The sequence below is a fragment of the Lithobates pipiens genome, unplaced genomic scaffold, assembly GCF_037356315.1.
Source record: "Lithobates pipiens isolate NorthernLeopardFrog02 unplaced genomic scaffold, aLitPip1_a1.2 Scaffold_37, whole genome shotgun sequence".
Classification (NCBI taxonomy): Eukaryota; Metazoa; Chordata; class Amphibia; order Anura; family Ranidae; genus Lithobates; species Lithobates pipiens.
In genome coordinates this window covers 16,615,447-16,759,625 of record NW_027507825.1, presented here as the reverse complement: position 1 = coordinate 16,759,625, position 144,179 = coordinate 16,615,447, and the positions used below count along the sequence as shown (strand labels likewise).

General features: G+C 46.7%; 1 protein-coding gene across 1 annotated transcript; it reads right to left on the bottom strand.

Moving 5' to 3' along the window:
- Window positions 1–41,700: 41,700 nt before the first annotated feature.
- On the bottom strand, window positions 41,701–123,696 carry NRDE2 (NRDE-2, necessary for RNA interference, domain containing). The gene is made up of 14 exons (XM_077466771.1): window positions 123,540–123,696; window positions 119,062–119,170; window positions 115,574–115,774; window positions 113,941–114,087; window positions 109,521–109,968; window positions 101,521–101,926; window positions 91,253–91,386; window positions 74,912–75,035; window positions 70,368–70,543; window positions 65,411–65,797; window positions 57,240–58,120; window positions 55,190–55,328; window positions 50,621–50,692; window positions 41,701–41,915 (listed from the first exon to the last, which is right to left on the bottom strand). The coding sequence occupies exons 1-14, from the start codon at window positions 123,598–123,600 to the stop codon at window positions 41,790–41,792; spliced, it is 3,411 nt and encodes a 1,136-aa protein (XP_077322897.1). The 5' UTR covers window positions 123,601–123,696; the 3' UTR covers window positions 41,701–41,789.
- Window positions 123,697–144,179: the final 20,483 nt, after the last annotated feature.

Below are 144,179 nucleotides of genomic sequence, written 5' to 3'. Positions count from 1 at the left end.
GATGCAAAAAAAAAAAAATCATGTTTAATAGTTTGTTATAAAATTTTGCAAACAGGTAATTTTTCTCCTTCATTGAAATGCGCTGATGAGGCGGCACTGATAGGCTGCACTGGTGGGCACTGATAGGCTGCATTGGTGGGCACTGATAGGCTGCACTGGTGGGCACTGATAGGCATAGTTAAGGCGGCACTAATAGGCACAGATAAGGCGGCACCGATGGGCACAGATAAGGCGGCACTGATGGGCAAAGATGGGCACAGATAAGATGGCACGAATGGGTGGCACAGATGGGTGGCACGGATGGGTGGCACTAAGGGGCACTGATAGGTACCACTGATAGATGGGACTGATGGGCACTGATAGGTGGCACTGATAGGTGGCTCTGATAGGTGGCACTGCTGGGCACTGATGGGCGGCACTGCTGGGCACTGATGGGCGGCACTGCTGGGCACGGATATGTGGCACTGGGGTGCAGCACCTATGTTGAGGCAGATTGTGGGCACTGCTGGGTGGCACTGTGGGCACTGCTGGGTGGCACTGCTGGGTGGTACTGTGGGCACTGCTGGGTGGCACTATGGGCACTGCTGGGTGGCACTGACAGGGGGGGACACATTTTTTATTCATGTGGCAAAGCAGGGGGCAGATGGGCACTGGCAGGGGGCAGGTGGGCACTGGCAGGGCTGGCCGTGATCGCGACTGATGTCCCGATCACGGCCGCCGGTGATCGGCTCTTTTTTTTTTCTCCTCGCGCTGTCAGCGTAAGGAGGAATAATAGCCGATTACCGGCTCCATTGTATCCCATGATCAGCTGTCATTGGCTGACAGCTGATCACGTGATAAGGGGTCGGTGATCAGGCGAGTCTTATAGACTCGCCGATCACAGAGCGCCCCGTCGTCCCGGCAAAGGAGATCCGCGCTGTAGCCGTCATTCGGCTATAGCGCGGGTCTCAAGTGGTTAAATATGTTCCAAAAAATAAATAATGGATTAAAGGATTAAATATAAAAAAATAAGGGTTTGTAAATAAAACAATCACATTAAAATAATAATAAATATAAAAATAAAAATTTTTAATAAAAGGGTATAAAATAGTAAATAAAAATCATAAATATAATATATATAATATAAAATATACTTAATAAATAATAAAAAATAGAGATAAATAATTATTGAATTTCTCCCTCATAAATAAATGCAATTATTACAGCACAATTATTCCAACATGTTTTTACATATATTATGCTGCAATGATTTTTTTACAAAATCTGCAAATAAATAATTATACTATAAATAATTATCCTATAAATGTGATGAAATCAAGGAGAAAAGATTGTGAATATGTGATGTAACTTTTTGTTTATTGTCAATGTTATCATTTTCTTTTTGTGTGTTTATTTAAAAAACGTAAACACATTTCAAAAAATAAAAATAAATAAGGCTCGGTTCACACAGGGGGCGACACGACTTGCCGCTCCGCGACCTCAGCGGCGACTTGCAAACGACTTCTGTATAGAAGTCGATGCAAGTCGCCCGAGGTCGCCCAAAAGTAGTACAGGAACCTTTTTTCTAAGTCGGAGAGACTCGAGTCGCTCCTCTTAGAACGGTTCCGTAGTACAGAACGGGGGCGACTTGTCAGGTCGCGGCGCGTCGCCCCCTGTGTGAACCGAGCCTTAAGGTGTCAAAACACAAAAAAAGAAAAAGGATTAAATATAAAAAAAATAAAAATACGGCTGTGTGTGTAAATAAAACAATCACTCACATATAAAAACAAATATAAATAAAATTGCATAAAAATAATAAATATAATAATTAGTAAATATAGAAATAAAAATGTAAATAAAGGGGTATAACATAATAAATAAAAACCTTAAATATACGTTTTTATTTTATTTTATATTATATTTATGTTTTTTTATTGCCAATGATAACATTGGCATATAAAATAACATTGACATATAAAATAATAAAAACCTTAAATATAATATTTTTATTTTCTATTTATTTTCTATTATATATATTATATTTATATTTTTTACTTATTATTATATTTTATATTTATATATTATTATATTTTTTTATTTTTATTATTATTATTTATTATTATTCAGGCTCCTCTACAATAAAAATGTAAATAAAGGGGTATAAAATAATAAATCAAAACCTTAAACATAATATTTTCTATTATATCTATGTTTTTTATTTTAATAAAAAATATATATATTTTTTTTTTTTTAAAGAAGGAAAAAAAAAGCAGGCTGTGTGGATTGACCATATTCCCCCACGAGGGCTTGAACTCATGGACAACACAACCAATCCAACAGCCTCGCCGAGACGGCTTCTACCGTGAGGCGCCACCGCTCCCGGCACCTGAACAAGGTTACTCTCTTAATCTTGAAGCACACATTCTCAGTGACGTCACCGGCTCAACACTGCCATCTACAGGTATTACTGAGAATTACACCCACACGCTGTTGAGCAGAAGGGACGCTCTTTGCTCAGACCTGCGTACAAGCTGTAGCTCGGAAGGACCCTAGCGTCGCTTAGCAACCACCCATCCTTGGCAACCGGAGTGCGACCATAGTAACCCACAGACTGCAACATGGCCGAGGGAGGGGAGCCGATCGTCAGACCCAGAAGGATCTTTATGAATAACCTGGATACGTACGCTGCCAGGAACATAGGAAAGGGGGGATGGGTTGGCATGTACAAAGCAGGCACAAGTCAGGCGCTAATAGGAGTAAAGTAGGCGCAATCCGGGGCGTTAATATAGATGAAGTAGGCGCAATTCTTTTTTCTTTATTGAGTGGCATTTAGTTCACACCAGAATGCCGGGTTGGAAGCCGCACATTTCCTGCACCACCTTCAAAACGCACCGCAGTTGCGATTTGCAGCGGGGTGTTAATGTTACGTCATGAAATGCAGGTCGCACACGCAGGGCGCTCGCCTGCACCAGACCGCGTGCTACAGAATTACTATGCCATCCGCTTGCTGTGCGTTTCCCTTAAAGGAGTGCATGACCTGCTTTTGGTGCAGTTCGGTGCGACTCCATTCGAAATGAATAGGCTAAAATCGCACACCGCACGTGAATGGCAGAGGAACGCTCAGTACGTTGTTATGCGATTCCGTGGTGTGGACCGGCCCTTCACTCATTTGTATGCGGAGGCCAAGCTGCAATGCCACGTCATGTGAGCTCTGGTGCATTGTGGGAAAAATGCTCCAAGTCTGCGTTTTAAAAAAAATGAATATAAATAAGGGAGTATAAAAAAAAGGCAAAAAATATATATTTGTGAATGCATTTAATAAATAAATATAAAAATAAATATGGGGTATACAAATAATAAACAATAATAAAATAGTTAATAAATATAAAAATATTTATAAATAAAGGGGTATAAAACAATAAATAAGGGCGAGTGATTAATAATGCCCATACACCTCCTGGGGGCGCTACTTCTACCTGCTTTCTGTGCAAAATTCAGCAGCACAAGGCAGCTTTGTGGTGTGAACAGGGCACAGAGATAACGATGGTTTTCTATGGTCCTGTGTGGTGAGCGGCGCCGATAAAGTGCAGAAAAATGCATCCAGTGTGAATGAGCTCTTAGGTGAGGTTGTCACTTTTATTTTTAAGCCAAACCCGAACACTCTAGCAGCGCACAGTATGTTTTTGTTTTAGGGTGCTTTCACGCTGCAGCCGCCCGAGCGTTAGAGGTAAAGTGCTGCTTGTTTTAGCGCATCTTTACTGCTGTTCGGCTGGTAACAGGGCACTTTTAACCCCCAAGAAGGGGCTAAAAAGGGGTTAAAAGCTCCCCGTGTTGCAGCCGTTTCAGAAGCGCTGCCCATTCATTCCAAAGGGCAGGGGCGTTCTGGGAGCCTTCGTATACAGCGCCCCTAAACTGCCCCAAAGATGCTGCTTGCAGGACTTTTTCTAACGCCCCGCCAGCGCACCGCCCCAGTATGAGCGCATACTAGAATAGGAAAATCCCCTTCAGTAGTAAATTTAATTAATAATGCATAGCATAGTCATCATGACAATTTAAAATTTTGTCAGCGGTTGCTTTTGTTTTTTTTCTAGCACCCTCCCCCCACCAGCGGACTTATCTAAGACCCTCCCCCCCACCAGCGGACTTATCTAACACCCTCCCCCCCCACCAGCGGACTTATCTAACACCCTCCCCCCCACCAGCGAACTTATCTAACACCCTCCCCCAACCAGCGGACTTATCTAACACCCCCCACCAGCGAACTTATCTAACACCCTCCCCCCACCAGCGGACTTATCTAACACCCTCCCCCCCACCAGCGGACATATCTAACACCCTCCCCCCACCTGCGGACTTATCTAACACCCTCCTCCCCACCAGTGGACTTATCTAACACCCTCCTCCCCACCAGCGGACTTATCTAACCCCCCCCCACCAGCGGACTTATCTAACACCCCCCACTAGCGGACTTATCTAACACCCTCCCCCCACCAGCGCACTTATCTAACACCCTCCCCCCACCAGCGCACTTATCTAACACCCCCCCACCAGCGGACTTTTCTAACACTCTCCCCCCACCTGCGGACTTATCTAACATCCTCCCCCCACCAGCGGACTTCTCTAACACTCTCCCCCCCACCAGCGGACTTATCTAACACCCCCCCACCAGTGGACTTATCTAACACCCTCCCCCCACAGCGGATTTATCTAACACCCTCCCCCCACCTGCGGACTTATCTAACACCCTCCCCCCACCAGCGGACTTATCTAACACCCCCCACCAGCAGACTTATCTAACACCCTCCCCTCACCTGTGGACTTATCTAACACCCCCCACCAGCGGACTTATCTAACAACCTCCCCCCACCTACGGACTTATCTAACACCCTCCCCCCACCTACGGACTTATCTAACACCATCCCCCCCACCAGCGAACTTATCTAACACCCCCCACTAGCGGACTTAACTAACACCCTCCCCCCACCAGCGGACTTATCTAACAACACCCCCCCACCAGCAGACTCATCTAACACCCTCCCCCCACCTGCGGACTTATCTAACACCCCCCACCAGCGGATTTATCTAACACCCTCCCCCCCACCTGCGGACTTATCTAACACCCTCCCCCCCACCTGCGGACTCATCTAACACCCTCCCTTCCACCTGCGGACTCATCTAACACCCTCCCCCCACCAGCAGACTTATCTAACACCCTCCCCCCACCAGAGGACTTATCTAATTATCTAACATCCTCCCCCCACCTACGGACTTATCTAACACCCTCCCCCCACTAGCGGACTTATCTAACACCCTGCCCCCACCAGCGGACTTATCTAACACCCTGCCCCCACCAGCGGACTTATCTAACACCCTCCCCCCACCAGCGGACTTATCTAACACCCTCCCCCCACCAGCGGACTCATCTAACACCCTCCCCCCACCAGCGGACTTATCTAACACCCCCCACTAGCGGACTTATCTAACACCCTCCGCCCACCAGCGGACTTATCTAACACCCTCCCCCCACCTGCGGACTTATCTAACATCCTCCCCCCACCAGCGGACTTATCTAACATCCTCCCCCCACCAGCGGACTTCTCTAACACTCTCCCCCCCACCAGCGGACTTATCTAACACCCTCCCCCATCAGCGGACTTATCTAACACCCCCCCACCAGCGGACTTATCTAACACCCTCCCCCCCAGCGGATTTATCTAACACCCTCCCCCCCACCTGCGGACTTATCTAACACCCTCCCCCCCACCTGCGGACTCATCTAACACCCTCCCTTCCACCTGCGGACTCATCTAACAACCTCCCCCCACCTACGGACTTATCTAACACCCTTCCCCCCACCAGCGGACTTATCTAACACCCTCCCCCCACCAGAGGACTTATCTAATTATCTAACATCCTCCCCCCACCTACGGACTTATCTAACACCCTCCCCCCACTAGCGGACTTATCTAACACCCTGCCCCCACCAGCGGACTTATCTAACACCCTCCCCCCACCAGCGGACTCATCTAACACCCTCCCCCCACCAGCGGACTTATCTAACACCCCCCACTAGCGGACTCATCTAACACCCTCCCCCCACCAGCGGACTTATCTAACACCCCCCACTAGCGGACTCATCTAACACCCTCCCCCCACCAGCGGACTTATCTAACACCCCCCACTAGCGGACTTATCTAACACCCTCCGCCCACCAGCGGACTTATCTAACACCCTCCCCCCACCAGCAGACTTATCTAACACCCTCCCCCCACCAGCGCACTTATCTAACACTCTCCCCCCACCTGCGGACTTATCTAACATCCTCCCCCCACCAGCGGACTTATCTAACATCCTCACCCCACCAGCGGACTTCTCTAACACTCTCCCCCCCACCAGCGGACTTATCTAACACCCTCCCCCATCAGCGGACTTATCTAACACCCCCCCACCAGCGGACTTATCTAACACCCCCCACTAGCGGACTTATATAACACCCTCCCCCCACCAGCGGACTTTTCTAACACTCTCCCCCCACCTGCAGACTTATCTAACATCCTCCCCCCACCAGCGGACTTCTCTAACACTCTCCCCCCCACCAGCGGACTCATCTAACACCCTCCTCCCACCAGTGGACTTATCTAACACCCTCCCCCCACCAGCGGACTTATCTAACACCCCCCCACCAGCGGACTTACAGTGGTGTGAAAAAGTGTTTGCCCCCTTCCTCATTTCCTGTTCCTTTGCATGTTTGTCACACTTAAGTGTTTCGGAACATCAAACCAATTTAAACAATAGTCAAGGACAACACAAGTAAACACAAAATGCAATTTGTAAATGAAGGTGTTTATTATTAAAGGTGAAAAAAAATCCAAACCATCATGGCCCTGTGTGAAAAAGTGATTGCCCCCTAAACCTAATAACTGGTTGGGCCACCCTTAGCAGCAACAACTGCAACCAAGCGTTTGCGATTACGTGCAATGAGGCTTTTACAGCGTCCTGGAGGAATTTTGGCCCACTCATCTTTGCAGAATTGTCCTAATTCAGTTACATTAGAGGGTTTTCGAGCATGAACGGCCTTTTTAAGGTCATACCACAACATCTCAATAGGATTCAGGTCAGGACTTTGGCTAGGCCACTCCAAAGTCTTCATTTTGTTTTTCTTCAGCCATTCGGTGGTGGACTTGCTGGTGTGTTTAGGATCATTGTCCTGCTGCAGAACCCAAGTTCGTTTTAGCTTGAGTACACGAACAGATGGTCGGACATTCTCCTTCAGGATCTCTTGGTAGACAGCAGAATTCATAGTTCCTTTTATCACGGCAAGTCTTCCAGGTCCTGAAGCAGCAAAACAGCCCCAGACCATCACACTACCACCACCATATTTTACTGTTGGTATAATGTTCTTTTTATGAAATGCAGTGTTCCTTCTACGCCAGATATACTTGGACACACACCTTCCAAAGAGTTCCACTTTTGTCTCATCGGTCCACAGAATGTTGTCCCAAAAGTCTTGGGGATCATCAAGATGTGTTGTGGAGAAATTGAGACGAGCTTTGATGTTCTTTTTGCTCAGCAGTGGTTTTCTCCTTGGAACTCTGCCATGCAGGCCATTTTTGCCCAGTCTTTTCCTGATGGTGGAGGCATGAACGCTGACCTTAACTGAGGCAAGTGAGGCCTGCAGTTCCTTGGACGTTGTTGTGGGGTCTTTTGTGACCTCTTGGATGAGTCGTCGCTGCGCTCTTGGGGTAATTTTGGGCGGCCGGCCACTCCTGGGAAGGTTCACCACTGTTCCATGTCTTCGCCATTTGTGGATAATGGCTCTCACTGTGGTTCGCTGGATTCCCAAAGCTTTGGAAATGGCTTTATAACCCTTTCCAGACTGATAGATCTCAATTACTTTCTTTCTCAATTGTTCCTGAATTTCTTTGGGTCTCGGCATGATGTGTAGCTTTTAAGGATCTTCTGGTGGACCTTACTGTGTCAAGCAGCTCCTATTTAAGTGATGCCTTGATTGTGAACAGGTGTGGCAATAATCAGGCCTGGGTGTGGCTAGAGAAATTGAACTCAGGTGTGGACAACCACAGTTATAGTATGTTTTAACAAGGGGGGCAATCACTTTTTCACACAGGGCCATGATGGTTTGGATTTTTTTTCACCTTTAATAATAAACACCTTCATTTACAAATTGCATTTTGTGTTTACTTGTGTTGTCCTTGACTATTGTTTAAATTGGTTTGATGTTCCGAAACACTTAAGTGTGACAAACATGCAAAGGAATAGTGATGGCCGAACGGTTCGCCCGGCGGTCGTTTCGCGGCGAATTTCCGACTTTCGCCGTCCGCGGGTTCGAACGCCTTTTTCCGTCGTTCGCCCCGGCGGACTTACGTGTTTAATGTATACAAGAACTTTAACCTTTCGTGACACGTTTATCATGTGTTACAGGACAACCAATTGAGACATGACAGCTCATGGACACTTGGACATTCCCCCTAACCTATAAATACACCCGATCCGGTGGCCATTTTACATTCTTTCTTCTGTCACTGTAGGGAAAGGATCCTGTGTGGAGTAGGGACAGAGAAAACGCTAGCTATTTGGTACACAAAAGTTCTTTTCAGGACTGGTATAGGTGTTAGGTCAGCAGCCTGAGTTTCTTTTGTCAGTTTAGATAAAGGGACAGAGCGCTGTATGCTGCTATTTTAGGGACAGCTCAGCCAGATTAGTCTTTCTTCATCATCATCATCATCATCATCATTAGCTGTTACTATCAGGTCCACAAAAGAGCTGTTCCAGCTAATCGTTCCAGCCTACTCTTTTTTGCCAATTTGTATAGGGACAGGCAGGAAGCAGTGTGTCAGGCAGTGAGGATAATTTTAAAGACTTGCTGTTACTATTAGTTCCACAAAGGTTCTTTTCAGGACTGGTATCAGTGGTACGGTAATAGGCTTGTACACGTATAATATTCTTTCTTCCAAATATAGAAAGAATATTATACTTGACTGCTGCCCTTCTGCTGCAGTCTGCTAATCATTCACAACTCACTTGTTCCACAAAGCTCTTTATCAGGACTGGTAACTTGGTCTGTCTAGGGTGCTACGGTACATAGGCTTGGGTGCGGTACAGTCTGCTGTTCTGTAAGGACCGCTATCGGTCCACAATACATAGGGTTGCCGTGCACTACTGCTGACCGCTGCCCTATACTGCAGCAGTCCTTCATTGGTATAGGGACTGACGTACAGTCTGCTAATCACTAACACACAACCTGCTTGGTCCACAAAAGTTCTTATAAGGACTGGTAACTTGGTATAGGGTGCTACGGTACATAGGCCTGAGTGCGTTACAGTCTGCTGTTCTGTAAGGACCGCTATCGGTCCACAATACATAGGGTTGCCGTGCACTACTGCTGACCGCTGCCCTATACTGCAGCAGTCCTTCAGCGGTATAGGGACTGACGCACAGTCTGCTAAACACTAACACACAACCTGCTTGGTCCACAAAAGTTTTTATAAGGACTGGTAACTTGGTATAGGGTGCTACGGTACATAGGCCTGAGTGCAGTACAGTCTGCTGTTCTGTAAGGACCGCTATCGGTCCACAATACATAGGGTTGCCGTGCACTACTGCTGACCGCTGCCCTATACTGCAGCAGTCCTTCATTGGTATAGGGACTGACGTACAGTCTGCTAATCACTAACACACAACCTGCTTGGTCCACAAAAGTTCTTATAAGGACTGGTAACTTGGTATAGGGTGCTACGGTACATAGGCCTGAGTGCGTTACAGTCTGCTGTTCTGTAAGGACCGCTATCGGTCCACAATACATAGGGTTGCCGTGCACTACTGCTGACCGCTGCCCTATACTGCAGCAGTCCTTCATTGGTATAGGGACTGACGTACAGTCTGCTAATCACTAACACACAACCTGCTTGTTCCACAAAAGTTCTTATAAGGACTGGTAACTTGGTATAGGGTGCTACGGTACATAGGCCTGAGTGCGTTACAGTCTGCTGTTCTGTAAGGACCGCTATCGGTCCACAATACATAGGGTTGCCGTGCACTACTGCTGACCGCTGCCCTATACTGCAGCAGTCCTTCATTGGTATAGGGACTGACGTACAGTCTGCTAATCACTAACACACAACCTGCTTGGTCCACAAAAGTTCTTATAAGGACTGGTAACTTGGTATAGGGTGCTACGGTACATAGGCCTGAGTGCGTTACAGTCTGCTGTTCTGTAAGGACCGCTATCGGTCCACAATACATAGGGTTGCCGTGCACTACTGCTGACCGCTGCCCTATACTGCAGCAGTCCTTCAGCGGTATAGGGACTGACGCACAGTCTGCTAAACACTAACACACAACCTGCTTGGTCCACAAAAGTTTTTATAAGGACTGGTAACTTGGTATAGGGTGCTACGGTACATAGGCCTGAGTGCGTTACAGTCTGCTGTTCTGTAAGGACCGCTATCGGTCCACAATACATAGGGTTGCCGTGCACTACTGCTGACCGCTGCCCTATACTGCAGCAGTCCTTCATTGGTATAGGGACTGACGTACAGTCTGCTAATCACTAACACACAACCTGCTTGGTCCACAAAAGTTCTTATAAGGACTGGTAACTTGGTATAGGGTGCTACGGTACATAGGCCTGAGTGCGTTACAGTCTGCTGTTCTGTAAGGACCGCTATCGGTCCACAATACATAGGGTTGCCGTGCACTACTGCTGACCGCTGCCCTATACTGCAGCAGTCCTTCAGCGGTATAGGGACTGACGCACAGTCTGCTAAACACTAACACACAACCTGCTTGGTCCACAAAAGTTCTTATAAGGACTGGTAACTTGGTATAGGGTGCTACGGTACATAGGCCTGAGTGCAGTACAGTCTGCTGTTCTGTAAGGACCGCTATCGGTCCACAATACATAGGGTTGCCGTGCACTACTGCTGACCGCTGCCCTATACTGCAGCAGTCCTTCATTGGTATAGGGACTGACGTACAGTCTGCTAATCACTAACACACAACCTGCTTGGTCCACAAAAGTTCTTATAAGGACTGGTAACTTGGTATAGGGTGCTACGGTACATAGGCCTGAGTGCGTTACAGTCTGCTGTTCTGTAAGGACCGCTATCGGTCCACAATACATAGGGTTGCCGTGCACTACTGCTGACCGCTGCCCTATACTGCAGCAGTCCTTCATTGGTATAGGGACTGACGTACAGTCTGCTAATCACTAACACACAACCTGCTTGTTCCACAAAAGTTCTTATAAGGACTGGTAACTTGGTATAGGGTGCTACGGTACATAGGCCTGAGTGCGTTACAGTCTGCTGTTCTGTAAGGACCGCTATCGGTCCACAATACATAGGGTTGCCGTGCACTACTGCTGACCGCTGCCCTATACTGCAGCAGTCCTTCATTGGTATAGGGACTGACGTACAGTCTGCTAATCACTAACACACAACCTGCTTGTTCCACAAAAGTTCTTATAAGGACTGGTAACTTGGTATAGGGTGCTACGGTACATAGGCTTGAGTGCGGTACAGTCTGCTGTTCTGTAAGGACCGCTATCGGTCCACAATAGATAGGGTTGACGTGCACCACTGCTGACCGCTGCCCTATACTGCAGCAGTCCTTCAGCGGTATAGGGACTGACGTACAGTCTGCTAAACACTAATACACAACCTGCTTGGTCCACAAAAGTTCTTATAAGGACTGGTAACTTGGTATAGGGTGCTACGGTACATAGGCTTGAGTGCGGTACAGTCTGCTGTTCTGTAAGGACCGCTATCGGTCCACAATAGATAGGGTTGACGTGCACCACTGCTGACCGCTGCCCTATACTGCAGCAGTCCTTCAGCGGTATAGGGACTGACGCACAGTCTGCTAAACACTAACACACAACCTGCTTGGTCCACAAAAGTTTTTATAAGGACTGGTAACTTGGTATAGGGTGCTACGGTACATAGGCCTGAGTGCGTTACAGTCTGCTGTTCTGTAAGGACCGCTATCGGTCCACAATACATAGGGTTGCCGTGCACTACTGCTGACCGCTGCCCTATACTGCAGCAGTCCTTCATTGGTATAGGGACTGACGTACAGTCTGCTAATCACTAACACACAACCTGCTTGGTCCACAAAAGTTCTTATAAGGACTGGTAACTTGGTATAGGGTGCTACGGTACATAGGCCTGAGTGCGTTACAGTCTGCTGTTCTGTAAGGACCGCTATCGGTCCACAATACATAGGGTTGCCGTGCACTACTGCTGACCGCTGCCCTATACTGCAGCAGTCCTTCAGCGGTATAGGGACTGACGCACAGTCTGCTAAACACTAACACACAACCTGCTTGGTCCACAAAAGTTCTTATAAGGACTGGTAACTTGGTATAGGGTGCTACGGTACATAGGCCTGAGTGCAGTACAGTCTGCTGTTCTGTAAGGACCGCTATCGGTCCACAATACATAGGGTTGCCGTGCACTACTGCTGACCGCTGCCCTATACTGCAGCAGTCCTTCATTGGTATAGGGACTGACGTACAGTCTGCTAATCACTAACACACAACCTGCTTGGTCCACAAAAGTTCTTATAAGGACTGGTAACTTGGTATAGGGTGCTACGGTACATAGGCCTGAGTGCGTTACAGTCTGCTGTTCTGTAAGGACCGCTATCGGTCCACAATACATAGGGTTGCCGTGCACTACTGCTGACCGCTGCCCTATACTGCAGCAGTCCTTCATTGGTATAGGGACTGACGTACAGTCTGCTAATCACTAACACACAACCTGCTTGTTCCACAAAAGTTCTTATAAGGACTGGTAACTTGGTATAGGGTGCTACGGTACATAGGCCTGAGTGCGTTACAGTCTGCTGTTCTGTAAGGACCGCTATCGGTCCACAATACATAGGGTTGCCGTGCACTACTGCTGACCGCTGCCCTATACTGCAGCAGTCCTTCATTGGTATAGGGACTGACGTACAGTCTGCTAATCACTAACACACAACCTGCTTGTTCCACAAAAGTTCTTATAAGGACTGGTAACTTGGTATAGGGTGCTACGGTACATAGGCTTGAGTGCGGTACAGTCTGCTGTTCTGTAAGGACCGCTATCGGTCCACAATAGATAGGGTTGACGTGCACCACTGCTGACCGCTGCCCTATACTGCAGCAGTCCTTCAGCGGTATAGGGACTGACGTACAGTCTGCTAAACACTAATACACAACCTGCTTGGTCCACAAAAGTTCTTATAAGGACTGGTAACTTGGTATAGGGTGCTACGGTACATAGGCTTGAGTGCGGTACAGTCTGCTGTTCTGTAAGGACCGCTATCGGTCCACAATAGATAGGGTTGACGTGCACCACTGCTGACCGCTGCCCTATACTGCAGCAGTCCTTCAGCGGTATAGGGACTGACGCACAGTCTGCTAAACACTAACACACAACCTGCTTGGTCCACAAAAGTTTTTATAAGGACTGGTAACTTGGTATAGGGTGCTACGGTACATAGGCCTGAGTGCGTTACAGTCTGCTGTTCTGTAAGGACCGCTATCGGTCCACAATACATAGGGTTGCCGTGCACTACTGCTGACCGCTGCCCTATACTGCAGCAGTCCTTCATTGGTATAGGGACTGACGTACAGTCTGCTAATCACTAACACACAACCTGCTTGGTCCACAAAAGTTCTTATAAGGACTGGTAACTTGGTATAGGGTGCTACGGTACATAGGCCTGAGTGCGTTACAGTCTGCTGTTCTGTAAGGACCGCTATCGGTCCACAATACATAGGGTTGCCGTGCACTACTGCTGACCGCTGCCCTATACTGCAGCAGTCCTTCAGCGGTATAGGGACTGACGCACAGTCTGCTAAACACTAACACACAACCTGCTTGGTCCACAAAAGTTCTTATAAGGACTGGTAACTTGGTATAGGGTGCTACGGTACATAGGCCTGAGTGCAGTACAGTCTGCTGTTCTGTAAGGACCGCTATCGGTCCACAATACATAGGGTTGCCGTGCACTACTGCTGACCGCTGCCCTATACTGCAGCAGTCCTTCATTGGTATAGGGACTGACGTACAGTCTGCTAATCACTAACACACAACCTGCTTGTTCCACAAAAGTTCTTATAAGGACTGGTAACTTGGTATAGGGTGCTACGGTACATAGGCTTGAGTGCGGTACAGTCTGCTGTTCTGTAAGGACCGCTATCGGTCCACAATAGATAGGGTTGACGTGCACCACTGCTGACCGCTGCCCTATACTGCAGCAGTCCTTCAGCGGTATAGGGACTGACGTACAGTCTGCTAAACACTAATACACAACCTGCTTGGTCCACAAAAGTTCTTATAAGGACTGGTAACTTGGTATAGGGTGCTACGGTACATAGGCTTGAGTGCGGTACAGTCTGCTGTTCTGTAAGGACCGCTATCGGTCCACAATAGATAGGGTTGACGTGCACCACTGCTGACCGCTGCCCTATACTGCAGCAGTCCTTCAGCGGTATAGGGACTGACGCACAGTCTGCTAAACACTAACACACAACCTGCTTGGTCCACAAAAGTTTTTATAAGGACTGGTAACTTGGTATAGGGTGCTACGGTACATAGGCCTGAGTGCGTTACAGTCTGCTGTTCTGTAAGGACCGCTATCGGTCCACAATACATAGGGTTGCCGTGCACTACTGCTGACCGCTGCCCTATACTGCAGCAGTCCTTCATTGGTATAGGGACTGACGTACAGTCTGCTAATCACTAACACACAACCTGCTTGGTCCACAAAAGTTCTTATAAGGACTGGTAACTTGGTATAGGGTGCTACGGTACATAGGCCTGAGTGCGTTACAGTCTGCTGTTCTGTAAGGACCGCTATCGGTCCACAATACATAGGGTTGCCGTGCACTACTGCTGACCGCTGCCCTATACTGCAGCAGTCCTTCAGCGGTATAGGGACTGACGCACAGTCTGCTAAACACTAACACACAACCTGCTTGGTCCACAAAAGTTCTTATAAGGACTGGTAACTTGGTATAGGGTGCTACGGTACATAGGCTTGAGTGCGGTACAGTCTGCTGTTCTGTAAGGACCGCTATCGGTCCACAATAGATAGGGTTGACGTGCACCACTGCTGACCGCTGCCCTATACTGCAGCAGTCCTTCAGCGGTATAGGGACTGACGTACAGTCTGCTAAACACTAATACACAACCTGCTTGGTCCACAAAAGTTCTTATAAGGACTGGTAACTTGGTATAGGGTGCTACGGTACATAGGCTTGAGTGCGGTACAGTCTGCTGTTCTGTAAGGACCGCTATAGGTCCACAATAGATAGGGTTGACGTGCACCACTGCTGACCGCTCACCTATACTGCAGCAGTCCTTCAGCGGTATAGGGACTAAGAGTTTTGTCACAGGGTCATTTAAAAAATGACATGCAGAGGAAGAGGCAGGCCCTTCCGCAGGGGTGGTAGGGGTAGGGCAGGAGCAACAGGCTTGAGCCAAAGTGGGAAGTTGCAGAAGGTGCGTTCAATTACTTTAAAGGATGCACCAGACTTGGTTGAGTGGCTCGCTCAGCCTTACTCTTCTGCACCCTCCTCATCCTCTCGATCTGCACCCTCTTCTTCACTCTCTGCTATGTGCACCCCCAAAGACACTACCACCAACAACACGACCACCACCACCACCACCACATACCTTCCGCTTGAGTCACTGGAATTATTTTCCGATCCATATCAAGAGGACATTTCTGATGCGCAGCCACTCTTGGTATTGGATCAGGAAGAGGAGGTAGCAACAAGCGCTACTCAGCAGTCTGACGCCAGTACCCAGATCAGCCCAAGGAGGAGGTTGGTCCCCGGTGTTGCTGCCTACTCTACTTATAGCGGTGGGGAAGGTGACGTTGATGATGACGTGTCTAGTGATGTCACGTGGGTGCCCACAAGAGAGGAAGAGGAGGGGAGTTCAGAGGGAGATATGGACCAGCAGATAGGGAGGAGAAGCAGCAATGACTTACATTGCACAGCAGGGACAAAGCAGACTGCAAATGTATCAGGAGCGAGTCATCGACCATGTACGGTCACATCTGGCGCTCCCAGGACACCGGCACATGGCTCCGCAGTGTGGGCTTTTTTTAACGTGTCCGCTGCTGACAATAGCGTTGCCATCTGCAATCTTTGCAGTCAACGCGTTAGTCGCGGTAAGCCCAATACTCACCTAGGGACGACCGCCTTAAGAAGGCACATGAGCAGCCATCACCGAGCCCAGTGGGAGCAACGGAACACACAAAGCCACACTGCAGGCTCTCACCGTCCAGCCTCGTCTTCTACTTCTCCTTCTCCTCTCTCCTCACAATTGTCCTCCACTCCACCTTCCATCACGCCAAGCTCACATTTTTCTGCAAAAAGGCAGGCTTCCGTGGGCCTAATGTTTGAGCGTAAAAAAATGATGACGCCGGATAACCCTCTTGCCCAACGGTTGGCGGCTGGCTTGTCAGAACTCATAGCCCGCCAACTACTGCCATATAAACTGGTGGACTCGGAGGCCTTTCGCAAATTTGTGGCCATTGGAACACCACAATGGAAGGTCCCAGGAAGGAAGTATTTCTCAGAGAAGGGCATCCCAGAGCTATATGGCCATGTTCAGCGGCAAGTGAATGTATCTCTGGCACACAGTGTCGGTGCCAAGATACATCTGACCACAGACACGTGGTCTAGCAAACACGGGCAGGGAAGGTATATCAGTTTTACTGCCCACTGGGTGAACCTTCTGACGGCCGTCAAGCATGTAACCCGTGGCACCCGTGTAGATTTGGTTTTACCGCCACGGATTGCATGCAGGCCTGACTCTTCTTCTCCTCCTCCTACTCCATCCTCCTCCCTCTCCTCCTCAGCTGCCTCCTCCTTTTCCGCTGCTAGCGTCTCTTCCACTGCACCGCCCAAGCTCCCCAGAACCTATTCCACATGCCAGGTGAGACGTTGCCATGCCGTGCTGCGTCTGTTGTGCCTGGAAGCAAAGAGCCACACTGGCCCGGCACTCCTTTCAGCTTTGCGTTCACAGGCAGATGAGTGGCTAACACCGCTCAATTTGACAGTTGGTAAAGTGGTGTGTGACAACGGTGCCAATCTGCTTAGCGCATTGAAACAGGGCAAAATCACGCACGTGCCGTGCATGGCACACGTCTTAAACTTGGTCGTGCAGCGATTCCTTGTCAAATACCCTGGGGTCCAGGACATCTTGCGGCAGGCAAGGAAAATCTCGGCCCATTTCAGAAGATCTTACACGGCCATGGCTCGCCTTGCTGACATTCAGCGGCGACACCATCTGCCGGTCAGACGTCTTATTTGCGATTGCCCGACGCGATGGAACTCAACCTTCTATATGCTTGATAGGCTGCTCCAGCAGAAACGTGCAGTTAACGTCTACCTGTATGAACTCTGCGAAAGAAACGGTTCTGGGGAGCTGGGTTTTTTTTCACCGCGCCAGTGGCTGCTCATGCGCGACACATGCAGACTTCTGCGGCCATTTGAGGAGATCACCAAACTGGTCAGTCGCAGCCATGGCGCCATCAGTGACATGGTACCTTATGCCTTCTTTCTGGAGCGTGCATTGCGTCGTGTCATTGATCAGGCTGTGGAGGAGCAGGAGCGGGAAGATGAGGAAGTCGCAATGCTGGATGAATTCCCAGGGGGGGCTACTCTATCTGAGACAAGTCAACAACAGGAGTCTGATGAGGAGTCAGAGGAGGATGGTGCCGGGGCGGATGAGCAGGAGCAAGAAGAGCATGCTTTAAACCTTTCTGGGATCCCTGTTGTGCGAGGATGGGGAGAGGAGAATGAAGAGGACGACATTATCCTGGATGATGAGCAGGAGCCAGGCCACCACACCGCTTCCACTTTAGTGCAAATGGGGGCCTTCATGCTCCAGTGTTTTAATAGGGACCCCCGTATAAAAAGCATGAGGGTCAAGGACCAGTACTGGGTGGCAACGTACTTAGACCCCCGGTACAAACACAAAATGGCGGAAATGTTACCGCCGTCGCAGAGGGCTGTCAGAATGCAGCACTTCCAGGCCTTGCTTCGAGAAATGCTGCATTCTGCTTTTGCGTGCGCTGGCAGAGGAGCAATTCCCACTCCCAGAGAAGGATTTGCGGGTACCAATCCAACAGCGCCTGCAAGAAGAGGCCGGTTTGAAGATGTGTTGGTGACTTCGGATATGAGGTCATTCTTTCAGCCGACCCATCGACAGGTGTCATCCGGATCCAGCATCAGGGAACGCCTAGACCGTCAGGTGTCCGACTACATTGGGTTAACGGCCGATGTGGACGCTCTGAGGAGTGATGAACCCCTAGACTACTGGGTGGGCAGGCTTGACCTCTGGCCAGAGCTTGCCCAATTTGCAATCGAACTGTTGGCTTGCCCCTCATCCAGTGTCCTGTCCGAAAGGACGTTCAGCGCAGCAGGGGGGATTGTGACCGATAAGCGTACTCGCCTAGCTCACCACAGTGTTAACTACCTCACATTTCTAAAAATGAATGAGGCATGGATCTCGGAGGAATTCAACACATGTGATCAGTAGACCATGTATATGTCTATAAACAATTTTTGGAATCAAGCACACAGACCTTCTTAATTCATTTGGCTCACTTCCCTGACCCAAAAAAGCACACCGTACTATATGCCCCTACCCTCCTCTTTGAAGAGGTTGAGCGGTGTCATATTTCTACTGGGGCTGCTTATTATGAGGGGTTCCCACCATCCCTGTGCTGTGCTGACTTCCTCCTGGGTGTTCTTATTATGAGGGGCTCCCACCATCCCTGTGCTGTGCTGACTTCCTCCTGGGGGTTCTTATTATGAGGGGATCACACCATCCCTGTGCTGTGCTGACTTCCTCCTGGGGCTGCTTACGGTGCTGCTGTCAGCGCTGTATGTCACGGAGCTGCTGTCAGCGCTGTATGTCACGGAGCTGCTGTCAGCGCTGTATGTCACGGAGCTGCTGTCAGCGCTGTATGTCACGGAGCTGCTGTCAGCGCTGTATGTCACGGAGCTGCTGTCAGCGCTGTATGTCACGGAGCTGCTGTCAGCGCTGTATGTCACGGAGCTGCTGTCAGCGCTGTATGTCACGGAGCTGCTGTCAGCGCTGTATGTCACGGAGCTGCTGTCAGCGCTGTATGTCACGGAGCTGCTGTCAGCGCTGTATGTCACGGTGCTGCTGTCAGCGCTGTATGTCACGGAGCTGCTGTCAGCGCTGTATGTCACGGAGCTGCTGTCAGTGCTGTATGTCACGGAGCTGCTGTCAGCGCTGTATGTCACGGAGCTGCTGTCAGCGCTGTATGTCACGGAGCTGCTGTCAGCGCTGTATGTCACGGTGCTGCTGTCAGCGCTGTATGTCACGGAGCTGCTGTCAGCGCTGTATGTCACGGAGCTGCTGTCAGCGCTGTATGTCACGGAGCTGCTGTCAGCGCTGTATGTCACGGAGCTGCTGTCAGCGCTGTATGTCACGGAGCTGCTGTCAGCGCTGTATGTCACGGTGCTGATGTCAGTGCTCTGTATTACGGTGCTGCTGTCAGTGCTCTGTATCTCCTGCACCCTCTTGTTTGCCTACCCTGGTCCCTGACCTTCCCTCTCCTCCATTGCCTTCATTAGCTCCATAGTCCTGAATTGTCAGAACAATTTCCCAAATAAAAAAAAAATGCTTGTAGTTATCGATCCCAAATTCACCTCATACATGTATTATGCTATTGTCCAGGTGGTGGGACTACGTGCTACCCCCTAATAATTACCCCGTGGCCGCAAATTCGACCTAAAGGTTTGCGAAATTCGCCTCCCATTGAAGTCAATGGAGCCCGCGGCGAACGGTCGTTTTCGCGAACGTTTGTGTCCGTTCGCGTTTCGCGTTCGCGAAACGTCCCGTCGGAAGTTCGTCCATCACTACAAAGGAACAGGAAATGAGGAAGGGGGCAAACACTTTTTCACACCACTGTATCTAACACCCTCCCCCCCCAGCGGACTTATCTAACACCCTCCCCCACCAGCGGACCTATCTAACACCCTCCCCCACCAGTGGACTTATCTAACATCCTCCCCCCCACCAGCGGACTTATCTAACACCCTCCACCCCACCAGCGGACTAGTCCAACCAATCCCCACCCCACCCTCCCGCACATGGCCAGCAGCACAGATGCACACAGCCACCCCCTAGACCCCCGGTCAGTGGAGTGGACTGTTGTGGGAGGACACCCGCCCGCTGCATGCCTGCCACTTACCCCATCTTAGTGATGGGTCAGGCAGTGGGTGAATTGCAGCAAGATGCATATAGGGGGTGGGGAGGAGAGAGGGGGCGGCGTCCGGGTGCCCCTAATGGGCCGCCAATGCATTTTGGTTCTTCTGTTTGGCATGGAGCCCTCAGTGCTTTATGTGAATGTAACCCAGTCACACATTAAAGCGTATTTGGAAATTCAGACTCTGGGCAGTGGGCAGAGGGCTAAGAAAGGCATGCAGAGATTTGTTATACTACATAGAACTGTGAGTTTGCTATCCCACAAGAATATATTCTTGCAATTGCCTGGAGAAATTTTGAGTTCCCAGTTTTGTATAGAGTGCTGTGAGGCTGACTCCCACATCCCGTGGACACTGGTGAGGCTGTGTTGATGGGCACCAGGGCAGGACTTACCATTGGGCTTGACTGGGCTCAAGCCCATGGGCCCCGCCCAATAGGGGGCCCCGCGGGCCCTGCCGAGATACATAGCCAAGTGTACTCGGTTTGGCTCCACTCAGTCATGCCCAGTCCCGCCCTATGATGGACATGATACAGAAACTGGGTGTGACTGTGAGTACTCTCGGCTCCGCTTGGGACTGCGAGAGGACCCGAGAGCCGCCGAGAGCTGCCAAGAACCTCCAAGAGGACCCGAGAGCCGCCGAGAGGACCTGAGACCCGCTGAGAGCCACCGAGATCCGCCGAGAGCTGCCAAGAGAGGACCCGAGAGCCCCCGAGATACACAGGACTCCGTATCTCGGTGGTGCCATTTTTAAACTTCAAGACTGCAATGACAAGGCTGCAAATGACAAGGCCACATTGACAAGGCTGCAATGACACTGGACAAGGCTGCAGATGGATGGGCAAGGCTGTAGATGGACACTGATAAGGCTGCATTGATGGGCATTTAGATGTACGTTTTTTTCCTTAAAATTCCCTCCTAAACTTGGGGTGCATGTTATACGCCGGCACGTGTTATACACAAATAAATACGGTAACGTATAGAAGGTAGGGCCCGAAAGTGACTCAAGCCCAGGAGCCCCCACCACCCTAAGTCCTGCCCTGATGGGCACTGATCAGACTGCACTAATGGGCACTTTCTGCACTGGTGAGTCTGCACTGATTGGCACTGATTAGGCTGCATTGATCAGGCTGCACTGATGGGTGGTACTGTCTGCACTGATGGGCACTGTCTACATTGGTGACTGTGAGGCTGCATTGATGGGCACTGATCTGTGTGTTTTGAGAGCTGTGCATGCTCTTGTATGTTTTGAAGTTAGACTTGTATACCAGTGATGTATCTGGGAAGTAGGCATGTTGTTGTAGAATAATTTCCACCTATAGGCTCGGTTCTCATTGGTGTGATGCGGGAACCCTGCAAATCCACTGTGGCTTCCCGCATCGTACCTGACTCGCAGGCAGTTCATACTGCCCTATGTGAACCGCTGGCAGTGTCAATGCAAAGTTAATGACACCCCTAGATCAGTTTGCATATCGCAGTTCAAACTGTTAATTCACACATGCAATCCGATTCTGGTGCGGACCAAAAAAGGTTCTCTACGTGTTTGGTCTCAATGCAATGCAAATTCAGCCATGCAAACTGTATGGCTCAATTCACATCACATAGACATTGCATATGATCTGCACATAATGCAATATTATGCAATAATAGTTTATGCAATATTACTTGCTTCTGTACTTTGTTTACTTTTGCATTAAAAAGTATTTAAAAAAAAATTGAATTACCACATTGTATCATATTTGTCTTGCTTCATAACATCAATCATCCGTTATAAAACCAGGTGGGCATGGATGGTGAGCTGATTCGGTGGTTCAATGGGCCACTTGACTGGACTTGCCCCCCTGGCCTAAGGCTGCCAGCCCTCCCCTGGTGTTATAGCTGTCGCATATAAGTGGTATGTGGGTGGCAAGAGGTTATGCTGATTACTTATACATAAAAATGATTCATAAGATTATATATCTGTTATAATGGAAGCTGTAGAGGGGAGAAGATCTTCTGAGTCTAATTGGCTCAGCAAGTCAGAAGTACTCAAATGAGAACAAAACGTGGAGGATAAATAATTTACAGCTCATGAAAATTGCCTATTCCCAGGGGGAAGCGAGGGGAGAATGATACAACCAGCGACACCATACGTGTATATACATGCAACCATCAGAGTTGTCATGACACCAGGGGTGCAGTTTATAAACTTCAAAAAACATTCTTGCAAATTAGGTGCCCCTAGATGTCTTAGGATGGATATGTGGGTGCTCAGAAGCTCCCATTATCCCATTAGCTCTTAACCTGTTGCTGGCCACGTAATGTATACGTGCAGCAGCATGACTAATGCTGCATACACACAGGCGAAGTGTCTGACAGAAAAAGTCCGGCGGGAGCTTTTCATTGTATATTCCGATCGTGTGTATGCCCCATCGAACTTTTTATGTCAAAAATTCTGACCTAGAAATGGAACATGTTCTAAATATTTCCAACGGAATCAATTCCTATCGGGAAAACCACTCATCTGTATGCTGTTCCGATGGACCAAAAACGGCGCATGCTCTGAAGCACATACGAGATGGAAGCTATTGGCTAATGAACTTCCTTTTTCTAGTCCCGTCATACGTGTTTTGTACGTCACTGCGTTCTTGACGGTCGGACTTTTGATCGTGTGTACCAAGACAGTTTCAGCGGAATTCCGTTGGAAAAACCTTCAGAGTTTATTCCGATGGGAAAACCGGTCGTGTACGGGGAATTAGGCTTACCAGAGGTAGTGCCAAATGTGCTCCTGTAGACCAATGGTTCTCTACCCTGTCCTCATGTACCCCCAACAGGCCAAGTTTTGGGAATTTTCTCTTAAATAAAATAGCTGTCCAAAATACCAAGCTGTTGATTCTAATTTAAAGCACCTGTGCAAGATAAAGGAAAACCTGCAAACATGGCCTGTTGGGGGTACTTGAGGACAGAGTTGAAAGCCTCTGCCGTAGACCTCTATAGCCCTCTGACCCCACTTCCAACTAAAATGATATGACCGACAAACCTTTTGGAATAAAATTGGCCATAGCAGTCATTTATTAACCATAATGACATACCAATCACTGTCTCCACATTTTGTACCACTCCAGACTATAACCAATTAACCCTCTAGTGGCCAGACTACCCTGCTAGCCTAGTCATGTCTGTCCTTGTTTTTTTGCTATGGGTCTTTCTAAGCCCCTGTACACATGGTCGGAGATTTCCACAACCAAATCCGTCGGATTTTGCCCGTCGGATTTTGTCCGTCGGATCTTGTCCGAAACTGTTGCATACACACGGTCGGACAAAGTTGGCAAAAAATCTGATCATTCAGAACGTGATGACGTAATTTCGTTACGATGGGACTACATTCAGGCTAGTAGCCAATAGCTTTGATGTAGGAATTTGATCTGAGCATGCGTGGCACTTGGTCCGATCAAAATTCTCTACACATGATCGGAGTATGTCCGACCGGCCCAGTTGGTCGGGAAATATTTTCAACATGTTGGAAAATTGGGTCAGACGGAATCAATCCGATGCATACCACACACAGTCGGATTATCCGATGACACGGTCCGATAGCACACATTCCGACGGATTCTCCGACCGTGTGTACAAGGGCTAAGAAGGTGAGCTATAACACCTCCATGTTGCACGTGTGTGCGTCCATAAGTGGCAGAAGTGTCTGTTCTGAGAGTAATGGACTGTGCTGGTGCTGACCAATCAGAAGCGCTGTGATCTGTCCCAGAAAGGCTGCAGAGAGAAACAAGCAGGGATTTCAAAGCCCCGGAATGCTAGATCACCTGCATGGGCACTGACAGCTCAGTGCCCACCAAAGTAAGTAGAGGAAGATGGGGGCTTGGGAGGTGTAGGGTTTTAGTTTGCCTTTTATTTTTTCTGAAAAAGGTCAGGGCCAATGCTAGACTATTTGGTGTCCTAGGCAAGCCCATCTACTCCTCCTTCAAAAAAAAATAAAACCTAAAATTTTCTAAAAACAGGAAAACATATTAAAACAACAATATTAACCAAATATAAATTATCTGTATTTTTCTAGCAGTAGTGCAGGCTCTAGTTGTACAGTCTCTGCTATACTTATTACACTTTTATTTGCTTGCCGGTCAGGGAGTGTTGCACTCTTAGGAGAGCAGGTTAAAGCCCTCCACCTTGACCTCTGCCTGGCTAGGGGATGTGGGGCAGGAGCCACTGAACCGTGCTGCGGAGCCAGGTGCCGGTGTACTTGAAGGCCCGGGTGATCTATACCACATAGAGCTCCCGGATCCGCAGGCAGACCTTGCTGGTGTTGGCTATCATCTTCACCATGTCTGGTAGCTGCACTTGTCCCCGGCCTGGGCCACCAAAGTCTTGAAGTGGGAGCAGATCTTCTTGGCCGAGAGGTAGCGGGAGGTCGTGATGAACTCTACTCACAGGGACATGCTCCTGGAACAGGAAAACTTTGGATCGGCAGCACACCCACACAGGAAGTAAAGTAGAAAAGTAGAAAGTCTTTATTGAAGCATGAATATTAGACGTGTGCACTGACAAAAAAGTGTTCATTTTCATTTCATTCGTTTTTTTTGCATTTTTCGGAAATTCGATTTCCCATTTTTCAAACTTGCAAATTTTCGAAAATTTTCAAAAATTCAGAATTCAGAAATTCAAAATCTGAAAAAAAGAAAGAAACTTCGAAATAATAACTAACAAATAATACAAAATATTAAATTATAGGTATTGGAATTTCCTTGAAAATTTGGCTGTTAGTGAACGTATTTGAACAAATTATCTGAAATAACAAATGCCGTTTCTAAACAAATGTTACATAACAATTTAATAATAATAAATAACAATAATAATAAAACCTTTTTATTATTATTAATTATTATTAATATTATTAATAAATAATAATAATATTAAAACCTTTTTATTATTATTATTTATTATTAATTTGTTCCATTCCATTTGTTTAGATGCGGCATTTATTATTTTAGATAATTCGTAACTTCAAATAAATGTGTATTTGTTACGTTCACTAACAGTCAAATTTGAAAGGAAATTCCAATACCTATAATTTAATAGTTATTATTAGTTAGTTATTATTTCAAATTTTACTGATTTTCGAACTAATAATAACTAACTATTAAATTATAGGTATTGGAATTTCCTTTCAAATTTGACTGTTAGTGAACGTGACAAATACAAATTTATTTGAAGTTACGAATTATCTGAAATAATAAATGCTGCATCTAAAGAAATAGAATGGAACAAATGAATAATAAATAAGAAGTTTTTTTTAATTATTATTGTTATTTATTTTATTATTATTCGATCATTACACTCCATTCGTTTAGGTACGGCATTCCTTATTTCAGATAATTTGTTCAAATATGTTCACTAGCAGCCAAATTTGAAAGGAAATTCCAATACCTATAATTTATTATTAGTTATTACTTCAGATTTTCTGGTTTTCTAATTTTCATCCTTTTGAATGGTCAGACTTTCATTCTTATTTTTGGATTTTCAAATTTCCAAATTTTAGATTTTTCCAATTTCCGAATTTAGTTATGAATAAGGTTTTTTAAGGAATTTTGAAAAACAAACACGTCTAATAAATATAATAAAAGCAATGGATGGGTACAGACAAGGGAAATGCAGATAGGTTGGGACATGCTCCTCTTCTGACCATCACTCAGCTTGAGCACCATGCATCCTGGCAGGGAGCCACCATTAGGGATGAGCTTGGTGTTCGCGTCGAACGCATGTTCGACTCGAACACAGGCTGTTCGTCGAAGCCAGAACTCTGTAGGCTGTTCGCGCCAAATTTGTGTGGCGCTCACAGCCCACAATGCACTGCGCCATCGCAGTGCATTGCTGGCTCATGATTGGCCAAGCATGCACTGTGACCCCACATGCTTAGCCAATCACAGCGCCGGCAGCGAGGAGAGCCATGATTGGCCACAGACAGGATGCCCCACACTATATAAGGCCGCCAGCGCGGCGGCCTTGTTTAGTGTTCCCGGCGTCTGCAGGAGTTAGTGGGTGTTGTCTGTGTACCTTCAGCGCAGTATACACCTGTATCTACCTATATTGCTCTTCTGTAATTGAGCCATCAGCCATCTGCAGGAGTTTGTGGGTGTTGTCTGTGTGCCTTGAGCGCAGTATACACCTGTATCTACCTATATAGCTATATAGCTCTTCTGTAATTGAGCCATCAGCCATCTGCAGGAGTTTGTGGGTGTTGTCTGTGTGCCTTGAGCGCAGTATACACCTGTATCTACCTATATAGCTATATAGCTCTTCTGTAATTGAGCCATCAGCCATCTGCAGGAGTTTGTGGGTGTTGTCTGTGTGCCTTGAGCGCAGTATACACCTGTATCTACCTATATTGCTCTTCTGTAATTGAGCCATCAGCCATCTGCAGGAGTTTGTGGGTGTTGTCTGTGCCTTGAGCGCAGTATACACCTGTATCTACCTATATAGCTATATTTCTCTTCTGTACTTGAGCCATCAGCCATCTGCAGGAGTTTGTGGGTGTTGTCTGTGTGCCTTGGGCGCAGTATACACCTGTATCTACCTATATTGCTCTTCTCTAATTGAGCCATCAGCTATCTGCAGGAGTTTGTGGGTGTTGTCTGTGTGCCTTGAGCGCAGTATACACAGGTATTTACCTATATAGCTATATAGCTCTTCTGTAATTGGCCATCAGCCATCTGCAGGAGTTTGTGGGTGTTGTCTGTGTGCCTTGAGCGCAGTATACACCTGTATCTACCTATATTGCTCTTCTCTAATTGAGCCATCAGCTATCTGCAGGAGTTTGTGGGTGTTGTCTGTGTGCCTTGAGCGCAGTATACACCTGTATCTACCTATATAGCTATATAGCTCTTCTGTAATTGGCCATCAGCCATCTGCAGGAGTTTGTGGGTGTTGTCTGTGTGCCTTGAGCGCAGTATACACCTGTATCTACCTATATTGCTCTTCTGTAATTGAGCCATCAGCCATCTGCAGGAGTTTGTGGGTGTTGTCTGTGTGCCTTGAGCGCAGTATATACCTGTATCTACCTTTATAGCTATATTGCTCTTCTGTAATTGAGCCATCAGCCATCTGCAGGAGTTTGTGGGTGTTGTCTGTGTGCCTTGGGCGCAGTATACACCTGTATCTACCTATATTGCTCTTCTCTAATTGAGCCATCAGCTATCTGCAGGAGTTTGTGGGTGTTGTCTGTGTGCCTTGAGCGCAGTATACACCTGTATCTACCTATATAGCTATATTGCTCTTCTATAATTGAGCTATCAGCCATCTGCAGGAGTTTCTGGGTGTTGTCTGTGTGCCTTGAGCGCAGTATACACCTGTATCTACCTATATTGCTCTTCTCTAATTGAGCCATCTGCAGGAGTTAGTTGGTGTTTTGTGCCTCCAGCACAGCACAGTATACACTTGTATCTACCCTTTAATTCCTGTTGTTCTATAATAAAGGCATCTGCAGGAGTTAGTGGGTGTTTTGTGCCTCCAGCACAATATACACTAGCCAATTGCTGGTTTTCCCATCTCCCTTCAGGCCATTACCATGTCTGGAAGGCCAACAAGGAGAGGCAGACAGGCACGAGCCGATAAAAGAGGGCAAGCAGGCTCTGTGTCTAGAGACAACAGTGCTGGTCGTGGACACGGTGCATTATCATCAGCACGTGGCCATGGGACACGCTTGTCCTTATTTTTGGCAGCTGGACGTGTTGACCCGCATCATGCCTAAGGTAGAGTGGATGACCAAGCCCTCCTCCATCCTCCTCATCCTCTCTCTCACCCAGGCTCCTGGTACTAGCAAAGCAGCTGCCAACGCATCCTTTTCCCTCGTCTCAATGTCATCATCAGTGACTCCTTCCCTAGTTCCACCACGTCCTCCTGAGGAGTCCCCTGAACTCTTTGAGCACAGTGTTGGGTACATGCTCCAGGAGGATGCCCAGTGTTTTGTAGGCTCTGATGATACTCAGCTGGAGGAAGGCAGTAGCGTGAGCGCAGAGTGAGGGGATGCTCAAGAAGGACAGCAATCTAGCAGTCATGTTCCACAAGCTCCACCTGTGCATGGTGCTGCCTCTGCGCATTATTCTAAAAGTTCTTTGGTGTGGGCCTTTTTTGAGACGACTGCATCAGATCACACTGCTATTTGCATCATATGTCTCAAGCGTATCTCACCTGGCCAAAACATCAGCCGCTTGGGCACCACATGCTTGACCAGACATATGTTGACCTGCCATGCAGCTCGTTGGCAAGCTTACCTCAAAGACCCACACCAAAGAACAAAGAGGCCCTCTCCTTGCTTATCATCAGCTGGGATCTACAACCCCACTAGACCTTCAGTCCTTTCTGAAACCTGCGCTGAGAGGAATGAAGGTGTAGAATTAGGTGTGTCACAGCCAAGTGCTGGCGGGCACTCTGCTAGCAGTACACCCACGTCTGATTGTAGCAGGCAAACTTCCCTGCCCTAGCTGCTGGACCGTAGAAAGAAGTTCACTCCCAGCCATCCACATGCCCAGCGGTTGAATGCTAGCTTGGCTAAATTGCTAACACTTCAACTGCTACCTTTTCAGTTGGTAGACTCAACCCCCTTCTGTGAGTTTGTGCAATGTGCGGTTCCTCAGTGGCAGGTCCCCAAACTTTTTCTCACGGAAGGCGATTCCAGCTCTCTACCGGCACGTGGAAGGTAATCTCCTTTCCTTGCTGGACAGGGCAGTCAGCGGTAAGGTGCATATTACCACTGACTCATGGTCCAGCAGGCATGGACAGGAACATTACATGTCTTTCACAGCCCATTGGGTCACTCTTCTGGTAGCTGGGAAGGATGCAGGACAAGGTGCAGTAGTGTTGGAGGTTGTTCCGCCACCACGCCTCCAAAATGCTACTAGTGGTTGCGACACACCTCTCTCCCCCACCCCCTCCTCTTCTTCTTCCTCCATGGCCTCTTCCAGTGCTCTGTCCTCGGAACCAGCGGTGCTCCGTAGGCGTTCAAGGGGCTAAGCAAGTATGCAGGCAAGACGATGCCATGCCGTGCTTGCGCTGGTTTGTTTGGGGGACAGGAGCCACACTGGGGTAGATATTTTGTCAGCTCTGCAGGGGCAGGCCGAGGTGGTTGACACCACACCAGCTTAAGCCAGGATTGGTGGTTTGCGACAATGGCACCAACCTCCTCTCCGCCCTCCGACAGGGACAACTGACCCATGTGCCCTGTGTGGCTCACCTCCTTAACCTGGTGGTGCAGCGGTTCTTGGGCAGGTACCCTGGCTTATAGGATGTCCTGAAGCAGGCCAGGAAAGTCTATGTGCATTTCCGCCGATCATTTAATGCCTGTGCTCGGCTGGCTGAGCTCCAAAAGGAGTTGAACCTGCCCAAGAACCGCCTTATATGTGACATTCCCACCAGGTGGAACTCAAGGTTGGCCATGCTGCAGCGGCTGCATACACAGCAGAGGGCCATCAATGAGTACCTGTGCAACTACAGCACCAGGACAGGGTCAGGGGAGCTCAGTTTTTTTCTCACCACGCCAGTGGGGCATGATCAGGGATGCATGCACTGTCTTGTCACCTTTTGAGGAGGCCACAAGGATGGTGAGCAGTGACAGTGCATGCATCAGTGACACTGTACCTCTTGTCCATCTGTTGGAGCATACGCTGCGTGGAATAATGGACAGGGCACTTGAGGCAGAACAGAGGCAGGAAGAAGAGGACTTCCTTGCCTCCCAAGGCCCCCTTTATCCAGACAGTGTTCCTGCTGTCCCACCCATCACACAGGAAGAGGACGAGGAGGAGGAGGATGATTGTGTCAGCGTGGGGGTGGAGCCTGGCACTCAGCATCAGCAGTCTTGTAGGGATGATTTATAGTCCCAAGAAACCCGTGGACTTATACGTGGCTGGGAGGGGGTAGCTGCGGATCATGTTGTCCTTAGTGACCCAGAGGACTCCAGACTGAATGCCTCAGCTAATCTACGCTGCATGGCCTCCCTGATCCTGCAAAGCCTGCGGAAGGATCCTCGTATTCTTCGGATCAAGGAGAGGGACCATTACTGGCTGGCCACTCTCCTTGATCCACGGTACAAGGGTAAGGTTGCGGACCTTATCTTGCCGTCGCAGAGGGAGCAGAGGATGAGACATCTCCAGGAGGCCTTGCAGAAAGGTCTGTGCAACGCGTTAACAGAGACTGGGAGGTTACAAACTCCTGGTCCTGGACAAAGTGTTGCTGAGGCATCGGTCAGAAGGAGCGGTGGAGAAGGTGGCCATCTGACCGATGCGTTCAGACAATTTTTTAGTCCGCAGCCCCAAGGTATGATCAGTTCTAGCAACCATCGCCAGCGTCTAATTTACATGGTGCAGGAATACCTAGGGGCAAGGTCAGACTTGGACACCTTCCCCAACGAAAATCCTCTGGCTTACTGGGTCTTGAGGATGGATCACTGGCCAGAGCTTGCACAGTATGCAATTGAGCTACTGGCCTGTCCTGCATCCAGCGTTCTTTTGGAATGCACCTTCAGTGCTACTGGTGGCTTTTTGGTACTGATCACAGGGTGTGCCTGTCCACCGACTTGATTGATCGACTGACCTTCATAAAGATGAATCAGTCTTGGATCACCACCAGCTACCAAGCACCTGAAGCTGATGTAACCGAATATTTTTTTTTGAAATATCACATCCCTTCAAGACTGCCTATGCTGATGATGAGTGATTGTCCTGTTATGTTGACTGTTTATCCTCTTCCGCTGATATGTTGGAAGAACATTTTTGGTTCTGGGTGATGCCACCAGCCCAATTTTTCAGCCCGTTTAACAGGGGCGTGTAATCACAATTTTTGATGCAATGCTTTGCAGCAGGGCTCATTCCTGCACTACAACTAGAGTATATGGGAGAGGTTGCAGTGTTGTGGCACCAGCACCAGTGCCTAAGGCCCAATTTTTCAGCCCCTGTTTAACAGGGGCATGTAATTACAATTCTTGATATAATATTTCACAGCAGGGCCCATTCCTGTGCCCACCGAGAGTAACTGTGAGGACTTATAGTGTTGTGGCACCAGCACCACCCCCACAACCACCAAAGGCCCAATTTTTCTACCACTGTTCAACAACGGCATGTAATTACAATTCTTGATATAATCGTTCACAGCAGGGCGCTCCAGCACCCACCAAGAGTCACTTTGAGGGCTTACAATGTTGTGGCAAAACCAACACCTTGTTCCACCATTTCTGCAGAGCATATAGGGCAGGCCCCTACTTTCAAACATCCAGCTTACAAATGTCTCCTATTTGCAAATGGAAGGAGACAACAGGAAGTGAGATGAAAAAAGACAGACGGCAAAACAAATTATACAGGGGTGATATGTTTTCCAAAAAGCTTAAACATAGATTTTTTGACTGGAGCTACACTTTAAAAATGTACCAGTTCAAAATTACAAACAGGTTTAACTTAACACAAGAAACATACACAGTCCCCGTCTTGTTTGCACCGCCTGTATACTGCTGTTCTGAGTATATAGGGCCTGGGGGCCCCACACCTTTCCTTTTTTTAATATGGGTACGGGGTTCCCCTTAATATCTGTACAAGACCCAAAGGGGCTGGTAATGGGCAAGGGGGGCTACCCATGCCATTTTTCTCAATGATTTTCATCCATATTGCTGGGAACCAGATATTACATTAAAACCGCAAGCAGTTTTAAATGACTTTTTTTCCGTTAAATGTAATTTTGTGCAGGGACTGTTCTAAACACGGGGAAACACGTGGCACTTCATAGGCATACTATGGACACCCCACAGGCACCATATTTAAAGGAATATTTCACTTTTTTTCACTTTAATCGTCATTAAAATCAGTGCTCCTGAAAAAAAACATAAGTTTTTAAAACCATTTTAGGCATTGACCCCTGGGACAATATTTTGCATATTAGCCATTAAAATTAGCACTTTTTATTTCGAACGTTCGAGTCCCATAGACTTCAATGGGGTTCTAAAATTCGCACGAAGGTAGAGCTCCACCTCAAACTCAATGGGGGTAGACCTCATAGCGGGCATCAAACTCGGTCAGGGAGCTGAGGAAGCAGGGATGTTAGAAAGCTTGCAGAGAATAGGGAAAGCAGTGGCTGTGCCCTAGGCAATTGCCTAGTTCGCCTAGTACTGGTGCCAGCCCTGGAAAAGGTGAACTAATACTTGAAACACTTTCAACTGCTGCTTTTAATCCATTTGCGGAGTATGCAGCTTCCTCATTGTTTAATCCTTGCCTGTGTTCCCATTTAAGCTGGTGCCATGACCACTTCCCCGGGTTTCCTGTTTCAGGGTGGCTCTTTTCTCTTGCAGCATCCCACGGAGCCACCCTAGCATGCAGAAAATAGAGTTGTCTCTCCCTACACTGTGTGCATCAATAGAAACACACAGCCCCATAGCCTAGGGTGGCAAGGCACTCCCTTCCTCCCCCTTTTGTGACTAACTGGAGACTGTACTGCATACGGTGAAGCCTTTCCTGTGACGACAGGAAGTTCAGGGAAGCATGAGGTGTGCATGAGGGGGAAGGATGGGGTAAAAAGGTAGGAAAATTCAAGGGAATGGTATACTTGCCTGGGGCTTAGGGGAGAGAACCCAACACCATACCCTGGGGGGGGGGGGGGAGAACCCACTGAGGGAGTGAGCTAGGAAGGAGATCCAATGAAAGGGTGGAGCCAGAAAGTAGCAGGGCTCATGAGACCTTTAAATAGACAGGGAGTGGGAATCAAATGAGGGTGGTGGGAAGTACGCTAAGAGACCCTTTTAAGATATTTATTTGTAAAAAATGTTGAAAACAATTTATCATTTTCGTTCCACTTCACAATTATGTGCCACTTTGTGTTGGTCTGTCACATAAAATCCCAAAAAAATACATTTACCTTTTTGGGTGCAACATGACAAAATGTGGAAAATGTCAAGGGGTGTGAATACTTTTTCAAGGCACTGTATATAGCTCTGACATATTCTGCAGTGTTGTACAGAGAACACTGCGCCATTCAGATCAGTCTCTGCAACAGAGGAGCTTACACTCTAATGTCGCCCCCCCGCCCCAGTTACACACTAATGACATTATAATCTACACAATATTATATAGGTTAAAATGGCTTGTGTAGCAATCAGTGTTCATTTAGTAGACTAAAACATTTTAGTCGACTAAAATATGACTAAAACTAGAACAACTGAAATTACTAAAATACGACAAACTAAAATGCCATTTTAGTCAAAAGACTAAGACTAAAACTAAATTGAAATTTGACTTCAAAATTAACACTGGTCTGTAGTGCATGTTCATACCTCAATGTAATAATAAATAACATATTATATTTTTCACTCCAGCAGTATATAACAAGTTTGCAAATTGTAGAGAATTGTTATAATTGAATTACACCCATTCGATTGTAGACGGCTAAAATAAGTTTTAGTCGGCTAAAATATACTGGAGATTTTAGTCGACTAAAACATAGGACATTTTAGTTGACTAAAACGTACTGGAGATCTAGTCGACTAAATACGACTAAAACAGGGGTGCTCAACCTGTGGCTCTCCAGCTGTTGCAAAACTACAAGTCCCATCATGCCTCTGCCTCTGGGTGTCATGCTTGTGGCTGTCGGAGTCTCGCTATGCCTCATGGGACTTGTAGTTCCGCAACAGCTGGAGAGCCACAGGTTGAGCAACCCTGGACTAAAACAATTGCAGAAGACTAAAATGGGACTAAAATTAAAATGCAATTTAGTCCTAAGACTAAAACTAAATCGAAATTTGCTGCTAAAATAAACATTGATAGCAATTGTATGTTTGATAAAAAATTTTCCAGAGAAGGTTTGAGTCTGATATAGACCATATAATCAGCTGCTATAGATTGAAACAACATAGCGGTACAGAGAAGCCCTCTAGAGGAAGAAAAGAAAATTGCAGTAAAATGTATCTTAACGTCTCCTTTTTACACTTCTGGGCTGATTTAGACATGCGTCTAAATCTCTCTGTCCTCTGAAGCCCAATCCACATTTGGAGGCTATTGACAGGCAATAAGAAAGCGATGTGATGACTCCTCACAACCTGCATTAACCCCATTTTTGCCAACAAGTGTGCAGTAACCACATGTATTGCTTATAGTCATTTTGATAAATTGTATTTGTTATATTACAGAAAATATCAAGAAAGATTACATGTTCTTGTGACAATCACAGTTGACAAATAACTGGCCTGTTTAATGTGTCTTCACAGCTGCAGTGAAATTATGTTTGTCTTCAAATCTGACCCCGGCTTCCCCTTCAGTCTTCCACAGTTGTAGCGACTCCTCTCCTGAATTGAAAAGGCTTACTCTGATTTCACTGCACACTGTGAGCTTCTCACACTGTGCATTAGAAGCTCCAGCAAGTCACATAGAGACCTCCTCATTTCCTGGATGGAGGACATCCGGCATCATCTCCCCAACCTCTGTCCCTGGTCCACCCCTTTCAATAACTGGGATGTCAGATCTTTCAATAAAAGAGGCTGAGCATCACATGTGGGCATTGCCTAGGGCAGTCTGCATGCAAATACAGCCTGCTTAGGAAATTTTTAGGTTCTGTATATAATTGTAATCTATTTTATATGTATTGCACAATGCCCTCACTGTGCACACGGCACTAATAATGTTTTCAGTACATGTTTTGCATTCTTTCGAGTCCTGATTAGAATTAGCCTGCCTATGTAACGCCCCTTGTTACTAAAAACATACAATTGTAATATTAATGTGATGCCTACATAATCATGTGTATAAAAACCTTCAAATGTGTCATAATAAAGGAGAACAGTTATCTGGAAAGATGCTGAGCGTATCTTTTGTGTCTGTTCCCTACTGCAGTAGTTATTAATTTGGAACCACTAATCAATGAGGATAGGAGTTGCATATCTATAAAATATCCATTTCAGGTGGCGAGCCAGCCAGGAGGGGTTTGCAGGTAACCCTGAGTGTGGCGGAACCGATCCCATGCTCCGATTGAGTGCTTCCGTCTATATACCGCTTCCTAAGTCCTGGAACACAAGTCCAATGGATCTGGCTATAGGAACCCTCAAGCACTAGACGACACCAGTCTTAGGAGGACATCAGGAATGACCTTTATTTGAGATCTCACACAAAATATATACAGCGGGGTGACTAAAACCTAACCTAATTAGCATGAGCTAATTATTTAATCAACACTCAGACTAGTTTGACTGAAGGGATAAGACTGTTCGGCTCCTAGCTCACAATTCAATAAACATTACTATAAACATAAACAAAGGATTAATTAGCACAAACAACAATGTTTGGAATGTCCTTACAAGCCAGGCTAGACTCATTTACACAAGAAACAGGTGTCTGGAGTTCATGACATTAGCATCTGACAGTGTGTGTCCTAACAGCATGAGACAACACACATTATATATACATATATACAGCATTGAATCTGACTAGCACATATTATAGTGGGGTTCTCATTCACCATGTGTCCCTTAAAATCCAGGTTCCATAATCGATCGGCAAGAGGCTTGCACTCAGTCCTCTCAAAAAGCCTGTGTCCCGGCTCTGTCTGTCACACATCTCCCCTTTCGGCAGGAGACTAACACAGGAGGAGACCCCAGACGGGTTGACTCCGAAGTTAGTCAGGGCATCCAGTCCTCTAATGCTGGTATCCACACAGTACCCCAAATAAAGTGTCCCAAACAAAGTACTAGTCACCCAGCCAACCTCTGCCTCTCTCATAGAACATACTCCCTGCTGGGGGGGAAGTGCGGACCAGTCCTGCCCCCTGGAGTCCCTTTAGCCGCAGAAGAGAAGACAGGGTGGTTGGGCTCAGTCCGTCATGCTGTTGGGCATCTGGGCCTACTGTCCAGAATCCCTGGGGTATACAGGTGGAGAGTGAAGTCCCCTCCACCTTTACAGGAAATCTGTCCTCTGTTTGTTGTGGGCAGAGGCCAGGAGCGCTCTGCTCCGTTGCCAGCAGTTCAGCTGGATGTAGGAGCTTCCGTACATCATCTGCTCCAGCTAACTGTTGGGGAGAGAACCTGACTGCCCCAGCTCCCTGGAACTCCGCAGTTGTTGCCGGTGCTGGGCAGAGGTTGGTAGCACTCTGCCTGGTTGCTAGCACTTCTGCTGGTGTTCTGTTAGTGGAGACCACAGGCCCATCCACTGACACCAGATCAAGCTGCAGTTGTGAGGCGATGACTGCATTCTCTCCATGGATTCTGATCTGCAGCTCATGATAGACTACCACCTCCTCACCCTGGGCCTCCAGAATTGCTGCAGGTGTGGGGCAGAGGTCTTGGACCCTCTGTCCAGTTGCCAGCACTTCTGCTGTTACCAAAAGCTGAACATCCCTTCCAGAGATAACAAAAAGATATATCCAGATGCCAAAGTCAGGATCTTATGAGTGTGTATTTTGTTTGTATGGACAGGTTTTCTGGAAGTCCAGTGACAAATGCCACTGCAAAGGGCACAGTAAAACGTGTTACCAGAAGTAGTTTGTAAGTACAGAGTGCAGAATCTACAGAGAGTAACAGAGGAAATCATTTTTATAGGAGAGTCCTTACTAGAAGTTTTGAGGTTTTATTTTTTACACCCCCTACTGTCTACATGTAGCGGACAAAGTAGAGTAAGAAACTAGAAAACTTTTGCCTGAATGTTTTATTATATTTTATCAAGCCCCTAAGGGGATGTTGGACTCTCTCCCTATGGGATTTGGTTTGGGAGTGTGTTACTCACTTGCTTATATTTTGTCTCAGCAGCTGAAGTCCTCCATTTCGATCTCACAGAGAATGCTGCTGATCTTTTAAGGTTTTTGACAAACTCATTTATGTGTTTTCTCCCCAATTCCAGATCCTAAAAGTTTGGAAGGATCTAAAACTAAAGCCAGGTGACTTGTGGATTGTTAAGAGACATTTATATATAAGGAAATCTTTGGAGACTCAATACAGCATCTATTTCATGTACAGTTTTGCAAAACTTGAAGGAAAGAAAAGTCACCTGGATCCACACCAGACACTGCAAATATGACTAAATTAAAGAAATCTCTATGTTTGATTTGTTTCCTTCTTGCGATAACAGTATAGGGTACTTTACGATTCAATTACTTTAATTGTAAGGGATATATATATTTAAATATTAGTTTAGCCATGTTGAAGTCATATTTTCTTTTGTACCTCTTCCATTTTATGTAGAATTGTCTGTGTTTACATACGCTGATAAGTCAGCATACCAACAATTAAGCTAGAAGGCCATTCTGGCCACAGGAGTGTACAGTCAGTACTCCGTAAATATGTCAATTATCAATCATTTGTTTTTCACAATGAAAAGTCATTTTGTAATGAAAAAAAGCTGCTCAGCTATTATTTTCTCCACAATGGAGTTTTTGCCTCTTTGGCCAAGACTACCTCCACCTAAGCGTGTGGTGGTTCCAGGTTAAAGGTGATAGCAGGTATGGTTAGCAATCAAAATATTGATGAAAAGAGAGGGGACTATAATGGAAATTTGTAAGTTCTGTATATAATTGTATTCTATTTTATATGTATTGCACAATGCCCTCACTGTGCATACAGCACTAATGATGTTTTCAGTTCATGTTTTGCATTCTTTCGAGTCCTGATTAGAATTAGCCTGCCTATGTAACGTCCCTTGTTACCAAAAACGTACAATTGTAATATCAATGTGATGCCTACATAATCATGTGTATAAAAACCTTCAAAATGTGTCATAATAAAGGAGAACAGTTATTTGGAAAGATGCTGAGCGTATCTTTTGTGTCTGTTCCCTACTGCAGTAGTTATTAATTTGGAACCACTAATCAATATGAGGATAGGAGTTGCCTATCTATAAAATATCCATTTTTAGTATACCTCCTCATAAACAAACTTGTATCTTCACAGGATGGAACCGTGGATACTCCCATAATAAAAGATGCCACGACCTAATTACATGTATGGTATTGGGGCTGGACCTGGTGTCGTCATCACCATATCCTCCGGTGATAGGCACCCAGGTATGGAGCATACATTTAATGGGTGCCTTTGCTGTCTGTAAGCAGGAGTCAGGATGGAAGTCTGCGGTGGAGGTGTCTACCAGGTAGAAACACTGCTGTGTGGTCCTTTTCCAATTGAGTTCCTCTTTGCTCAGGAGGGTGTTGTAGGAAGTCTCTAATTCCCACTTACCTGGTCTATGTTGTAGGCAATGCCTGAGCAGCATTGGTGGAGCTATTCACTCCTACAGGGAGACCCTTTTCACACTGAGGCATTTTAGCATTAAAAATAGCACCTGAAAAGCGCCCTGAAACAGCAGCTCCATTCACTGCGCTGGCAGGGCGTCAGAAAAAGTCCTGCCAGCAGCTTCTTTGGAGCGCATTAGGCGCAAAAGCTCCCTGCAGCACTTTGCGGGCGGTTTTAACCGTTTATAGGGCACTAGCTGGGGTTAAAAGCGACCCACAAGCCGCCGAATAGCGCCTGCAAAAATGAAGGTAAATGGCCGCTAAAAATAGGTATTTAGCTATAGAGTGTGAGCGAGCGTGCAAGCGAGTGTGTGTCTGTCCTCCCTGAAAAAGTCCACTCGCCTGCTCGCATTTTGCGAATGGAAAATGAGGGCTGGCTAGCTAGCTATGGCTACTTGGAAGCAGGGTTGGGGGGGGGGCAAGCACCACCGGTAGGAGCGAGGTCGTATGGGAGTCGTTCTCCCATCGAGCGCAGGGGGGGGTTCTGAGAGGAGAGCAGGCGGCCGGATGATCAGAGCGCTAAGGAACACCACATCTTTCATTTCAATTGCAGTATGTTTCCACCGCTAGCCGTCACATACAGCCCCTCCTCCTTGTCCGGGGACTCTGATAGATCACCCATGCAATTCAGGGCTGTGTGACGTATATCAAAGTTCCCCGCCCAGGAGGCAAGGCTGTATGTGAGATATAATTTTGCCCCTGTTCAAATCATTAGTAAGACCTCACCTGGAATATGCCGTTCAGTTTTGGGCACCAGTTCTCAAAAAGGATATCGGGGAACTGGAGAAAGTGCAGAGAAGGGCAACCAAACTGATAAGAGGCATGGAGGAACTCAGCTATGAGGAGAGATTAGAGGAACTAAATTTATTCACTCTTGAGAAGAGGAGATTAAGGGGGGATATGATCAACATGTTCAAATACATTAGGGGTCCATATAGTGAACTTGGTGTTGAGTTGTTCTCTGTACGGTCAACCCAGAGGACACGGGGGCACTCTTTACGTCTAGAGGAAAAGAGATTTCATCTTCAAGTACGGAAAGGTTTCTTCACAGTTAGAGCTGTGAAAATGTGGAATAGACTCCCTCCAGAGGTGGTTCTGGCCAGTTCAGTAGATTGCTTTAAGAAAGGCTTGGATACTTTCCTGATGGTACATAATATAACTAGGTACTAACATAGGTAAAGTTGATCCAGGGAAAATCCGATCGCCTATTGGGGGATCAGGAAGGAATTTTTTTCCCCTGCTGTAGCAAATTGGAGCATGCTCTGCTGGGTTTTTTTTTCGCCTTCCTCTGGATCAATTATGGGCATAAAATTGGGTATCTGGATTGTACGATTATTTTTTATTTTATTTATTTGTTTTTAAGGTTGAACTGGATGGACTTGTGTCTTTTTTCAACCTGACTAAGTATGTAACTATGTGACGGCTAGTGGTGGGAACATACTGCAATTGAAAAGAAAGCTGTGAGGTTACTCAGCGCTCTGATCATCCTGCCGGCAATTTCTCTCCTCTCTCTTCCCCTGCACAGGCAGGCTGCATTGGCGGACGCAGGAAAAGTTTTTGTTAATATTTCTTTTAATAACTTAATTCTGCATAAAACAATTAAAGGGATTGTAAAGCTTTGTTTTTTCTGAGGCCCCGATCCTTGATTACCATGCGGGCACCCTCCCGAGTCCAGCATTTGCACGAATGCCAGACCTGGCCCTGCCCCCCGACATCATTGGATTTGATTGACAGCAGCGGGAGCCAATGGCTAAGCTGCTATCAATATATCCAATCAAGTGCTGAGAACACTGGAGAGGGTCCTCGACATTGGAAATTCCAGGGCTCAGGTAAGTAAAACGGGGGGTTTGGTGACTGACAGGAGTTTTTTTTCACCTTAATGCATAGGATGCATTAAGATAAAAAAAAAAAAAACACACACAAGGGTTTACAACCCCTTTAAGTGTCATTTTATGAGATAATTTATGAGGGTGTGTTTAGGGACGGGGCAGGTTAGGGGTTGGGTGGGCGGGCAACCGGTGGCTAGTAACCCTTGAGGCCTGGCTAGTAGCTCTGTATATAGATAACCTATATTGTTTATCTGATTTATGATGTCATTCATACGTAGATAATCTTAGGAGTTGACTTTTCCCCGCCATACCATCAGTCTGCGTTACCTTTTGCTCACTGCTTTTCACTCCCCGTGATCAATAATCTCCATAGCTCCTTGATGGCCACTCCTGTATGCGTTATTAAATCTCTAAATTGATCTGTATGTTTATCTATCTATAGGGGTTTTTCCCCTTGTTTCACACCTGTCCTGTGAGTGCATTATATCTATTGAATGCTAAGGATTAGAATCCCTTCTCCCTTTTTCATATTGGGTAAACAAGTGCCAGCCTTCACGCTTTTGTGCTAACCATATAGTTATGGCAGCTTCACGGCATGCATAACGGTGCAGGAGTGGTCCTGTGCCTGCATTGGCCAGCCCTTTCTGTGTTCGTATATTTTGTTCCCTATGGCCACATGAGACATCTTTGTAAATGTATTTGATAATTATTAAACCTTTTATGATTGTTAACTGTTGTTTTGATTATTATGTTCTGAACTATATGGTTATTTTTTCTTATGTCTGTCTATCTGGAACACTTGCCTAAAGCTCCTGAGGAAACGCTGAGGCTCATGCAACATGTAGAGCAAAGCAACTTTACACCATATCCACTTCCACCAGCCTTTTTGGACACAATAGACACATGCCCATTATCAATATGAGGTTACAGTGGTTGTAGCGGTTTGGGTTATGTTTTTATTCCGCTTAGGCAATATGTGTTTAATGTGATTTTATGTATTTTAATTTTTTGTAATAAAATTATATTATTTTTATGAATACAGGTGTACCTGTGCCTATAAAGTCCTTTTTCCTATTCCTCATAAAACTAGTCCACTGCTTGTATCAGGGCTGAGGGCTCTTGAGAGGAGTACTGAGGCAGGGGGCTGTGATGTGCTTAGGGGGGCTATGTACACCACCTGGCTGGCTCCTCCCACCAGCCATGATCTGCTTGCAATGTATCAAGTAGCACAGATACCCAGTGAAGACATCACTGGGTTTAGAATAGGGTATACAAAACAAAAAGGTTATTTTCCCCATTAGTATGCTGGTGTGGGGGTGATATTTAATTTTATGCTTTGCTATTATGAATTGCAGATTAGGGAATAGGAGTTACAAATACACGAGATACAAACATGTCACATACCAAGCAGATTTTTTTTTTCCTTTTTATATAAACAGGACACTTTGCTCTATATAAAGATATTTTTTAAGGGATTTTTGCTGCAACACGCATAGATAATTAATCTTCTAATAGCAAGTCCAGCTCTTCCAGAGGAAGGCGAATTCTCAGCTCTTTTTCCGTCATCAGATCAACAATCTCCTGCAATTGCTCAGGGAAATACTCCACGGCATCCATGTACAGCACCTGAGGGGGAGGAGGGGGTGGGAAAGAACATATAAACACCTGAAAGAACAAGTATCAAGAAAAGCATGCTCAGAATACAAGAGAGGCATGCTCAAAATACAAGAGAGGCATGCTCAAAATACAAGAGAGGCATGCTTTAGTACCCCAGAGGGGCAAGCTCAGTGTCTTAAGCTGGCCATACACTATGTGGCACTTTGTCTGGTTTCTGCTGTAAAAATAAAATTGCGTGCAGCGCTTAGGAACTTGGTACTGCTACAAAATTGTGTGTATAAAAAAAACAGAGTATACGAGGTGAATGACCACAAAAACTAAATGAAAATAAATTGGTACAAAAACAGTGTAAAATAATATGAATGAGCTGTGTTAAAACACTCATTAAATTCCATAAGATACCATATGGATTTATAATGTCGTGAATTGAAAAGTCCATAAAAGGAGCAATGAAGAAAAGTAATGCACTAGATCGAGAGAAGAAAACGTGTTCCTCGTGACATCAATGTTGAGTGGAAAAAACAATGCGACCACCACCGGTTGTGTGAAGGCATACCGGAGTGAAGGGACTCAAGTGGGCATACGCTCAATGAGTCAAGGCTTGTGGTGTAAACACCAATCTATGAGACCTCTACACCTGTATTTCAGATCTGAGTGGAAGATGATCCCTTCGTCCAGTAGGTGGCTCAGAGTTGCAGTCCACAGATATGACCAAGACCACGCTTCACATTACTCCCTGACCACGCAGGGTCCCTCATGAATCCTACCATGGTCAGGGAGTAATGTGAAGCTTGGTCTTGGTCTTTTCTGGTTAAACTGCTTGATTAAATGAGAAGACTCAGTCCATCACGCTGGTCATATATGTGGACTGTCGCTCTGAGCCACCTACTGGACAAAGGAATCATCTTCCACTCAGATCTGAAATACAGGCGTAGAGGTCTCATGGATTGTTTGCACCACAAGCTTTGTTGACTCATTGAGCGTATGCTCATTTGAGTCCCTTCACTCCGGTAAGCCTTCACACAACCGGTGGTGGTTGAATTGTTGTTTCCACTCAACATTGACGTCACAAGGAATACGTTTTCTTCTCTTCATCTGGGTGAAATTCACTACATAGATGGTCCTGTCACCCACCCTCACCCCTTGACATATCCTTTTATTTAAAGAGGAAATAAACCCCCTTAAAAAAACACAAGAAAAAAAAAAAACCCTGCAAGAACAAGGCATAATGAGCTAGTATGCAGAGCATACTAGCTCATTATATATTACTTACCTCAGACCGAAGCCCCGGCAGCGGTCCTAGTCTCCCCCTCCGGCCACCGACATGTTGTTCCTGAGTTACTTATGGGTATCGCAGATCCGGCGCTGTCATTGGCCGGAGCCGATATGATGTCACTTCCGCGCATGCGCGCGGGAGCGGCCGGTAACGGCACCGAGAGTGCAGCAATGGCACATAGGTGCCATTGCTTCCGTTTTCCCCAGCGCGCATGTGCCGATGACATCGGCACATGCAGGAGACAGGGGATATCTCCTAAACCGTGCAGGTTTAGGAGCTATCCTGGGTAGCTACAGGTAAGTCTTAATATAGGTTTACCTGTAGCATAAGGTTATAAAATAGAGTTTACAACCACTTTAAAAACAAAGGAGTGGGAAGGAAATGTTTTGGCTCCTTCATGTACACTAGTCAAACCAACTGTGTGCTTTCTGATAGAAAAAATTATGAGTCAGATGTTTAGTATGGCACTGCCAGAACATGCTGCCCCCCCCCCCCCCCCCCACCATATGTCCATGACTACACTGTCCCACCTTTAGGCATGGTGGATGTTGCCACATTGAGCAGAGGGAATCAAGCAAACATTTGTTCACTGATCCTCCCTCTGGTGAATGAACCTGGAAGTGATGTGTATTTGCTCACTTCTGGGTTCAGAGAGGTCATGCTCCTGTTGCTGTGGCCAGAGAAGCAATTACAGTGGTTCTAAAGGCAGAATTTGTTTTACCTTACTGCGTTCTGTGCATTAAGATAAAAAAATAGGATTTTATTTGTACTCACCGTAAAATAATTTTCTCTGTAATTCACCGACTGACACAGCTCCTCTCTTAGCCATTGGGTTGTTACACCACCTTTAGGAGAGGACTAGGCATAACATGTTATGAAAAACACAGATCTTTTAGTTCCGCCCAAGGGGCGGTCCCTTAGGTAACAACCCCCCCAGCCTGCTTCCTGCAGCCTCAGTACATCAACAAGCAGTATAACGTAAAGAAAAATAGGAGGGGCGGGTGCTGTGTCAGTCGGTGAATTACAGAGAAAAGTATTTTACGGTTGTAAAAAAAAAATCTTTTTCTTATATTCACCAACTGACACAGCTCCTCTCTTCGCCATTGGAATGTCCCCAAGCAGTGCCAAACTAGGGGTGGGGAAAAACAGCATAAAAACTTCATCCACCATGGCAAGTGGGAACTAGTATGAACTTTACCCACAAAAACGACAGTGTATGGCAAAACCACCACAAAAAAACGGTGCTCCTCCACAGAGAGACACTACCTTCCAACCGCACCAAAAACTGCGGTAACCAATGCAACAGTGCATTAACATAAAGGTACTGCATTTTTACCCCCCCCAAAAAAAAAAAAACAGGAAAAAAGGAAAAAAGGAAAATTTGTATGTGCAATTTTAACTATACAGCCGCCTGCAAAACTTTGTGGCCAAAACAGGCATTAGCCAATGCACTGACATCTACCTTGTAGAATTTTGTAAAGGTGTGAACAGATGACCAGGTCGCCCCTTTACACACTTGAGCAAGACGCTTGATGTTGAGAAAGGCCCAAGAAGTTCTTATTGCCCTTGTGGAGTGGGCCGTGACTGGAAAGGGGGGCACCTGCCCCTTCAAGGCATAGGCCTGTACTGCAATCTGTCTGATCCACCTGGAAATGGTGGCCAACGAGACCGCCATGCCTTTCTTCAGACCAGCCACTGAAACAAACAAGGAGTCTGACTCCAGAAGGGAGCCATGGCAGACAAATACACCCTCAGAGCCTGAATCACACCCAGGGAATGAAGGGCCACCTCCTTAGGATGTGTCGGCTTAGGACACAGAGATGGTAACACAATGTCTTCATTGATGTGAAACTCCGAAACCACCTTCGGCAAAAAAGAAGGTTGCGGATGCAACAAAACCTTATAATTGTGGATAACCAGGTAGGGCAACTTGCAGGACAAGGCTGCCAGTTCCGAAACCCTCCTGGCCAATGTAATGGCCACTAGAAAGAACACTTTCTGGGAAAGAGTCAACAGAGGGATCTCTCTGATATTTTCAAATGGTGGTTTTTGCAGCGCCGATAACAGCAGATTCAGATCCCACGGGGGTAACGGTGGACGCACTGGAGGAACTACATGTCAGAACCCTTGAACAAAAGTGCTCACTAGCGAGTGAGATGCCAGGGGTCGCTGAAAAAAGACAGCCAAAGCCAATATTTGTCCCTTGATGGTGCTCAAAACCAACTTCTGGTCTACTCCTTGAAGAAACAGCAGGACCCTGGATATAGAAAAGGAGCGTGGATGTCATCCTTTCTCCTCACACATGGAGATGTAGGCCTTCCAGGTACGACGATATATCTTCCGGCAAGAAGATTTCCGTGCTCTCAACATAGTTGGGATCACAGAGTCCGAAAGACCCCGGTTCTGCAACACCTGGCTCTCAATAGCCATGCCGTTAAAACCAGCGATGGTAAAGCAGGATGGAGAATCGGACCTCGAGACAGAAGGTCTTCTCATAACGGCAGTCGCCAGGGACCATCTGCCACCAGATGCACTAGGTCTGCGTACCAGGGAAGCTGAGGCCAATCTGGGGCAATCAGTATTACTGGGATCCCCTTGGCTTCCACTCTGCGAAGCAGACGTGGTAACAGTTTCAGCGGAGGAAAGGCATAGATCAGCTGGTACTGATCCCATGAAGCCACCAGCGCGTCTGACATGTCTGCCCACGGATCTCTTGTCCTGGACACAAATCTCGGCACCTTCCGGTTGAGACGGGAGGCCAGAAGATCCACGTCTGGTGTGCCCCACCGCAGGCACAGTAGCCTGAAAACCTCCGGATGCAACGCCCATTCTCCTGGGTCCAGCATCTGGCGACTTAGACAGTCCGCCTGCCAGTTCTCCACTCCCGAGATGCAAATGGCCGACAAGGCCGGTACATGCCGCTCTGCCCACTAAGGTATGTGAGCGACCTCCCGCGCAGTGGCCGAGCTTCTTGTTCCTCCTTGGCGATTGACGTATGCCACAGCCGTGCGTTGTCTGACTGGCTCCTGATCGGACGCCCTTGCAGTTTTATCGACCATGTGGAGAGACATAGCCAGATCGCTCTCAGTTCGAGCAGATTGATCTGCAACTTGAATTCCTCCGCCGACCAGAGGCCCTGGGTCGACTGAACTCCCATTACTCCACCCCAGCCTGATAGGCTGGTGTCCGTTGTGATTACTGTCCATTTCAGAGGTAGGAACGACTTCCCGGACAAAAGTGCCGGGGGCCTCAGCCACCAGATCAGGGAATCCCTGACTAACTGGATCACCTGAATCTGCCGATCCAGGGACAACGGAGATTTGTCCCATTTTGTCAAAATCTCCTTCTGCAGGACTCTGGTGTGGAACTGGGCATACGGTACTGCCTCGAAGGAGGCCACCATGAGTACCAGGACTCGCATGCAGAAGCGTAGCGATGACCACTTGCGGTTCATCAGCAGTTTCACTGCGGCGCTAAGAGTCTGCAGCTTGTCTGAAGGGAGAAACACTCTCGCTTCCCTGGAGTCCAGCAGTAAGCCTAGGCACTCCAAATGCTGAGTCGGTAGGGTTCACAGAGTTCTTTAGGTTCAACAGCCACCCAAATTCTTGCAGGGTCTGCATGGTGATCGCCACATCCTCCTCCAACTCTGAGGCAAAAGATGCTCTCAGGAGGAGATCGTCTAGGTATTCCAAGATCGCGATCCCGGATTGCCGTTGCAACACCAAAACTGGAGCCAATACCTTGGTAAAGACTCGGGGGGCTGATACCAAACCAAAAGGGAGAGCCACAAACTGGTAGTGGGCTTCCCCGACTGCAAATCGCAGAAACTTCTGATGCCGAAGGCATATGGGTATGTGCAGGTACGCATCCTAGATGTCTAAGGACGAAAGGGAGTCCCCTTGATGGAGTGCAGTGACTACTGAGCGAACCGATTCCATTCTGAACCTCTGTACTTTCACAAAGTAATTGAGGGCTTTTAGATCCAAGATTGGACATACCCCTTCCTTCTTGGGGACTATAAACAGATTTGAGTAGAACCCCTGGAAACGTTCCGAGTCCGGAACAGGTACTATCACCCCACGACTCAGCAGGTCCCTTACCACCCCCAAAAGGGCCTCCTGGCGAGCCAGGAGTACGAGTATGCTGGAGGGGAAGAATTTGTTTTGCGGCCAAGAAATAAACTATCTTGTAGCCTGAGGAAATCAGATCGCAGACCCATTGGTCGGACAGCTGAGAGGTCCACTGGGCTGCAAACTCCCAAAGGTGACCCCCCCACCCGAGTTAAGGGTGGGGGCAAACCTTCATGCGGTAGCACTTTTGCTCGCAGGCGGTTCCTTCAGTGGTCGTCTTGTTGGGCTGGGGACTCTTCCAGGCAGACGAAAAAGCAGTTTGTGAGCGGAAAAAGAGGGCGCTTGCCTATTGCGTGGCTCCTTAGCCTTCCTGGCCTGTGGGAGTAGAGCACTCTTACCACCTGTGGCATTTTTTATAATGTCATCCAAAGAGGCTCCAAAGAGCCGGTCGCCAAGGAAGGGAAGATCCGTCAGGGCTTTTTTGGATGCCTGGTCAGCAGACCAGCATTTTAACCAAATCAGGCGCCTTCGCACCACTGCTGACACTGAAGCCCTGGATAACAGAGGGAGAGTATCCAGGGCTCCGTCACAAACAAACTTAAGGCCTTGCACTAGTTGGTCTGCTAGTTCCACGCAGGAGTAGCCTGTTCTCCCAATTCGCAATGTAACATTTTTCCCCACTCAGTTAGTGCCTGAGACACAAGTGCAGATGCCAGTACTGGTCGCATGTTTGACCCCACAACCGTAAACAAGGCACGAGCCACTGCCTCAGCTTTCCTGTCCGTGGGGTCCTTAAATGTAAGAGTCCCTTCTACCGGGATCGTGGTTACCTTGTTTAACCTGAATACTGGGGGTCCACAACCGGAGGAGCCGACCATTTCTTTAGAAAGATCTCCTCAAAAGGGTAGCGCACCGCCATGTATTTGGAGACTGAAAAGGTCCGTTGCGGTCGACCCCATTTTTGTACATGAACTGATCAAAATAAGTCAGATACGGGAACACCTTAAGTGAACGGGCTGGCTTACGGGACCCAAAAGGGACCGCTACATCAGCAGAGGGATCTGCTGGCTCCTAAATCTTCAGGGTATCATGCACAGCTGTGATAAGTTCTCCAACAAGCTCTTTGTCGCGTACGGACCCGGACGGGGACTCATACTCACTGTCCAAATGGTCCTGGTCAGCGTCATCTGAAACGACAGAAAAGGGGTCACCAGCCTCAGTAGAGCTCTCCCCAGAGGACGGGGGGGGGGGGGGGGCAAGGGCTGCTTTTAGCACCTTTGCGCCCACGCACCGCCTCCATCTTGGCAACAAATGAATTGAGGACCGCGGACAAAGCGTCCAGAGGGACTGCACTGTCTGCAGGTGAACCGGTTGCAATTGCCTGGATTTCGGGGGAAGAAACACCAGTTTCTGAAGCCATGCTGACCCGACCCTGTCTGCCACCTGATGGGGACTTAGGACAGTGATGGCCCCACCCTCCTAACTGCTGCTGGCCGAGGGTCTCTTTCCCGCAGGGCTCACCGACCTGACTGGTTCTGTGCTGTCCAGCTAGTAGTACCTGTGTCTCTTGTCGGCTCCCAGGTTCAGAGGAGATCACATTGCGTCATCTAGGGCTGCTGCTTATGGCGCTGAAACCGATCTACAACGTGTTCAGGCTCCAAAAGAGTGGCCGCCGGGCGTAAAGTACAAAGGACAAACACAGAAAATGTCTGCCGGGCTAGACGGAGAACATGCTGCTCCTTGAGACTGAACAAAAACGTGCTCAGGCTTCAAGAAAATGGGCGCCGAGCATCCAGTATAAAGGACAAAAACACACTGAAAATGTCCGCCAAGCTACAGGAGATCATGCTGCTCCTTGCCCTCACCTAAGATGGACGCTGAACACTGAATACCTTGAGGGACAGTGACAGAAAATGGCGGTGAACAGCGATGCAGCGATCACAGACAAAGCCTCCCAGAGGCCCCCAGGGAGAGAACACAACACGTCAGACCACAGCCAGCCAGCGCAGCCCCTCCCCAGGCGAGAGCCCCCCCCGGAGAGCCCCTACATATGACACACACACCGCTCAGTAGCCACATGCAGCATCCCCCACAGGGAGGGAGGAGGGAAGATAGGGACAGGGAGAGAAGAGAGGGAGGTGAGGGACCCCCGAATCTACCTCCAAGGGAATGCCCAGCTGCTCAGCCCCACCGAGGCAGGGAGAGCTGTACTTACCAGTCCTGCAGAGTTGGGAGACATTCCATCACAAACCCACTCTCCGATCAGTACGGGGTGGCTGCTGGCCATGGCACATTGTGACGCAGACATCAGTAGCCCAGTCATATGTGTGCCCCGGAGCATTAAAGCTCACCGACCACCTATGGAGCTGAGGTACCTCGTGGCCGACCCAGCGCGTAGCTCTGGTCTGCACACGCTCGCTGGCCAGGCTGGGGAGACTACAAGGATAAGTGTATCCAGCTGGCTGTTGATAGCAGATCACAGGATCTTTAATCTTGTGCAAAAAGCAAAAAATTCAGCAGAAAAAAACACGGACCGATGGGCCCACAGGGTTCCTAGGTCCTTCTTCACTAGGCAAAAAAAAAAAAAAACTGAGGCTGCAGGAAGCAGGCCTGGGGGTTGTTACCTAAGGGACCGCCCTTAGGCGGAACTAAAAGTTCTGTGTGTTTTCATAACATGTTATGCCTAGTCTTCTCCTATAGGTGGCGTAACAACCCATTGGCTAAGAGAGGAGCTGTGTCAGTTGGTGAATATAAGGGAAAAATCTTCTGCATGCAGCTTCCCCTCCAGCCCACCCTTATACTTACCCTAGCCCAATCTTGATCCAGCGAATGTGCACGAGATCAACTTCTCTCTCCCTTCTCATTGGCTCTCGCTGTTGTCAATCACAGCCTGTGAGAAGAAAGTAAGAGGGTGGGGCCGAGATGCTCCCTGTGGGTCATGGGACACAGGGCAGGGCTCAGGAGCGAGCATGCATGAGTGCCCCCATAGCAAGAGGCTTGCTATGGGGCACTCACTGGTTAGGGGGCTGGAGCACCAGCAGGAGACCCAAGAAGAGGAGGATCAGGGCTGCTCTGTGCAAAACCATTACACAGAGCAGGTAAGCATGACGTGTGCAATTTTAAATTTGGGCATTTACAATAACTTTAACCCAGTACCCATGTCTGGCACCTTTTGGAAGGTGACCCGGGACTTTAGACGTTTGTGCAACATACAACTCTTTTCATTTGCTCAGCAAAAACTGACCCTTGCTGAGCTTCTGAAGTCCCCAGAGTGCACCAAAAACTGCTGGTATGTGTTAGCAGCACCACTGATGTTTGATATAGTGGGTGAATGAAGGGAAGGCAGATGGTCTTACACAGTTTCTTACCTTAGCCCATGGGCATCTCTGTATTGCTTTGTAGAAGAGACCTCGGCCCCTGTCACCATGTCCCAGAGAAACCTGCAAACACAAAAAACAACAGTCTAAGTCAGACCCAAAATGGTGAAATAATAAAAAAGGTGCAGATGATGCCTGTTCAGGAGAAACGCGTCGGGGAGGGCTTGTTGATGCCACTGTGTTGCCATATTTTAATTGCATGCTTGTATTTGCCTGTAACATGTGAGTTGATGCCTCGTTGATGCCACTGCATTGCCAGATTTTAATTCCATGCTTGTATTTGCCTGTAATATGTACCCATTTATGCTTTTAATGTTAACAAAAGTTTTAAACGGTATTTCACTATGAGGCTGTATTTTCTTTTTGGCCTATAACATATGTGGAAGAATCTCTGTCCTCAGTCACCCCAAAAGGTGGATAGCCATTTCATCTATTTTTGTGATTGGGAGCAGCTGTGTCTCAGGAGAGCTCCGATCATCCTGCAGCTACTGAGCGTCTGATGCTGCCACTACTACTTGCCACCTGTGTGGGAACATCCGCTCATCCTCCCAATCTACTCTGATGCCAGTCAAGCAACACTCCTGCACCTCCAGGTCAGTGAAATAAAGTCCCGTGTCACTTTGGCCTCACAGCTCTGCCATCTTGCCTTCCTCCCACTCACACTGCACAGGCACCAGCACCACTCCTAAAGCCATATCTGTCTTCCATAGAAGCTCAGAGCCTCTGCCTGCAGCTCCCTCCTCTGACTCTAATCACACAGAAGTGATCTTGCAAGCCATACCCGCCTGTCATGGAGAAAGGGTCAGTGCTGTGCGCTGATAATGGCTCTATGGTGTACAGAGATTTACCATGTAAGTGACTTTGGTTCTATAATCTGATGCTGGACAGGTTGGTTTAGTCTGAGCAGTGCTGGGTGTCACTGCTGACCCTAGAAGATGGGGATTACTGGGGGCTCAGAGTGAGGTGCGCAGGTGAGAGGGGAGGGTGCACTGCGCCTGCCGGGGAGTGTGGGGACTCCTAGAGTGGCCATTACTGTAGAGGGGCCATTACTGTAACCTTTAAGGGCACCGGGCGCTTGAATGCCAGCAGCAGGGGTTTTTTTTTTTAACCGCTTCAGCCCCGGAAGGTTTTACCCCCTTCCTGACCACAGCAATTTTTACAATTTGGCACTGCGTCATTTTAACTGCTATTTGCACGGTCATGCAATGCTGTACCCAAACAAAATCTGTGTCCTATTATCCCACAAATAGATCTTTCTTTTGATGGTATTTGATTGCCTCTGCAATTTTTATTTTTTGCGATATAAACAGAAAAAGACCAAAAATTTTGAAAAAAAAAAATTATATTTTCTATTTTTTGTTATAAAAAGAATCCAATAAACTAAAATTTTAGTCATACACTTAGGCCAAAATGTATACAGCAACATGTCTTTGGTAAAAAATAAAAATAAAAATCAATAAGCGTATATTTATTGGTTTGCACAAAAGTTATAGCGTCTACAAACTAGGGTACATTATCTGGAATTTACACAGCTTTTAGTTTATGACTGCCCATCTAATTTCTAACGCGCTAAAATGGCAGGGCAGTACACCCCCCCCCCCCCCAAATGACCCCATGTTGGAAAGTAGGAAATTGCTGAGGGGCATGTTGAACCCATTGAATATTACATTTTTTTGTCCCAAGTGTTTGAGTAATGACCAAAAAAAAAAAATTTTACAAAAAGTTGTCACTAAATGATATATTGCTCACACATGCCATGGTTATATGTGGAATCGCACCCCAAAATATATTTTGCCACTTCTCCTGAGTACGGGGATACCACGTGTGGGACTTTTTGGGAGCCTAGCCGCGTACGGGGCCCCGAAAATCAATCACCGCCTTCAGGATTTCTAAGGCGTAAATTTTTGATTTCACTTCTCACTACCTATCACAGTTTTGAAGGCCCAAATGGCACAAAACCCCCCATTTTGGAAAGTAGACACCCCAAGCTATTTGCTAAAAGGCATGGTGAGTTCATGGAATATTTTATAATTTTGTGGGAATATGACAAACTTTTTTTTTGGACAAAGTTGTCACTAAATGATATATTGCTCACACATGCCATGGGCATATGTGGAATTGTACCCCAAAAAGGCCTCTTCACTAGTGTACCTTTGATTTGCCATTTTGGGCTCTAAATTTAGTGGTACACTAGTGAGACTCGCAGGTAAAAAACTTACTGTTAGCGACTGTATCAAAACGCTGTATCAAAACGCTACCAAAAAAAACTGTTAGCGATCACAGGGATCAGGCCTGACTCTGCGAACGCTGCAGTTATGTGTTTAGCGTTTTGTAAGTGACAGTGATCGATCGATACTGCACTTGGGTGGGCTGGGCGGAAGGGCAAAACGAAGGTGCTAGCAGGTATCTGGGCTGATCCCGCTAACACTGCTGGGGACGCTAGTATAGATCTGATCAGATCTCGAGCCGTTCAAATACTATACCACTAAGGGAGGTATATGCTGGATGCGTGGGTGTTAGCGGTACTGGCACTATCCCGACGCTGCCTGGGGCGACGCAGACCCTAATACCTAACTTATATCACCCGCCGAGTGATCAGGGGGTTAAACCTTTATTAGGTAATAAAAGGCGGGTGCCCTGACACTATAAAAAAAAAAAAAGAATTAACCAGCATCACCCGTAACAGTTATATGGTGATCACCGGTAATATATGGGGGTACCCGACGCTTTAAAAAGCTGATGGCGAACCTAAATACTTACCTGCCTAACTAGCGTCACTTGTGACTCTAATACAGAGATCAGAAAAACAATTGCTTAGTGACACTGACGACAGGGGGTGATCACGGGTTAAACCTTTATTAGGGGGGTACCCTAGACCTAAAGGGGCCTACCACTTATAACAGTCACAAATGACACCAATGCAGTAATCAGTAAAAAAAAAACAAAAAAAAACAAAAAAAAACTGGTGTCACTGTGACAGGGGGTGCAGGTGATCGGGGGTGAAAAGTGTGCCTGCTTATTGTACTGTTAGTGTAATGTTGGTGCAAAATTACTGGATGTCTTCTCTCCTCGGGAGCCGGAACGAAAAGGCTCCACGAAGAGAGATTACGTCACTTCCGCTGCTTCTGTTTACATTATAGAGGCAGGGAAAGTTTCCCGTTCGCCGGGAGCGATCGCGAGGGGGTGGCCATGAATCAGTGGCCTCCCCCTCAGCACGGATCGCTCCCAAACGATGTCGACCACCTCAGGCACCGAGGGGCACCCCCTCCCCCCGGGGGAGGCAAGTAATGTGTACCTATACGTTACTTTGCCTGCCCGTGCCATTCTGTTGACATATATTGTCATGAGGTGGGCAGCAAGTGGTTAAGCACCCAATTAGAGCCAGAGGCTCCAATTTAGAAAAAATGATCCGCGCTCCGGTTGTTGCTCTTAAAAATGTCTTCATTTTATTAAATAGCCACAGTGAACAAACACTGATTAAATCAGTTGATGCGTTTCAGCCTATAAGGCCTTAGTCATAATTTATGGGTTATGAATAAGGCCTTATAGGCTGAAATGTGTCAACTGATTTAACCAGCATTTGTTCACTGTGGCCATTTAATAAAAAGAAGCCATTTTAAGAGCAACAACCGGAGTGCGGATAATTTTTCCTACATTGGTCTACTCAGCCAGCAACTGTGGATCGAGCACCTGGGAGCTCTGCTATCTATGTGGTGTATGGGTAGTAGCACTAACTTTTCTGTTTATACTAGAGGCTCTAATTGGCTTCAAAATAGGGTGGGCTCGGGTCGCAGAGAGTGCAACCAGAGCCCACCCAGGTGTGCTCCAACAGCAAATGAATATTCGCTATTGTAACACACCTGGGTGGGCTCCGGGTTGCACTCTCTGCAACCCAAGCCCACCCTATTTTGAAGCTCTGGTTGTTTCCCACCCCTCCCCCCCAGTATTTACTCTCTGGTTGTTTCCCACCCCTCCCCCCCAACCAAAAAAACACACCAGCCGACAATGGATTGGACATATGGCGGGGTGGACCTCTGGACGTAGTCACATGGCCTCTGACATGCTGCTCTGTTCACCTGTTGCAGATTGGGCACTCATGCTCAAAAAGGTTTGCCATCACTGCACTAGGCGTATAGGGGGAAATAGAAATGGAAAGTCTATAACAGGGATCTCCAAACTACGGCCCTCCAGCTGTTGTGGAACTACACATCCCATGAGGCATTGTAAAACTCTGACATTCACAGACATGACTAGGCATGATGGGAATTGTAGTTCCTCAACAACTGGAGGGCCGTAGTTTGGAGACCCCTGGTCTATAATATAGTCACTCAAAAAGACAAAGAGGCAGCTCCCCTGAATAAGGTCCTGAGTCAACCTAGTAAACAAAGGCAGAAAAGAGCATGAATGAATGAATGAATGAATGGACTTGTAAAGCGCTACATATACGAACTGAATCACCTCAGGGTGCACAGTGAAGATCCGCTTTACTGTGGAAAAGGTTGCTGACCCCGGCTTTAAATATAATACCTACAGAAGGAAAAGTGTACAGGGACAACTCACCGTAAAGTGCAGGTACATCCTCCAGAGCAGCACACATCGGGACCCCCGCTCCGTGCCCACACAGTGCTCAAACAAGGCCTTGATGCGATTGGACAAGCCAGTCTCTGGTAATAGTGTGTGCACCTCTCCCATGTCCACCCTGCAAAACACAGACTCAAGTCACACAGCCCTGTGTGTTCCCAAAATGCATTTCATTTATCAATGGGAGGATTGGCACATTTTTCTTAGCCCCGTTATCCATGCATTGAATAGATCATATCTGAAAGTTTGGCAAAAGGACGGGTTTTTACAGACTATAACCTAAAACGGTGAAGTCATGAAAGCGGGAAAATAAGAAGAAAACAAACATCGTTTCCAATATCTGCCAATCAGGTTTCACCATACATTTTATGTAGGAATGCACCGATACTGGTGCTGATACCAAGCATTTGTGCGAGTAACGGTACTCGCCCAAATGCTCCCAATACCGAAACTTTGTAGTGCGATTTGTGTTTCTACGAAATGAATCGGCGCACTGCAAAGAATGGCATGAGATTTGAACAGGAATGCGTGTGTGTGTGTGTGTGTGTGTGTGTGTGTGTGTGTGTGTGTGTGTGTAGAAAGGGAAATGCACCATCTAGTGGGCAGTTAAAAAAAAAAAAGTTAGAACTCACAGTACATATCTGGCCACATGCAAAATAATCTACATATGTGTCCCAGTCCGCTGATGATGGCAAATTGGAGCCGCTGGAGGAGATGTAGCGACGGTCCCCCCCCCCAAGCTGACATCATCTTCCACCCTACACCCATGGAGTCCCAGAACTTCTCCTCCATCGACCCGGATTTGCCATCATTGGCAGACCAGGACACATGTAAATTATTTTGCATGTGGCCAGATATGTACTGCGAGCTCAATCGTTTTTTAAACTGCCCACTAGATGGCACTTTTCCCTTTTTATACACACACACACACACACACACACACACACACACACACACACACATTTAATGCGGCCAGGAATTTGTATTGACGCAAATCGTACCACAAAATATTGCTACTTGGTACTTAACCGAAAGTATCGGTACTCGTCGAAAATTGCTGCAAACCTGTCACAGCTTTAACCTTTCTCAACCCCTCCCCGAAAAAATAAAATAAAAATAGTAAGCAGTAACTGAAAACTTTTAGCTGGGATGATTATGGTGGAGAGGAGGCAGCGATCTTCTAGTCTTAGACTGGCCATACACAGTTTGAATCTTGGTTCAGCGGGAATTGGCTGGTATTTGTTTTTTTTGGGGGGGGGGGGGGGGGGCACCCTCCACCCTTTAACCCATCGGTTACAGGCAGGCTCCTACGGGCAGCGGGGTTCGGCCTCCTATTCTCTCTGCTTCTGCCGTGCGGCTCCTCCCTCCCGCTCCTATGCGTCCAATAGGATCGCCTGTTCTTTCAGCCAATCGGGTGACTGGTGTGAAAACCAGCTTCCTTATTGGCCGGGACGAGGATCAGTGTTACAACAGCAAATATTGATTCACTGTTGTAACACACCTGGGTGGGCTTATAGCACACTCTCTCTGACCTGAGCCCACCCTATATTTAACCCCATTAGAGCCTATGGCTCTAATCTGTGCTATAAAAAAAATAAAAAAAAAACAGCCTCCCCGTCTGAATTGTAATTCATATGCCGGTGTCCTGAAAGGGGCCAGGTGCATGGATAGGGGAGGCGGCGATCGACGGGGGGGGGGGGGGGGGGGAGGGGGCTGCTCCCCGGACATGGTGAATTTATCAAGTTGATCGCTCAGTCGATCAACTTGATTACAACCAGCCTGCTGGATTCACTTATGATTATTGCAAGCGGCTGCTATAGCCACTAGAGATGATCACAGTCTTCTCCTCGTGAGGATGGCTTCTCCGCCATGAGAAGGCAAATTGCTCGGCATGAGGGATTCTCCTGTCAACACTGTGGTTTTGCACTTTCTATAGCTGGACTTAAGCAAGTCATGTCTGCCTCCAGTACAGCAGATTCATTTAATATATCGGACCAGGATCAGGATGATCAAAAAAGGCCTGGGCTACCTTTGAACAGATTCCAGTAGCTTTTTTCTATCTTCCTCCATCCGAATGGCAAACAGATATGGCTCCAGGGCATCCGATGTCCTCCTGACCCCATCGATGAACCTCCTGGCCTTGCTGATATTGTGAGACCTGCTCTCAGTCTGGATGTAGGAGTTCCACAAGGTGACGTCGTTGGGATACAGATGTAAAGCCTCCAACAATGCGTCCCTGAGAGGTGCCCGCGGGTACACGCCAACCTTAATGTGATGTGTGAACAAGTTGATTTGCATTAACTTGACAGCCTGCAGAGGGCTGTACGAGTCCTGCGATTCTCCACGCCCAGCTGCAGGGAGCGACAGCGAGCCAGTGACCTGCCTAAACACCGTAGCGGCAGCCTCCATGCCCATGGTGAGGTATTGGAAAAGTGCGTAACAACCCGTTAAGGTGACCAGCGACGCCGAGGGCGGCGAATTCAAGCTGTCCTGCAGAGTACGCTCGTAGGTTTTTCTTGCTTTCAAAATGGTAATAGCCTGAGTAGGTCCAATATAGGGTTTGTAGGGTGAACTTTCCGCTAGACTGGCCAGGATATGAACCGTTCGAGAGCCGCCACCCCCCTCCAAAGAGGCCGTTATCCCCCCTTCCAGCTCTGCATACAGTAAACAGAGGCTGCAGAGTTCTTGGTCCTTTAACCCTTTGCCTCCTGCCAGGCTGATCGCAGCATCAAACACCTTCCTGGCCTCCTCCGTGTTCCCCAGCAGCCACTCAAGAAGGGCATATTCCTTCCACAGCGCCAGGCTGTTCCGGTTCCATGGCTCTTTCAGCAGACTTTTGGCAAGTCTCCTACTCCTCTTCCCCTGGGATTTAAGCTGCTTCTTCCTCTGTGTTCCAATACACTGGACAACCTGGAACAAGAAAGAACATAAGGCATCAACCCAGCAGTCATATACACGCTGATAGAAAACAAGAGCAAGCTTGGCATGAATATGTACCAGGGTGGATAAAAATCAATGACTTAAAAAAATAAAAAAAATAAAAAAAATGTATCTTAACCACTTTCAGCCCTGGACCATTTTGCTGGTCAAAGACCAGACCACTTTTTGTGATTCGGCACTGCGTCGCTTTAACTGACAATTGCGCGGTCGTGCGACGTGGCTCCCAAACAAAATTGACGTGCTTTTTTTCCCACAAATAGAGCTTTCTTTTGGTGGTATTTGATCACCCCTGCGGTTTTTATTTTTTGCGCTATAAACAAAAATAGAGCGACAATTTTGAAAAAACCGCATTTTTTACTTTTTGTTATAATAAATATCCCCCAAAAATATATAAAAAAACATTTTTTTCCCTCAGTTTAGGCCGATATGTATTCTTCTACATATTTTTGGTAAAAAAAAAAAAAAAATCGCAATAAGCGATTGATTGCTTTGCGCAAAAGTTATAGCGTTTACAAAATAGGGATAGTGTTATGGAATTTTTATTAATAATTTTTTATTATTTTTTTACTAGTAATGGCGGCGATCAGCGATTTTTATTGTGACTGCGACATTGTGGCGGACACATCGGACATTTTTGACAAATTTTTGGGACCATTGTCATTTATACAGTAATCACTGCTATATAAATGCAGTGATTTCTGTGTAAATGACACTGGCAGTGAGAGGGGTGTGTTACTAACTGTGGGGGGGTTGGGCATTAATTTAGTGAACACTGATCTCTGCTCCAATCACATGGAGCAGAGATCAGCGTCACTAGTTGCTAGGCAGAATGGAGAAATGCTGTTTACAACGGCATTTCTTCATTTGGCCGCTCCGTGAGACGATCGCGGGTATGCCCGCGGCGATCGAGTCCGCGGGTCCTGCGACCAGCGCGGGACCGCGCCGCCGGCGGCGCGCTCCCGACGGCAGGGCGGCAAATTTAAAGGGACGTACAGGTACGCCCATTTGCCTGCCCGTGCCATTCTGCCGACGTACATCGGCGTGCGCTGGTTGGCAAGTGGTTAATAAAGTGCTTTTGGAGTAAAAATCTATCTAAAAGATCGTCTTCTATTTAATATACATTAAGAATTTAGTTTATTCAGCATGAAATGGAGCTTAGTTATGTAGCATGAGGCTGTATATTCTGCAAAATTTACCTTTTTGGTAAACTCATTCAATGAATCCAAGCTCGGCAAGCTGAGATAACATGCACTGCATTGATGCATTCACACAATTTCACATTAACCATGAGATAAATAACAAAAGTTCAGGAATATTCCTTTATCCCATTGTTTTGCAATTCTATGTACACTACAAACTCAAACTGTATGATTGTTTGAGGAGAAATGCATCTGCACCAGGCTCCAAGTGTGAGGAGGAAGGGCAAGCAGTAAAAATGAACGTGAAACCTTCCAAAGCAGCTTATAAAGCATTGAGATCTTTCTTCACATAGCTTGAAGCTCCCTTGAGGAGCAAAATGGCAACAGGCCGTAAAAAGGGACCCAGTTTTGGAATATTTACTAACCTAGCCGCTTATTATTCAAAAGAACTTAAAACCTTAATTTTGTTGGCAAATATTAAAGATTCTAACTACCAGCAAGAATAAGTCCTTCCATTTAACTGCAGCAGGTTGGCTCCTGCACAAAGGTCATTGTACGTCAGCTCGCGCAGGCGCAGTTGCAGACGGGATGCTCTTGTGCCCACTGCAGGAGCGTGCCCGCAGGTCGGGGCGGCCTGCAAATGATTTAAGGAGAGGCAGAATGGGGATCTGTAAACAAGGCGGATTCCCATTCTGACCTGGGACATGTCAGATCTTCTGTTCCTAGTGACCGGGAACAGTGATCTTTGTCATGTCCCTGGTAGTCCACCCCCCTATAGTTAGAACCCCCCTGATCACCCCTTGTGTTAACCCCTTCCATGCCAGTGTCATTTTTTTACATTGATCAGTGCACTTTTATAGCACTGATCAATGTAATGTCACTGGTCCTCAAAAAGTGTCATATGGGGTCACATTTGTCCGCCGCAATGGCCCAGTCCCACTAGAAATCGCAGGTTGCACCCACTTTTACTAGTAAAATTATATATTATTTTAAAAAGTTCCTAAATATATCCCCTAGTTTGTAGACACCATAACTTTTGCGCAAACCAATCAATATACGCTTATTGGGATCTATTTTTAGCAAAAATATTTAGAAGAATACATAATCGGCCTAAACTTATGAATACTTTTTTTTATTTTTGAATATTACAGCAAAAAGTAAAAAAATAAAAAAAATAATAATTTACTTTTTTTTCACAATTGTCACTCTGTTTATAGCGCAAAAAAAAAACAAAAAACAAAAAAAAAAAAAACGCAGAGGTGATCAAATACCACCAAAAAATAGTTCTATTTGAGAGAGAAAAAAAAAGGAAGTACATTTTGTTTGGGTACAGTGTCGCACGACCGCGCAATTGTCAGTTAAAGCGACGCAGTGCCGAATCACAAAGAAAAAAAAAATGGCTTGGTCATTAAGGGGGCAAATTGTTCCAGGGGTTGAAGAGCAACTGTCATTTCAGATCCTGTAGATCCTGTTAGTGGGCATCCACTCCCCTGTTGCCGCCACGTCCCTCACCTTATTGTGTCACTGCTGCCATCACCAGCCGTCCCATTAAAGTGAATGGGACTGTCGGTGCATCAACACCGGGTCAGAGGAGGAGCCGATGTGCGACGGATGACAGTTGCTCTGTCAAGGTGATCAGCTGTCAGCCAATGACAGCTGATCATGTGATATAACGGAGTCGGTAATCGGCTATTATTCCTCCTCGCGCTGACAGCGCGAGGAGAAAAAAAAAAAAAGAGCCGATCACCGGTGGCCGTGATCGGGACATCAGTCCCGATCACGGCCAGCCCTGCCAGTGCCCACCTGCCCCCTGATCACTAAACATAATTAAAAAATAAGTGCCCCCCGTCAGTGCCACCCAGCAGTGCCCACAGTGCCACCCAGCAGTGCCATCCAGCAGTGCCCACAATCTGCCTCAAAGGTGCTGCACCCCAGTGCCACATATCCGTGCCCATCAGTGTCATCTACCAGTGCCCATCAGTGCCGCCCATCAGTGCCACCTATCAGTGCCATCCATCAGTGCCCATCAGTCCCATCTGCCAGTGGTACCTATCAGTGCCCCTTAGTGCCACCCATCTGTGCCACCCATCCGTGCCCATCAGTGCCGCCTTAACTGTGCCCACCAGTGCCGCCTTAACTGTGCCCACCAGTGCAGCCTATCAGTGCCCACCAGTGCAGCCTATCAGTGCCCACCAGTGCAGCCTATCAGTGCCCACCAGTGCAGCCTATCAGTGCCGCCTCATCAGCGCACTTCAATGAAGGAGAAAAATGACCTGTTTGCAAATTTTTATAACAAACTATTAAACATGATTTTATTTTTTATTTTTTTTGCATCTTTTTTTGTTTGTTTAGCAAAAAATAAAACTCCCAGCTGTAATTAAATACCACCAAAAGAAAGCTCTATTTGTGGGAAAAAAATGATAAAAAATGTCATTTGGGTACAGTGTTGTATGCCCGCGCAATTGTCATTCAAAGTGCATCAGCGCTGAAAGCTGAAAATTGGTCTGGGACTGAGGGGGGTTAAAGTGCCCACATAAGCAAGTGGTTAAAGAGGGAAATGGACTCTGGAGGCTTTGTACAAAAAAGACAAGCAGAGGACAAAGCAATTACTGTGGTCTTCCTGCATTTGATCCCCCAGCTAAGCCCACCCCCCAGCCTGCCCAATCATTGATCTACTATGTCTTGCTCTGCATTGTAGAAGAAAAGTGGGGAGCCTTTATTTGCTTAGGCTCCATTCACACCTCATCACGGGCGGAATCGCTGCAATTCCACTCGCAGTTTCAAAAACGGGGGGCGTGTTTGCAATGCCATTACTTCTTAATGGCACCCCCAATCGCACCACGATTTCGCAGGGGTAAATCGCGCTGCAATCGCAACATGCTACGCTTGTCGCTTAAAAAAAGGGAACATGAGCTTTTTTTGGGCAACAGAGCTGCGTGGGACAATCGCGGCCCGATTAGGGTGCCATGAGAAGTAATGGCATCGGGCATCACAAGAGGCGTCCCAAGTTTTGCAGCGATCTTAAAATTGTGGGCTGAATCCCGGTGATTCAGCCTGCGTTCAGGTGTGAATGGGGACTTAAAAGTAGAAATAAACCCTCCTATCCTTTAATATTTTAAGCCAAGGAAGCTGCTATGTTAGACTCTGTTTAGCCTAGGTTCAGACTAGTGCGATGCAGGAACCATCACCATTCCAGTGCCGCTTCCCGTATCGCTTCTCTTCCGCAGGCATGTCACACTGCCCTCTGCGAACTGCTACAGGTGTCAATACATTCACCCCCCAGAACGGTTCACAGATTGCAGTGCAAACTATAGATTCTTATAGGGATCGGATCGCATTGGGTGAACACCCATGTGATCAGATTCCGGTGTGAGGGAAAAACAAGTCCCTGCAACTTTCTGTGCAAATCCAATGCGAAATCGGCCATACAAGTGCATGGCCGAACTGGCATTGCTCAGACATCGCAGGCAGGCTGGCTTTTATTGCAGAAGAGATATGAACCATCTCTTCTGTAATTAAATACCCCTACCTGCCAGCCGTCTTGCACATGTGTAAATCAGCTTACAGTGTCGGGTTGGTCTTCGAGTGCTGGGATGACAGCCCCCTGCACAGTGATCTGTAGAAGTAGTTTTGTCCTCCTTTCTGTTACCAAATGCTGAGACTGGAGGAGAAGAGACGAGGGGATGCTGCGGGTTCATGGAAAAGCACAACATCTGGCGGAGGCGTTCTGCCCTCTTCTCTACTGCCGACCGCTGAGGCAAGATGGAGGCAGAGACGAGGGGTCCCCGCAGCTGTGCGAGGGTCACAAGAAATGGCCTGGCAGGCCGTATTCGACCCGGGGGCCTTGTGTTTGACACATGTAGCCTAGGCAATTCCAGCAGAAGTGAGTAGCAGGTACCTGTCAAAATTAGGTACCCTCTCTCCCCCAAAAAAACAAAAAAAAAACAAAAAACATTGTTCCAAAAGTAGAAGGGGAGGGATTTCCATTTCTCAGTGAAGTTGTATTTTATTGGTACAGAAATACCCCACAAGCCAAGACTTTGCCTACAAGGCAGCTAAACACTTCCAAAAGGTCTGCACTGAGTCCAAAAAAGATAGCAGCCAAAACTAGTGGGAAAAAAAAAAGAAAGAAAAAAAAAACAAAATGAAAAAAAGTGCACTGGGCAGGGCAATATGCTGTACAAAACAATACTAAAAGGGGTCCCCAGCACACAGACCACCGCTAGAGAGCAAGGTGACAGGGTCATTTTAACCACTTGCTTACTGGGCACTTAAACCCCCCTCCTGTCCAGACCAATTTTCAGCTTTCAGCGCTGATGCACTTTGAATGACAATTGCACGGTCATGCAACACTGTGCTCAAGTGATTTTTATCATTTTTTTCCCCCCACAAATAGAGCTTTCTTTTGGTGGTATTTGATCACCTCTGCGGTTATTTTTTGTTAAAAAATTTTAAAAAGACCAAATAAATAGTCTTTAAGGCTGGGTTCACATTGCAGCGATGCAGGAACGCCGCGAATCCGTGGCGGGTTCCCGCATCGCATACCTCCCGGCGGCAGTTCACACTGCCCTATGCGAACTGCTGGGAGTGTCAGTGAAACGTTAATGACCCCCAGATCAGTTCGCATATCGCAGTGCGATCTGCAAACTCTGACAGGAATCGGATCGCATGGTGTGAACATCCATGCGATCCGATTCTGCTGCGAACCAAAAAAAGGGTCCTGTACGAGTTTGGGCCGCATGCGACGCGAATTCAGCCATACTATCTGTATGGCTGAACTCGCATCGCACGGAGATCGGATGTGATTTGCACTGCAGTGCGGTGGGAATCACATCCGGTTCTCGTAACCGCTGCAGTGTGAACCCAGCCTTAAAAAAAAAAAATTATATTTTGCGATGGGCACCGATGGGTGGCAGCGATGGACATTGATAGGTGGCACTGGCAGGGGGCACTAGTGGGCACAGATGAGGCAGAATTGCCTCTTCCTCTTCGGGACTGGTGTCCCTTGCACATAAGCACATCAGCTTTTTTACAGCGTGAGGAAAAAAAAAAAAAACGATTACCGAGCTTTTGTTTACATCATGTGATCAGTTGTCATTGGCTGACAGCTGATCACGTGGTAAGGGGCCGGGACCGGCCCTTTACTCAGATCAGTGATCATCCGAGTCTCGGTGACTTGGTGACCAAGGCGCGCGTGGAGCGTGCAAAGGGGAGGCTGTCATATGACGGCCTCCCGGAAATTCAGGTCCGCACTGTGGCCGTCATTCGGCTATAGCGCGGACGCCAAGTGGTTAAAGCAACTTTGTTAGAGAAGAGTTAACAGCATGATATATTTTAGAATCCTATTTTGCTTTTCCTTACATAACCCCCAATCATCGTATAAAGAAATGCGTGATATCTGACAATTTCAGGTAGAAATGTGCACTGACAAAAATGTGTTTGTTCATTAGTTTTTTTGCTTTTTAGGGAAATTCTAAAATTAGGATTTTCTCCCGAAATTTGAAAATGTAAAAGTTTGAAAACCCCAAAAAATTAAGAAAATCAGTAAAATTCTAACGAACTAATAATAACTAATTAATTATAGGTATTGGAATTTCCTTTCAAATTTGGCTGTTTGTGAACGTAACAAATACAAATTTATCTTAAGTTACCAATTATCCGAAAATGGATAAAAACGAATGTCGCATCTGAACAAATGGAATAAATAATAATAAAAAGGTTTTATTATTATTAGCTCGTTACATTCCATTTGTTTAGATACGGGATTCGTTATTTTAGATAATTCGTAACTTCAGATAAATTCGTATTCGTTACGTTCACTAACAGCCAAAATTGAAAGGAAATTCCAATACTTATAAATTTAATATTCATTATTAGCTATTTAAAATTTTCGGGTTTTTGAATTTTCATTCTTATTTTTGGGATTTTCAAATTTATGAAATTTTGAATATTTGAATTTCCTAATTCATGAAATTTCGAATTTTCACAACATTTCTCATTTTCGAGAATTCGGAAATCTGAAAATTCAAAATTCGGAAAATTGAAAAATTCGGAAATTTCGGAATTAACTAATTTGTCGGAACTAAACGAATTGCACATGTCTAATTTCAGGTTCCATTACCTTGAAGATTTCATATTGCAGCCAGCAGACACACAGCTCCATCTTCTCTTGTCCCTGGAACAAGGACATTGCGAATTGAAAGACGTTCTGTATGAAGCGTTCACCTTCCTTACAGTGGCCTATCTGCCGCCTCCCTCTGTTTACTGGGTTGAGATGACCGACTGTACTGACCCCAGCCAGAGGTGCCTCGAACGAAGTCACCAACCTCTCACCGGCTGACATGTGGTCAAAGAGTGAGAGCTCATCCAGGGCCGGGTATAGACAGGCCGCAGGAGGCCGAGAGCCGCAGGGGACACCCAGGAACTGTAGGAAGGAAAGCATCAACTGGAACTTCAATGCCGGGCTGGTGATCCTGAACATAGACGGTCCAAGGTCATCAAAGAGGACCTGTAACAGGAAATGGCGTAAGCAGAATCCAGACAAAGATCCCTACAGGAACACAGACAGATATTCTCTATTCTCATGAAAAGTATTACTCACTTTAAGTAATGTTTATTAAAATCCTTCTGTGAGCAAAACATAGGGTTCAATATTGAGTTGGCCCAGAATTTGCAGCTATAACAGCTTCAACTCTTCTGGAAAGACGGTACACAAGGTTTAGGAGTGCGTCTATGGGAATTGTTTGACCATTCTTCCAAAAGCGCATTTGTGAGGTCAGGCACTGATGTTGAATGAGAAGGCCTGGCTCGCAGTTTCCACTCTAATTCATCCCAAAAGGTGTTCTACCGGGTTGAGGGCAGGCCAGTCCCAATACTTTTGACAATATAGTGTCTGTAAAGCACTGCGTAAATTGGCGGCACTGTAAAAGTACCAATAACAAATGGAAGTGGAAAGAAGGCAAGCGTGAACTGGAGAATTAAATTACCATAGCTTCAAGGACATAACAAGGACGTATTTTTTTGTACCATTGATAAGTTGAGGGGGTTGGAGATCCCAGAGCGCTGAAGCTGAATGCTGGGCAAATACATATACATTCAGTGCGTTACCTGCTACCTGTGATGCCCATTATAAGAAGTTCCTTCCATGCCTGAAGGATTATTTATTCATTTAGTATCATAAAATAGCACAGTGAGAACATCCATTCAGCAGCAGCAACCATACATCGGGGAGCATCGATAGTTTAAAAAACGATTAGATAAGCAACTGAACGACCGCAAGATACAGGGATATACAATGTAATACTGACATATAATCACACACATGGGTTGGACTTGATGGACTTGTGTCTTTTTTCTTTTCAACCTCACCTACTATGTAACTACATGTTACAATCTTATGAAACAAACCCTGTAAGCAGAAAAAGAACTTGAAATTCTGACAGGAAGATCTCATTAATAGACACAGCGCTCCGGACTCTGTCTACAGCCAAATTATCACTTTTCAAATGAAAATCTACAGGTTTGGCAGAAAGATTTTTTTACTTTCCAAATATATATTGTTTTGTTTTTTTATTTTTTCAAACAAAAGTTTCAGACGCCAGCAAGGTGGATGTGGGGTACTGGAACGGGTTGGTATTATTAACCACTGCACCTTCGGAAGATTTCCTCCCCCCCCCCCCCCCTTCATAACCAGGCCATTTTTTGCGATACGGCACTGTGTTAGTTTAACTGACAACTGCGCGGTCGTGCAATGCTGTATCCAAATAAAATTTGGGTACAGCGTCGCACGATCGCACAGTTGTCAGCCGGGTTGGCCACAGTTAGAAATGCTGGCGCCATGGAGAGGAGCGAGGCTTCCCGCATTGCTGGACAGGCGAGTGTCTGATTATTAAAAGTCAGCAGCTGCACTTATTGTAGCTGCTGACTTTTCAGAACCCTCCCCCCCTTCGGTGTCACATTTGGCACCTTTTAGGGGGAGGGGGGTGCAGATTAGGGCTGCAACTAACGATTATTTCCATAATCGATTAGTTGGCCAATTATTGTTTTGATTAATCGAATAATCGGTTAATAACCTAAAAAAAAAAAAAAAAAAAAAAAAAAAAGTTTGCTGCAATTTGCATTTTTTTGGCCAATTTGTTGTTGGGCAGATTAAAAAAAAAACACAAATTGCCGCAAAAACGCATTATTACATGCTTTTCTGCAGCTTCTCCATTGAAGTATATTAAACCAAAATAGCACCGCTTTGCGTTAAAAAAAAGCCCTTGTCTTTTTCAAATAGGCAGCAGCTGAAAAAATCATGGATGTGAACGTGTCCCATAGGAAACCATGTAAATGAACTGTAGTGCGTTTCTGCAAAAAGCACCAAAAAACAGAGGTGTGACCCAGGCCTGAGATGTTTAGTAACATAACGGGGTTAAAAAAAAACTAAAATTAGTACAAAAAGAGCAAATAATCGCTACTGTAAGGGGTTAATTTTTTACTATGGGACAGTGAAAGTAATATTTACAGTAGCGGTTTGCTCTTTTTGTACTCTAAGGGGGTAATTTTAGTTTTTTTGTTAACCCCATTATGTTAGTGGCCGATTATTCGATTATGAAAATAGTAATCGATTAATTTCATAATCGATTAGTTGTCGATTAATCGATTGGTTGTTTCAGCCCTACAGATACCTGTATAATACAGGTATTTGCACCCACTTCCGGGCATAGACTCCAGTCTACGCCTCTTCCCACCCACACACACACACACACACACACACACACACACACTGTCTGCTGGGAAACACACAGGTCCCAGAAACAGCAGGGACCATTCGGATTGCGCAGCGCAACTCGCACATGCACAGTAGGGAACTGGGAAGTGAAGCCGCAAGGCTTCAGTTCCCGATTCTCTTACCGAAGATGGCGGCGGCAGCACCCAAGAGCCGAGCGGCAGATCGGCTTTAGGTGCCGACATCGCGGGCTCCCTGGACAGGCGAGTTTCCATATTTCAAAAGTCAGCAGCTGCAGTATTTGTTGCTGCTGACTTAAAAAAAATATAATAATAATAATAATTATATATATATATATATATATATATATATATATATATATATATATATATATATATATATATATATATATTATTATTATGTCGGCGGACCTCCACTTTAATGTCAGAAATGTTTATTTGTAAATTTTGAGCTGTTTGTTTGTTTTCATCTGTTTAAAGTGAGAATAATAAGTGGGATTCATTTATTTTTTTTTCTCCTCATTTCTGTCCACAGGAAGTGAGATGAAATAATATCTCCAACCTAAAATCTACCCAGTAAGGGGCACAAACAGCAATAGAACTCGGAGGGCTTGTTTACATGTGCTTCCAAAATGCAGCATTGGACGCGCTTTTTTAAACCCCTTCACGCTGACGTAACGACAACAGCTGGCTCTCAGAAAGATGTCATCAGCAGCCACTTCCGGTTCATGTGTATATATTCTGGGAGTGTCTGGAGCTGACGTCACATCTGGTGTGCACAGCATGGAGCAGCAGGAAAGTAAGTGGGGTCCGGACCAGAGTGCAACCGACGGCACACATGGTGTGCAACATGGGAGCACTATAGAAGAAGGTGAGCAGAAACTGGAAAGAGGACTGAGTGGCAGATGATCAGCAGAGCTGGGGGACTAGAGCAGGAGAAACTAGCACATTTGCTGTGCAGAATCAGCAGAGTTGGGGGCTTACTAATAAGCGGGGTCTCAGCAGGGCTTGGAGTACTACTGAGCAGGTGATCCGCTGAACAAGGGTACTAATAAACTGGGGATCTGTTGAAAGAGGGTATTCATGTGCTGGGGATCTGCTCAAAAGGGGTACTACTGAGCTGCGGTTCAACTGGGTCCCTTTAAAACAAATAGAAAATCAATGCAAACACAGGGTATTGGCCAAGCTTCATTAACCACTTGCCTACTAGCCGCCGCCATTATGCTGCGGCAGGTCAGCTCGTTTCCGAAAATCGGTGTACTGGTACGTCAGCTCCTTTAAGACCCCTTTCACACTGGGGCGTTTTTCAGGTGTTTTTCATGCGCGTTAGCGGAAAAAAAAGCGCCTGAAAGAAGCCGCAACTGCAATCCCAATGTAAAAGCCCGAGTGCTTTCACACCGAGATCCCTTTCACACTGGGGCGTTTTTCAGGCGCTTCAGCGTTAAAAAAAAGCGCCTGAAAGAAGCTGCAACTGCAATCCCAATGTAAAAGCCCGAGTGCTTTCACACCAAGGCGCTGCGCTGGCAGGGCGTCAAAAAAAGTCCTGCAAGCAGCTTCTTTGCAGCACTTTTGGAGAGGTGAATACAACGCTCCTAAAGCGCCCCTTCCCATTGAAATCAATGGGAAGCGCCTGTAAAACGCCAGAAAAACGCCTGAAAAACGCTATTGGCAGCAGCGTTTTGTGGGCGCTTTTAACCCTTTATTTGGCCACTAGCAGGGGTTAAAAGCGCCCCAATAACGCTCGAAAAACGCTGGTAAAGCGCTGCTAGTTTAAGCGGCGCTTTACGAGCATTTTTCAGGCGCTGACATTGTGAAAGGGTTCTTAAAGCACTTGGGCTTTCACATTGGGACTGCAGATGAGGCTTCTTTCAAGCGCTTTACAAGCGCTTTTTTTAACGCTAAAGCGCCTGAAAAACACCCCAGTGTGAAAGGGGTCTAAGAGCCATAGCAGATGCACTCCCGCTGCACGGCAGAGGACCTGATGCGTGTGGCTCGGTGGCCACTATGTCCACTGGTCAACCGCGATCGTGGCAAAGAGAGCTAGAACGGGGATCTGTCAATGTAAACAGACAGATCCCCGTTCTGACAGGTGAGTAGAGAGAGAGATCGTCTGTTCGTAGTGATCAGGAACAGCGTTCTCTCTCCTCCTCCAGTCAGTCCCCTCCCCCCCAGTTACAAACACCTCCCAGGGAACACAATTAACCTCTTGGTCGACCCCTTTATAGCTCTGATCGCTGTATAAAGGTCAGGGGTCTCAAAAAAAAGTGTCAAACGTGTCCGATCTGTCCGCCGCAATGTCGCAGTCCTGGTTAAAGTATTTTACCTGGAAGGGGTCTGTACTCTCTCACCTGTCTCTCGGGATCCTCGCAGTCTTCCTCCGTCTGCTTCTTATCTGGGTCCGCTCGCCATGGTAAGAAATGTCTAGCCTCCCGCAAACTCTCCATGTCCAGCCAGATTTTATGACAGGGCAGAGTCTTGTCTTTTATATCAAGCTCCTCGTCCACATCCTCCTCTTCCTCCAACCCTGAAAACACACATCCTCAATGATTAATCAAAGCGTTCCATTTTAAAGATCCTGCTTATATATCAGGTTGTTTTCAATCACTAAACATTACCAAAAACTACCACTTTACATGTTGGAAAGCAAAAGAAGAAGATGTGCACATGATGTTACGTGAATTGCCCATCATCTCTGCCATTTTCCTGCCTGCTCCATCCATCAGAAGGCTTTCTAAGGCTAGAACATTCACATTTAAGCCTCATGCGCACTGGCTGTTTAGCCTTGGAGGCACTAAACTCTGCCCTGGGCACTGTGGCATCATGTGAGGTAGGGGGGGCACCATGAGATGGGGGGGGGGATCGTGGGGATTTGTATTTGGATAGAGGATGGAGGAAGAGGATTTGTGCTAGAAAAAGTGATATGGGAAAGAATTTGTGGTAGGAGGGAAACATGTTATGGGGGAAATTTTGTGTGGGGGGGGGGGGGTGTACTCTGAGGGGGAATTTGAGGGGTATAGGATTTGTGCTAGTAGGATTGATTTTCACTTTGTTTGGGAGGGAGGGGGAATGGGGTGGGGGGGGCAAAGATTTGTGCTGGGAGGGGAAATTTCAGCAGGGGGGTGGATTTGTCCTGGGAGGAGGGGGAATTTATTCTTTGGGGAGCCCTTGTCCCAGCACTGGCTGGGGGATACTAATGAGCATATGATCTGCTGAACGAGGCTGCTACTGAGCTGGAGATCTGCTGAACGTGGCTGCTACTGAGCTGGGGATCTGCTGAACGAGGCTACTACTGAGCTGGGGATCTGCTGAACGAGGCTACTACTGAGCTGGGGATCTGCTGAACGAGGCTACTACTGAGCTGGGGATCTGCTGAACGAGGCTACTACTGAGCTGGGGATCTGCTGAACGAGGCTACTACTGAGCTGGGGATCTGCTGAACGTGGCTGCTACTGAGCTGGGGATCTGCTGAACGAGGCTACTACTGAGCTGGGGATCTGCTGAACGAGGCTGCTACTGAGCTGGGGATCTGCTGAACGAGGCTGCTACTGAGCTGGGGATCTGCTGAACGAGGCTGCTACTGAGCTGGGGATCTGCTGAACGAGGCTGCTACTGAGCTGGGGATCTGCTGAACGAGGCTGCTACTGAGCTGGGGATCTGAACGAGGCTACTACTGATTTGGGGATCTGCTGAACTAGGGTACTACTGATTTGGGGATCTGCTGAACTAGGGTACTACTGATTTGGGGATCTGCTGAACGAGGGTACTACTGAGCTGGAGATCTGCTGGACGAGGGTACTACTGAGCTGGGGTTCTACTTGGCCCCTTTAAAACAAATAGCAAACCAACGCAAACACAGGTCATTTGCCAAGCTTCATGAAAGCTTAAAAAAAAGCATAAATAAACATGTTTTAATGTGTGTTGAAATCAAAGTGTACCTTTATGACCAGGCCATTTTTTGCAATATGGCACTGCATTACCTTAATGGACAATTGCGCAATCATGCAACGCTGTACCCAAATAAAATGTGTATTTTTTCCACAAAGAGAGCTTTTTCTTTTGGTGGTATTTGATAACCTCTGCATTTTGTTTACATTTTCTGTGCTACAAAACAAAGAAAAAAAATTAAAATGGTTGCCAACCGTCTCACGTATGAGTATGCAGCAGAGAGGCTCTCCTGTGCTGGATCACGTACCTAGTATGTGACCCAGCACATCAAGGTAGGGGGCGTGTGTGTGCCTCTGGTGAGATGGCTGTGCTGTTACTGTTAACAGCACAAGCCGATCAGTGGGTGCTGGTCAATGATTCGCCGCCGGGCACACGCTGATCAGTGAGAAGGAAGACAGAACAGAGCTCTGTCGATGTGAACAATAGAGATCTGTCCCGTCAGCGGGGGATGTGTTGATTTTTGTTTCCCTGCAAAGCAGGAAATAAAAACCAGCATATCCCTTAGTATAAGTACCTCACAGTAAACACACCAAGCACTGGCTAGGCACAAATTTAACCCTCTGATCGCCCCGGATGTTAACCCCTTCCCAGCCAGTGCAGTTAGTACAGTGACAATGCACAATTTTTTTTTTTTATCGATTAATCGACTAATTTTGAATTATTATAAAACGCACACATACAGATCTAACTACTTTTAGCTGATCTCCTTGCATTGCAAACTCTGCATTAGTCAGTGGTAAATGTGGTATACACTATATACAATCACCCGACACTAGTTAGTTTTCACAATCCATGACTTAACTTCACAGTTCACACAAATACATTTTAAATTCAAACTGTAGCACTGACGCAAGTCATTTTTTTTCCACAGTAGCGTGACAATCCCTCCACCTCCGGTCTAACTAATCCCTCTCACCTTATGGCATGGACCCCTGTGCAAACAGGTGGTCATGCAAGCGGGTATCAAAAGGGTTAACACAGACTATAAACTTCTCTGACGTCTCCTTAGATCTCAGCAAGGACGCCAGGTCATGAGTAGAAAGAAAAGATCTCAGTGCTCACCGCTTAAGTATAAGATTTAATTTTTGTATTCAAACACAAACTACTCACACAAAGATGATAAAAATACAGCATGTAAAGCCGACAATCGTGTTAGTTCCGTAGGGCAGCAGTGGGCGACGTCATGAGTAGCTCCTCCCCTGTATGCGTTACGCGTTCAATTAGAACTTTGACGTCACCAGACTCCTCCCCCTTTTCCTTTGTTAGCAGACATCGGCACTTGGGGAAGGGGGTGGAGTCAGACCCCCCCCCCCCCCGGACATCGACGTCACCAGATCGCCCGACGGAACTCCCTGAAGAACCGGAAGCCAACGGAGAGGTGAGTACCGATCAAAAGAATTTTCACCAATCAAAAAATGTATCGAAAATTAATCCTTCATTTCCACAGCTCTAATAAATATATTTAAAAAAAATTCCATAAATCTATTCCATGGTTTGTAGACACTATAACTTTTGTGCAAACCAATCGATATACACTTATTGGGAGTTTTTTTTTTTACCAAAAACCATGTAGCAGAATACATATTGGCCTAAAATTGATGAAGAAATTCAATTTTTTTTATTGGATGTGTTTTATAGCAGAAAGTAAAAAAAAATTTTTTCAAAATGTGTGATTTTTTTTCGTTTATAGCGCAAAAAAACAAAAACGCAGCGGTGACCAAATACCACCAAAATACAGTTCTATTTGCAATGCTAAACGTGAGTCACGCATGAAATGGTATTGTTGCGTTTTCTCTTTTTATTATGTTTTATCGATTTCTTTTTACTTCTGTACTGTTGGTACTGTACATACTTTATTTAGGTGGTCTGCTCCTGGGTGCGCTGGACTACCTGTCTTTATGCAACTTTTAAAAATTAATAAAAAGTTGTTGTTTTTTTTGTCGGGGGGGGGGGGGGGGGGTGGGTGAATGATAAGAATTTATTTGTGTAGAGCGTTGCATGACTGCACAATTGTCAGTTAAAGTATCGCAGTGCTGAAAATCAAAAAATAAATAAATGAAGGGGGGTAAATCTTCTGGAGGGTAAGTGGTTAAAGAGGAAGTAAACCCTGATGAGTTTTACTTCCTCTTTTTTCCCCCCTGTAAAGTAAAAGCATAATGGGCTAGTATGTATCGCATACAATAGGAAAGAATTGTCTGCATACAGAGTTGGCTCCCTCTGAAGGACAGCAGCCGCCTTTTATACCCCATCTTACTCTATGGACTGACTGATTATGAACTGCTTATAAAACGCATTCAGTTTTATGCGCTAACAGTATTGATACCTTTAGTATGCATCGCATACTAGCCTATTATGTTGCACTTACCTGCAAACGAAGCCTGTGATGTGCCCTCTAGTGGCCGCATTCATCTCCCCCCTCCTCCTGGGGCTGAGGACTCCGGCTCGGTGACTGGCTGGAGTCACGCGGGAGCAGTTGCTCGTGGCACAAGCCCCTCAGAATCGTGCCCTGTCTTCATTGCTCATGCGCAGAGGATTACAAAGATCTTTTAGAAAATAGTGGGCACAAGTCAGGTTCTCCGACTGGACCAATGTTTCTGTTCCTTACTGCGCTCAAATGCCATGGGGGGGGGGGGGGGGGGGGGGAACCGCAAACGGAAGTAGCAGGGCCAGTGTGGAACAAAACCTGAAGTGACGTCACCAAAGAGCCACAGAAAGCTTTTAAAGGGATGCATGGTGTGCCTGTGCCTTCCCCTAAATGCCGGAGTCTCATACAAGTGGGCTATATGCCCAGCGTACTAGAGGCCTATAGTGCAGCATTACAGGTGTGTCAATTAGTAACAGAGGAGCATTTTAATTGCTGCATATGTGCAGATAACGGCACATGCATGACAAGTCCTGAAGACCAAACCAAGAAATTCCTTCTACTAGAAAGGTACAGCAAGATTACCCAGGTTATTGACGGCCACCCAGCCTCCTTTCTCTTGCTGGCGCATCCATGAGCTCCAACCCTTTGCCCCTTTTTCTCCAAATCGAGGTTCACCGCTGTCCCAAAACGGCTCAAAAAACTCCACCTAAAAAGAAAAAAAAAAAAAAAAAAAAGTTCTCTTCACCTGAGTAACGTAAACCAAAAAAGACATTGGCGCACAAATGAACATTCCTTTTATAAAAGGTAGTTGTCCATATGACAAACTACTAGCCGTTTGAATTGATGTCCTATAGCAGGGATGGCGAACCTTGGCACCCCAGATGTTTTGGAACTACAATTCCCATGATGCCCCACTACACTGCAGAGTGCATAAGTATCATGGGAAATGTAGTTCCAAAACATCTGGAGTGCCAAGGTTCACCATCACTGTCCTATAGTCTATCAATGTGCCGCTGTTTGACCACTTTGGACTTGAAAGTAAAATGAAATGTAAAAACAACCAGCAAAATACAGCGCACCAAAGAAACTTTTGATATAACAACACATAAAAGTCATTTATTAAATGGTGGATAAAAAACAAAACAATGACAGACATCCAATCCTCCTGGGATTTTAAAAGCAAAAAAGTCAATCAATTGTAACAGAGTTACGATTTTTAGTGATGAACCTCACCTATAGTCTGTGTTTATCATTGTAAGGCAACAAAACTGCACTACCGACACCAACTAGGGCACAGGGAGTTAGTGATCACATAAAATCCTCACCAAGAGGAGGAAGGTGACGGTGCTTGATGGAGAAATGCTTGCAAGGTGCAGGTAAGGGGAACCGTGTTCCTAAAATCACTCACTGTTGGTGGATGAAAGAAAAGACTGGAACGACGCCGCTCTTCGCCTGTAGGGGGATGTCCTGCTCCTAGATGCCCGCCCATATGATGGTTAGGGCTCTGAAGGAGCGGTGTGGTGCACGCTGGGTAGTGAAGTCCAGTGGTGGGACATCAGGTGACGTTCGCCCGGCGTGGAGAGAGGCTTGGAATGCAGAGCGCGGTCCCAACGTGTGACGCCGCCTGCCAGAGTGGCTGATCGTTATGTAGAAGACTCTGTGTTGAGGGGGGTTGCCATGCCGACTTACAGCTACATGTTTTGCGCGCATGCGCTTTTTCAAAGCTGGAGCGGCATACAGCAACCAGAGAATATGAAGCATTGGGTTGGACAAAGGGGCGGGGTAAATGGGCTGGATCAAAAAAAAAAAAAAAAAAAAAGGGGGGGGGGGGAGTGGTGGTAAATAGTAATGAAAGAGATTATTAAACGATAAAAGATAAAAAATAAGGATAGAAATGGGGGATGAGATTGGGAATGGTGATGGGTTGAAAAAATTATAAAATTTTAAATTTTAAAATAAAAAAATGAATAGATGAATGAAAAAAACCCACACTCACATATGATGTGTGGGGCTCATTTTAAAAAAAACAACTCCATAATAACAACACTCCCACTGTCAAACATGTCTACTGATGAGAAGGATGCTGTATTAGATTAAAATATAAATCACAAACAGTGGATTGCGTTGTATCTGAATGACAGATGTCAAGTGGTTATGTTAAGAACATCAATTTCTTCATTGAGGCCATCCGGCGAAAGGGAACCCATCAGGTATATCCAAAAAAAGTCTCCCTCCGGCAAAGGAGGGAAAACCTTTCGTTATCCGTTAGGCACGGCCTCAATTGCAAAAACCTCAATTTTTTAAAAATCTCTATCATGAAACTGGCGGAAATTATGCGAAATACTGTGTTTGGTACAACCCTTTTTGGTCAAGCTGCAGTGTTCTCCCACTCTAACACGTAAGGCCAGTATGGTGCGTCCTACGTAGAGGAGACTGCAAGTACAACGTAAAACATAAATCACTTACTCCGTCGAGCATGTGATAAATTGTTTAATTTCAAAAGTTTTGCCCTTGGGTGTAGTGATGGTAGATTGACCATTTGGAATGGATTGGCAAGTTAAACAGCCTCTTTTGAGACATTGGAAGATCCCATGTCTTTTGTCAAAATACATCCTGATATCGGAAAATGTTTTATTGTGGTTTCTATTGGATTTGGTGAGTTTGCTGGGAGCAATAATATTTTTTATTGTACGGGATCGTCTGAAGGCGATTTGGGGTTTGGGCGGGAGAGATGGCGCTAGGATAGGATCAAGTTTTAGAATATCATAGTGTTTGAAAATTATTCTGGATATATGTTTATATTTTGTGTTAAAAGTAGAGATGAACCTGACTGTGGTGATCTCATTTGTGGTATTCTTGAAACGCTTTTTGGTGGGTGAATGCTCAATTCTGTGTTTTGTGAAGGCCTGTGTAATCAAATCCTCTGGGTAACCCTTTTCCTTAAACTTTTTAGCCATATATTGGCCTTGTTGTATATAGTCATTGGTCGAGGTACAATTTCTGCGTAGCCTCCGAAATTGGCCACTAGGGATGTTGTTCCATACTGGGTGGTGACAACTCTTGTAATGAAGATAGGAGTTGCCGGACGTGGGTTTGGTGTGATTACTAGTGGTGACATTCTGTTCATCATGGGATAGAACTAGGTCCAAAAAGACCAGCTGGTTCTGGTCTATGACAGATGTAAAGGAAAGACCCATGCGGTTGTCATTGCAAAAAGTGACAAAGGAGGAGAATGTCTCAACTCCGCCGCTCCAGATGAGCAGAAAGTCGTCATCTATATATCGACCATAAAACACAATGAACTTGGAATAAGGGTTATTCCTCCAGATCTTTTGTTCTTCCCAAAACTCCATGGTAATATTTGCATACACTGGAGCAAAACTGGCTCCCATGGCTGTGCTTTGAAGCTGAAGGTAGAATTGGTCCAAGAAAGTAAAATAATTGAGTCTCAGGCAAAACTCAATACTAAATAGTAGGAATTCGGTCTGTTTCGAGTTCATATCTTCATTAATGCTCAAAAAGTGTTGTAGTGCGGCAAGCCCAACCTCATGGGGTATGGAGGTGTAGAGGGAATTAACATCTAAAGAGGCCCACATGTACTCCTCAGACCATCTATAATTTTCCATGATTTCAATCACATGGCCTGAGTCTTTGATATAGGAAGGAAGTTGTAAAACGAGAGGTTGTAAAACGAGAGGTTGTAAAATATGGTCTATGTAGGCCGATAAACCACTGGTAAAGCTATTGATACTGGACACAATTGGTCTTCCTGGAGGGTTGGTCAGGGACTTGTGAACCTTGGGAAGGTGGTAAAAGTACGGGGTGCTGCAGTCTTTTGGGAGAAGGAAACCTTTTTCTTTTTAATTCAGCACTCCATCCTTTTGAGCTCTCTCGATCAAAATAATCAGATCACGCTGGTAAGTTGGAAGGGGATGGGTTGTAAGTTTTTGGTATGTTGAAGCAAGAATTATGTTGGTCATATAGTTAACAATGCGGTCATTCAACATAATGATCGTGTCAATGGAAGAACCTTTCATAAAATGAATTGCGCTCAATAGACGAACGCACGGTTTGTTCTCATTAGGAAATAGAACGATCTGTCCTGGCAAAAACAATCTAATTCAGAAGATCATTTAATTTGATCAACAGTATATAGATATAATTTAATTGCCATCTACAGCTAAAAAGTTTGTTTTGAATAGGGAATGGCTAAAAACTCATTGGGGAGATTTCACTCCATTTCCTGTCCTGCAGACTCCACAGGAAGCGAGGGGAAATCCACTCTTAGTAGATGCCACAACAAGTGTCCCCATTGGAAGATTTCCCCCCTATCCCAGTCACAAGGAGGGGGGAAAATTATTATTATATATATATATATATATATATATATATATATATATATATATATTTATTGAGGGGGGTGTAAAAAATAAAAGTATGGGACTTTGAGTGAGGCAGGCTGTAACACAATGTAGAAGTATGTACATTAACAAGGGTAAAACGGTTGCATAGCAATGTACATGAAGGGGTAAATGCTCAAAGCATGCAAAACATCATGAGTATCAAGTAAACTAAACTTGAAAAATAGTACATAAATAAGACCATAGTAGAAAACATTGGTACCAAATATACAAATACATGAATATGAATAAAACCACGTTGTACAGAAATAAAGTGTCAATAAAACCTGATAAGTCAGATTATCAAGGAAACGCGTCGAGATTCAAAGGATGCAGTCCCCATTTTTTACAATTGGTCTCATTGACCCTTTATTTCTGTACAGTATGGTTTTATTGCCTCATATTCATGTATTTGTATATTTGCTCCCATGTTTTGGTACCAATGTTTTATACTATGGTCTTATTTATGTACCGTTTTTTAAGTTTATTTACTATTTTTTAAGTTTACTTTACTTGATACTCATGTTTTGCATGCTTTGAGCATTATGTACATTGCTATGCATCCTTTTTACCCTTGTTAATAAATGGATATACTTCTACATTGTTTTACAGCCTCCCTAACACAAAGTCCCATACTTTTATTTTTTGTTCCAGCCACAACTCAAAATCCAGGATTTTTTTCTCACTTTCTGTCCCCTGAGATAATGGATCATCAGGACAAAGAGACAACTTACTAGTGGGCAAACAAACAGCAAAAAAAATATGGACTATGGTTCTAACGCCCGACCTTCTGAAACAAAAAATAAATAAAAAGTTTTGGCTTTAGATACACATGGCCAGCATTAAATCGTAGGCTACCCTTAGGCTGGGTTTACACTATTGCAATGTTAGACATGCGCGATGCGAATTCAGCCATACAGATTGTATGGCTGAATTCGGATCGCATCCGGACCAGAATGGTGCAGTACCCCTTTTTTTAGTCCGCACTGAATTCAGATCGTATGGGTGTTTACACTCATGTGATCCGATTCCTGCACCATTTCACAGTTCGCACTGCGATCTGTGAACCGATCAGGGGGTGTCATTAACTTTGTATTGACACCTGCAGCAGAGAGATATGCAATGCGGGAACCCGCACAGGAATTGCGCTGGCTCCTGCATCGCATATGTGTGAACCCAGCCTTAATTTAAAAAAATGCAGACCACCATTCCTTCGTCCCTCACAAAGTAATAGTAAACCCTCAGAGTTTTTCCAGTAACCACATGCTGACCTCCCTATAGCAGTGTTCCTGATACAGGGCGGCACCAGAATATATATATATATATATATATATATATATATATATATATATATATATATATATATATATATATATATATATATATATATATATATATATATATATATATACACAGTGGTGTGAAAAAGTGTTTGCCCCCTTCCTCATTTCCTGTTCCTTTGCATGTTTGTCACACTTAAGTGTTTCGGAACATCAAACCAATTTAAACAATAGTCAAGGACAACACAAGTAAACACAAAATGCAATTTGTAAATGAAGGTGTTTATTATTAAAGGTGAAAAAAAATCCAAACCTTTATGGCCCTGTGTGAAAAAGTGATTGCCCCCTAAACCTAATAACTGGTTGGGCCACCCTTAGCAGCAACAACTGCAACCAAGCGTTTGCGATAACGTGCAATGAGGCTTTTACAGCGTCCTGGAGGAATTTTGGCGCACTCATCTTTGCAGAATTGTCCTAATTCAGTTACATTAGAGGGTTTTCGAGCATGAACGGCCTTTTTAAGGTCATACCACAACATCTCAATAGGATTCAGGTCAGGACTTTGGCTAGGCCACTCCAAAGTCTTCATTTTGTTTTTCTTCAGCCATTCGGTGGTGGACTTGCTGGTGTGTTTAGGATCATTGTCCTGCTGCAGAACCCAAGTTCGTTTCAGCTTGAGTACACGAACAGATGGTCGGACATTCTCCTTCAGGATCTCTTGGTAGACAGCAGAATTCATAGTTCCTTTTATCACGGCAAGTCTTCCAGGTCCTGAAGCAGCAAAACAGCCCCAGACCATCACACTACCACCACCATATTTTACTGTTGGTATAATGTTCTTTTTATGAAATGCAGTGTTCCTTCTACGCCAGATATACTTGGGCACACACCTTCCAAAGAGTTCCACTTTTGTCTCATCGGTCCACAGAATGTTGTCCCAAAAGTCTTGGGGATCATCAAGATGTGTTGTGGAGAAATTGAGACGAGCTTTGATGTTCTTTTTGCTCAGCAGTGGTTTTCTCCTTGGAACTCTGCCATGCAGGCCATTTTTGCCCAGTCTTTTCCTGATGGTGGAGGCATGAACGCTGACCTTAACTGAGGCAAGTGAGGCCTGCAGTTCCTTGGACGTTGTTGTGGGGTCTTTTGTGACCTCTTGGATGAGTCGTCGCTGCGCTCTTGGGGTAATTTTGGGCGGCCGGCCACTCCTGGGAAGGTTCACCACTGTTCCATGTCTTCGCCATTTGTGGATAACGGCTCTCACTGTGGTTCGCTGGATTCCCAAAGCTTTGGAAATGGCTTTATAACCCTTTCCAGACTGATAGATCTCAATTACTTTCTTTCTCAATTGTTCCTGAATTTCTTTGGCTCTCGGCATGATGTGTAGCTTTTAAGGATCTTCTGGTGGACCTTACTGTGTCAAGCAGCTCCTATTTAAGTGATGCCTTGATTGTGAACAGGTGTGGCAATAATCAGGCCTGGGTGTGGCTAGAGAAATTGAACTCAGGTGTGGACAACCACAGTTATAGTATGTTTTAACAAGGGGGGCAATCACTTTTTCACACAGGGCCATGATGGTTTGGATTTTTTTTCACCTTTAATAATAAACACCTTCATTTACAAATTGCATTTTGTGTTTACTTGTGTTGTCCTTGACTATTGTTTAAATTGGTTTGATGTTCCGAAACACTTAAGTGTGACAAACATGCAAAGGAACAGGAAATGAGGAAGGGGGCAAACACTTTTTCACACCACTGTATATATATATATATATATATATATATATATATATATATATATATATATATATATATATAATGCGATTTGGCATTTCCGCCTGCAGGGGGCGTGCGCGCAGCACTTCTGCTGTGACTATTCACAGCAGAAGCTGATCTGCGGGTGTCAGGCACTCGATTGTCCTCCGACACCCGCCGATCATCAAACACAGAATGGCGATCTGCCTCTGTAAACAAGGCAGATCGCCATTCTGACAGGGGAGAAAGAATGGATTCTCTGTTCCTACAAAGGAGGGACTAGAATCCATTTATTTCTTTAGTAAAAAAACAGCACAGACTACACCAAAACACTGGCTAGGAACACATTTAACCCTTTGATTGCCTGTGATGTAAACCCCTTCCATGCCAGCGTCATTAGTACAGTGACGGTGCATATTTGTAGCACTGATCACTGTATTAGTGTCACTGGTTTCCAAAAAGTGTCAGTTACCGTCTGATTGTCTGCTGCAATAGGACAGTCCCGCTATAAATCGCTGATCGCCGCCATTGGTAATATAAAAAGAATAAATAAAAATTCCAGTATATTTTCCATAGTTTGTAGATGCTATAACGTTTGTGTAAAACAATATAGGTTAAGGCCACTTTTACACTGGGGCCGCACGAGCGTTTTAGCGGTGCTTTACGTCCAGCAACGGGGCACTTTTAACCCCCACTAGTGGCCGAGGAAGGGGTTAAAAGCGCCCCGTGTTTGCGATGCTTCTTAAGCGCGTTTAAGGCACTTTGGAAGCGCTGCCCATTCATTTCAATGGGCAGGGTGTTTTGGGAGCGCCAGAGCCGCGAACCCGGAAGACAAGCAGAGGGCAAAATATCAGATCCCTCGGCATGGAGTGGGATTAGATACCGACGCCTCGTTCTAAGGCAAGTATTTTTTTTTTGAAACTCCGTTTTTTATTAATAATATTTGGCACAGACATATATAATAAGCAGACTGTATACATCTTTGTGGGATATAAACAAAACTTGATAAACAATGACAAACCGTACAACAATAATTGCCCTGTACCTCAGTTATAGCAAAATCCTATTCCACTTGCATTTTTTTTATTTCCGCCCCCTCCCCCCACCCTCCCAACAACAACAACCCAACAAAAAACAGATGCACTCATAAGGATACCAATTAGGTGGGTATGAGGTCTAGAACCTCAAATCATCTTGTCAAGGGCCTAAAAATCCTATGACAGCGTTAATTACCGTATAACAACTTATAGAGGGGCAGAATTACATGTATCTATCCCATCCACCCAGTCTCCCCATATTTTGCGGAATTTCCCTGGCTTACCCCTCGTTTCATACGTTATTTTATATATTGGCAAGTCTTGGTTAATCAAAGCTTTCCATTTGTCCAGGGAGACCAATGATGTGCGCGTCCAATGTAATAGGATCGTCTTCCTAGCATAATAGAGGAGAAAACGCAAAAATTGTTTCTGATGGTTACTAATGCCAACCTCCTCAAAAACTGAGAGGAGGCACCATTTAGGGCTACAAATGTTGGGGAGGTCAAAGGTAGTCGCCACAAAGTGGGTCACCTGAGACCAAAATGGTCTTATCCGCTCACAGTCCCACAACATATGTAGTAGGTTACCTTCTTCCCTACCACATTTATGGCACAGAGGAGAAGGCAGTTTCCGCATACGGAAAAGGCGTAGAGGAGTATAGTATATCCTATGAAAAATACGTATCTGAATCATTTTATCTCTGGCGGAAATAGCAGTGCTAAAATAGGAATCTAAAAGTTCCTCCCAATTATCGTCCGACAGGTCGGGTACATCCCTCGTCCATTGTTGTCTCAGGATTTGCAGTCTAGAAATTTTAGGCTCATTCAATAATTTGTAATAATTGGAGACCAGTTTAGTATGTTCTGGTTGGGCAAGTGCCCCTTCCAAATTAGAATTCTGAAAGGTAACGGCCCGGAGCCCAAGTTGTGACTCGGCCGCATGCTGCAACTGTAAATATCTAAACCTCCAGGATTCAGGTATACCCAACTCTTGTCGGAACACCGGGAAGGTTTTAAATCTGCCCTCCTCGTACAATTGGTGGACATATTTCAAACCCCTTTCGGCCCAATTGCCAGCGAAAGGGAGATCTCTAAAATGTGGGAACACCGGATTATTCCATATGGGTTGATTAGGAGAAATCGTGGGGTGGGGTTCAGGCACCAGTGTCTTACAGATCTTAAAGATTTTGAGAGAGTTTGCGATCATATCCGTACCCCTCCTTTCAGAAATCGCTCCTCTGAAAATCACATTTGATAATGCTTCATAGGAGGAGAGCAACGCTGCTTCTGTTGCAGTAGCAGCATTGTTCAACTGTGGAAATAGCCACCAATGAACATATACCAACTGTGATGCATAGTAGTATAATCGCAGGTTCGGTATTGCTAGTCCCCCTTTGTGTATAGGCAATTGTAAAGTAGTCAGTGCAATCCGTGGATTCTTGGGAGACCATAAAAATGTAGATATCAAAGAGTCAATCTCTTGAAAGACCTTCTTTGGTACGTACACTGGGCAGTTCGCCAAGACATACAGCAACTTAGGGAAAAACACCATTTTAAATAAATTAGCCCTCCCCATCAATGTAAGAGGTAAACCCACCCAGTTATTGAGTTTAGTCTTAAGCGAAGCTATACAAGGAAGAAGGTTATCCTGGATGTATGCCGAAATCGGTAGCCTAACCACCACCCCCAAGTATTTAAACGATGTTGTGAATTGAAGCGGACAATGTTGTGGCAAGTGGGCCGGGGACTCCGAGTCTAACGAAAATACAGTGGACTTAGTCCAGTTGATCTTCAGGCCTGAATATACGCCAAAATCAGTGATCAACCTCAGCATTTTGGGAATCGTGTATTTAGGGTTTGACAAGTAGAGCAACATATCATCAGCATATAGCGAGATACGTTCTTCCAAGGAGCCAATCCACATGCCCTGAAGTTCCGGAGAACTCCTCAACAACCTCGCTAGAGGTTCCACTGCCAGGGCATACAACAGGGGTGACAGAGGACAACCCTGTCTGGTGCCCCTGTGGATTCTGAAGGGTCTAGAGATAATCCCATTAAGCCTAAGACGGGCAATAGGTTGATCATACAATATCCTAATCCAGGTGATAACATTCTGTCCAAAACCGAATTTTTCCAGAATATATATAAGATACGGCCATTCCACAGAATCAAATGCCTTGTGGGCATCTAAAGATACAATAGCTCGGGGGACAGACAGTTTATTGGGGGCTTGTAAATTAGTGTATAATCTGCGAATATTACTATAAGTGGACCTACCAGGGATAAAACCAGTTTGGTCCGGATTAATAAGAGCAGTAATGATGGTATTTAGGCGGGTGGCCAAAATCTTAGATAAAATTTTTAAATCCGTATTAATTAACGAGATGGGTCTGTAGGATTCACAGTATTGTGGGTCTTTATTGGGCTTGGGAATTAATACAATTAGGGCCTCCTTCATAGATGATGGTAGGCAGCCTTGTTCAAAAATAGTCGAGTAGAGCCTTCTTAGTCTAGGGATTAGGACATCTTGATATTCTAAATACCATTCTATAGGGAAGCCATCTGGGCCTGGAGTTTTGTGTTTAGCAAAACTTTTAATGGTAAGCAGTATCTCCTCGGCGGAGATAGGTGCTTCTAGAGACAGCTTTTGTTCTAAGGGTAGTACCGGGAAGTCAATTCTATCCACATATTCATATAATTCCGGGATGGTATAATGGGCTTGTGAGCGGTACAATTCCGTGTAAAATTTGTAAAAAGTGTCTACGATCTCCTCCTGAGTATCTCTGAGGGTGTTTGAAGTATCATAAACACAGGGGATGAAAATAGGGTCCGGGAGCGGAGCGGCCAAAAACGCCAGCAATTTCCCGCTTCTGTCCCCCATCTCAAAAATCCGTTGGCGTTGGTATAGATTTTTCTTTTGTGTTTTCGAGAGTAGTGCGAGTTCATACTCCCTACTAACACTTTGCAGAGTTTGATAATGTTGAGGAGAGGGATCTCTAACGTAAGAGTCTTCTGCCCCCTGTAACTGATTGGCCAGAGTTCTCAAACCATCCCCAGTCGCTCTCTTGAAGTCCGACACTCCCTGCATATACGCCCCCCTAGAGACCGCTTTGAAAGCATCCCAGGTGATTAGGTCGGGGACCTCTTCCCTGTTTTCCTTCCAAAAGTGTGTCACTGCGTCCTTACAAATTGATGCTACCATGGTCTCCTGTAACCAATATGGGCTCATCCTCCACACACGCTCGCCCAGGACAATACCCGCTCTCATAGTCAGTTGTAGAGGTGAGTGATCCGATATAGCCCTGGGTAGATAGGAGATAGCCTCCACCTCCGGCAATGCAGCCCCAGAAAGGAAAAACATGTCCAATCTAGAAAGCGATCTATAGGATGCCGATGCACAAGAGAATTCTCGGGTATTCGGGTGCTTCCATCGCCAGACCTCCTTGAGGTCATAGGACGCCGCCCAGTCACTTAACACCGTAGATGATGGTCTAGTGCAGCGTAGCCTATCCAGATCAGCATTCATGACCTGGTTAAAATCCCCTCCCATAATAAGGTGACCACGCAACATGGGGAGAACCACCGCCATGCAGGCTCCCAATCTTTGTAAATCAAATGGAGGGGGCATGTAAAGGTTTACCAAAGTATATAACACACCCAGGTATTGCAGTATGACCACAACATAGCACCCCTGCGGGTCAGTCCTAACCTCTATTATCTGGACAGGTAGGGACCGTAATATGAGTATAGATACCCCTCTAGAATAAGTTGAGTAAGTGGCATGGAAAGCATGAGCAACATGCCTCTTTTTCAGGGCCATAACCTTTGAACCCATCAGGTGAGTTTCCTGAAGCATAATTATTTGCGCCTTAGTGCGTTTCAAATAGTCGAAGACCAGTGATCTCTTAATCTTCGAGTTCAGCCCCCTGACATTCCAAGTAAGACAGTTAAAGCTCATTCGTATAACACAGTAGTCACATGGAGGGGGGAGAGGAGAGAGGGCAGGACATCAAAAGGGTCCCGCTCCCCTCCCCTCCCCCCCGACACATTATAGACAATAAACCTACAATGAAAAAGTTGAAACTCCCATCAATATTTTCGGTGTCGTTGCGTGCATGCATCAGGTATACTAAGGAAAAAAACCAGGAGCAAACATCTCCAGACTAACCTTCCCCATTCCCCCCTCCCCCCTCCCTGCTCATTACCCCCAACCATAACGAGCTTTAGCCCTAAAAGAAAAACCAACAGAAAAACTGTTTAGTCCAGGGAGTGACCAGGCGTTGCTCCCAGTGTCAGTTTAGTAAAAGAAAGAAAAAAAAAAAGGGGAAAAAAAGAAAACTATGTCAGCACAAAAAAGAGGAAGCTTGTGCCTCCTCCGGCAACCCATATCACAAATAAGGCACCTGATACAGTAGCCAAGGAAAGATATGCGCATCCCAAAGTAATTGTAGACACCAGGTCCGGGTCCGCCAGCAGGGCAAAATGGCGGTTCAGAGTCAATGCCGGTGCTTTGGGTAGGAAAACTGCAAAAAGGGGCAAGAACCGAATAAAATCACCCAGAAAGTACCGTATAGAGTATTCGTCCTCCGCCATGTGTATAGCATTCCATCATAAACTGTAGGGAAGGCCCATAACGTGACGATCATGAGAAAGCAGTCAGGGACCGGAGTATTACAGCCCATCCAACCAATCCGAGGCTTCATTTGGTGAAAGGAAAAATTGTACCTTGCCGTCATTAACAACTCGTAATTTGGCCGGGTACATCATACTATATGGAAGATTTTTCTCTCTGAGGCGTTTCTTAACGTGGAGGAAGGCCGCTCTTTGCTTTTGAGTAGTAGCAGAGAAATCCGGGAAAATGGAGATCTTTTTTCCGTTGTACTGTATATCTTGTAGGTTCCGCGCGGTACGCATAATGCATTCTTTATCCCGAAAATGAAGGATCTTGGCTAAAATGGGTCGCGGAGGGGCTCCAGGGGGCATAGGGCGCATGGGCACCCTATGAGCCCGTTCGATTGCGAACAGAGGTGACAGTGCCTCCCGTCCCAACAGAGTGCTCAGCCATTGCTCCAGGAATTGCTCCGCGTCCTTGCCCTCCGCACCTTCAGGGAATCCCACAAAGCGTAAATTATTCCTGCGCATTCGGTCCTCAAGGTCTCCCAATTTAGCAGCATGTTCAGTAATCTCTTGTTGATGTGTGCGGAGAGTAGCAGACATAGGTTGCATATTGTCCTCCACCTCACTGATTCTTTGCTCCGCAGTGGAAATCCTAGAGCGAATCTTTTGCATGTCATGCTTAACAATAGAGAGATCCAGCCTAACTGTTTCAATCTGTGTGGTCAGAGTGGTTTGGCATTGATGGATAGCGTCCATAACATGTTTCAAAGTAAGTTCCTCCTCACCCTCTGCCGTTCTCTCCCCCTCCGACCCCCTGTCCACCTGTGGAGTAGGATACCCCGGATCGCTGTCTCTCTCCCAGGCCTCACCCTCCTCCCAGGGGTCTACGGCCTGCTCTGCTCTCGGGGACGCTGGGGGGAGGGTATGCTGTCCATGCGGAGAATCCGCAAAGTGTTCCCTGATAGTTGTCGGTGGTTTTGGCTTACCCGGAGCACCGGAGGGCACTTGTGAGTTCGCCGAGGGACCGGAGTCAGCCTTCGCCTGTGCCTTGCCTTTAGAAGATTTCCCCGCGGCGGAGGACGCGCCGGCGCCATCTTTGGCCTTGCTGCCCGTCAGCGTGGCCGCCCGGTCCGCGGCGGATTTCTGGCTCGCAGGACCGTTCCGACCCATTCCAACGGGTGCCCGTGAAGGTAGTGGGTATTGCGGTGGTGGCTACGAGGTCGGTGTCTAGATAGGGATACCGGATGCTGTTCAGGATGAATCGGTGCCGGAGGAGCTCCGTAAGCTTGCTGCTTACATGTCCGCCGCTGGCCTAAGGCAAGTATTTTAGTATGCGGTGCATACTAGCTCATTATGCCTTTGCCTTAGAGGCTTTTTTTTTTACATTTTATTTTTCTGCGGGTATACAACCGCTTTAAATGGATCATGGAGTATTACCAGGAACTTTACTGAAGACACCTCAACGCCATCATTTGGAGGGAGGTCAAAGATTGGGGGGGGGGGGGGGGGGGGGTACTACATCTTTCTGGCCATATAGTGTATGTGAAGCCCAAATCTTTTGGCAGGTATAACAAATTTCTCATGTGTGCTTCAGCTTTCTAATTATCTCTCCTCTGTACTTCAGGATTAATGAAGACCAAACCGGGCCCTCCGGGGTCATCCTGGCAATGCAGTTCCTCAGTCTCTAATTAAACGGTTTGGAGTATTTGCTCGCCGCTCGGCCCCAGCACAGAATCGCCTTGTTTCAAGCTGTCGCTAAACTAATCTGGGTTTATGTTTAATTTAAATAATGCAGATATTTGTATACGAGAGGTGAGTGAAGCCTGTCCACACAGCTTTGCAATCATCTCCAAAATGTCAACTATGTTCCAACCAAGATAGACGTTCATTATAAATCGCCCCTTGTCAACAGAATGGAGTCGGTGTAAGGCATCGTTCACATATGTTGCGAATCGGATGTGAGTTTTATTGCACCCAATTCGCATTACATGCAAGTGTGACCGGGCTCTCAATGAAGCCGGATCATACAGGTCCGGGGCGGCAGGGGAGTGGATTGCAGAAGGGTCCGGTGCATGTTTGGGTTGAGCTGAGGTGTGAATTCAGCCAAAAATTCGGACCTGAATCGCACCTGAACCTGTGAACAGACGCGCACCGGACCCCAGGCACGAACCCGCGGCCGCACATATGTGAACCCGGCCTAAGGCATCGCTCACACAAATGTACTACAGCGTGCACCAATGCAAGGGCCATGTTTACCCACATGGTGATGCATAGGTGTTCCGTGCATCCACGTGCAGGTAGTCCCATTCTAAGGATGCATGCAGCCACTGCATCACAGCCAACATGAATGGGCCTGCCTGCATAAGGATGCACAGAACACCTGGGAATCTCTGTGCTTGCAAACACGGACCTCACACAGGTGCACGCTGTAGTACGCTTGTGTGAACAAGGCCTAAATAAAAGTGTAATACACCTTTATACACTTACCGGCCACTTTATTAAGTACACCTGTTAAATTGCTAATCGGCCAATCACATGGCAGTAAGCTTTATTGCTTCACTGCAGCACAAGAAACTCAAGTCACCAACCTGGCTGTACAGTCTAGCAGGACTATGTCAATTTTAGGAAGGGCTGGACATTTAAGTGATTCTAAAGGCTGAAGGTTTTTTACTTTCCAGCATGCTTTGCAGGAAGGTAAAAAATCTTCAACAGGCAGCTTCCTTCCTCCCCTCCCCCTAATATTTACCTGAGCCCCATCTCGTTCCAGATGAGCAGCTGCACTCCTTGCTCTCTGCAAGGTCATACTGTGGCATTTAAAGTTAGACGGTGATAAGGCAATATTTGATATACTAAAGGCACATACACCGTGCAAATTGCAGTTGCCTCACAGCTTAGTAAATGAGAAGAAGCTCTGCTGACTTCCATCATCCAATCATGTGCAAGGAAAAAATGCTTTTTTTTTTGTTTTTTTTCCCTTACACGTGATTGGGTACTCATTGCAAAGTGAAGCTTTACCTCATTTACTAAGCTCTGGTAAAATTTTGTGCGTTTTCGGCGCCATTATCAGCATCTTTTTTTCTCTATCGGCAAAATTATAAAAAACACCATACGTTTTAGCCGCCGAAATTTCAGTGCAGTAGAAATAATTGCATTTCCATGTTCTGTGTACTGTGGGAGACCAGATATAGTGACTGCAGGGTCCTGGGTATAGTAACTCTTATGCCCTTCCTGCTTTCGGCGCTGTCACCTTTGAATGACAATTGTGTGGTCATGCTGCACTGTAACAATATGACATCGTTATAATTTTTTTCACACAAATAGAGTTTTCTTTTGGTGGTATTTAATAACCACTGGATTTTTTTATTTTTTGCAAAAAATAAAAAATAACAACATTTTTTGGAAAGAAAAAAAAAGGTAGATTAAGGGAGTTTAACAAGACTCGTGGCCACTCATTAAAATTAGAAGAAAAGAGGTTTAACCTTAAACTACGTAGAGGGTTCCTTACTAATAAGACTGAGGCAACGTCATATGACATCGTCACCAGAACAGAGCATCCCGCCTGCCGTATAGACAAATGATGGCGGGAGGAATGCTCTAATGACATCGCCTCAGTCTCACCACAATTGCAGGAGCGCGCAGCATGGCGATCATGGGCCAGGGACACGGCATGACCCCGCTCCTGGTAAAGAGCCGATGACACAGCTCTTTACCCAACCGATCAGCTGTGTCCAATCACAGCTGATCAGATGTAAACAAGGAAATGACGGTTATCTGTGGTTAAGGACAAATCCAAGATATAAAGACAAACAGAATAAAATCACTATACAGCGTGTACTTACCTGCCCCTTTGTGGTCATGTCCTTCACGCTGTCTGGCTTATAGAAGGTGAAGTCGATGAGCGCCTGGAACAAGGACACCGCCTTCTCACAGTGGCCAGCCTGCCGCAGGAAGTGACACTGCTGGAGGAAGATCTCTGTCAGGAACAGAAACAGGAAAGGTGTTCAGCAACAGGCAAGTGTATTATATGATTTCATTAGATATGGATTTACACACCACACAGTTACACTGAGGTTTTTAATCAATCTCCGATTTCACTGTACAATGTGAGCTTCTCACAGTTCTGCATTCTCTAACTCTTTCCTCCCCACCCCTGACTACCATCAGCCCCACCCTGTCTTTTACCATGTTTTTAATAATGATAAAAAACACAAACATCTAGATCGGACATTATCCATTTACTTTCATTATAAGAAGTACATTGGTGTGTGACTTAAAGGGGTTGTAAATCCTCGTGGGTTTTCACCTCAATGCATTGTATGAATTAAAGGGATTGTAAAGATAAAAATTTAATTTTTTAAAAACAACAAACATGTTATACTTACCTCCACTGTGCAGCTAGTTTTGCCGAACCTGCTCTTCTGGGGTCCCTCGGCAGGTGTCTCTGCTTCCTCCCTCAGATGCTTCTCACGTTCATGTGAGCTCCCTCGCATGGTGAGAAGCATCTGCGGGCGCGCTCCCGTGATACAGCCGGCGGCTATAGCCGCTCGCTGTATCACACGCCCCCGCCCCCCGGCGCTCCGCGTCAGTGGATGTGATTGACAGCAGCGCGAGCCAATGGCTGTGCTGCTTTCCATCCATCCACTCCAGCCAATCAGCAGCCAGGCTGAACGGTGGAAAGGACGTCGGGGGACGAGCGCGGGAATTTCGAGGGGTGAGGTAAGTAAAAACGGGGGGGCTGGGGGCGCCGCCACTGTCAGATGTTTTTTCACCTTAATGCATAGAATGCATTAAGGTGAAAAAACATTTACCTTTACAACCCCTTTTACTTACCTGAAACCAGTCGTTCCAGCGATGGGGATTAGCACAGCAGTTCCAGCCGCTGTCTGGGGTTCTCATTGGATGGACTGATCGCAGCACAGCATTCCGCTGCGGTCAATCAAATCCAGTGACGTGGGACCGAGTCCTGCTGTCTGTGTCATTTGACGCAGTAGCAGGACTAGGGAGCGCACCCACACGGGTACCCCCCATAGAAAGCGGGTCTCACTCAATGCTGGGAGGAGACAGGAGCACCGTCGGGGGAACCCCAGAAGGAGGCGGATCGGGGCCACACTGTAAAACTCTTTCACTGAGGAGGCAAGTATAACATAACAGGTTTTTTTTTTTTTTTTTTATATCAAAACACTACGAACCTTTACAACCCCTTTAATATAGTAGATGAAAACAATACAGGAAAAGTAAAACAGAATAATAAGAACAATGAGTAAAGAGTTCTCTAACACACTGGTGGTGTTGGTCGGGGGCCCCAGACACCCCTATTGGGAGCAAACTGTGTCCGGGTGGGGGCAAGACCAACCATCGCCCTCAAATACTATTGAGTTTTCTTTCACTTGAATTTTATTATTTTTTAGAAATGACAAGAATAATAGACAGTTGCATATCCAAATGCAAAAATACTATGCGAAAATATGAATAAGTGCAGAAGGCGCTTCTCTCTGCAGATAACCAACATTAAACAATTATAAAGAAATGAAGGACCATTGGTCTCAGGCAATATCATACCATTAGATAAGCAATGGTCAAAGCCCTGCCTGGAGATGTGATGTGTTTTGCAATATGCCAAACAGCACAGAGACAAGCCTCAAACCTTCTGGCACAAAGTCATTTGGAGCGATGAGACCAAAATGTAGCTTTTTGGCCACAACCATAAACACTTCATTCGGAGAGGAGTCAACAAGGCCTATGATGAAAAGTCCACCATTCCTACTGTGAAACACGGAGGTGGATCGCTGATGTTTTGGGGATGTGTGAGCTACAAAGGCACAGGAAATTTGGTCAAAAATGATGGCAAGATGAATGCAGTATGTTATCAAAAAAATACCGGAGGAACATTTGTATTCATCAGCCAGGAAGCTGCGCATGGGACGTACTTCGACATTCCAATATGACAATGATCCAAAACACAAGGCCAAGTTGGCCTGTCACTGGCTAGAGCAGAATAAAGTGAAGGTTCTGGAGTGGCCATCTCAGTCTCCTGAATATCATTGAGCCACTCTGGGGAGATCTCAAATGTGCCGTGGAAGACAGACCAAGAATTTACAGGAACTGGAGGATTTTTTTCAAGAGGAATGGACAGCTTTACCATCTGAGTGGATAAAGAGCCTCCTCCACAAATACCGCAAAAGACTTCAAGCTGTCATTGATGTTAAAGGGGGCAATACATGATATTAAAGTGAAGTTCCACCCCAAAAAAATAAATTCATGAATGTGCATGAAACTTTTTTTTTTATTCACCTCTTTAATGTCTGTTTCTAGGGGGTCCCTCATAATTTTCCTCCTTCAGCGCCTGGGCTCCTGACGTCACTTCCCGCGCAGGAAGGGAGATCAGCTTTCACCCCTCCCTCTAGGGGAACATCTGGGACACGTCACAGGTCCCAGATGATTGCACGACCAGTCATCGCGCGCGGTTCACACATGCGAAGTGGGTGCCCACAATTTCAATGCCGGCGCCAGCGAGCAAAGGGGGAGACGAGCGGGACTTCAATACCCCACATCGCTGGGGGATAAAAATCTCCTGCACGCAGCTCCTCAGGACTGGCATGGTGCCATAAAAAAAAATTAAAAAATCCTTGATTCGATCGTGAATCGAGTTGTTTTTAAAAAAATAATAATAATCGCAGATTTTTTTTTTTTGGAGAAAATCACCCAGCTATAAATATAAATAAATATATATATATATATATATATATATATATATATATATATATATATATATATATATATATATATATATATATATTATAGCTGGGTGATTTTATATATATATATATAATTTTTTTTTTTTATTATTTGCAGGAGATTTACTGGGATTAGACCCCATTTTTTTTTTTTTTCAGGCAGCGCCGGCATTCTCTTGAGAGCATTCTCATAAGCCACTGGTTGCCGGTGTTTCTTGGGCTTAAAGGTTTCAATCGGCTCGCTCGATCTGACGCTGTCACAAGCTGGTCACACGGGCAATTAGAGAGTAGATCCGCTTTGATCACCTCTATGGCCTTGGAGGATCAGAGTGAAACCATGATGTCACTTCCAGTCCACTGTGTTTTTATTTATTTATTTTTAAAATCTCCTTTTGACCCCGATCTCTCCATAAAGAGGACCTGTCATCCTTATTTCTTCTACGAGGGATGTGTGAATTCCTTGTAATATGTAATAGGAATTAAAGTGATTAGAAAAAAATAGAACAGTGTAAAAATAAAAAAAATAACATAAATGGGGAAACAAAAAAAAAATAATTAAAGCGCCCTCATCCCTCCATGCTTGCACACAGAAGCGAACGCATATGTAAGTCACAAACGCGTATGCAAATTATGTTCACGCTACACATGTGAGGTATTGCCCCAAACGCGAGACCCATACTTCTAGACCTCCGCTAACTCTAAATAGGTAAACTGTAAAGGCGTTTAAGACATCGCCTATGGAGATTTTTAAGTACCGCAGTTTTTCGCCATTCCGGAAGCGTGTGCAAAAAGCGTGACATGTTCAGTATCCATTTACTTGCCGTAACATCATCTTTTATATTATTCAAAACAAATGGAGTATATATTGTGTTGGGGTTTTTTTTCTATTCATTAAAATATATTTTTTCCCCAAAAAACTGCGTTTGAAAAACCACTGCACAAATACCGTGTGACATAAAAAATTGCAACGATCGCCAATTTATTCCCTAGGGCATGGGTAGGCAACCTCAGCACTCCAGCTGTGGTGAAACTACAAATCCCATCAATGGGTCTTGCAATGTCTCTTGGGACTTGTAGTTTCACCACAGCTGCAGGGCTGAGGTTGCCTAAAAAAAAAAAAAAAAAAAAAAAAAAAAATGTATATTATATATAAATATATAATATACTGGTAAAAAATAGTATCGGTGCATACTTCAAAAATATATTTTTTTATTAAGGATGCACGATACCTTTTTTTTTTTACAATTAGTACCAATACTTTTTTTTTAGTACTCGCCGATACTAATTACCGATACCTACTGCAACTGTTTTGTTTTCTCTTCATATGTCAGCAATGGTACAAAGCATTGAAAAGTTACTTTTACTTTCAGATCCCACAGGGACAAAGGTGGACATACCGGAGAGGCTACATGCCGGACCCCTTGAATAAAAGTGCTCACTAGAGAGTGAGACGCCAGGGGTCATTGGAAAAAAACAGCCAAAGCTGATATTTGTCCCTTAATGCTGCTTAAAGCCAATTTCTGGTCTACTCCTCGCTGTAGGAACACCATGGACGTCACCCCTTTTCCTCACACATGGAGTTGTAGGCCTACGAGGTACGATGGTATATCTTCCGAGAAGATTTTCGTGCCCTCAACATAGTTGAAATCACGAGTCCGACAGGCCCCAGTTCCTTAGCACCTGGCTCTCAACAGCCATGCTGTTAAAACCAGCGATGGTAAAGCAGGATGGAGAATCAGACATTGAGACAGAAGGTCTTCTCGTAACGGTAGTCGCCAGGGAACGTCTGCAACCAGGCGTACTGTCTGAGGCCAATCTGGGGCAATCAGCATCACTGGAATCCCCTCGGTCTCCACTCTGCGGAGCAGACGTTTTAACAGTTTTAGAGGGGAAAAGGCGTAGATCAGTGGGTACTGACCCCATGGAGCCACCAGCACATTGGATGCATCTGCCCAAGGATCTCTTGTCCTGGATACAAATCTTGGCACATTCCGTGAGACGGGAGGCCAGAAGATCCATATCTGGTGTGCCCCACTGCAGGCACAGCAGCCTGAACACCTCCGGATGCAACGCCCATTCTCCTGGGTCCAGCATCTGGCGACTTAGGTAGTCCGCCTGCCAGTTTTCTACTCCTGGGATGTAAAATGGCCGATACATGTCGCTCTGCCCACTGAAGAAAGTGAGCGACCTCCCTTGTTGCAGCCGAGCTTCTTGTGCCTCCTTGTTGATTAACGTATGCCACCGCCGTGGCGTTGTCTGACTGGATCCTGATTGGATGCCCTCTTAGTCTCGTCGACCATGTGAAGAGGCATAGCCTGATCGCTCGGAGCTCGAGCACATTGATCGGAAACTTGGATTCCTCCCCCGACCAGGAGGCCCTGGGTTGACTGTTCTACACCCCAGCCAGTCAGACTGGCATCTGTTGTGATCACCGTCCAATTCAGAGGTAGGAAAGACTTCCCGGACCGAAATGCTGGGGACCTCAGCCACCAGAGCAGGGAGTCCCTGACTGACTGGCTCACCTGAATCTGCTGATGCAGGGATAATGGAAATTTGTCCCATTTTGTCAATATTTCCTTCTGCAAGACTCTGGTGTGAAACTGGGCGTACGGTACCTCCTCGGAAGCCACCATGAGGCCCAGTACTCGCATGCAGAAGCGCAGCGATGACCACCTGCGGTTCATCAATAGTTTTACCGCAGCTCTGAGAGTCTGCAGTTTGTCTGATGGGAGAAACACTCTCGCTTCCACGTAGGTCCAGCAGTAAGCCTAGGTACTCCAAGCACTGAATCGGTATAAGCACCGACTTTTTGAGGTTCAACGGCCACCCAAATTCCTGCAGGGTTTGCATGGCGATCGTCACATCCTCCTTTAATTCTGAGGTGGAAGCTGCTCTCAGGAGGAGATCGTCTAGGTCACCTACGATTGCAATCCCGCATTGTTGCAACGACACCAAAATTGGAGCCAATACCTTGGTAAAGACTCGGCGTGCTGATGCCAAGCCAAAAGGGAGCGCCACAAACTGGTAGTGGGCTTCCCCTACTGCAAATCGCAGAAACCTCTGATGCCTGAGGCATATGGGTATGTGCAGATACGCACCCTGGATGTCCCCTTGATGGAGTGCAGCGACTACTGAGCGAGCTCATTCCATTCTGAACCTCTGTACTTTTACAAAGCAATTGAGGGCTTTCAGGTCCAAGATTGGACGTACCCCTTCCTTTTTGGGGACTACAGATTGGAGTAGAACCCCTGGAACCTTTCCGATTCCGGAACAGGCACTATCACCCCGTGTCTTAGCAGGTCCCTTACTGCCCCCAATAGGGCCTCCCGGCGAGCCGAGAGTAAGGGTATGCTGTAAGGGAAGAATCTGTTTGGTGGCCAAGAGAGAAACTATTTTATAGTCAGAGGAAATCAGTTTGCAAACCTATTGGTCGGAGAGACGAGAGGCCTACCGGGCTGCAAACTCCCGAAGGCGACCCCCCACCCGAGAGACGAATGGGGGCAAACCTTCATGCGGTAGCACTTTTGCTCGCAGGCTTGCGGTTCCAGGGACGCTTTTGTCCCTCAGCGGTCGTCCTATCGGACTGGGAGCATTTAGCCGAAGTCCCAGATGGACGAAAAAGCCTCTCTTGAGCAGAAAAGGAGGGCCCTTGCCTGCGGCGTGGCTCCTTAGTCTTCGTGGCCTGTGGGAGGAAGGTATTCTTCCCACCTGTGACATTCTTAATAATGTCATCCAAAGAGCCGCTCACCAAGGAAGGCTGGATCCGTCAAGGTTTTTATTTATTTAGATTTTATCACCTTTGCTCCCACACACCGCCTCTATCCTGAACGTTTCAAGGACCAACAAAGCGTCCAAAGGCACTGCACTGTTTGCAGGGAGTTCTGGGGAAGAATCACCAGTTTCTGAAGCCATGCTGACCCACCCTGTCTGCCACCTTGGGGACATAGGACAGGTACGCAATCCCAACCTCCTAGCTGCTGCAGACTGAGGGGCCCCCACCGCAGGACTCACCACCACGACCGGAGTGCTGCGTCGTTCAGTTACAGGTGTCTGTGTCCAGCATCAGCTCCCAGGTGTCCTGAGCAAAAAAACTGTGCAGTTCTGAGCAGCAGGGACCAGCGCTGAGGATAAAAACTGCTCTGGGCTACAACAAAATGGCCGCCCTGTATAAGTGACATAATCACAAAGAAAATAGCCGCCGAGCTACAGAAAAATGGCCCCTGACCATGCTTTCCACTGAGGCACACCAAAAATGTCCGACAAACAACTGTACACAGTGGAAAGACAAAGAAAATGGTGGCAGAACAGCGCTATGGCGATCAGCACATGCAGACCTCCAGACACCCAGTGGGGAAACCAGAGACACCCAGGGACACAGACACCCAGCGCAGCCCCCAATCTAAGGTAAGGAGGTAAGGCAAGGTGCTCAATTCCGCTGAGGCAGGAAGAGCTGTACTTACCATCCGGACGAGCTGGGGACATCCCATCACACACCCACTCTCCGAACAGTACGGTGTGGCTGCTGGCCACGGCACACTGACAAGGACATCGGTAGTCCGGTCATATGTGTGCTCCGGAGCGTTGTGCTCACCGGCCACCCCTGAAGCCTGAGGGGCACGTTGTGGCTAGGGTCTGCACATGCTTGATGGCCAGGCTGGGGAGACTACAAGGATCTAGATTGTCCAGCCTGTCACCCAGCTGGCTGTTTACAGCAGATCACAGGATCTTAAAATCTTGCACAAAAGGCAAACATTCAGCAAAAAATCCCAGGACCGATGGTCCCGCAGGGAGCCTAGGTCCTTTTCCTTCACTAGGCAGAAAAAAACTGAGCTGCAGGAAGCAGGCAGAGGGGTCATTACCAGAGGGACCAACCCCTTGTCCGAACTGTAAAGTTCTGTCTTTTTCACATGCATTACATGTTCTGCCTAGTCCTCTCCTGAAGGTGGTGTAATAACCCTACGGCTCAGATTAGTGGAGCTGTGTCCATCAATGAACGAAAGAGAAAAATATATATTTTTTTAAATTCTAATTAAAAAAAAAAAATCCCAATAAAGCGTTTGATTAGTTTGCGCAAAAGTTATAGCGTCTACAAAATAGGGGATAATTTTTATGGCATTTTCATTAACATTTTTTTTTTTTTTACTAGTAATGATGGCGATCAGCGATTTTTGTCATGACTGCGACATTATAAGGGACACATCAGACAATTTTGACACGTTTTTGGGACCACTGGCATTAATACAGCGATCAATGCTAAAAAATTGCATTGATTACTGTAAAAATGTCACTGGCAGTGAAGGGGTTAACCACTAGGTGGCGCTGTATGGGTTAAGTGTGTCCTAGGGGGTGATTCTAACTGTGGGGAGAGGGGCTGTGTGTGACACTTCACTGATCAGTCCTCCCCGATTACAGAGAGCAGAGATCAGCGACAGTGTCACTAGGCAGGACGGGGAAATGCTTGTTTACATTAGCATCTCCCCGTTCTTCCTCACCGTGAGGCGATTGCGGGTATGCCTGTGGACATCAAGTCCACGGGAGCCGCAGTCACGGAGCTCCCGGTGGGCACGCGTGCCCGCAATGCGCCTGTACGTGCCCTTCTGCCACAGTATATCTGCGTGAGGCGGTCCGGAAGCGGTTAAAGTAATTTAAAAAAATAAACATTTTAGTTGAAAGACCGCTGCGCAAATACAGTGTGACATAAAATATTGCAACAACCATTTTATTCTCTAGGGTATATATAATGTTTGGGGGGTTCCAAGTAATTTACTAGCAACAAAAAAAATAAAAAAATAAGATGATTTTAACTTGAAACCAACAAGTGTCAGAAAAAGGTTTAGTGTTTAAGTGCTTAAACTTTTTTCACTTGCACACAAAGTCTATTCCATTGACAAATTGTTACAATGTTTATACATAAGTTCAACTGATAAAGAATGTTGTGATTCTTGGCAGACTGCCCGGTTTTTCTCTCCCTTTCTTTTGAGGGCTGTGGCATCAGAAGAGTAGAGAGAATTCTTTGCATAGAAAGAATTGTGAAACACTTTAGTCAAGATTGTGATAACGATTCTTGACGATTAATTGTGCAGCTCTAGGTCAGGGGTCTCCAAATTTTTTAAACAAAGGGACAGTTTTACTGTGGCTCAAACTTTAAGGGATAGAAAAAGGTCCCAACGTCCATGGAAAACAATAATGCCACATTTGTTTCAGTGGGAGTAATTTTGCACCATCATTGGTGTCACTGGGCACCATTATTTTTTATGTCATTTGGAGAAATTCTGCCCCATCAGTGGTGTCAGTGGGAGGAATAGTGCCATCAGTGGTGTCAGTGGGAGGAATAGTGCCATCATTGGTGTCAGTGGGAGGAATAGTGCCATCATTGGTGTCAGTGGGAGGAATAGTGCCATCATTGGTGTCAGTGGGAGGAATAGTGCCATCATTGGTGTCAGTGGGAGGAATAGTGCCATCATTGGTGTCAGTGGGAGGAATAGTGCCATCATTGGTGTCAGTGGGAGGAATAGTGCCATCATTGGTGTCAGTGGGAGGAATGGTGCCATCATTGGTGTCAGTGGGAGGAATGGTGCCATCATTGGTGTCAGTGGGAGGAATAGTGCCATCATTGGTGTCAGTGGGAGGAATAGTGCCATCATTGGTGTCAGTGGGAGGAATAGTGCCATCATTGGTGTCAGTGGGAGGAATAGTGCCATCATTGGTGTCAGTGGGAGGAATAGTGCCATCATTGGTGTCAGTGGGAGGAATAGTGCCATCATTGGTGTCAGTGGGAGGAATAGTGCCATCATTGGTGTCAGTGGGAGGAATAGTGCCATCATTGGTGTCAGTGGGAGGAATAGTGCCATCATTGGTGTCAGCGGGAGGAATAGTGCCCCTGATGTCATAGTGTCTCAGGGAGGAATAGTGTCCCCATCATTGGTGCCTCTGAGCGCCACTATTGATGTCATTAGGAGGAACAGTGCCCCATCATTGGTGTCATTGGAGAGGGATTATGCCCCCATTGTTGGCATGGGATGAAACAGTGCTCAAAAGGCTGGATAAAAAGGGAGCAAAGAGGACCCCCCCACATAGAACGTGAATCCAGAAAAAGATTTGACGCCATATTATGCGACATAAAAAAAAATTGCATCTCCCACCATTTTATTCTCCAGGGTCTCTGCTTAAAAAAATGCATAATGTTTGTGAGTTCTTAGTAATTTTCTAGAAATGTTTTTTTTTTTTAAATGCTAATTTTTACATTTATGGGAGAAATGTGAGAATTGGCTCAGAGTGGAACTGGTTAGACTGTAGTATAGATTCTTGCGCTTGTATTCCCCTGGTGGCACATGCCCTGCAGGCTGCCTGCTGTGTAAAAAAAGTGTACTCACCACACATGGAGCGCTCAGTGCCCGGCACAACCGGGTGAGACAGCATGCTGCCATCCTGTACGGCGGCGAGAGTGGAGAGACATTTTCCGTAGACGGCGATCACTTTGGAGACGGAGAAGGTGCTGAAATGACTCTGAGAGAAGAGCAGGTATTTCTGCCAGAGCTGCGGGTCATTGGGGTGTAGAAAGACCAGCTTCTGCCACTCTTTCAGCAGTGCGGGGGCCTCCCAGAACTCCTCGCACAGCCGCAACCGCGCCAACTTCAGCTCCGTGCTGCCAGGATTGCTCTCGATGGCTCGGTCCAGGATAGACAGCTTCTTCTCCAGAACCAGTTTGAGAGACATGCGATAGCTGTCCACCTCTCCCTCGCAGGTGGAGTACATGCTGGGCTGTGCCAACAACTCGTCCTTCAAAGAGTAAAGAAATACAAATATAACAGCATAAGGATTTAGATCCAAAACTCCTTGTGATCATGTTGTGCCTCGCTTTCATGTAACTGTTCTGCCTTGTATTGAACGTCATTAGGTTGTTATTGTTTTGTACTATGCTGATATCTAGTGGAGTTTTGGGCCACCACAACCTTGATTAAGCTGAGTAAAGGCAACAGTCCATCAGTTTATCCTGTATGGGTGTATATGTGTGTATGCATTTAGGTCTTTATCATTTCTTATACCCTTGTGACACTAAAAAGGTAAAAAAATAACAAACATATCATACTTACCTCCACTGTGCAGCTCGTGGCCCTGATCGTCCATTTCTGGGGTCCTCCGGTGGCTCACTTGGCTCCTTCCCGCATCAGATAACCCCCCTGGGAGAATCAACTTTTCCCTCGGGGCAGGGGGGGGGGGGGGGGGTTACCGCCCCCCCCCCCCCCCCCCCCCCGAGTCCAGCATTCGGCGTCCATAGACGCCGAATGCAGGACTCGGGCCCCATCCCCTGGTGGCCTCGTCATTGGATTTGATTGACAGCAGCGGGAGCCAATGGCTGCACTGCTATCAATCTATCCAATCAACAGCGAGAACCTCCTCTGGCAAAAAGACAGCATGTCCCCCGTGGGACAAGAAGGAAACAATGTTTCTTACTTTTTGCTAGAAAAAATATCCCAAAGAAGAAAAAAAAAAATGTCTTCATAAGTTTAGGCCTACATTTTTTTTTAACCGAAAATATCGCAATACACGTATATCGATTGGTTTGCACAAAAGTTATAGCGTCTACAAAATAGGGGATAGATTCATTGCATTTTTATTTTATTTTTATTTTTTTACTAGTAATGGCGGCGATTTGTGATTTATAGCGGGACTGTGACATTACGGCGGATAGATCAGACACTTTTTTTTTTTTAGGACCATTGGCATTTATACAGCAATCAGAGCTATAAAAATGCACCGATTACTGTGTAAATGTCACTGGCAGAGAAGGGGTTAACACAATCAAGGTGTTAACTGTGTTCCCTAGGGCAGCATTTCTCAACACCAGTCCTCAAGGCGCCCCAACAGGTCATGTTTTCAGGTTTTGCATTATTTTGCACAGGTGATCAGATCAGCTTCACAACCTTCGTAATTAGCACAGGGAAAGCCTGAAAACATGACCTGTTGGGGCTCCTGGAGGACTGGTGTTCTGGTGTTGAGAGAAACACTGCCCTAGGCAGTTTTTCTAACTGTGGGGGGGACTGCCTGGGAGGAGGAGACCGATCGCTGTTCCTAAGCCTTAGGCACAACAGACACCCCTGACAGAACGGAGATCTGTCTGTTTACCGTGACAGATCTCCGTTCTGTCTCTGTAAGGAGCGATCGTGGGTGCACGGCGGTGGGCGCGCGCCCCCTATACCCCTTAAAAGCACCCACTGTACAGCTATGGCGATTTGCGCAGGGGAGCCAACCTGCCTCCATCAAACAACGGCAGCTGGTCGGCTACTGGTTAAAATATATTTATCCCCCAAAAAAATTGCATTTGAAAAACAGCTGTGCAAATACCGTGTGACAAACAATTGCAACAATCTCCATTGTGTTCCCTAGGGCCTCTGCTACAAATATATATACACACACACACACACACACACACACACACCATATCATAATATATATATATATAAAATTTTCAAACACACACACACACACACATACATACATACATACATACATACATACATACATACATACCATACATACATACATACATACACACACGTTTGGGGATTAGAAGTATCTTTCCAGCAAACAAAATAGGATTTTTTTGTACTCACTGTAAAATCCTTTTCTCTGTAGTTCACCGACTGACACAACTCCTTTCTTAGACAATGAGTTGTTACGCCACCTTCAGGAGAGGACTAGGCATAACATGTTAACATGTGATAATAAAACTAGAACTTTCTAGTTCCATCCAAGGGGCGGTCCCTTAGGTAACAACCCCTCAGCCTGCTTCAGCAGCCTCAGTACGTCAACAAGCCAGTATAACTTAAGACAAAAATAGGAGGGGAGGGTGCTGTGTCAGTCGATGTACTACAGAGAAAAAGATTTTACGGCGAGTACAAAAAATCCTATTTTCTCTTACGTTCACGACTGACACAGCTCCTTTCTTAGACCATTGGGACGTCCCCGAACAGTGCCAAAACGAGGGGAGGCAAACCAGCATAAAAACCTTCACCCACAAAGGCATGTGGGAACTAGTATAAAAACTTTACCCACAAAAAACAGTGTGTGGGAAACCAAGAACTTTTTTGCTCCTCAATCTGGGAGTCACTACCTCCAAACCGCCACAGAACTGCGGTAACAAATGCTACAGGGCATTTACTTAAAGGTACTGTGTTTTTACCAAAAAAAACAGGAAAAAATGTAAGTGCAATTGCAATTATAGGGCCGATGCACCGACATCTACCTTGTAGAATTTTGTAAAGGTGTGGACAGGCGACCAAGTCACTGCTTACACATTAGGAGCGACAGACGCTTGATGTCGGAAGGCCCAAGACATTCCGATTTCCCTGGTGGAGTGGGCCGTGACCGGAAAGGGGGGCACCTGCCCCTTCAAGGCGTAGGCCTGTACTACACTTTGTCTGATCCCCCTGCAAATGGTGGCCAACGAGACCGTCATGCCTTTTTTCGGACCAGCCACCAAAACCAACAAGGAGTCTGGCTTCCGAAAGGGAGCCGTAGCAGACAAACACACCCTCAGGGCCCAAACCACGTCCAGGGAACGGAGGGCCACCTCCTTAGGATGTGTCGGTTTAGGACACAGAGATGGTAACACAATGTATTCATTGATGTGGAATGCCGAAACCACCTTCGGCAGAAAGAAGGTTGCGAACGCAACACCACCTTATCCTTATGGATAACTAGATAGAGCGACTTGCAAGACACAATCGCCAGTTCCGAAACACTCCTGGCCGCAGTAACGACCACTAGAAAGACCACTTTCTGGAAAGAGTCAACAAGGGAATTTTCAGAATCTTCCTGGTCAATGTAACGGCAACTATGAAGACCACTGTCTGGAAAAAGAGTCAACAGAGATTTCTCTGACATCTTCAATGGTGGATTCTAAAACGCTGATAACACCAGGATCAGAGCCACGGGGGTAACGGTGGACGCACCAGAGGAACTCCATGTCGGACCCCTTGAATAAAAGTGCTCACTCGAGAGTGAGACACCAGCAGTCGCTGACAAAAAACAGCCTAGGCTAACATTTGTCCCTAAACCACTTTACGACCGCCGCATGTAATTATACGTCGGCGCAATGGCACGGACAGGCACAAGCACGTACCAGTACGTGCCTGCCTTCCAGCGGGTGGGGGGTCCGATTGGACCCCCCCCCGCTGGCTGCGGCGGTCCGTTTCGCTTCAGGAGTGATCAGGGATGAGGGGGATGGCTGTTGGTTTCTGGCCATCCCCTCTCGATCGCTCCTGGAGAATGAGAAGCTTCCCCTGCCTGTGTAGTGTAAACACAGGCAGGAGGAAGTGATGTCACTCTCCTCGAGGCAGTCTTTTTGACCGGACGGCGAGGAGAGAAGACATAGTAAGTGCACCAACACTACACTGACATGTAGGTACACATAGGCACACTTTAACCCCCAGTAACCCCCTGATCAGATAGGGTCTGCTTCGCCCCAGGCAGCGCTAGGTTAGTGCCAGTACCGCAGAACAGATGAATATCTGATCAGATCTATACTAGCGTTCCCAGCAGTTTAGGGTTCCAAAAAAACGCATTGTTAGCAGGATCAGCCCCGATACCCGATAGCACCTGCGTTTTGCCCCTCCGCCCAGCCCACCCAAGTGCAGTATCGATCGATCACCGTCACTTACAAAACACAACACACATAACTGCAGCGTTCGCAGAGTAAGGCCTGATCCCTGCGATCGCTAACAGTTTTTTTTGGTAGCGTTTTATATTTAAATCCTAAAGGCGGTGCTTGGATTTTGGGGTCCCGTACGCGGCTAGGCTCCCAAAAAGTCCCCCACATGTGGTATCCCCGTACTCAGGAGAAGCAGCAGAATGTATTTTGGGGTATAATTTCACATATGCCCATAGCACGTGTGAGCAATATATCATTTAGTGACAACTTTGTGCAAAAAAAAAAAAAAAAAAAAAAAAAAAAAAAAAAGTTTGTAATATTCCCGCAACTTGTGGCAAAATATAAAATATTCCATGGACTCAACATGCCTCTCAGTAAAGTCAGTCAGCTTGGGGTGTCTAATTTCCAAAATGGGGTAATTTGGGGGGGGTTTTTTCGTTATTTTGGCATTTTATGGCCTTCGAAACTGTGATAGGTGGTGAGGAGTGAAATCAAAAATTTGCACCCTTAGAAATCCTGAAGGCAGTGATTGGTTTTCGGGGTGCCGTACGCGGCTAGACTCCCAAAAAGTCCCACACATGTGGTATCCCCGTACTCAGGAGAAGCAGCAGAATATATTTTGGGGTGCAATTCAACATATAACTATGGTATGTGTGAGCAATATATCATTTAGTGATTACTTTTTGTAAACTTTTTTTTTTTGTCATTATTCAATCACTTGGGACAAAAAAAAAAATATTCAATGGGCTCAACATGCCTCTCAATTTCCTTGGGGTGTCTACTTTCCAAAATAGGATCATTTGGGGGGGGGGGGGGGTTGTACTGCCCTGCCATTTTAGCACCTCAAGAAATGAAAACATCAAAAAGCACCCCACCCGATATGTGGGTGGGGGCAAACCTTGACGCGGTAGCACTTTTGTTCGCAGGCTTGCGGTTCCAAGGACGCTTCTAACCGTCCGTGGGTGTCCGGTCGGGCTGGGGGTGTTTTGCCAAAGCACCAGGCAGACAAATAAGCCACTTGTGAGCAGAAAAAGAGGGCCCTTGCCTGCGGCGTGGCTCCTTAGCCTTCCTGGCCTGTGGGAGTAGGGTACTCTTACCACCCAAGGCATTTTTAATCATGTCATCCAACGAGGCTCCAAAGAGCCGCACCCCAAGGAAGGGAAGATCCGTCAGGGCTTTCTTGGATGCCTGATCAGCCGACCAGCATTTAAGCCGAATTAGGCGCCTCAGCACCACAGCTGACAGTGAAGCCTTGGATAACAGAGGGAGAGTATCCAGGGCCGCGTCACAAACGTACTTAAGGCCTTGCACTAGTTGGTCTGCTAGCTCCACGCAGACAGGGGAGGCGTTCTGTTCACCCAACTTGCGGTGCAGAAGTTTTGCCCACTCAGTCAGTGTCTGCGACACCAGTGCAGATGCCGGTACAGGTCGCACAGCTGACCCCACAACCGTAAACAAAGAACGAGCCCCCACCTTGGCCTTCCTGTCCGTGGGATCCTTGAATGCAGGAGTCCCCTCAACCGGGATCGTGGTTACTTTATTTAATCTAGATACTGGGGGGTCCACAACCGGAGGAGCCGACCATTTTTTGACAAGGCTTTCCTCAAAGGGGTAACGCAGCGCCAAATTTTTGGGGACCGAAAAGTTCCGCGGGACCCAAAAGGGACCGGTACGTCAGCAGAGGGATCCGCTGGCTCCTGAATCTTCAGGGTATCACGCACAGCTGTGATAAGTGCTCCCACTAGCGCTTTATCGCACACGGACCCAGACAGGGACTCATCCTCACTGTCCGAACGGTCCTGGTCAGCCACGTCTGATAGGTCAGAGCAGGGGTCACCAGCTGCAGCAGGGCCTGAGTCTGCCTCAGAGCTCTCCCGAGGGGACAGGAGGGGCAGGGGCCTCTTACGGACACCTTTCCTACCACGCGCCGCCCCTATTTTTGCAACAAAAGCGTCAAGGACCGCCGTCAGGGTGCCCATGTGCACAGCGCCATCCGCAGGTGACCCGGTAGCAATAGCCTGGATTTCAGGGGAAGAAACACCAATTTCTGAAGCCGTGCTGACCCTAGCCTGTCTGCCACCTGTAAGGGGACTTAGGACAGTGAAAGTTCCACCCTCCTACTGCCGCCGCGTGGGGGGGTACTTAGCAGCAGACTCACCACCCTGGGGCGTTCTGTGAAAACCACTAGCAGTGCCTGTAGTCCCTAAAGAGGTTCCCAGTTGCAGAGTAGAGAAAACTGTGTCGGCAGCAGCTGTCTATAACAGCGGTGAAACGTTCTGTAGAGCCAACCAGCGTCCTGTACACACAGTGGACACAGGACACAGCAAGTGAGAGCACATGTAATGCTGCCACAAGAGGACTGTGGCGAAAAGAGCGCTCGGGCTTCAAGAAAATGGCTGCCAATGTAACTAATAGGAGATCCTAAAGAAAATGGCTGCTGAGGCTCACAAGGGGAATACAGTCTTTACCACATCCAAGGGTGGCCGCCGGACAGCGCCATGCGGTGACAGAACAAACCTAGCACAGTGCTGCCTGCCTACAGCCAGAATAACCTCCACAGATCCCTTTGGGACCCCCCCAGCCCGGGACCAGGACCAACACCAGCCGCACAGCACCCCCACAGGTGAGAAACCCAGCGAGCGAACACACACACACACCTCAGAGGGGGGAATGAGGGGAGATAGGGATATGGGAGAGAAGATAAGGAGGTGAGGTGGCCCCCAAATCGACCCCCCAGGGAATGCCCAGCTGCTCACCCCACCGAAGCAGGGAGAGCCGTACTTACCAGTCCTGAAGACCTGGGAGACATTCCATCACAGACCTACTCCTGTGCAGTTACAGGGTAGCTGCTGGCCCTGTATACTGTGATCCAGACAGCAGTAGCCCGGTCATATGTATACCCCAGAGCATTGAAGCTCACCTACTACCTCTGGAGCTGAGGCATGTCGTGGCCTGCCGCGCCTTAGCTGCGGCCTGCACACGCTCAATGGCCGGACTGGGGATACTACAAGGATATCATTAACCAGCCTGTCACCCAGCTGGCAGTTGATGGATGATCCTGGGATCTTCTATCTTGCGCAAAAAAAAACATCAAACCTGCATCAAAAGAATGGACCACAAGGGCCCGCAGGGTTCCTAGGTCCTTCTCCTTACTAGGCAAAATAAAAACGAAGTCTGCTGGGAGCAGCAGGGAGGGTTGCTTAGCACAGGGTCCGCCCCCGGGGGCGGGACTGAAAGTTCTGTGTATTGTGTAACACTTTTGCCTAGTTTCTCCTAATGGCAGGCTAAACAACCCATTTAGTTACAGAGAGGAGCTGTGTCGGTCGGTGAATATAAGAGAAAAGTGCGCTTCTAAGACCACTGTGCAAATACAGTGTGACAAAGTATTGCAACGACCGCCATTTCATTCTCTAGGGTGTTATATAAAAATGTTTGGGGGTTATAAGAAATTTTCTAGCAAAAAAACTGTTTTTAACTTGTAAACAACAAATCTCAGAAAGAGGCTCAGTCCTTAAGTGGTTAAGCTAAAGTGTGCAAGAGGCCTTAAACTTGTAAACAAAAAGTACCAGAAAAAAACCTGGTCTTCAAGTGGTTAACTGATGGCCTTGCAATGCCTCATGGGACTTGTAGTTTCTCGACAGCAGGAAGGCCACAGGTTGAGCACCCAGACGAGATGTAGCAGCAGCCGAATTTTCACAATATGTGAGATATGAGAAATACCTGAAATGAGACGAACTCCATCCACGTCTGGATATCTCCGGGGTTCTCTCGGATCCGCCGATTATAATCCTCAACCTTCCCCAGCAGTTCAGTGTCTCTGGGAGCGGCTGGCGAAGTCTTGTCCTCCGGGCCTCCTTTGCCTTGCAGCCACATTGAGGTGGAGTCGTCATAGACACCCAGAGGATTTACCCAGCTGGTGCAGGCAGCAGAGGCGGAGGCAGTATCTGGGTCATAGTCCTTCACCGGAATGAAGCCGGCAGATGCCACGTTTGTAGTGTCCTTACTGCAAGCCACGTGCTCTGCCCGAATCCGGAGCATCTGCACTGCGCTCCTGCTGTAGTATCGCTCTGGTTTCTTGTGAGATGGCTTCTTCTCAGGGGCACCCTCCCAAACAATCTGCTGTTTTTTAGGGTCAATCCCCAAGGAGGAATGACCTTTCCTCTTGTATCTGGGAAGAGAAAGCATTATTAGAAGTTAAAAATGGATCTCTGGGCTCCCCCTTCAACCTTGCACAGTTGTACTGGCTCCTCTCCTGAATTGAAATGGCTTACTCTGATTTCACTGCACACTGTGAGCTTCTCACAATGTGCATTAGAAGCTGCAACAAGTCAGATAGAGGTCTGCCTCATTTCCTGGCTGGAGGAGGTCCAACATCACTAAGCCTGTCTGTCTTTGGCCCACTAATTTCATACACTATTTCTGTTCCTTCAATCACAGAGGCTCAGTATCACATGTGGGTGGTCTGCTTGCAAATACAGCCTGGCTAGTAATGCCCCCAACTTCTCCAGACAGCTATCCACCCATTAACACATTTTGATATTTGCATAACTCCTCCCAAGAGCCAGCCCACTGCTTGCGTCAGGACTGAGGGGGGGGGGGGGGGGGGGCTGTGATGTGTTCAGGAAGCTATGTACAGCACCCTGCTGGCCCCCTCCAACCAGCTACAAGCTGCTTACATTGCATAGAGAGCCCAGCAAGTCCAATACCGAGGGTAAAATTAGGCATGTATTAAAAAACGGAAATAAAGATTATTTTTAAAATCTTCATTAGCATATTTATGAGGATGGAGAGGCAGGAACCACAGAAGGAAAACCTTTAGCCCTTGTACACACGGTCGGAGAATCTGTCGGAATGCGTCTTATCGGACCGCGTCGTCAGATAATCAGACTGTGTGTGGTATGCATCGGACTGATTCTGTCCGAATCTCCGTCCGATCCAAATTTCCAACATGTTGGAAATATTTCCCGACCAACTGGGCCGGTCGGACCTAATCCGATCATGTGTAGAGCATTTTGATTGGACCAAGTGCCACGCATGCTCAGATCAAATTCCTACATCAAAGCTATTGGCTACTAGCCTGAATGTAGTCCCATCGTAAGGAAATTACGTCATCACGTTCTGAAAGATCGGATTTTTCGCCAACTTGGCCCGACCGTGTGTATGCAACAGTTTCGGACACAATCCGTCGGACTAAAGCCGACGGGCAAAATCCGACGGATTTGGTTGGCAAAATCTCCGACCGTGTGTACGTGGGCTTACAGGTTTAAAAATAGAAAAGAAAAAAGAAAAAAAGGAAGTGTTGTCAACAGTGGTGCGTAGGTAAACAGAAAGCGGCTGAAAGAGGATGGTGAAAATCAGCGGCACCGAAGAGGTGTAGGCAGCGGCACCGAAGAGGTGTAACAAATTATTAAAAATAAAAGTGAAAACTGTATTTTATGAAAAAATAAAAAATAAATAGGTCATTGTTTATGACACAGTGAATTAAAGTAAACATCCTCAAGTTAGGGACTGGATGTACCTCAATGCACAGCATTATAAAACACACTATTAGCATAGATTTAAAATAAAGGGTTTTTTTTTTTTTTTTGTGTTTTTTTAAGCTGAAGTTTAATCTGCTTATATTTTTTCGTTCCCTGGTTCCTTCATATTGTCTTCATCAACATGCTAATGGTATTTTTAAATAAAATGAAGACGGTTTTCAATTCATACCTTAAATTTAGACCCTGTGATATCACCACTGGGTGTCTCTGCGTCTCTATGCAATGCAGGTAGATCACAGCTGGTGGGAGGGGCCAGCAGGATGCTGTTCACAGCCGCGTATGTTTTTTTTATTTTTAATCGGTCAACGTGGCACCTGAAAAGTATTGATTACACAGCAAATAATATTATCTCTGTATTCTGACCACTTCAATACCAGGCACTTTCACCCTCCTTCCTTCCCAGGCCAATTTTTTAGCTTTCAGCGCTTTGAATGACAATTGCGAGGTCATGCAACACTGTACCCATATGAAATTGTTATTTTTTTAGACCAATAAAAGCTTTCTTTTGGTGGCATTTAATCACTATTGGGTTTTTATTTACTGCTAAACAAACCAAAAAAGAATGACTTTTTTTTTATTTTTTTTTTTTTTTTTTAAACAAGTAAATTTTTCTTCTAGACTGATGAGGCTACACTGACACTGGTGAGGCCGCGTCCGACAGGCACTGGTGAGGCCGCGTCCGACAGGCACTGGTGAGGCCGCGTCCGACAGGCACTGGTGACTGGCACTAGTGAGGCCGCACTGATAATCAGTGTAAATGTGCCCCTTGCTAGCCTTGCCGCTAATCAGCTCTACTTTCCTCACACAGTGACAGTGCGAGGAAAGGAATCGATTTACATGTGATTGGATCAAATGGTAAAAAGCAGCTGTGGATGGCCCTTTACCTCGATCTGTAAACAGCTGGGTCCAAAGGACACAGCGATCATAGAGCCCGATGTGTGCCCCAGGGGCACGTTCTGGAAGGATGTCCCTTTATGTGATAGGCTGGGCCCTCTTTATGGTGACTAGACCGTCAATGTCTCCCCTGCCTCCCAGTTCAGCTAATCAAGCAAACATCATGCTCGATTAGCTGCTTCCCCAGCCACAGTAGCCAGAAAATTAATAAACAGACAAAACTCTCAATCTCCTCCCACGCAGCACCCTGAAGTGAGTTACCGCTGCCCTGCATTCTCTGAAGAAAAAACAAGAGGGGCCTGGAAACCACCCGTGGGTGGCAATGTGGTGGGATGGGTGCCCCATTCTCAGTACCCTAAAAGCAGATCACTAGCTGGCTGCTGCTAGTCTGGTGCCCGCAGTGCCTTCTCCCTGACACTCCAGCAGTCTAAGGTCCTGGGGTCATGTTATGGTGATCTAGAACGACACGACCGGTACCGATGTCTTGGTGCCTTTAAATGAATGGCAAGCTACCAAGTAGAGGAAGCTGGACGGCGATAATGAAATCTCTCATCCGAGGAGGTCTGTGTGTTCATTAGAGGCTGAGATGATTAAAAGCCCAGCTGCTGGCATCCACATGCCTTATTAAATGGAAAGTTCATCACTTCACAGCGATATGGAGAGGAGGAGATCACACAATTACTGAGCAGACTGATCGCTGTCTGTAGAGGGGATTAGCCAAAAGTAAACTTCCATTCCCAGCTGATCTGTAACTCTGAGCATCAGATCTACCCAGACAACATGCAAGAAATCAAAGATCAGGGGGGGGCTTGATAACTATTAAACCCCCAATAAAAAAAAAAATAAAAAAAAAAAAAGAGCATCACGAACGCACAGTGTGTCACAGTAGTGTCCTCTGCCCCCTTTCACATCACACCCCCCAGTAATGTATTCTGTGCCTGACAGTGGTGTCCTCTGCCCCCCACATAGTGTGCTTGCCGCTCCCTCCCCACCCACAGTAGTCTCCTCTGCTCCCCACATAGTAGTGTCCTTCACGCCCCATTTACATCAACCCCCCCCCCCATGTACTCTGTTCCTACAATGGTGTCCTCTGGCCCCCCCCCCTCCTCAACAGCAGTGTGTAGGTAGCACTCTTGGAAGGCGGGAATGGGACCTTAACTTTGCACGTTAACATGCTGATGGGACACCCCCTCCAGCTGCTTGTAAAAGCAATCCAAAGGCTAGTTAGGATTGCTTTTACAAGACAGCCAACACCATCCCAGTATACCCACTCATAGTCCAGCGATGTACCGGTTTGTCACTGGTCCGGAAGTGGGTAAGGGAGTACAAAGGGGCGGATACCAGGTCAGATTTAATGATGCATTCAATAAAAAGCATTAACGTGTCTTTTATATCTGCCCGAAGTTCATACTAGATTTACACAGTGATAATTATTAACAGTGAAAATACTTTTAGAAGAAGCCGAATTTCAGCAATGAAAACCCTTTGTACCAGAATAAAACAATTCCACACCAAACTGCCAGAGAGTGACAAGTGATAGATGGAAGGCAGCAGGTTGTTCCATTTTATATCACCGCTTACCATGATCATTGTAAAAAAGGAAGAACAATCAAGGAAGGGTAACGTGTCTCTCCCCCCCCCCCCCCCCGCGTTATCTGGTATGCTAAACTGGTTTCGGGCTTCAGTGGCGCTGCATGCCGTCTCACCTCGCTATGTCTCCTCGGTACAGCGATTTGTACTCCCAGTTTGCTGGGTCAGCTTTCTTATCCAACCTGAATGTATCCGCCGTCACAGATGGAGCTTCCTCCAGCCAGATGGAGCCGACTCCAGAGGCAGACATCTCTGAGGCCTCCCTGCAAGAAGCAACAGTTACCAATCTGATCTGTACTCTGAACAAAAAATTCAGTTCTGAAAGGGTTAGTCCACCCCCCCCCCCCCCCAAAAAAAAAAAAAAAAAAAAAAAGTTAAAGCTGCACAACTGATCTCACAATCTACATGCATTAACTAATTTATTTTACAATGAAGCCTGCAGACCATTGCACTTGATAAGGCTGCTTTCACACTGGGGCGGTATTCAGGCGTTACAGCGCTAAAAATAGCGCCTGTGTAACGCCTGAAAAAAACCGACCCTTTAACTCCAGTGTGAAAGCCGGAGGCTTTCACACTGGAGCGATGCGCTGGCAGGACGGTGAAAAAAGTCCTGCTAGCCGTATCTTTGTAGCGGTGAAGGAGCGGTGTATTCACCGCTCCTATACCGCTCCTACCCATTGAAATCAATGGGACACCGCGGCAATACCGCCGGCAAAGCGCCGCTGCAGCGGCGCTTTGCGGGCGGGTTTAACCCCTTTTCGGCCGCTAGCGGGGGTTAAAACCACCCCGCTAGCGCCCGCACACCGCCGCTAAAACGACGGTAAAGCGCCGCTAAAAATAGCAGCGCTTTACCGCCGACGCTGCTCCCGCCCCAGTGTGAAAGCAGCCTAAGGGAGTACTGTATGCTATGCACAGGCTCCTTCAATGTCTTCCCCTAAGTCAGTAGGGAGCCAGGCCAGAACAAGGGGTGGGCAGGAGGGCTGGTTGCCCTGAGCATTGATATTATGTGAGGTGGGGGGGGGGGCGCACTGCAAGGAGATTGGTGGAGGGGACAAGGGGTAAGAATTGTTCCTTGAGGGGAAATTTGGAGGGGGGGGGGTGTGCAACGAGTGGTGCTTTAGGGAGATTTGTTTTGGGGGGGTGTAAGAGGATTTGTGCTAGGAGGGGGGACTTGGGGTGTGCGATACGAGTGTTGATGTAGGGGGATTTGTGTTAGGAGAGGGAATTGTTGTAGAGGAAGTGATATGGTAGAGGGGGAGGGGAATTTTGCTAGGAGGGAAAAAAAATTGTGAGGGGGGAACCTGGGGAGAGGGTGTATACTCTGAGGTGAAATTTGAGGGGCAGAGGATTTGTGCTAGGAGGGGTGGGCATAGATTTGAGCTGGGAGGGGGGAATTTCAGCTTCAACTTTATTGCTATTACAAGTAGGCTTACAACCCCCATGCAATAAGAAAGCTATAATGTATTAGCAACATTATTATAACACTCAAGCAAGGAGCATGAATGTTGCTGCCTGGAGGTAAGAGCACACAGCTATTCTGAGAGTCTGCAGGAGCCCATCTGTGATCTGCTAACCATGGGTGCAAAGCTCTGCAGGCTCCTAAGAAAAAAAAAATTATAACAATAATAAATGCAATTTTATTTACCTGCAAAACAAATATGCATTTTTTTTAATGTTTTAAAAAGGTGAACTTATCCTTTAAACTGAGGGGTCATGTAGGCTTTACTAGTCTCTATAAACCTCTATCACCTGGCGCCTCTGGCTGATGTCTCCAAATCATGCTTCTTTATTTCAGAGGTGGAATCCGATTCATCACCATCGCCATTCCTCTTTCTCTTTTTAAGCTCTTTGTGTTTCTTCTTTTTCTTCTTTTTTTTTTTCTTCTTTTTCCTTGCAGCCTCTGATCCATTCTCACTGTCAGAGGACTGGCATGCCGGGGAGGGACTGCTCCTATGAGAGAGGATAGACGCTGCTTAATAAGGAAAGATCAGCAATGTAATATTAATACAATACTTATTTTTATGAGCTTGCTCGAAAAAATCTTCTTTCATGTTGTGAGTGCTGCCTGTCTGCTGGCCGTCTCTTTCCACTACTTCCGAGTAGCCATTTTGAATGCTCACATTTGTATTTTTAATGTGAGTGCGCACTTGGAAGTATTTTTACTATTGCAATCAAAATGACTGCACTATGGCTCTCTATTCTATTGTTTATTCATGATGGCCAAAGGGCATTTGAAGGACTAAAGGGTGCAAAGATCAGACACTTGGAATGAGAGGGAGGTGAGGCCTACATCAGTCAAGATGTAATATCCCCCCCCCCCCCCCCCATTGCGTTTAGCTGGTTAATGGGAGGAGGGAGGGAGGAAGTGGGGTGTCACTTACCACTGTGTATACGCCCACATGTGTGACCCTATAGCAATGATGGTGAACCTTGGCACCCCAGGTGATTTGGAACTACATTTCCCATGATGCTCCACTATACTGCAGAGTGCATAAGCATCATGGGAAATGTAGTTCCAAAACATCTGGGGTGCCAAGGTTCGCCATCACTGCTCTATAGTCATATGGGCTGCTCAGATGTAATAGAGAGGAAATGCTCAGGGTAAAAAAAAAAAAATACAAAGAAAACTGAGCATGTGCACAAGCTGCTAACACTGCTCTGAAAAATCCCCAACTGCATTTGGGACATGGACAGAAGGGGGAGATAAAGAGCAGCAGGATCAACCAGGTTTTTTGCAGAACACAGAAAACAAATCTCATAGTGATTGAGTATAAACAGCATGAAATACATCATTTAGTGATCGTTTTTTATGATGTGGGTTTAGTGACACTTTAATCCCTTCCCGTCTAAGGGTAAAACAAATCTTAATGCTTAAGTACAAATTTGCAACTTTGACATGTGTTAGTAAAACACACAAAGTGTAGCTGCTGACTTTTAATAAAACACACACTCACATGTTCCAGGATCCAGCGATGCAGTCGCCTGAACCTCAGGCTCTCTCCCTCTCTTCTGCCCGGCACCAGCACTGGCTGTGACAACTTCCGGCTTCACAGCAGCATGTGCGCTATGCATGCGCGAGTTGCACTGTGCCAATGGTCGGGCAATCTTCTGGAACCTGTGACCCGTCCCAGCAGTTTGCAGGGAGGGGGATAGGGAAATTTCTGCCTGAGACGCCTAGGCGGTCTGACCGGAAGTGGGAGCGGGTACCTGCTAGAGCTGCATGATTAATCGTTAAATCGTGATCTCAGTTCAACCCCTCTGACGATCTCTATTGCACAGTTTGCCGATTCTTTCATACAACTATATAAGTGGAGAGACTTATCTGCTCACTCAGCTGTCAAAAAAAAAAAAAAAAAAAAACACATCCGGGCAGTCTGCCAAGTTTTATCAAATGAAACATTGTAACTTGGAGCAGGTTCACACTGAGGCAGCATTACTTGCAGCGCAACTGCCTCAGGCGACCTGCACACGACAGCAGCGGTTACTTACAAAACGCCTTCTATATAGAAGTCAATGCAAGTCGCCTCAAGCCGCCCCCAAAGTAGTACAGGAACCTTTTTCTAAGTCGGAGCGACTTGAGTTGCGGAAAGAAAAAAATCCAGGCAGTCTGCCAAGTTTTTAAACATGTAAATGCAGGAAGTTTAACCACTTAAAGTCAATCTTTTTCTGACACTTGTTTCTTAAGTTAAAAATCTATATTTTTTGCTAGAAAATGACTTGGAACCGCCAAACATTATATATATTTTAGCAGAGACCCTAGGGAGTAAAATGTCAATTGCTGCAATATTTTATGTCACACTGTATTTGCCCAGTGGTCTTTCAAACGCAATTTTTTGGGGAAAAATACACTTCAAAATGAATAATAAAAAATAAAAAAATGAAACAGTAAAGTTAGTCCAATTTTTTTGTTTTAATGTGAAAGATGATGTTACGCTGAGAAAATCACGATCTATCTTCTAAGCAAAAAATCGTGATTCTCATTTTAGCCAGAATCCTGCAGCTCTAGTACGTGTCAAAACTAGTTAAACCACCCACCCCCCCCCCCCCCCCCCCCCCCAAAAAAAAAAAAAAATGCCGCAAGTGGCATAGGAGGGGGGGGGGGGGGGAGACACTTAAAGCGGTAGTAAACCCGCAATTTTTTTTTTTTTTTTTTTTAAACCTGCAAAGCAAAATGCATAATGAGCTAGTATGCACCGCATACTAGCTCATTATGAAATACTTACCTTAGAACGAGGCCCCGACATCTGGCCCGATCCACGCCGAGGGAGCCAACATGCTCCCTCGGCGTCTCTTCCGGGTATCGCGGCTCCGGCGCTGTGAGTGGCCGGAGCCGCGATATCGTCACTCCCGCGCATGCGCGCGGGAGATTTCAGTCCGGCCGCACGAGCGCTGCCGGATTTTCACGGAGAGAACCCCCTTGTGCGCATGCGCCGCTGCAGTCAGCGGCGCATACCGAGGGGAATATCTCCTAAACCGTACAGGTTTAGGAGATATTATTTTTACCTACAGGTAAGCCTTATTATAGGCTTTCCTGTAGGTAAAAGTTAAAAAATTTACCATACTACCACTTTAAAGCAGAACTTCCCCTTTAGGGTAGCGCGCCGCTTTAAGGGGTTAATCCTCTGCATTGCGTAAAAAGGCTGTTGGATCCTGTCTGCTCTGATCCTCCCCTCCCTGCAGGGTCTCTCTTGGCAAGGCCAGATAAGACACCGTGAGGGTAGTATTGCTGCACATGCTCAGTTTGGTCTCTATTGCTGGAGAGAACATTTCCTGTTTGATCGAAAGTAGTCAGGTCACAGCCAACCAGCGCTGGCCAGACAAGGGGTCGGGGGTCAGTCAGTATCAGAAGATACGTCAGAGGAGAGTGAAATCAGGAACATTTAATGCTCAACCAGGAACTTCTTTATATCAGGAGACGACTGTATACCATTTGTCAGAAAAGGTATATAGCGATTTTATTTTAATGGAAAAAAAAATAAAAACACATTTATAGGTTGTGTGTCCTGCGGTGGTGAGGATGCATTATTGTTACACTCATGGGTTTAGTAACACTTTAAAAGGGGAAACACAGCACTTTATTGTATTTGTCCAAAAAAAGATATGTTGTATTTTTTGTTTGAAAATGTCATTAGCATGTTCTGATGAAGGGGGGGGGGAACTAGAGAACACAATAGCTGTTCATCAATCTCTTGCATGAGAACTTCGGTTCTTCAAAGATTGCAGATAGCCGACAATACCTGGAAACTGGAGGATCTGGGCAAGGGGGCGGCTCAGCCTGCAGTGACCGCTGATGCAGAGACAGTGCGTCCTTCGAGCAAAAGCTCTCATTTCTCAGCCAGTCGAGCTCTGCAGAGAAAAAGACAGGATCAATATCTGTGACATCACTGCAGCTTTATCACATCAGGACAAAAACTTGTGTGTCATTAAACCTCTCACCATCACCGGCTGCAGAACGCCATTCACACAACCCTCAGCTGACATTCTGGGTGCAAGACAGCGAGGTGTGCATCAAACTCCAGGACAAGTTTTGTATAGAGAGAGGAAGAGTTCTAACCCTTCTCGAGTTTTTAAATTTTCTGTATATCCCCATTTGTTACATTTTTTTGTGTTTTACATAAATAAACTAGAGAGACAGTTGGGCCCCATTCATAATGGCACTGTGGCCCATAGACCATCATAGGCAGCTTGAGCCCCCAGGTGCTGGAAGCAGGATGGAAAATTTTTTCACAAACAAATTTCCAACGACAACATTTTGAAGAATTTGTCCAGTCCCTAAAAATCTACTAGTGTAAGGTCAGCTTAAAGTGAGGGTCCGTTCACACAGGGGCAACACAACTTTTAACACGACTTTTGGAGGCAACTTGGACACGACCTGAACACGACTTTGGCCGACTTACAACACGACTTTAAGTCGACCCAGGCCAGGCGACTTTTGCCGCGGCCAATCAGAGAATGAGCTCTCAAGGGGGAACTCCATGCCAAATTTATGAAAAAAAATTTGGCATGGGTTCCCCCTCCCAGAGCATACCAGGCCCTTAGGTCTGGTATGGATTTGAAGGGGAACCCCCCTACGCCGAAAAAACGGCGTGGGGTCCCCCCCAGATCCATACCAGACCCTTATCTGAGCACGCTACCCGGCCGGCCAGGAAAGGGGGTGGGGACGACCGACTTCGGGGGTCTTGCCCCCCTCTTCGGTTCTTCTTGCCGGGCCACTGCGCCTTCTTTTACAAGCGGTGGCCTGGTCTTCTGTCGCCGTCGCCGACGCTGTCTTCTGTTCCTCTCTTCTGGAGATGTTACCTCGTCGCTGTCTCTGCTCACAATGACAGGGACGCAGCATACGGCGACTTATATAGGGACATCCCGGATGATGTCCCCGCCCATTATGATGTCCCAGTCCCAGTGGCTCCTCCGCTAGCAAAAGAGCTAGCAGAAGATAGCGGAAGAGTCCGGCGAGAAGACCCCCGAACATTTTTTTTCATAGGTGAATGGGTAGGGGTACGTTGTACCCCATACTCATTCACATAGGGTGGGGGGGGGCAGGGATCTGGGGGCCCCCTTATTAAAGGGGACTCCCGGATTCCGATAAGCCCCCCGCCCGCAGACACGGACAACCAATGGCCAGGGTTGTCGGGAAGAGGCCCTTGTCCTCATCAACATGGGGACAAGGTGATTTGGGGTGGGGGGGCCGCGCGGGCCCCCCCTTCCCCAAGGCACCCCCCATGTTGAGGGTGCGCGGCCTGGTATGGCTCAGGAGGGGTGGGGCACTCGCTCATCCCCACCCCCTTTCCTGGCTGGCCGGGTAGCGTGCTCAGATAAGGGTCTGGTATGGATCTGGGGGGGACCACGCTGTTTTTTCAGCGTAGGGCAGTTCCCCTTCAAATCCATACCAGACCCAAGGGCCTGGTATGCTCTCGGAGGGGGAACCCACGGCAAATTTCTTTAATAAATTTGGCGTGGAGTTCCCTCTTGAGAGCTGATAATTCTGTCAGAGTCACCTCCGTATAGACGGAGATCCGACTTGGAGGGGACCTCCATTGAAATCAATGTATACCGGTCGCCTACAAGTCGGATTGAAGTAGTACAGGAACCTTTTCTGAAGTCGGAGCGACTTCAGTAGTGTGTATTAAGACAGCTCTCATTCACTTACATTGATTTTTACATTTTGTCCGACCTGAGGCGACTAGGGGCGACCTGAAGTCGGATCTGAGTTGCCCCTGTGTGAACGGACCCTTACTGTAAAGGAAATATTTCTATTTTTTTTTAAACAACAAATATATCTATATACTTACTCTGTGCAATAGAATTGAAAATCCTCCTCCTCTCAGATCCCCTGCTGGCGCTCCTGTCTCCTCTTCTCTGTTCAGTGCCCCCACGGGAAGCGGCTTCCCATGGTGGGGGGGGGGGGGGGGGGTACTTGTGCGTACCCACTCCGGAGCCCTGCTGTTACACCCATTGACACAGACAGCGAGACTCAGCCCCGCCCCTGCGTCCATTGACACAGACAGCAGGACTCAGCCCCACCCCTGCATCCATTGACACAGACAGCGGGACTCAGCCCCACCCCTGCATCCATTGACACAGACAGCGGGACTCAGCCCCACCCCTGCATCCATTGACACAGACAGCGGGACTCAGCCCCACCCCTGCGTCCATTGACAGACAGCGGGACTCAGCCCCATCCCCCCACGTCACTGGAGTTTATTGACAGGAGGGAGCAGGAGCCATGCTGCTATCAATCTGCCCAGTAAGGAGAAAGGCAGTCTCTGCACGTCATTGGATCAGATCTGGCTCAGGTAAGAAAAAGGGGGGGCTAGGTGGATCCTGCAGCAGAGAAGGTGCAGTGCAACGTAGTGTACCCGCAGTTTTCTTGCAGATTAACTGTACTTTCCCATGGGGTGTAATTATGTACCACAGTTTTGCTGTGTTTTCTGAAAGCGCACATAAAGTCCCACATGCAGTACATGAATAGAAGTCCATGGGACAGCACAACTAACACGCACCAAAACCGCAGGTAAACTGCACTGCGGCCACAGTACAGCGGATCAGTTTAAGTCACCCTAAGACAGGGGGAAAGTGTGAGAAGATGGGAGTGTAGGCAACTTCAGCAATTCAGCTGTAATGAAACTACAAATCCCATCATGCCTCTGTCTCTGGGGGCTTGAGATTGTCAGAGCCTTGTAATGCCGGAGACTTGTAGTTCCACAACAGTTGGCGTACTTATGGTTGCACACCCTTAGGTAGGGCAAGAAATATGTTGGGCAGAGGTAGATGCCACTCACACATGGTAGTCTTGTCCATGATGTCATAAACAGCCCAAATGTGTGCGCTTGAGGAGCGAGCATGGGGCTATAGAGTAGGGGCACTCCATTCCCCCCTCCCTCCACCATGTGAAGCACATGCTAGTAAGGGGGAAGAGATTCTGGTAGGGGGTGTGCTGTGGGCTTTGGCAGGCAGAACAGGGCTATGGAGGGGTTTCCAGCAGAGGGCACAGTACAGCTCAGACAGGGATCAAGGAGCTACAGGGAGTGGGGAGCACTGAGCTACAGAGGGGTTCTGGCAGGCAGCATGGAGAGCTTCAGTAGATAACACAAGGCTAGGAGTGGGGGGTGCTTCAGTGGAGAATGCAGGGCTAGAGGAATTTCCAGCATAGGGGCTCCAGAAGAAGGCATGGTTCATCTCATGTAAGGAGCACAGTGTTATGGGAAGGAAGGGCTCTGACATTGGGAACAGGACTTTGGTGGGGGGTTTTGTACTCTGTCAGAAAGCATAGGGCTATTAGTGGGGGGTTCAGCAGGGAACACAGAGCTACATAGGGGGTTCCAGAAGAAGGCACACTTCATTTCATGCAGGGAGCTATGGGAAAAAGGGGCTGTGGCGTAGGGCTATGGAGGAGGAGGGTGGGTTCTCTGTCGGGGGGCCATGTTGCTACTGGAAGGGGGAGAGGTTCCAGAAGAGGGCTCCTGAAGAAGACAGGGTACAGCTTAGACAGGGAACAAGGGGCTATGTGGGGATCCGGGAGGAGTAAAGAGCTGCAGAGGGGAACAAGCTTTGGCAAGCAGCATGGGGCCCTTAGCAGGTTGCACAAGACCCGGAGGGGGGGGGGTTCAATGAAGAGCACAGGGCTATGGAGGGGTTTCCATCAGAGGACATTGGGGCATGAGAATAGGGCACAGTATAGCTCAGACAAGGAGCATGGTGCTATGGGAATTAGGGGCTCCGAGGTGAGTGCTGTCAGGGAGCATAGGGGGGAGGGGGACATGGGGGTTGAAGAATAAGGCACAGTTCATCTCATGGGGAGGAGAGATGGCAATGGGACTATGGCTTAGAGCTATGGAGGTGGGGTGGGTGCTCTGTCAGGGATCGCAGTGCTGTGGGGGGGGGGGGTGCTACAGGGGTCTCCGACCTTGTCTACTGAGGGGCTCTGGTGGGAGTTATGGGAATATGGATGGGTGGGGGAGTCTGGCAGGGAGCACAGGGATATAGGGTGGTCTGTGGGGGGGGGGCACAGGGTTCTAGGAGCCTCCTGCAGGGGGCGTAGTGCTGTGGGGGTCTCTGATACATGGCTGGCAGGGGGCACAGAGATCTAGGAGCCTCCTGCAGGGAGCAGAGAGGTATATACAGAACTGTGGGGGTGACAGGTGACATGCAGTGTTTGTGGCCATAGAAGGGCTGTATATAGGGAGTTGGATGCACACTCCCCCTCCCCCTCAGTTACCTCTCACATCAGAAGCCGGGCCGACACCAGCAGGCTCCGCAAAAGCTGGAAATAGAGCCATGGAGGCCCAGATGTCAACACACGGCGGCGCACACGATCTACGTCACTCAGCCTGGCCTCGAACTACACCTCCCAGCATGCGCAGCGGCGTTAGCGAAGCTCGGCCATTCAGCCAATGAGCAGTGTGTTCTGTCAGCCACCGTCCCCTCCTCCCCAGCTCTGTAGCTTCCGATTGGCTTCCTTCGGTAGCTGTGATAGAAGCTGAGTAGAGATGGTGACAGGTCCATATCTGATCTCCTCCGGCACACAGGAACTCTATGGTTACAGTGTCATGATTTAGTATTTCATACATTATTCAATTATAAACATAATTGTTTGGAAAAGCACCCCCATACATGGGGGGGGGGGCAGTGGTGGCGGGTGCTCAGAATTTTTGAGGGAGTGGGCAAACAAACTGAAAAATTGTGCCCATCAATTGAAGCTTAACTGTGCCCATCAAACGCAGTCACTGTGCCCGTTAATTGCAGCCCCTGTACCATCAAACGCAGCCATTGTGCCATCAAATGCCACCACTGTGCCAATAAATTGTACCCACTATGCCCATCAAACGCAGTTACTGTGCCATCAAATGCCACAACTGTGCCCATCAATTGCAGCCTCACTGTGCCCATCAAACGCAGCTATTGTGCCATCAAGCGCAGCCACTGTGCCCACCAAATGCCGCCACTGTGCCCATCAATTGCAGCCACTGTGCCCACCAATTGCAGCCTCACTGTGCCCATCAAACGCAGCTATTGTGCCATCAAACACAGCCACTGTGCCCACCAAATGCCACCACTGTGCCCATCAATTGCAGCCACTTAGCCCATCAAACACAGCTATTGTGCCATCAAACGCAGAGCCACTGTGCACATAAGGTTGCCACCTTTTGTTCAAGTCAAACACGAACACTTTAGCGGAGCACACCAATTTTTTTTTTATAGTAAAAACTATACATATATTTTGCTATTAAATAACATTTCTAATCATATGAAGTTAATAACAAGAGTCCCCCTTTACATCAGAGCCCACAGAGTTCCCCTTTTTACATCTGAACTCGCTGAGTTCCCTTTTACTGTAAGGGGGGACTCTACAGTCTCTGATGTAAGGGAGAACTCTGGGGACTCTAACATAAGGGATGCTCTGGGAACCCTGATGTAAGGGGGAACACTGAGAACTCTGATGTATGGCGAGGACTCTAATGTAAGGGGGAACACTGTGGCCTCTGGTTTAAAGGGGGAATCTGATGTAAGGGGTGCTCTGAGAACCCTGATTTACCTTAGTGTACTCACTCAGAGGCAGGAGAGAGAAGGGGGGAGACTTCAGTCACAGACAGGGATCAATGGTGAGCTCACTCACCCCTTGGCAGTCAGCATCTCTCATCCAGATGTATCTGAGGCTGCTGAATTCTAATTTTTCCAACCCCAACTTTCCTTTTCTGAGGCACAGCGCCGGGGATTGGAGTGTGGGCAGACCCAGAGGGGTAGGGGTGGGTGGAAGAGGTGCTGATCGAGCCCTCTCTCCTCTCCCATCTGTGTGTGTATTTCGGGGGGATGGGGTTAGTGGTGGCTTTGAGCAGTGTGGAAGAGTGTAACAGACACTTTCAGCTTAGACAACTGCAGCCAGCAACCCTGCTGGGAAGCCACAGTCCAGTCTAACTAATGTGTCCGGGTTTCAGGCAGTCTGAAACCCGGACGCATGATTCCAAACCCGAACTGTCCGGGTGAATCCTGGACAGGTGGCAACCCTATGTGCACATCAAATGCCAGCACTGTGCCCGTTAATTGCAGCCCCTGTACCATCAAACGCATCCATTGGCACAATCAAATGCCACCACTGTGCCAATAAATTGTAGCCATTATGCCCATCAAACGCAGCTACTGTGCCATCAAATGCCACAACTGTGCCCATCAATTGCAGCCTCACTGTGCCCATCAAACGCAGCTATTGTGCCATCAAACGCAGAGCCACTGTGCACATCAAATGCCAGCACTGTGCCCATCAATTGCAGCCACTGTGCCCACCAATTGCAGCCATTGTGCCCATCAAAAGTTGCCCACCCGCCCTATCTCGTGACGGGTCAAGCAGCGGGTGACGACGGCATGCTGTGGGACCTTGCAGCTGGTCGGACAGTGGCAAGCTGTGTCCTCCATGCGTCTCCTCCCCTCCTCCTGATAGGCGCCAAATCACAGCGCCGTCATTCCAGCCAATCAGGTGAAGGGTAACACACCCGCGCTTCCTGTTGGTAGCAAGGCGGTTCAGTGTTAGAAAAGCTTTTCTAACACACCTGTTGGGCTCCAAAGGTAATGCTCTGTGCTCCGAGTTCACTTTTTTTAAATCCTATTAGAGCCCCCCTCCCCCCGCTGTAATTCAGGTGCCCTGTAACCACCCCCTGTTCAGGCGCAAAAAGGTGCCAGACACCTGAATAGGGGGTGGTTACAGGGGCCATGGATAGATTCATGCTATGCATGAATCTATCCACTAGTCAAAGAGGAAGGGGTGGCCTGGAGAGATGGATGCACTGCCACAGGGGGGGGGGGGGGGGGTACTTGTATTAAATAGAGCAAAAGGAACCTCAGAACCTCCCATGGGGGTAGTAGCTGTCCAGGACTTTTACAGAGGGGTGCATATCAGCTTGTACTTTGTCCAGTTGGGGTGAAGTCAGGTTTGGGTTGGAAGGGGGGTGATCCTTCAGAATCTACAAATCATACCATAATGAATGGAACAAAATGAATTTCCGATTGATTTGTTATGTTATGATTCAGAGATTTTGATGGATCCACCTCCATCCAATCCAAACACAATAAGAAGGAATCATCTTATTTTACTTTTATACCTTACTATATTTATTGCAATATGTTTTCATTTCATATGTAGTGCATTTTTTTATAATAATGAAAAATGTTAATGCAACATAAAAACCAAATGGATCCGAATCAATGTGGATCATTCGTTATGTTATTACGTTATTTCGAATGCTTCAAACATTAACAAAAAGCCCAAACTATCGCATCTTGTCATCTGAAATGAAGCAAATGAATACAAATTGATTTGTTGTTTCGTTATAATTTTTTTCTGATTCTTTGATATTCGTAACTATTGTAATTTGGAGATCCGAACACCTCTGAATTACCAAATAACGAAAATTTCATCCAAATTTTGATATGTAATGAAACGAACCGCTCATGTCTAAATTCAGTTCCGGGCTGTCCGGAATTGTTTTCCTGAACACAGGACTCTGCTCTCACCTCTGGTCCTTGGGGAAGGGAAGGGGGTGCTCAAACCCCAAGGCCAATCAGTGGCCTCCCAGCTAGTCTAATCTGACCTCTCAACATCCGAAACCAATACACTCAGGACCATCACAACAGGAACCAAAATGTTGAACTCACCTTTGCCCTACAGGGACATGAGGAGCCATGTAAACATTTTCCTACCTAAGCCTACAATTTCTGCAATTATCTATTCTAGCCAGATGGGGGAGCCCTCCACAAAATACACATTAATACAAAAAAAAATAATGACTATGGTCTCCACCTATGGACTTCCAAGTGAAGAAACATACAGTATCTCACAAAAGTGAGTACACCCCTCACATTTTGGCAAATATTTTCTTCTATCTTTTCATGTGACAACACTGAAAAAATTACACTTTGCTAAAATGTAAAGTAGTGAGTGTACAACTTGTATAACAGTGTAAATTTGCCGTCCCCTCAAAATAACTCAGCCCACAGCCATTAATGTCTAAACCGCTGGCAACAAAAGTGAGTACACTCCTAAGTAAAAATGTCCAAATTGGGGTCAATTAGCCACTTTCCCTCCCTGGTGTCATGTGACTCGTTAGTGTTAAAAGGTCTCAGGTTTGAATGGGGAGCAGGTGTGTTAAATTTGGTGTTATCGCTCTCACTCTCTCATACTGGTCACTGGAAGTTCAACATGGCACCTCATGGCAAAGAACTCTCTAAGGCTCGATTCACATCTATGCATGTTGCTTTTGAGCGTTTTTGCAGTGCTTTTTGCGGTGCTTGTCATGTGTTTTTGGACACGCGTTTTTACCACGATTTTTCCGCGTTTTGCTTCTTTTTTTTTTTTACACTGTGGTTGCTTAGCAACTAGATATATGCAGTGAAAAAAAAACACACACAAAACACAAATAGCTGCAAAATCGCGGTAAAAACGCGTGTCCAAAGACACGTGACAAGCACCGCAAAAAGCACTGCAAAAACGCTCAAAAGCAACATGCATAGATGTGAATCGAGCCTTAGAGAGTTCTTTGCCATGAGGTGCCATGTTGAACTGCCAGTGACCAGTATGAGAGAGTAAAAGTGGTACTTGCGTTTTTGATGCAGGTGCATTGACTTCTATTACATGCAAAACGCTGCATTTTGCATGAAAAAAAGTCCCCGACCCTTTCCAAAAACGCAGATGCACAAAAATGCATTGATGTGAACATGTTCCATAGGAACCCATGTTAAAAAATTTCCCTGCATTTCTGCAAAATGCATCAAAAAACGCATTAGTGGGAATCAAGCCTAAGGGTCTAAAAAAAAGAATTTTTGCTCAACATAAAGATGGCCTAGGCTATAAGAAGATTGCCAAGATCCTGAAACTGAGCTGCAGCACGGTGGCCAAGACCATACAGCAGTTTAACAGGACAGGTTCCGCTCAGAACGGGCCTCGCCATGGTCCACCAAAGAAGTTGAGTGCAGGCGTTCAGCGTCATATCCAGAGGTTGTCTTTGGGAAAAAGACGTATAAGTGCTACCAGCATTGCTGCAGAGTTTGAAGGGGTGGGGGGGGTCAGCCTGTCAGTGCTCAGATCATATGCCGCACACTGCATCAAATTGGTCTGCATGGCTGTCGTCTCTAACATCCACCAGCTCTGCGATGTCGTCATGGAGGAGGGGAAGAGGACTCCAGTGGCAACCTGTGAAGCTCTGGTGAATTCCATGCTCAAGCTGGTTAAGGCAGTGCTGGAAAATAATGGTGGCCACACAAAACATTGAGACTTTGGGCCTAATTTGGACATTTTCACTTAGGGTTGTACCCACATTTGTTGCCAGCGGTTTAGACATTAATGGCTGTGTGTTGAGTTATTTTGAGGGGACAGCAAATTTACACTGTTATACAAGCTGTATACTTATTACTTTACATTGTAGCAAAGTGTCATTTCTTCAGTGTTGTCACTTGAAAAGATAGAATAAAATATTTACAAAAATGTGAGGGGTGTACTCACTTTCGTGAGATACTGACATTGTCACTGGGCAGTGGGCACATTGGCTCACTTAACACAACAGATAATCCTCTTAGGAACGGGGGAAGGACCCAGAGTTGAGAATCCACATACATACAGTACAATTCAATGAGAGCACCAAACAAAATGTCAAAGAGTCCAAGGGTACCAAACACACTTCCCCTTCATTAGGGCTACAAATGATACTTGTTTTATAGGCCTGATGAGGGGGGGATAGTTGTTTGGCCCCCAAAATGCATTGTTTTTTTCTGCAATTATCAAAAATAACTTTGGGTTCTTGGATGTTTGTTTGGCGCTCTTGTTGGGTTGTATGTATGAGGAGCCTCCAGTCAGACCTTTCTATAAGGAACAACCCCACTCTCCAGCTCCAGCAGGTTCTTAATAACCAGAACCTCCAGACCTTCTCTTATAGAGATAAAGGCCACAGTAGTCCACCTAAAGCCGACAGGACACTAAACTGGCCCTTTCTTTACCCCTACTCTATAAGCCGGAGATAATTGTAGCAGGCAGCGCTACTCCAGTGATCTCCACTAGCTTCGGGGTCCCTGCTGTATTATGAACACAGGAAATCAAATTCTCAATGAACGTAAAAGGTTTGCTTTACTAAAACTGGAGAGTGCAAAATCTGGCGCAGCTCTGCATAGAAACCAATTAGCCTCCAGGTTTTTTTGCCAAAGTTTAATTGAATAATCTGAACATAGAAGCTGATTGGCTACCATGCACAGCGGCACCAGATTTTGCACTCTCCAGTTTTAGTAGACCAGCCCCAAAGCGTTCTCTGATTGGACGAGTTTGGAAGGCCGGGCGGTGACGTAATGATCTCTACCTTGAATATCCATGCTAGGAATTCTACTTTAAAGCTTCATACACACGATTGGATTGTTGGCCAACAGAGGGTCAGACGAAGGGCGTGTGCCAGGAACTTGTCTTGCATACAAACGGTACACAATTGTCTTACCACAAACACGAACGTAGTGATGTACTACGTGGAATTTCAGCTCTTGAGTGCCACCCTTTGGGCACCTTCTGCTAATGTCGCGTCTGGTGAGGATTGATTCCGCGCATGCGTGTTTGTACTTTGGACCTTTGTGTGATGGACTTGTGTACAGACAGGACAAAAATCTGACAACAGACCGCTGTCTACCGAAAATTTACTAGTCTGCCATCCAAAATTTGATGGCCGAAAGTTGGACAACAGTTGTCTGGTGGAGCGTACTAATGGTCGGATTTTAGGCAAACAGTCTGTCATCACACAATTCCCTGACAAAAATCAAATCGTGTGTACGAGGCTTAAGGCCCTAGCTGGTATGCTATTCAGTGTGAAAGGTGCACCAACTCAATACTACAATAAGGGAGGAGGGGGGAGAAAAACGCAACAACCATAGGTTATCATGTAAAATTTAATTTCAATAGAAAATGTAAAAATGCACTCACAAAGTTAAAATAGAGCTCAGCATGACAGTCAGGTAGACTCTGGGACAGAGATCGGACAGCCAACCAGGATGCCTTGCCTTAGCCACCAGCAAGAGAGTGGAGATGGAATGGAAAGAGGGAACCGCCATCACTGGAGAGTGCAGAGCCAAAGTTGTGGATGTAACACAGGGCCCACCTTATGTTGTTGGAGAATACGGGAGCTGTAACAGGAATGCGTTTCTAAGCAAGTGGCTGCAGAAGAAGCAAGGTTGCTTTGAAATGCATTCCTGTTCCAGCTCCAGCTTTTTCCAGCAGCAGTTCCCTGCTTCCATTCCATCTCTGCTCCCTTACCGGTGGCCAAGGCATGGCATCCTACTTGTCAGTCATATCTCTCACCTAGGGGCTACCTGACTGTTATGCTGAGCTCTATTTTAACTTTGTGAGTGCATTTTACATTTTCTATTAAAATGAAATTTTGCATGATACGTTATTGTTTTTGCGCTTCTCTTCCCCTCCATACCTCCCAACTTTTTGACATGGCAGCGAGGGACACCTATAAGCAAAAGTATGTAGGCATAGAAAACACCCCCTGCCACGCCCCCTTATAAGAGAATTATGCAAAAAAAAATTATTTGTTAAATCCACACGTGCTTTTTTTTAATCCAATACTATTCTTTTTTATACTGGCTTTGGAAATTTACTAATTCACAGATGAAGTTCCAGAACTCAGGAGACCTGCTTTCCAGAACTTTGTCCCTGAACAGACAGGGCCCCAAATGCCGGGACCACTCAGTACACCATTCAGGCCCACCAGGGCTGTCTTTAATACTGATTGGACCCTGGGCAAACATTTTCTTGCCCCCGCCCCATGCAATTTCGCTCCCCACCTGCTCTGAGACATACAATAAATAGCAGCTAGACTCAAAATGAGTTTACTTAATCAGATCAGGCAGCAATTGCGATTGGTTGCCAGAGGTATCATTACTGAGTCATCTGTACCTGGCAATAGGGCAGAGCTGGGCAGCATTAGTAACAGAACTTCAAACTGAGATATTGGGACACAGCACGGGGGTAAAACTTCAAGGGACAAGGGAATTTAAACTGGGGTAGTTGGCAAGTATGAAGCAGCTGCTTTGGGTCCACAACAATGATGGGCCCAGGGCAGCTGCCCCATTTGCCCTGCCTTACAGACATCCCTGTGGCCCACCCAGCTGCAGCCTCCCATTGACAGGCTGCCTGCAGCAGGGGTGGATGCTGGGTGTACTAAAGTGCCCCGAGAAGGACGTACTGCAGCCTAATGGCCCAGTGCACAAGGCTCTTCACATTGCATCCCCAGCACCTTTAAGGTGAAAGGGCCACTTTAATGCAAGCTAGTGCATCAAATTGCTGCATATTTACAAAGATTATATTTTTAAAGCTTAAAAATAACTTTTGAAACAACATTACCACATTAAAGCTTCTATGAGATTTGTGCCTTTGAGTTTACATCCACTTTAACCCGCCGGACACGCACCAAACAAAGCAATGATGTCATCTTGCAGAAGCTGAGCATTACCGACCTGTTTAAGGCCTTTTGATTACAGCTTGGGCTAATTTTATTATAACTGTTGTTTGCACAAAGTTCACGCTGCAGATATAAGTGTTTAGGTGTTTCCGTGTATTAAAAAAGAAAAAGACAATCGAAATGCTCCGCCATCAATAATTCAGGTTGCTGCAGTGTAAAGCGCTGTGTTAATTATTTATGGTGAAGCACTCTGTTTTATGGCAGCAGTTGTTAGTCAATGCCAATGTGGTCAGCTGTGAGTTCCAAGGAGGATGAGACAGCCGGCGTTATCCAGAGAGGTCTTAAAGGTGCAGTCCTTAAATTAGTCCTAAATTTTGTCCTTGAAATCTCTAAAAAAAAAAATCTATAATTGTGGATAAGGATGAGCCGAACACCCCCCGGTTCGGTTCGCACCAGAACCTCCGAACAGACCTAAACTTTGTGTAAACTTTAGAACCCTATTAAAGTCTATGGGACTCAAACGTTCAAAATCAAAAGTGTTAATTTTAAAGGCTAATATGCAAGTTATTGTCATAAAAAGTGTTTAGGGACCTGGGTCCTGCCCCAGGGGACATGTATCAATGCAAATTTAATTTGGTTTAATTAAATTACCAGGCCCTTCAGGTCTGGTATGGATATTAAGGGGAACCCTGCCTCAAAAAAAAAATGATGTGGAGTTCCCCCTAAAAATCCATACCAGATCCTTTATCCGAGCACACAACCTGGCAGGTCGCAGGAATAGAGGGGGGACGAGAGAGCGCCCCCCCTCCTGAACCGTACCAGGCCACATGCTCTCAACATTGGGAGGATGTTTTGGGGTCCCCCCAAAACACCTTGTCCCCATGTTGATGAGGACAAGGGCCTCATCCCCACAACCCTGGCCAGTGGTTGTGGGGGTCTGTGGGCGGGGGGCTTATAAGAATCTGGAAGCCCCTTTTAACAAGGGGACCCTCAGATCCTGCCCCCCCCCTGTTTGAAATGGTAAGGGGGTACAAAAGCTCCCCTACCATTTCACAAATAAAGTGTAAAAAATTGTTAAAAAGACACACACACCGTTGCAAAAGTACTTTATTAAAAATACAAAAAATTAAAAAAAGATTCCAGCGGTAGTAATCCACTCTTGCTATGCAGCGATGGATGATCATCTCTCCGGGGTCCAGCGATGGGTGATCTGATCCAGCGATGGGTGATCTCTCCCTCCAGTGCAGCGCATCCATCCTCTGTCTCCACCGGAGACACTGCAGGAATCCCGGCAGCCTGACACTTCTTATCTGAGGAGGGCGGGGCCACCCGTCACCTGACCGCACTGACTGCCCTTAAATACCAATTTTGCCTGGGCCTCTCCGAGACCCTAAAAGATGAACAACATCTACGGGAGTGTCGCTCTGAGCGTTTTCAGTCATCTAAACCCACGTGGATGCTACCCTGGGTACCCCCTGTGCCTACACCTGCTCCAGTCCCTTCCTCCTCTACTGACAGCGAACCCATGCAGCTGGGCCTAGTCCGAGCTCCGCTCACCCCTGATGAAAGACTCTGTCAGCGTCAAGCCAACCTTTTGTCTGTACTGTGGTGAATCGGGTCATTTCCTGCGCAGCTGCCCTGTAAGGCCCAGTAAGTGCCGACCTCATGCTGCTGTGAATTCTCCGATTTCGGGTTCCACCCAATCTCACCTTGTCCTCCCGATTTCATTACAGGTGGCGGAAGAGGAGGTTCGGCTGGGAGCCATCATTGACTCTGGAGCCTGCAGTTGTTTCATGGACTTAACTTTAGCTCGGAATCTGCACATCCCTCTCTGCACTAAGGCTCCCTACCCTGCTCTGGTCCCGTGACCCAAGAAACGAAACCGATCCTGACATCCACTGATTCTGGCCATCGCAAATTTCTTCGCTTTGACATTATCCATTCTCCGATGTTTCCGATCATCCTCGGGTTCCCTTGGTTACAAGCCCACGACCCACTGATTAACTGGAACAAGAAGGAAGTATGCTTTTTTTCTCCCTACTGTTCACAGCACTGTCTCCTGCCAACCTCCCACAAGTCCACCTCTTGCTTAACAATACAGACTAGTCCTGATAATCTCCCGCATGTCCCTTCAGCTTATCATGACTTTTTGGACATTTTCGACAAAAAAAAGCTGATACTCTGCTGCCCCATCGGCCCTATGACTGTCTGATTGATCTGCTACCCAGTTCCGAAATACCATTCGGGCGGATCTTCCCATTATCGGAAACTGAATTGGAAGCTCTGCGCTCTTACATAGATGAAAACCTAGAAAAAAGGATTTATTCGACCATCCTCTTCTCTAGCTGGCATGGGCATCTTTTTCATTGAGAAAAAGGATGGTTCACTCAGGCCCTGTGTGGACTACAGGGAACTTAATAAAATTACTATTAAGAACCGATACCCGCTTCCCCTCATCCCTGAACTCTACCAACGCTTAAGAACTGCCAAGGTATTCACTAAGCTAGACCTGCGGGGAGCATATAATTTAGTCTGAATCTGCAATGGAGATGAGTGGAAAACGGCTTTCAGGTCTAGATTCAGACACTTTGAATACCTAGTGATGCCCTTCGGGCTCTGCAATGCCCCACACACACATTCTAACACCTCGTCAACGATTTATTCCGTGAGTATCTAGACAACTTCGTAATTGTGTATCTTGACGATATTTTGATTTTCTCCAACTCACTAGAAACACAACGAACACACGTCAGGAAGGTCCTCCTCATCCTCAGAGAACACGGGCTCTACCTAAAAGGAGAGAAATGTGAGTTTGAAAGAGACACTATCCAATTTCTGGGGTTCATCATCACCACAGGGGGAATCTCAATGGACCCACAAAAGGTCAAGGCTATCCAAGAATGGCCAGCACCCACAGACAAGAGATCCGTTCAGCGATTTGTTGGCTTCGCCAACTTTTATCGCAGGTTTATTCAGGGATTCTCCACGATCATTTCCCCTATTACGCAACTAACCCGTCAGCAAGTTAAATTCCAATGGTCTCAGCAAGCCCAGGAAGCTTTTGATGAACTAAAGAGACTTTTCACATCAGCCCCTATCCTCCGGCATCCCGACCCAAGTCTTTCTTATGTATTGGAGGTAGACGCCTCCAAATCCGCAGCACGGGGCGATCCTTTCTCAAAGAAGTGGCCCGAAGGCTCTCCTTCACCCAGTCGCCTTCACCTCCCGGAAACTCAGTCCTCTGGAGAGGAATTACGATGTCGAGGACCGAGAACTTCTTGCTATAAAATTTGCCCTGGAAGAGTGGAGGTATCTATTGGAGGGTGCGTCTCAACCCATCATGATCTTCACAGACCACAGGAACCTGGGGTACCTCAGAGCTGCCAAACGCCTCAGACCCCGACAAGCACGATGGGCCCTCTTTTTCTCCAGGTTCAATTTCCACATCACCTACCGCCCCGGTTCCAAAAATGGAAAAGCAGACGCACTCTCCCGAATGTTTCCAGAAACCGAAGAACTATCTGAACCTGCAACTATTCTGTCTCCACACAACTTCCTCCAAATCATCCAGCCTCACCTAGAAACAGCCATTAAACAAGCCACCGATCAAATCTCCGAAACTACAGCATCCTCCTTAGAAAAGAAACATGGTTTACTATGGGCACACAGCAAGATATTCATTCCTCCCTCTGTAAATCTCCAGATTTTTTCAGACCTTTCACGATCATAAGATGGCAGGACATTTTGGGGTCCAGAAGACTGCTGATCTGATCTATCGTTCCTTCTGGGCCGGGTTGGAGGAAGGATTGCAGGAACTATGTCCAGTCTTGTATTATCTGCCAATGAAATAAGGGGGCTAACACCAAAGCCTGGGGACTTCTGAGATCCTTACCTGCTCCCTGGAGAGAGATCTCTATGGATTTTATTGTGGACCTGTCATCTTCAGACAAGTTTACCATGATCCTAGTAGTAGTAGATCGCCTCTCGAAGATGGCACACTTCCTACCCATGTGTGGCACTCCCTCAGCTGCGGCTACAGCAAGTATTTTCATTAAGGAGGTCGTGAGGCTACATGGCATCCAATCCAATATCGTATCTGATAGGGGAATTCAATTCACCTCCAAATTTTGGAAGGATCTCTGCAAGGCACTGGAGATCAAGACCTCTCTATCTTCCGCATACCATCCGCAAAGCAACGGGCAAACAGAAAGAACGAATCAAACGTTAGAGCAATACCTCCGTTGCTTTTGCTCCTGCTCCCAAGACGATTGTTCTTCTCTCCTGCCCTGCTCGGAATTCGTCTATAATAACTCTGTACATTCCGCTATGGTTATCACCCTTCTTTACTGCCAGATCCGTCCCTGAAGTCTCCGCTCCTGCAGTCCAAGAATGGGTAAAGTCAATTCAGGACAATTTCCTGCAGATTCAGGAGGCCATGAAGAAGGCTCAAAGAGATTATGAGGTTTACTACAATAGAGGAAGAATGAGTTGCCCGAATTTCAAGATCGGGGATAAGGTTTGTTTATCTTCTGCCAACCTGAGATTGCCATACCCGTCATGGAAGCTCGGTCCCAAGTTCATTGGCCCCTTCGAGATCAAAAGGGTGGTAAACCCAGTAGCTTTTGAACTGGCGCTACCTAGTTCGTACAAAATTCACCCGGTGTTCCATGCATCCCTATTAACCCCCCTGGCGGTATTCCCGAGTCTGGCTCGGGGTGGAATTTTTATACCAAAAGCGGTAACCCCGAGCCAGACTCGGGACCGCATCGCTGAATGCAGGAGGATGCTTACTTACCTTATCCCCTGCATCCAGCGATGTCCCCCCGCTGTACGAGTGGCTCGTCCTCCGCTCGATTCATCACGGAGCCGATCTCCGTTCCCTGCGAGCGCTGCGACCCACGGGGACGGAGATCAGCGCCAAATTCAAAAAGTGAAACACACAGTATACATACAGTATAATGTAATCTTACAAATTACATTGCTGTATGTAAATATTTCACATCCCCTTTGTCCCTAGTGGTCTGTCCAGTGTCCTGCATGCAGTTTTATATTATAAAAACTGTTCTTTATGCCTGGAAACTGGAGATTGTCCATAGCAACCAAAACTGTCACTTTACATCAAAAATGATTTTAGACCAGCTAGAAAACAGCGATAATAAATTGGAATCACTTGCAGAATTGAGCGATAGCGATTTGTGGGGAGATCCGTCATCAAATATTGAAAAGTAATGACAGTGACAATTCTGCGACTGAGCAAATTTCAGTGTTTTTGATTACATTATTGAATAATTTTTATTATTGTTATATTATTATTTGGTACAATTATTTATAATTATTTATTATATTATAATTTATGATTTCATTTTTCAAACTTTATCATACCCGGCATGTCTGCTAGACTCTGGTTTGGACAGATTTAAGTGAGTTATTACTAAGAATTACAGGACTACAATATAAAACGCCAAATTTTCATGCAAAATAATTGTACCGCTTTTAGCACCTAAAATCCAAAATAATCATACCGCCAGGGAGGTTAAAACCAGTGATTCCAAGCTCCTTCACCGGAAGACAAGTGGCACCACCTCCACCCGTCTAAGTCGAAGGTGAGAAAGAATTTGAGGTGGAAGCCATAACGGACTGTCGAAGAAGGGGAAGACAGACCCAATACCTGGTAAAATGGAAAGGGTATCCCCCGAAGACAGTTCTTGGGAACCCTCCAGTAACATCCACACTCCTCACCTGATACGAGATTTTCTCCGGAGACACCCCAAGCTACCAGCCAGATTGGGCAACCAGAGGCTGCCCCTTGGGGGGGGGGGGGGGCACTGTCAGGGAATCACCAGACTTCAACGTCGGCACTTCCCTGTGAGCCTGCAGGGAAGAACGAGGCAACGGCGCACATGGGTGCGTGAATTAGGGGATCTGCGCACACACAGTTCCACGGCCTGGCGCACGCATATGTGTGATACAATACAAAGTCGTGCGCGCATGCGCACACCTGAGCACACGGCTATGGACATCACCTGATTGGCCTGACAGGCCTATAAAAGGCATCAATGTGCTCTGTGTCTTTGCTGGTTTGTCTTTTCAGCTCCAGTGTTCCTGTGCCTTATTTGCTGAGCCTTCCCGTTGTGACCCGGATCATACCTGACTACTCTCTTGGACCTCTCCTGTGATTGACCTCTGGCTTGCTTCCTGGATTCCCCTCTCTGCTGTTCCTGTGTTTGATCCTCGGCCTGTCTCCTGGACTTGTCTCTGCCTACTCCCTGTGTTGTGATACCTGGATCCATGGACTGACCTCTGTGTATGGCCTGGCTTGCTCTTGGATTCTGATCTAATCTCGCTGGTGTTTGACACTCGGCCTCCTGCTGTCCTTCACTCCAGGTGTTAGAACCATTGCCGGGCATTCCCTTCTAACAAGTTCCAAGACCATCTGCACGGGCATCTCTTCTTTCCGAAGACCTTCTGCATACAAGTCACCTGCTGGCAACTAGGGTGCCCACGTGTCCCGGATTGCCCGGGATTGTCCCTTAATGCATATTTGTGTCCCTGGTCCCAGGCACCTTCATTCCGGGACAATACAGTGTCCCGGAATGAAAAAAAAAAACATACCGCCAGTCCACAACCCTGATAAACATTGCCGAAGCAGTCGAACAAACTGGTTGCTAGGGCGGCCCCTCCTCGCGTCTAGCAACCAGTGACGTCGGCTGATCTCGGCTATCCAGAGCTATTCCTGCGCTGAGCAGTGCGCCTCCGAGTCCACCCACCTCCTCTTCTCCTTCTCCGCCTCCAGCCGCAGCAGAGAGAGGGAGAGAGCAGCTGAGCATTTTCTGTATCTCCTCCTCCTGACTCTAGTCCATGCTGCTGGTAATCCAGGATCCCCCACGGAAGCCCGTGCCAGTGCCAGAGCTGACTACTCCCGCTGCATGCAGCTTATTGCCAGTCCAGCAGCCAGCAGCCTGACTTCTCTCCTCCTGAGCCTCCTCCCACCCACAAGGGCCACAACCCGTCAGCCAAATTTCCAGGTTTGTACACTACTCACTCACTAAAACTATTCCATGAGAATATGCATGTTTGTAATGAATCATATATTGCTTTTAACAATGTTCCTTTTAGAATCTGATACTGTATGTTCGTAACAATAAAATATCCTGTTTTTTTTTCTATTTATTTTATTTCCTTTTTTTTTTTTTTTTTTTACACATATGTATTTCTGTGTGGCAGAAAGTCTGGCTATCTATTTCAAATAGTGTGACCAGCTTGGTATCAGACCCCTTTCACACTGTGCCGCCCTGGGTGTCGGCAGTAAAGCGGCACTAATTTTAGCGCCGCTTTACCGTTGTTTTAGTGGCGCTATTTGGCCGCTAGTGGGGTGGTTTTAACCCCCGCTAGCTGCCGAAAAGGCTTAAAATGACCTGCAAAGCGCCGCCGCAGTGGCGCTTTGCTAGTGGTTCTCATTCAGATCAATGGGCAGGAGCGGTTTAAGAGCGGTGTATACACCCGCTCCTTCACTGCTCCAAAGATGCGGCTTACAGGAGTGGTTACCACTGTTTGCATTTTTTTTTTCCAAAAATTGGCAAACAAAAGTATAAAAAAAATATTTTTTTTGGGCAGGCGGGTGGGGGGGGGGGGGGGGGAAGGGGGGCTGTCCCTGAATGGCAGTTTGGAAATGTGGTCACCCTACTGGCAACCCGTGCCCCTCCGTGCCCTGTACCCACTCTTCCATCCTCAGGGGTACTGTGCACCCAGCTGCAAGGGAAGCCGCTCACAGCACTTCGTGTTTTGTAAGTACCTGACAGTCCTGGAGGTGAGCATGGGAGGTGGTGACTAGAGAGCTAAAGAGCAGGAGGTCTTGAGAAGAACGAAGAGAACTAATAGGTTGGTATTTTGAGACTAGGTCAGTAATGTAGCTGGGGGCCGAGTTTTGGATGGCTTTGTAAGTAGTTGTTATGCCCTGTACAAACGACCGGTTTTCCCGTCGGAATAAACTCTGGAGGTTTTCCCGACGGAACTCCGCTGAAACTGTCTTGCGTACACACAATCACACCAAAGTCCGACCGCCAAGAACGCGTTGACGTACAACACGTACGGCGGGACTAGAAAACGGAAGTTCAATAGCCAGTAGCCAATAGCTTCCGTCTCGTACTTGCTTCAGAGCATGCGTAGTTTTTGGTCCGTCGGAACAGCATACAGACAAGCGGTTTTCCCAATAGGAATTGGTTACATCGGAAATATTTAGAACATGTCCGTCAGAATTTTTCGGGAAAAAAAAAGTCAGATGAGGCATACACACGATCGGAATATAAGAGGAAAAGCTTCAATCTGACTTTTTCTGTCAGACATTCCGCTCGTGTGTGCATTAGTATTTTGAATTGAATGTGTTGTGTAATGTCAAAATAGACACATGGAGCTGCGGCTCAGCTCGGGTGCAAGCAGCTTGCTATGGGGGCTCCCATCAGGAGGTAGGGGCCAGGAACAATGGAAGAGGGACCCGAAAAGAGGGGGATCAGGGCTGCTCTGTGCAAAACAGTTACACAGAACAGGTAAGTATAACATATTTGTTATTTTTAAAGAGAAAGAAAATTTGACTTTAGTATCACTTTAAAGCTTTGAGAATTGAAACCTGTTTTCTGCCTGACGTTACTTTAATTGATTGTCGGCAAACACGGTAGTAGCAACAGTCATTGTTTGCTGCAATGGGAAGGAAACCTTGACAGCGGTGACCTTTGTACACAACAAATATCTGTATGTGTGTGTGCAAACACCTCTTATCTCTTCCTTCTGTACTTTGGTATGTGCAGCATTTTCGGGGTTAATCATTCATTATAGTCACGCACACACCTAATGCCGTCTCTACCGCCGGAGAGAGTCAGAGCGTGGATAAAGAGGTGGTATGTTGCTGGGGGAGCCACCAAAACAAACACGAATCGCGCCTTTTCTGTGATATCACAGTGTGCATTCCGACACATTCCACAACTGGACGCTGAAGAACACCTAGAAACCCAGAGAGGCCTCGCTGTGCGGAGAAAACTGCGAAACGAGGAAAAAGAAATATGAATGAAAATGTCAACAAACGCCAAGCCCAAAAAAAAACAGAAAGGTCAATGACGCGTTCATTTAACCCTTTCACTGCCCAAGCAGTTATTTTTTTAAATTTTTCTCACACATGTTTAAAACATCATTTCTTGGCGTCAATGTGGCAGCATACACATGGTAGTATGTTGCCATGGATTGGCCCTAGAAAAGGAAAGTATTTGATAAAATTTTCAGTTTTTTCAGGCGCCAATCCATGGCAGCAATCATTTAATGCCGTGTACACACGACCGGACTTTCCGGCAGCCTAGGTCCGACGGTCTTCCCGACAGACTTTCGGCGGACTTCCGACGGACTTTCCAAACGAACGGACTTGGCCAAACACAATCACACCAAAGTCCGACGGATTTGAATGCGATGACGTACGATCGGACTAGAATAAGGAAGTTCATAGCCAGTAGCCAATAGCTGCCCTAGCGTTGGTTTTCGTCCGTCGGACTAGCATACAGACGACTGGATTTTTTGACCGGACTCGAGTCCGTCGGAAAGATTTGAAACATGTTCTAAATCTAAAGTCTGTCTGATTTTTCGACAGCAAAGGTCCGATGGAGCCCACACACGGTCTAATTGTCCGACGAATTCGCTCCGTCTGAGCTTTGCTGTCGAAAAGTCTGGCCGTGCGTACACGGCATTAGGCCTGAATTTTGGAAGCATTTTTCTTTGGATAGGATTTTTAAGGCCCCTTTCACGTTTGGATGAAAAACTCTGACTATTGTATTCCTATGAGTAAGCGGATGTTAGTGATCGTCCACTAACATTCAGCTTCGTTAACATCCATTTTTTGAAACAGAAGAAAGCCCTATTTTTCTTCCGTTTAAAAAACGTAAGCAGAACTAGATGGAGCAGGGAGGCTTTGAATCACCTTGTCCCCATGTTCATTTTTAGGACACTCAAATGTGATATATTAACAACAACAACTCTAAGAATATTAACATAAAGCATATTAGTGCCCATCATTGCCCATCAGTGTAGCTTATCAGTGCCCATCAGTGCAGCATCAGTCCCCATCAGTTCAGCCTCATCAGTGGCCATTAGTGCAGCCTATCAGTGCCCATCAGTGTTGCTTATCAGTGCCACCTCATCAAGCAGCCTATCAGTGCCCATCAGTACAGCCTATTAGTGCACATCAGTGCAGCATATAAGGGCTCATTAGTATAGAATATCAGTGCAGCCCTATCAGCGCAGCTTATCCGTGCCGCCTCATCAGTGGCCATCAGTACCGCCTCACCAGTGCCCATCATTGCAGCATATCAGTGCAGCCTCATCCGTGCAGCTTATCAGTGCCCATCATTGCCGCCTCATAGTGGCCATCAGTGCCGCCTCATCAGTGGCCATCAGTGCAGCATATCAGCACTGCCTTATCAGTGCAGGCCCATCTGTGGCCATCAGTGCCGCCTTATCAGCGCTCATCAGTGCCGTCTCGTCGGTGTCCATCCGTGCAGCCTCATTAGTACCCATCAATGCAGCGTATCAGTGCCCATCAGTGTAGCCTATCAGTGCTCATCAATGCAACCTATCAGTGAACATAAGTGCAGCCTCATCAGTGCCCATCAATGCAGCCTATCAGTACCCATGAGTGCATCCTCATCAGTGCCTATCAATGCAGCAGGGATCACAGGTGTCAGGGCTGGCTTAGCCCTTCCTTCTCTGGGCTGGTTGCTCAGCTGTTGGCTAATTGCCAGCTCTCATCTTTCTCCACAGTTACCAGCTGATCATGTTCATCTGACCTGCCTACTTAAAGCTGTCCAGCTCACTTCACCTCTGCCTTCGCCTTCGTCACATCACAAGAAACCATCTCCTGCGGTTCTGTTTAAAGACTGGCTTGCTGACATCCCTTCTGGCTCCTTATCCTGCTTGCTGTTGCTCTGCTTGGATCCCTGACTTCTGGCCTGGCTGATTACCCAATCTGGTTATTCAACTCTGGCCTGGCTGACTACCCGATCCGGTTACTGGACTCTGGCTATGCTTTGACTACGCTTACTCTATTTACCTTTTTATTTTTTTTAATAAACAAGTGTGATTTATTTGTACTTCTGTCTCGGTCTGATTCATGGTTTCTGACAGTAGGCGAAGGCCATGAATTCAGAAGATACAATCAATCCACTTGTTGGTAATATTTTTTCCAGATTGGATGAGCAAGATCACCATGTGGATCAGTTTGCCTTAGCGTTGCTCCTGAGTCGCACGGCTCACCTCGAATCCCCCACGTTGGCTGCTTCCATACAACCTGAGTCGCAGGCCATCCCTGTTGCTGCGCCAGTGTCTGTGCAGGCACCCGCCTCGAGTATTACCTCTATAAGAGGTATGTCTGGTTCCGCTCCGCTTCCCCAGCGATTTGGGGGTGATCCAGTTCAATGCAGAGGGTTTCTCAATCAGGTTGAGATATACATTGAGATGCTGCCCCAGGCGTTTCCCACGGACAGAAGCAAAGTAGGTTTCGTGATATCTTTGCTTTGAGAGAGCCTTGGCTTGGGCTAACCCTCTCTGGGAGACGCAAAAACCTGTTGTCTTGAGTTACCCCGAGTTTGTGGCCTCATTTAAAAGGGTATTTGACGTTCCCGCACGCTCCGCTTCTGCTGCCAAGTGCCTCATGTCCATCAAACAGAGTACGAGAACTGTTGCCGACTACGCCATTGAATTCCGTACTCTGGCAGCAAAGTTTGCTTGGAACAATGAGGCCCTCATGGCTGCTTTTCTCATGGGCTCTCGGATTCCATCAAGGATGAGATAGCAGCCCGAGATATACCCACTGAGCTGGAGAGCTTGATCTCGTTGCCATCTTCATTGACTCCAGACTCAGAGAAAGACTTTCTGTTAAGGAGCACTTGCGGAAGCCTCCTGTACATTTGCCTCCGAGCTTTGTAGTCCCACCCACGGCTCCCTCACCTACCATGCCTCCTGGTACCGAGCCAGTCAGTGAAGATGAACCCATGCACCTGGGATTCACGCGTCTCTCTGCGAATGAGAGAGCCTTTAGGAGGAGGGAGAGATTGTGTCTTTATTGTGGCCAGGCAGGTCACTTTTTGAAGTCTTGTCCCACCCGTCCAGGGAATGCCCGAACCTTGAGGTCTGAACAATCCTCCTAACAGTTTCCTGGCTGATCGCTTCTGTAAAAAAAGACTGCACCGCTTTTGCCAGAAATGATCAGCCAGGAAACTGTCGGCCCAGTCTGCCTCCCGCTCCACACTTGCCCACAATGAATTTCTAGGGCTGCCACAAATATTCAAGCTGCAACTTCTGCCCTCCCTCCCACTATGCCTATAGAAGCCTCTAGAAGCCAGGGGGAAGTAGCAGAACACTGCACTGCACTGTTGCTCAGGCCTCAGACTACTTTTGGGCTC

Coding starts and splice junctions, on each gene's coding strand:
- NRDE2 (XM_077466771.1), bottom strand. CDS start 123,600: ATGGCTCTATTTCCAGCTTTTGCGGAGCCTGCTGGTGTCGGCCCGGCT. Junction 75,036..91,252: donor ACATGACCACAAAGGGGCAG/GTAAGTACACGC, acceptor TTTTCTTTTTAG/GTGGAGTTTTTTGAGCCGTT. Junction 65,798..70,367: donor GCGAGGATCCCGAGAGACAG/GTGAGAGAGTAC, acceptor TTCCTGTTACAG/GTCCTCTTTGATGACCTTGG.